This window comes from Lutra lutra, chromosome 7 (genome assembly GCF_902655055.1).
Source record: "Lutra lutra chromosome 7, mLutLut1.2, whole genome shotgun sequence".
Lineage (NCBI taxonomy): Eukaryota > Metazoa > Chordata > Mammalia > Carnivora > Mustelidae > Lutra > Lutra lutra.
In genome coordinates this window covers 208,596-347,643 of record NC_062284.1, presented here as the reverse complement: position 1 = coordinate 347,643, position 139,048 = coordinate 208,596, and the positions used below count along the sequence as shown (strand labels likewise).

The 139,048-nt window shown below is 55.4% G+C and overlaps 3 protein-coding genes across 4 annotated transcripts; 2 read left to right on the top strand and 1 right to left on the bottom strand.

The window, feature by feature from the left end:
• Positions 1-717: 717 nt before the first annotated feature.
• SKIC8 (SKI8 subunit of superkiller complex) lies at positions 718-17,602 on the bottom strand. Of its 2 annotated transcripts, none has more exons than XM_047736029.1 (11): positions 17,512-17,602; positions 14,828-14,877; positions 14,060-14,087; positions 12,393-12,498; positions 11,833-12,005; positions 6,341-6,489; positions 6,095-6,188; positions 5,195-5,288; positions 3,687-3,779; positions 2,896-2,974; positions 718-962 (listed from the first exon to the last, which is right to left on the bottom strand). In XM_047736029.1, the coding sequence occupies exons 2-11, from the start codon at positions 14,837-14,839 to the stop codon at positions 873-875; spliced, it is 918 nt and encodes a 305-aa protein (XP_047591985.1). In that variant the 5' UTR covers positions 14,840-14,877; positions 17,512-17,602; the 3' UTR covers positions 718-872. The 2 variants fall into 2 exon arrangements, with proteins under 2 accessions (XP_047591985.1, XP_047591986.1); XM_047736030.1 differs by having other exon boundaries at positions 17,445-17,536.
• Positions 17,159-46,886, top strand: CRABP1 (cellular retinoic acid binding protein 1). The gene is made up of 6 exons (XM_047736031.1): positions 17,159-17,162; positions 26,025-26,033; positions 40,747-40,840; positions 41,347-41,525; positions 43,325-43,438; positions 46,607-46,886. The coding sequence occupies exons 3-6, from the start codon at positions 40,771-40,773 to the stop codon at positions 46,655-46,657; spliced, it is 414 nt and encodes a 137-aa protein (XP_047591987.1). The 5' UTR covers positions 17,159-17,162; positions 26,025-26,033; positions 40,747-40,770; the 3' UTR covers positions 46,658-46,886.
• Positions 46,887-95,032: 48,146 nt separating this feature from the next.
• On the top strand, positions 95,033-136,788 carry IREB2 (iron responsive element binding protein 2). Its single transcript, XM_047738876.1, has 22 exons — positions 95,033-95,181; positions 96,752-96,841; positions 109,317-109,482; positions 110,781-110,918; positions 111,775-111,993; positions 114,401-114,470; positions 115,166-115,349; positions 116,118-116,257; positions 118,451-118,622; positions 120,334-120,434; positions 122,310-122,426; positions 123,483-123,642; positions 124,327-124,462; positions 125,518-125,602; positions 125,944-126,100; positions 126,607-126,731; positions 128,647-128,751; positions 128,848-128,990; positions 131,011-131,158; positions 131,245-131,367; positions 133,140-133,325; positions 134,034-136,788. The coding sequence occupies exons 1-22, from the start codon at positions 95,163-95,165 to the stop codon at positions 134,142-134,144; spliced, it is 2,895 nt and encodes a 964-aa protein (XP_047594832.1). The 5' UTR covers positions 95,033-95,162; the 3' UTR covers positions 134,145-136,788.
• The last annotated feature ends 2,260 nt before the right edge of the window (positions 136,789-139,048 follow it).

Sequence of the window (139,048 nt, the reverse complement as noted above, 5' to 3'; positions counted from 1 at the left end):
CACCCATCACTGCAAAATTAAACCTGAGCTGGGATGAGAGACAAGTGGCTTTGTTTACGTTTTCGTTACGTTTTCGGGAGCTCCCCAATGGGTGTTAACGGGCCAGCCTGCCTCGCACCAGCGGACGGGAGCTTGGACCCGAGGTGGGGTGAGTGCCGATGCTGGGCGGGGGAAGCGTCCACGGCTGTGCTTACAGGAGGGCGGCCAAGGAGCAGGAGAGGGGCACGGGCTTCATCCGGAGGGTGATGGGACTGGGGGACAAGCATGCAATCTCACAGGCATATGAAGTCATTAAAAAGAAGCAATCATCTTCAGAGTGAGCCATTTTCACACAGGCCCCGCTGAAGGGGCACCGGTCTCTGGCGTGCCGGAGGCGGGGCTGGAGCCTGGGGACATCGCAGAGGCAGTAGGGTCCACCACAGGCCACAGCCCTCTGTGCAGCCATCAGGTGCACAGTGTGGCAGATGACGTGCTCAGGCTCTCAGTAGATGCCCAGACAGGACTCCAGAGCATCCCTAGTGGGGCAAAACCCCATTCCCTTCAGGACCCCACTCTGAGACTGGCAGTGTGTGGGGCTCAACCCTCTGGAGAGCAAGCCTGGGCTTCTTGGCTGGGAGGGCCGGTGAGCGCCGGATCCCGCCATCTCTGGGGCAGACACCCCTCCCGCTCTCCCACCCACACCAGGGCAGCTGAAAAAGCCTGTTCATGAACATGGGGTTTGTGTTATGAACACTTTATGTTCGAGCACGAACAGCATTTCTAATAGAACATGAAAAGACTGATCTGTATCTACAAAATTTAGGTTTCTGCTCCAATAAATGCTAGAAAGGTTAAGGAATGTCACGATGTACACACCGGTCTGAGAGTGGCGTTTACACAGGGCAATCGTAGACATGGATTTCCTGGTCATCGCCCACGGACACAATTTTTGAGCCATTTCCGTTGTATTTTACTCCCCAGACCTGTAAATAAAAAAAAAAAAGTTCTAATGCCTGTATCCTTTTTAAAAAAATTAAAAATTTTTAAATTTATTTGACAGAGATCACAAGCAGGCAGACAGGCAGGGGTGGGGGGGAAGCAGGCTCCCTGCTGAGTAAACCCAATGCGGGGCTTGATCCCAAGACCCTGGGATCAGGACCTGAGCTGAAGGCAGACGCTGTAACCCACTGAGCCACTCAGGCGCCTGCCCCTCTAATGCCTTTATTCTTTACAAACAAACACGCTTGTGTCCTCTCACTAGACTGAATCGAGACAGACGGTTCTGGTGCTGAGCCAGCGAGAATGGGGCCTCCCCTGACCCGGCACCTGCGTTGCTACTGTTTATCACTCCCTCACCTCCCGCACCCCTCCCGCACTCCATAAACGTTCAGAGTTTCGGATTCTGGGGAGTCCCGACCTCATGCCATGAAGCGGGCATCTGCAAGGGACCAGCATGGGCTCTCATTCACGTCTCCAGAAAGAAGGTGGCCCACGACTACCCTGGGGCGTCCCCTCAGTCCCGTGCCCCGCCCCCAGCCGGGGATGATCTCTAAAGCCCTTGGAGCCTGCCAGGCCCTGGAGCTGAGCCAGCAACCAGCACGGGGCAGTGGTTTGACAAAGGTGATGTGGCTGGAGTTGGACCGGGTCAGCCTGTCACTCTGACCCCAAGTGGGGGTTCCAGCCCTGAGCCCAGTGTTGTCACTGGGTGGGCCGATGACCTCCCTTCTACCCCAGCGGCGCTTTTGAGACGACAGCATGCTCTGAGCCTCACGTGCAGGGAAACAAGCCCACAGGGAGGCTTTACCCTCGCGGTGAACTATCAAGATGAACCCCCCAAGTTCATCAGCAATGATTTCGGATCAGACGCGAGAGCACAGGAACAGCAACGTCAGCGTTAAGCTACGTTCCAAAGAGCCCATCAGGGCGCCCGGCTGGCTCAGTCGGCAGAACGTGGGAACTTGATCTTGGGGTTGTGAGTTCAAGCCCCCCGTTACTTAAAAAAAAAAAAGACAAAATGAAAAATAAAACCCCCAGAATCTTCATTAAAAATATTAGAAGCCACTTTTTTACCGCCATAGGCATTTTGTTCCCTAAAGTGACCAGTTTCCTGAGACTTGCTACTTGGGACCAGCAACATGGGCCTCACTTGGAGCTGCTTAGAAATGTAGGAGCAGACGCTGTGTGGACTCCTGCCTTTCCCTGGAGCCCTAGCTCCTTTCACATCCACGCTGGCATAGACAAAAAGGTTGGGGGAGCGCAGAGTCCCTTCCTCCTCAAAGACTGAAGCAAAAGTTACCAATGTTGCTTAAAGCGAAACAACCTATAAGAATTTATGGCTTTGGGTATGTTATAAAAAAGAAGACATCACACCACTTCTGTGGACACCTCTAAGAACAAGTAGTGTGTGTCTGAGCAATGGGCACTTAAAAAAAAAATTATTTGAGAGAGAGGGCACACGCATGAGCAGAGAGGAGAGGAAGAAACAGACTCCCCGCTGAGCAGGGAGCCCAATGCAGGACTCAATCCCAACACCCTGGGATCATGACCTGAGCCGAAGGCAGACTCCTAACCGACTGAGCCACCAGGTGCCCCAGAGCACCAGGCACTTCTGAGGGAGGCCCTTCCCGAGCCAGCCACGGCAGGTGGCACCAGGAAGAGTGTTCCTGGCACGCTCTGGGCAAAACTGGACGGCCATGCGGCTAGCGCTGTGTGTTCTGGCCCCCGAGGGGGCATCACATCTCACAGCTCTCCAGGCCGAGGGCGCAGACGGTGCACGCGGGACACTGGCTGTCGGACCACCCACGCAGGGAGAGCAGCCCAGCAGCAGGCCGGGAACGGGGACGGGTGTCGTCGGCGGCACTCAGACAATGCCAGGAACCAAAGACAAAGGAACGCGAACGTGAACTCTTGCCGTACCTGATCCTGGTGGTCGAAGAAGGTGTGCACACACGTTCTCGTTCCAACGTCCCAAACTTTCACACTTTTGTCGGATGAACTATGTGCAGAAGAGAACATTAGTATCAAAACAGTTTGTATTCTGGTTTTAAGTTGGAAGGAATCTGACCAGAAACTCCACCCTCCTTCGCTCATCTACACTCTGCCCACCTGTGTGCCTCCTGGCCAGCAGGGGCCCCAGGGAGCTCTGGGTGCTGGCCTCTCTGGTGGCTTTTCCTACACGCGAAGCGGCCACGTCCCTCAAGTTCTCATCTGCCCAGTCCTTATCCCTGGGTTCCCATCGGGAGTCTCAGACACGTGAGCCTGTTTCCAGGTCGGTGGGGGCAGGGCTGGGAAAGCCCCCACTGAAGGCTACTTCTAAAGGAAGAGGCTTCTGTAGCTGTGTGACGCTAGAAGCTGGCCGTCCTCGGCCTGAGCGACACAGGCTCCAAAGGCACGACTTCTGCACACAGAGGTATGCAGTGTACGTGACTACTGGACCGCAGAGATCCCTAAAGTCCCTACATGTGGAAGCCTAGATTTATAAGAAAACACTCAAAGTTGAACTGTTCCAAAGAATCCATCTTTGTTCTGGTGAAAAACAATTAACTACCTGCGTAACTTAAAAAAAACCCCAACCACCGACAAAACCAACGCAGAAAACAAAGTCTACCTGAATGACAAAGGGCCAGACCGTTCAGATCTTAAGGCGATACATAAACGATGACTTTCACCTTCTTAGCATGTAGGGAGCTGCTGAGAACCACACGTACCTGGAAACGAAGTGTGTGTCATCGGGACAAAAGGCAACGTTCAGCACCCACGACGCGTGGCCGCTCAGTGTGCCGGCCAGACTGGCATGTTGTCTGCAACGGGAGAGCGTCAGACAAGACCGAGAGGACATCAAGTCTCACCGCACATTAGAACAGAGTGTGTGACTGCCCCGTGGCAGAGAGTGGGGCGCGAGGCGAGACGACTGCTGAGTGGGGAAAGCGAAGCCGCAGGGCGAGCCGACCGGCTCCACGCCCGCCACGCTGCCGGCGCCCTCTCCACGCGGGGCCGGTGCTCCTGTCCCTGGAGCCGTCCACACTCACTCCTTAGAACGGATGGGGCTCAGAAAGGCCATTTTTAATCGAATCGAAAACAAGGCAGGTCTAATGACAAAAGGCATTTTTACTTCCACGTAAGCGCAAGCCCGACAGCAGGGGTGGGAGGACAACCCTGCGGCCTGACTGAGGTGCAGCCACTCGGGCAGCACAGAGTGCACTACAGGGGGTTGGAGGGGGAGGGGGCCTCAGAGGAACCCGCCTCAGGCTGGGCTTGTCCTCTGCACTTCGGGGACACTCGTCCCCCTTAGTCAGGAGGCCAGAACTGTAGTCATGACGGCCTCGAGCGCAGAGTCGGGCACTGAAGCGTCGGCCACAGAGGCCTGGGGCTCTGGGACCCACGAGCCGGCACAGCTGGGCAGGGGCACCCCTCCTGAGCTGCAGCACCCAGCCAGCTCTTGCTCGCTGCCCTGCTGACCACGTCCTATCCTCAGTGTCCCTGCTCCCTGCGCAGACCCCGGGAAAGCCCTCACAGGCCCACAGGAGGGTGTGCACACGGACAGTCAGGACTGGGGCAATCCCGGTGCCCACTCCCTCGGGGGAACGGACAAGCGGGCCATGTGTACCCGGGGCACCAGGAGGCCACATTTGGGAGGCGTGAACCGGAGGCATGCCTGGTACTGAGTAGAAGGGTCAAGGACACAGTTAATCCCCTTCCAGGGGAGACTTGAGCAGGAAATTCCAGGAGGAAGGGGCCTTGTACAGGCTTACAACCAAAGATGGCTAGGACCTGAAGAGAATGACCCCTTGCTCCTACACCTGCGGCCCAAACCACCCACAAAGAGCCTCCCTCATCTAGACCTGCAGTGAGGTGGTGGGTGAACTGAGAGCTGCCCTGGCAGAGCAGAGGACAGCCTGCGGGAGGGCCATGTTTTAGCCATCACCCCGGGCCCGCGACCACCTGTGGTTCCGCCTCCTCATACACGGTTGACTGCCCTGCTGGAACTTAAAATCCATGAGGCCCACAAGAGATGGAATGGCTGGAAACAGGCAGGAAGTACTGATCTTAGCGGGCAGCCCGTGACATTCCAAGTTCAAGGACAGGGATGTGGAAGGGGGAGCAACGCCTGGACCCTGCACACAAGTCTCTGCCAGACTCAGGGCTCCTCCAAGCAGTGGAAGACAGGGAGGGCACTGGTCCTGGGAGAGAAGCCCGAGTCTGCACGGTAACTTACACGTCATAGATCTTGATGTAGCCGTCATCTGAAGCAGTGACAAGGAGCTGGGAGTCCGGGGAGAAGGTCAGGGAGCGGATGGGCATAGCGTGGCCTGAAATTCACAAAGCCCTTGTTAATGTAGCAAATCGTGGGCTCCCCACTGACAGTGTCCCTAGTGATGACTGCCCAGGTGCCTCTGTCAGAGACGCAGGGAATGACTGCATGGACCCCTCCTCCCAGTGTTCTAGAAATATCCACACAACCCAGGCCCCTCCTCCAGGAGCCATTTCTCCTCGGTTCCCTTCCCTCACGAGCTGGACCTTAGCACACACGGCTTGGGAAAAATTCCTCTGCTACAGACGCGGACAAACAAGGAAATACACGCTCTGATCTGCACGGATGCACAACAGGGTGCTGTTTCCTACCACGTCCTGTGCTGTCGGGTTAGCGGTAAACTGAGGAGGCAATGTATTCACTGGGTCAGAATTCACACCAGCAGGAAGAGCCCAGAGTGGGAGACGCCCTCCTACCCATGCCCCGAGGCCGGGCCATGGCCCCTGGGGTGGGCCTGGCTGTCATCCACCTTGACTTCTTGACAAGAAGTCATTTCCTAATGGTAAAGTTCTGAGGCGCAGATCAGGATGGAGACAAGCACTCCTCCTCCTCCTCCTTAGGCCAAGCCACATTAACACATGAAAAGATAAGCCCCTTCACAGGAACCCGCTCTTTGACTAGTCCCAAGACCACGTGCCCAGGTTATAACGAGATGACAAAACTCAGACTTGGAGGCATTTCAGATTTCTGACTGAGATCACTGTTTTGCAAATCTAAAGCTCATTTGTCATTTAGCAGCAATTACTAAAAGACTGACTCGTCCTTTGTGACCTGATAGCCCAGTCTGCACAAAATGAGCTGTACCTTCCAGCGTGTGCAGGAGCTTTCCAGTTGCAATATCAAAAATGTTGATGATCCCGTCAATGGCTCCACTGGCCAGGTACTTCCCATCTGGGCTCTGTGTAGAGAACACATGGAGGACATCTGAGACCCCGTGAGGTCCAGCCATCACCACCCCCCCCAGCACAAGGCAGCTGCCCACTTGGAGCACCACTGGCTGACAGCGCACATGGCAGAGTTGGGAGAGAAAAGACCACCGTGTTTCCTTACATATGCAATACTAAGAATGAATTTTCCTCTTGTGTCCAAAGAATATTCCTTTTTTCCACTTTCCACACCAAAAATGTTCACTTTCCCCACATGAGTTCCTGTGGCCAGATACTGGGAATCAGGAGAAAAGGCCAAAGTCCAGGCATCCACTAAACAGAAAAAAAAGGGAAAAAAAATACAGTGAGAAAAGGTGTGACCTTAACTTTTAAGACTTAAAGTTTTATCAAAAGATGATTTTTTAAAAATTAGAAACAATGTCCTGACTCAAAAACCCATGTGTAAAGATGCTAATCCTTTACCAATTTAGTTTAAGGACTTAAATTTTCAATAAAAATATGACAATAACAAGTGTTAACAAGGATATGGAAAAACCAAAATCCTCACATACGGGTGGGAACGTAAAACGGTGCAGCCGCTCCGAAAAACGGGTAAACAGTTTTCCTCTCTTTTAAAACTTTTAATCACCTGGCACTCATCAGGACTCATGCCCTCATCCCCCCATGGCCTCCCTGGGGACAAGCAGTGTGTTCTCTGAAGCTGAGAATATTGTTTCTTGCTTTGCCTGTTTTCCCCCTTTGCTTGTTTGCTTTGTTTCTTAAATTCCACACATCAGTAAGACCGTGTGATAACTCTTGCTCTGACTTAGTTCACGTAGCACAGTACTCTCCGGTTCCGTCCATGCTGTTATAAGTGTTCATCCTTTCTGATGGCTGAGTTAATACTCCATTATATATATATATACCACATCTTCTTTATCCATTCGTCTGTCGATGGACATCTGGGCTCTTTCCAGTTAGGCTGTTGTGGACACTGCTGCTGTAAACATTGGGGTGTGTGTATCCCTTTGAATTACTATTTTTGTATACTTTGGGGTAAATATCCAGTAGTGCGATTGCTGGGTCGTAAGGTAGCTCTATTTTCAACTTTTTGAGGAACCTCCACAATGTTTTCCAGAGTGGTTGCACCAGCTTCCATTCCCACCAACAGTGTAGGAGGGTTCCCCTTTCTCCGCATCCTCGCCAGCACCTGTCGTTTCCTGACTTGTTAATTTTAGCCATTCTGACTGGTGTGAGGTGGTATCTCACTGTGGTTTTGATTTGTATTTCCCCGATGCCGAGTGATGTGGAGCACTTTTTCATGTGTCCGTTGGCCATCTGGATGTCTTCTTTGCAGAAATGTCTGTTCATGTCCTCTGCCCATTTCTTGATTGGATTATTTGTTCTTTGGGTGTTGAGTTTGCTAAGTTCCTTATAGATTTTGGACACTAGCCCTTTACCTGATATGTCGTTTGCAAATATCTTCTCCCATTCTGTCAGTTGTCTTTTGGTTTTGTTCACTGTTTCCTTTGCTTCGCAAAAGCTTTTGATCTTGATGAAGTCCCAGTAGTTCATTTTTGCCCTTGCTTCCCTTGCCTTTGGCGATGTTCCTAGGAAGAAGTTGCTATGGCTGAGGTCGAAGAGGTTGCTGCCTGTGTTCTCCTCAAGGATTTTGATGGATTCCTTTCTCACATTGAGGTCTTACATCAATTTTGAGTCTATTTTCGTGTGTGGTGTAAGGAAATGGTCCAGTGTCATGCTTCTGCATGTGACCATCCAATTTTCCCAGCACCATTTATTGAAGAGGCTGTCTTTTTTCCACTGGACATTCTTTCCTGCTTTGTCAAAAATTGGTTGACCACAGAGTTGAGGGTCTATTTCTGGGCTCTCTATTCTGTTCCACTGATCTATGTGTCTGTTTTTGGGCCAGTACCACATTGTCTTGATGATGACAGCTTTGTACTAGAGCTTTAAGTCCGCAATTGTGATGCCACCAACTATGGCTTTCTTTTTCAACATTTCTTCGGTGATTTCTGGTTCCACACAAATTTTAGGATGATTTGTTCCAGCTCTGTGAGGAATGCTGATGGTATTTTGACAGGGATTGCATTGAATGTATAGATAACTCTGGGCAGGATAGACACTTTTTAACAATTTTGTTCTTCCAATCCATGAGCATGGAACGTTTTTCCATTTCTTTGTGCCTTCCTCAGTTTCTTTCATCAGTTTTATAGTTTCCAGAATGCAGATCCTTTACCTCTTCGGTTAGGTTGGTGCAGAGGTACCTTACTGGTTAGGGTGCGATTGTAAATGGGATTGTTTTCTTAACAGTCTGACAGTTTCTTAAGCGAAAACAAACTTAAGAAACACCTTGCAAGTCCATCCCTGGGTGTGCACCCAGTAAAAATGAAAGTGCGCATCCACACAGACTTGGGCACAGGTGTTTGCAGCACTACGGCGTCTACACAGTAGGAACCATGTAATAAGTAGAAGAAACTTGCTAGAGACTAAACAGAAAGAATGCACATGTTCACGCAGTGGGCAGCAGAACAAAACAGAGGGGAGGGAGTGCTCACAGCTGCGGCGTGGACAGAAAGGACATACACAGTCCACCGACACGGACTACGTGGATGGAGAGCAGATCGGGGGCTGCCTGAGCTGAGGGCAGAGCACGGACAGACTCTCCTTGGACAGGAGGGGGCTTCCTGAGGCCTGCAACTACGGTGGTGCCCGTACAAGCCGCGACTGACTAAAACTCACTCAACACTTAAAATAGGCAAACCTTACAGCACACAGAAGCGAAAGCTCCCCTTGCTGGAGCTGGAAATAAATGGAGACGTACTACCCCGAATGCTCCCCAGGTGAACTCTAATAGGACCAAGTATTTACCACAGGTTAACAAGGATTGGAAGGAGGCAGTATTGTTTTTAGAAAAATCACCTGTTTCTCAGTTACACGGCAAAACCCAGCTCTGTGTCATCTGGATCGGTCCAGCAGCGTCGCAGTGCCGCTCGGCCCGATGGAGGGGTCTCCAGACTCCTGCGCCGCTGGGGCAAGCCACGTGCTCTAGAGTTCTATCTGGGAACACGCCACTGTTTCCTGGGCTGCTCGGAACCTCTTGGGAGGACATCCCAAAGTGCTCTGGGGTTCTCTGGGATCAGGGCCGAGGCCACGGAGTCATCCAGTTGCCCACTGCCTGCCTGTCCCGTTAGCCATATGCACTCTTGTAGGGGAACACACCCCAAGTCTTGCCACCCTGCCCCGACAGGACAGTGCTTGCCAGATCAAAGGGAAAACAGAGAAAGGCTCCCTCCCAAGACACCGTCCTCATTCCCGGGAAGGCTCGCAGAGGACAGCCCCTTCCCAGCCTGTGGGACTGAAGAGAGGCTGCTGCCAACGACACACGGCAGACAGCAGGTCCCAGCACGTCCCAGCACAGGCGGGTCAGCACCGTCTCCCGAGGTGTCTTAAACAACAGTCTCTTGCAAATTTCAACACACGTATTCAAAGGAGTAATAAATAATTTAGCTCTATCACTTTTCTCATGAAATGTTTGTTTTAAAAAGGGAGATTGGCTGCAAGAATGCTCAATTCAGAGAAGCTCTGAAAAAGCTTTTATAACCAATCTCGCAAGCAGCTGCTTTTCAGCCTCTCCTTACTAAGGCTAACGTTTACTCTAACACGATTGGGCTTCTTATTCCTACCGTGACTGTTTACAGGAATAACGGTTATTGGAAAATCTGTTTTGAATTCCTTGCAGTTTAATAAAATAACATTCCTAAATTATTCTCCTATTTCCCCGCTAGCTGGTTTCCAATGGAGAACTTTTCGCGTCACACACCCTGATGCTTGGAATTCAGGGCGTTTTGTCCCACACGCTAAGACTCCTGCTACTTGCGCAACAGAAACTTGATGCAGTCCCCAAGCCGCACCTCACCGCCGGGTCGGCTTTCCACTCACAGGCGCGCTGCCCGTCTGACAGCGCAGACGCCCTTCCCGAGCGCCAGGGAGCTTGGCTGCTGTGCCCACGAGGCCCTCCCCTGCGTCTCCACGGCCTCCCACTGCGTCCTCACTTCCTTCTTCGGGATCGGGGGTGTTCTCTTTCCCTTCTCCCTGTTGCTCGTGGTGACCCACATCCCCCGTGCACATTCTGATGACCGCCGGTGTCCCTGCGCTCAGGACCCGAGCAGTGTGACCTTCGGGCGGCTCAGCCGCTCTTCGGCTGTCAAGAGCAGCACCTGCTCTCACTACCCCAGTACCTGCTCTGTAATGACCAGATTCTTGTCCAAAGAGAAAGGACATCCGACCCCTTGTCGACTCCCTGTACCTGTTCCTTTCCACAAGTGCTTGCCAACAGGGAACCGATACCGGATGTTCAGGGTGCCGTCGGGGACAGCAAGCTGGGTGCAGACCAGTCCTCTTCGCTGGAAGCACTCCAGTGCTCGTCCCAGCTGCAGCATGCCCAGGGCCGCAGAGCCCCGCAGTGACCTCAGCGACATTGGTCTGGGGAAGGCTTAGGTGCCCAAGGTAAAAAAGCAGCAAGAGATCTGCCTTTTCCTCCTCTCCCCAGCTCTGTATCTTCGTAGACTTTGGGGGCTGGTCTGGGGCCCCAAGTGCTCGGAGAGTGACATCAGCAGGTGGGGATATAGGTGAAGACCATCGTCTGGGGAGTCAGCGTCTGGGTAGCTTTTTCCAGACTTATCCCACCCCACACGCCCTGAAAACAGGGCCTCAGTGGATACAAAAGAGGGCCTAGGCATGCATATTCTTTAAAAATCTCCAGAGTGAGAATCACAGACGGAGGTATTGCTTCCAAGGGGAAACACACTCCGACAGCCTCGCTTCCCTGTGAACCACGGGGCTATTACCCTTTCCAGTGTAGTGGCCACGGAGCACCGCCAGTGGGAGACCAACCCACCGGGGGCTCTGATCAAGGGGACCACGTTGAGGAAGCCCCAAGCACTGCCTGTGTCACCCATCCACGCGGGGGCACCAGAGAGGCAGGCGGCTCTCGAGGGCTCGGCGCCCATCCCAATGGAGAATGCGATGCAGTCATTCGCAGGGGATCGAAGGCTCCCAGGAAGCCTGAGATGTTGTGTTGCTCGTTCCACATTAATGCAGCCCACCGAAATCATTAACTCTTATTATCCCAGACACGCACCCAGGCTGGGAGACAAGATTCTGCTGTCCTACGGTAGGTAGGAAAAAGTGCTACTCTACAAGTGTCCTATCTGTCAAATGCTGGGAATCAGGCCTGTAATCATGATGAGCAGAGAGGACCACCATACGGCTCTAGAAGGACACAGCACCTTCCCTCCGAGATGTCTATCAGTCACTGCAAGTAACACATCAGAATATGGCAAACCGCAGCTCTGGGCCATCTGAATTCCGGTCCACAACCCCAAACTGGCAATTCTAAAATTGAAAGCCTCTGAAAACCGTTGAGTTTTGAAAGCACCAAAAGTTACCTGGTAGTAAAACCTGACCCACAAAGCCCCCGCTTAGCTGCTGAGACTCTGCTGGTTGGAGGATGGCCACCACCCTACCAAAGGCAGTACCTAACACATGGTCCATGCACCACGGTACCCCCGCAACCAAACCCTCCTGACCTGTCGAACTTCTATCCCTAGAGGTCTGGAAAGGGACAGTGAGAGTTTGCCTTCCTAAACGTCTTACCAGGTCCTGCATCTATAGACTTTATCTGTTTGCCGTTCTCCAAGTCCCAGAGGCGGATGTGAGCATCGAGCGAACTGGATGCGGCAATGGGCAGCGTGTGGCTGATGTCCACAGACACCACACCCAGCTGGTGTCCCTCCAGGCTCCACTGCAGGTCCAGCCTCTCATCAGACCTTCGGTGGGGGACAGAGAGATGGGTTTCTTCACACACAACACGCTGTACCAGCATCTGAAATTCTGGGCCCCCGTGACCCACCCCTGCTCCCATCACCCGCGGTCTGTGAAATGCAGAATCAGAGAGAACCCACGAGCACAGAGAGCACAGAACACCGAAATCAGCCAGGTTTTAACTGTGGGACTTTTTTCTTCTCTTAAGCTATAGGCCTTTATACTGCATAAGAGGAAAACAAATGAGAAAAAACTGGCTGCCTTTTACGACCTCCATACTGCTACTGCTTCCTTACCTGGACTGCACTTAACACTTTCCTGATTGCTGCTCGGAGTCCAGAAGAAAAACCCTAAACCCCAGTCTTCAAGGCTGTTGGGGAGAGGGTGCTCACCATTTCCAGACCTTCACCAGGTCATCCAGGGATCCTGTGACCACTGTCTCAGAGTTTTCTTTCTTGTTTGTCCCCCAGGCGACTGACCAAATGGCATCATCATGGGCTAGAACGGAAAGCACCTCACGTAAAAATCTTCACGCAATGTCTACAGTCCATGGGCTCCAATGAAGCTGAAATGCTGCTCCAACAGTTATGAGTTCACGCCGCTGGTAAACCGGCCACCCGCCTTACTGCCTGGCCCAGAGCTTTCCCTCCTGCTTCTCTCTCAACCGCAGAGGCAGGAGCGCAAGCGCGCGCGTGCGCACACACACACGCCCCAGATCTCAGGTGTCCCAGGGAGGGAGGGAGTTCCGGAATAATCCGAGTCTTTCCCACTTTAGCATGCTGCCTGTGTGCTCAGTCTGGAATGCCATCACCTGGTTAAAACTAGGCAAACAAGCAGGATCTCCCCTGCCTCCCTTCCCCATAAAAGACCTAAATTTGGTAAGACTCATCTCTTAGGGATGCTTAGGAAGCAGCAGGCAGTTCAAAAGCAAATAGCACAGGATGAAAATAAGTATCTCCACACCTGATTTGTCTTTTGTCACAAACGTCTACTATGCTTGATGAGTCCATTACTACATTTTTAAAGTAAATATTATCTCAATTAATCACAACAACCCTATGAAGGAGGTACCGTTAACATTTACAGACAAGGAATCAGAGGCTTAGCGAAGCCAAGTAACTCACCCAAAGTCAAAAGCTAAGGAGCAGAACCGGGGTTCAAAGCCAAGCTCTTTAAGAACTAAAGTACACCGTAAATGCGGAGGCCTCACGGTGGGGTCCACAGACCTGGCGCAGGTCCACACACGTGCCAAGTGCACGCGGAGGCTCTATTCACGCTGCGTAGCAACAGTCGAGGACCAGCTTTCCAAGCGGTGACTACTGGGCACTGAGCAGCCGTGACTCACGCGCAGCACCGTGGCTTCAAGGACGACGCCCGCCCGAGCCACGTCCGCCAGCGCACCACGGGGATGGCACGAGCTGCCGGCCAGGGTGCCGACTGGCACGCCCGACTAGCCAGTTACCCCTGAGCTAACCTGGAAGAAAGCTTCTGGCTTAAACTTCTAGCCACTACCTAAGTGGCGGCTGCTGAGACCGCGAGAGCTTTCAGGCGGTGCTCCCACAAATGCCCCCAGGCTCTGCCCAGCTCTTCCAGGTGTGAAGAAATGAGGCTTGCGTGAAGCCCTGTGCCCCAGGCAAGCTGCACCCCGAGACAGGACAGCCCCAGCCCTCCCCACACTGCTGCATCCCCTACTTTCAGCAAGGTCATGGTCACTGCGGGAGCCCCTGCCCTTGTCTGAGCGGGGGAGCTGTTGCGAAGACCCCAGGGCAAGTGCTGAGGCTCTCATGTTTCCCTCTTTCACCCTGGTAGCTGGGAAGCTCAGAGCGGCATCTTTCTCAGGTGGAAAAACACCCCTCAGCCCGAGCGTCTCTCATGTGACTCCTGCTTTTTCCTTCCAGTTAGTTGTTTGGTGCTTCTGCTGCAGTTTGCTTGTAAGCATCTGTTTTCAGCTGCGTCTGCTGATTGGTCCGCAAAGTGAGTCACAGCCTGTCCGGTCAGCACACCCGAAACACCACGATGACAGAGTTCCCACAGGTGACTCTGCTGGCAGGCTGCTTACCTTGCTCTTGCTTGAAGAGAATACTGTACTAAAAAAGAACGGACGCCTCATCAATCCAGCGGTCAGATTCAGAGTATCCCATCCCCTCCCGAAAACACCCCCTGGCACCCACCTCAGCCCCCGGCCCCAGTGCGTGCGCGACTCGCCCGTCCTCACCCTGCCCATCCTGCAAGCTCCCTGATCCCTTCTCCCCCAACACCTGCAGGGCTGCTCTTGCAGAGGCTGTTCTCTCTCCCCCGTCCCGAGGGGACAGACCCTGGGTGGGTCATACGGAGGCTCCGCATCCAGCTTCCAGCCCAAGTTTTGTAGTTGTATAAAACGAACAGCCTGCCTAATCTGTTCCCATTGTCCCCAGTCTTACTGCAAAGATCTCTCCCTTTCGGATTTTTGTTTTCTTCTTGTTTTTGAATATAAGCTTTTTTTTTTTTTTTTTTTTTAAATTAAGTAAGCTCGATGCCCAATGTGGGGCTTGAACTCAAGCCTGGAGATCAACAGTCACGCACTCTAGTGACCGAGCCAGCCAGGCACCCCGAGAACAAATTCTTTTCCGCAATCCCTCCGTCAACCTGGAGAAGACTTACATAGCCTCCTCCCGTGCGTGCTGTGCGGCACCTAACCCTCCGGACACTAGGTTCCCAGGGTCCCCCAGCACTCCCAAGCAGAGCAGGAAGGAGATGATGGTCTCCTGCGAAGACACCCAGCCCTCGTACCGGCCTCCAGCCTGCCAGGGAGACCAGCTGCTGTTCTGTGCCTCACCACAGGCCTTACCTGGTTGGTCATTTCCTTAACTGAGGACGAAGGCTACAGGCCAGACGGTTCTGTGGAAACATCAGGACTTCAGTGAGCGGTGTCATCAGGACAGAGAGCGATACAGGAGGTCCCCTTATCAAGAAAACAAGGCAACCCTCTGCCAGAGCAGAGGTCGGCCCCAGCGGCCCCCTTCACAAGCCCTATAGGGCAGCAAGGTCTCCTTTCTCTCTCGGAGCCCAGGGACTCAACTTACACCTACCCCTTGCCACGTGCTCCTCTCCCCAGATCTGACTATCGGGAGGCACCCGTCTGCACCCCTTGCTGCTCTTCAGAGAGACAAAACCACAGGTCCTTTTAAATGCAAATATTATTTAGTCAAAACTCAAGAAGCAAGTATGTGGGAGCAAAGTGGTTATAGTCTCTGGGGGGATCTCGGCCAAATATGCCCACGAGAGCCAACAGGGACGTGAATGAGACACACAGCTCCAGGGGTCTTCAAGGACTGGGCTCAGCCAAACACAAACTTCCTTTAAGAACAGACGTACGGGGGCGCCTGGGGGGCTCAGCGGGTTAAAGCCTTGGGCTCAGGTCATGGTCTCGGGGTCCTGGGATCGAGCCCCGCATCGGGCTCTCTGCTCAGCAGGGAGCCTGCTTCCTCCTCTCTCTCTGCCTGCCTCTCTGCCTGCTTGTGATCTCTGTCAGATAAATAAATAAAATCTAGAAAAAAAAAAAAAAAAGAACAGTCATATCTTCTCAGGCTGTAAGGGTTCTTCGTATCTCGTGTATGTGCCCTAGACCCTCCGGCAGCCCTGTCAAGCCCTTCTCAGGATTTCGTAAATGCACAGGACTAGAAAGGGAACCAATGCTTGTTACTCGAGGCTCTTCTGTCGGTGAAGTCACCAGGACACCAAACTAGCGCATACGGACCCCACGGCTGCAGGAGAAATACTGGGGCAGGGTCCCGACCAATACAGCATTCCGTAAGCCTAACAAGCTGACTGCACACACGATCTCCCCGCAGGCCCCTCACAGGAGGCGCACCGAGGAACACGAACTTTCGCACCAGGTTTGGGGGCCATTTAAACGCTGATACTGCAAACGAAAAGCACAAAAATGAAAAACTCATGACACTAAATAGACCGGAAAAAGGACCCTAGTTTACATGAGAGAGGTGACAAGAAGGCAGGGCGCCCCCTTGTTCTGCTGCAGCTGACATGTGTCGGGGGACCCCAAGTTTTCGCCACTGTGCACGTATCCGTGCGAGACCACGAAAGCGCTGCGAGTGTTGATTCGGGGCCGCAGGTACACCTCAGCGTGCAGGCAAACCTGCCGATACGGGGCCCGACACAAGACAGACGGACCGCACGCCGAAGCAGAACGCCACCCAAACGTGGAGGTGAAGCTGCGTTCTGATCCCTACAGAACAGGGCCTGGCAGCGCGTCTCAGCGCTGCCCTGCTTTCAGGGGGCGCTGCGCTCACGCAGTCTCCGGAGACGCGGACGCAGCTGTGACTTCTGTCGCTGACAGAGTCACGCTGCTGACACCGGGTTTGCTGCCCGCACTCGCGACGGGAGGAAATGCTGAATTTCCACTGGAGATTAGAGAACCTGCAAGTGCCGTTCCTCTCACCCACATTCTTGCCCCCCAATTCCATCCAGGGAGAGAAGAGACCACACAACAAAGGCACCCAGGTTCAGGTTACTTGCTTTAAATCTGCAAACCCCAAAAGGCCACCACGAAGACTTTCCAAGGATAAGGGGAAGAACAACTTCTGAATAACCCGTCCGTAAGATCTCGATGAAGGTGGCGGGGTTAGCTCATCTGCGACCCAAGAACAGGGCAGGGAGGGCAGGGAGGAGCTCGCGCCAGGTTTGCCGGCCCCCCTTCCAGTCCGGATCTGTACTTAGCGGCGGAGGGAACCAGCGGGGAGCAGGAAGGCTGGCAGGAAGCGGCCTCCTCAAACCAAGGCTTGGGTCCACGCGAGCGAGCTCGCGCACCAGCTCTCTGAACCGCCCACCCCCACCCTGCAGGCACCCCTGCGAGCGCCTCCACCCTCCGCACGACCTCACAGCTCAAGGAGGCCTCCCCGGGATCGCTGTGACGGTACACGGTGCACACACGCCAGAGCACAGGTGACCAGGCGACATTACTCCCCATGACAAGTGATTTCAGAGCTGAAGAGCCCCGGAGCCCTCCTCCTCCCTTTCCGTACGTTAGTCTCCCTGCTTTCCCCAGCCGAAGTCATCGCTCGCTCCTCACGGCTTCCAAAGAGCGCCACACGCGCCCTATTACCCAAGCGGGTCAGGAACCCCCAGGACGGCAAGTCCAGGGAACCCAGCCCGCGCCTGCCCCTGTCCGGCGACGGGAAGCTCGCTACCGAGGAAGGCAGCGCGGCCGACCCCGGGGAAACTTCCATTTACGGTCAGAGGCCTCTCCCGCGGAGACGCCGGCCCCCGCCCCGCCGCTGCCCAGGGCCTTCTCAGGCTAGACGCGACCCTTCCTTCTCCTCTCGGGCCCCGCGCCCCCACAGGAAGCCAGGGCGAGGGGACGCCCAGGAGGCCCCCGCCGGGCCCGTGGCCCGGAGCATCCCTGAGCACACCAGCTTGGAGGCCGCCTCCGGCGGACCTTCGCTCACCCGCTCTCTGGCCGGCCCGCCGGGGCCCCACAGACCGCCATCCCCAATTCCACGCGCGTCAACTCACCGCCGTCCTGCCGGCTGCACGGTCGCCGCACTTGTGACGCGCGGCTCGCGGCGACCGCGTCGCGCAGCGATGAGCTGCGACGGGGGGGCGGGGCATCTCGCAGCCCCGGCCCCTCTCCGGGGCGCAGGCGCGCGCCGCAGCGCCCCCTACCGTCGCGGCGCCACGCGGCCCCCAGGGCCGTCGCAGGTTTCCCCTTCTGCACCTGCAGGCTCTAGGCTTCTGCTCCCTTGGGTGTGTCCTCTGACCCTCTGCGCCCCTGGGGTGGAGGGCGATGGGGGCCGCCCCTCCCTGCTGGAGTGTCCCCCCTGTGGAGGGAGACGGGGGCCGCTCCTCCCCGCAGGAGTGACCCCCGCAGGTATGGAGGGACATGCAGGGCCTCAGCTGTCTGGGCTGACCCTGAATGGCCAGCTCTGTCAGCAGGTTGCTGTCTCTCCTGATGGAAACTGGGGTAAAGCCAAGAAGACTCCCAGTCCTTTCCCGGTGGAAGTTAGGGCTTCAGGGGTCTAGTCTGTTAGGGCAGTCTGCAGGTCTACCGTCGATTTCAGGACACCGCCACACCACGATATAAAGTTTATTCACACCACGATATAAAGTTCACCCCTGGGGGCTCTTTGAGGAGGCCGCGTTGCTCAGAAATTGGCCAAATACACACACAAGTCTCCCAGGACTCTTTGTCTGGCCCTCCGTAATTCCTTCGGTGACTCCTGGCCTGCGGAAACTTCATCCAGCCCCGGTGGATCCCCTGCAGGTCACTAGTTGAAGTTTGGGTTGAAGTGAGCAGGCTTCAAGGCGTCCTTAATTGCCAAAATTCTTATGTGGTGCCTCCTAAAACTCAAGCTGTCCTTATAACCATTCTGGCTATATCTGACCACAGGACATTTGCTGCTAAGGCCAAGAAAGAATGTACAAATTATACCTTCAAACTAGGGGCAATTCCCATTACATTGACCTACATGCTGAGCCTGTTCAGGCTCAAACCACAGAAAACTGAACTTGCAACCCTGAAGGAACTGAGGTTCCTAACGTGCAGAAAGGCCTTTACATTGAGCCAGAGCACTGGCTGTTAGCAGAGAAATTGTGAGTAATCGGCTGCCTTTCTGTACACCCCATCGCTTAGTTCTGCCCCTATGTGTTTGTTGGCAAAATTTGTGGGTTTCTCTGGTTTTTGAAAATAGACTGATTTGACCAACTGAATGATGTGACCACTCCCAAACCAGGATAATTGGGCCAACTTTACTTTGACTTTTAGCTTTTGAATATAAAGAAGCATTTTTGAAGACTCTCACTTTAAGAATGATAAAGCTGTGGCTATCAAAACTGCCTCCAGGGTGCCTGGGTGGCTCAGTGGGTTAAGCCTCTGCCTTCGGCTCAGGTCATGATCTCAGAGTCCTGGGATTGAGCCCCACATCGGGCTCTCTGCTAGGCATGGAGCCTGCTTCCCCCTCTCTCTCTGCCTGCCTCTCTGCCTACTTGTGATCTCTCTCTCTTTCTGTCACATAAGCAAATTAAAAAAATCTTTAAAAAAAAGTGCCTCCAGCTGTGTAAGTAAGGTGAATTTTAATTTGTATGATTTGGGCTTATGTGGTTATTTTTTCTTTTTCTGTACATTAACTGTAAATCCCCCACCTCTAGATTATTCTAAAAGCACACTGATCACTTTTTTGGCATCTCATCAAGTCCAAGAATCCTGTCTCAATAAAATGGCTAGAAGTGCATAAAATGAAATGCATGGGTTTCATTTTATAACGAAATTCCTTTATAAAGGAAATTTATAAATTTATAATTTCTTTATAAAGGAAACCACTTATATCAAAAACATTATCAAAATATTTGTGGAACGGTAATGAATGGGGTGCTCTCTCCGTGCCGCAGGGCTAAGCACATCTGTAACTTCACCTGGTAGGAATGAGCATAAACAGGACTTCAGGCAATTGGCAACAGCTGTGCTATGATAGGAACCTCTACACGGTTTGTATTGGCAACAAAGTGACGGGTTTTGCTAATAATTCTGCAGTTTCTTGCTTGCATTCGTAATTACAGGAAGTATTAAATTCTAGTTAGAGGATAAGGAAAATAAAGATGTACTTATCATCCCCCAGGTCTCACGGATCCCCTGAATGCCTGTTGCAGAGCAGATCTGGAGGGAGTTACCAGTGTAACTGGTGTTTAAATGTTTGCAATGAGTTGTGGTCTCGCAGGTCAGGAGGGAAAGAATGGAAATAAGTGAAAATCCAAGCTAATTGTGAAATAATTAGCTCCGGTGCAGATCCTTTGGAGGCCAAGGTTGGGCGGCAGGTCCAAGCACAGGTGGGACAGACAGGTAGGATGGAGCTGTTCCCAGAGTGAGGCCAGCTGCTTTTCTAAGCAGGCTGGACCCAGGGGGAGGCTGTAGCAGGCACCGTCTCCCGCACTTTCCCTGCTACAGCTCTCCTCGCCACTCAGAGTCACGGGTCTGAGCATTCCAGAGGGGAAGGAGCCTTCCAGATCTATCCCACATCTATCTTCCTCTACACAACCCCATTATAGGTCATCTGGCCTCTGGTTGCACACCTTCAAAGACAGGGAGCTCAGCAGCACATCAGGAGGAATAGCAGCCTTCGCTCCAGTTCCAGGAAGCCTTAGCTGGCTTCCAAGAAAACACAAGGATCCGTGGGTGTGGCATGGGGCACAGGGGAAGGTCCTACTTTTTGCTCAGAACAGGCAGAGGGCAGGGGAACTCCATGGGCTGGGTGTCTGTCCTGTGTGGGGCTCTCCGTGGCCCTCCCCAGAACCCCTTCTGGCAGACCTAATGTCAGGATTCCCATGTTCTTTCCCACGTTCTTCCCAGGAGCCCCTGGCCGAAGGCTGATCTCACCCTGCCCCCGCACCCCTCCCCAAGCTGCAGTATCTCACTGGTGCCCCTCCCTCTCGGGCCTCCACCCTTCCCTCCGCCCCAAGACTCCCACTCTTGGAGGGACGTGCACCTCCTTCTGTGTTCCCTGCCTCCATGGACAGGCTCCCGGCCCTTCTTGTTTTGGGCTGGGCACCCAGGGGTTGATGCGGGCTCTAGCGCCAGGGCTCCTGGGCCCAGTCTAGGCTGCTGCACGCCTCAGCTAACCTAGGCCTTGTTTCCTCATCCCTAAAATGGGGGTAATGTGATGATAGTACCTTCCTTTTACGGCTGATACAAGGAAATCAATGCTGTTGTTTTTCTGGAAAGTCCGAAACACACAACCTACCGTTGGGGAAGGCCCGAAAGCCCAGGGTCTCCTTCCTTCACTGGCTCCCTGAACACCTAAGGGCACGGGCCTGTGAAGCCGACCACCAGGACGACTCCTGGGCTTCACCCAGAAATGACCTGCTCTGAGCACTTTTTCACAAGGAAACTTCTAGAACGTGATCGGGATTCTCTCCTTCAAAGCTGTGACTCCACATACCTATCACTAAAATTTTTTTACCATGCACCTCGACATGTGCACACTATTTATTAACTATGTGTATATACTATTCTGCTAATACACATATTCTAAAACAAATACAAAAATAGCATTAAAAAAGGATGAAATGAAAGTAAGTATAATCTGAAGGTCTAATATTTTCTTCCTGTACCCCAGTGCATGGTCTTGCTCACCCTTGGGGCATACAAATCCCACATTGGAGATGCCCAAATCTCCACATTTTTGTTTTCATTTTAAACATTCAGAGAGCTACGGTGGCCGGAGAAGCTCGTGTGTGCAGAGTGCCCGTGATGTTCAACCCGCCGCCTTAATCCGCAGGGTTCGTCCCCTCTCGGGACTGATGGGAAGGATCCTGACACTGAGAGAAGCAAAGTGACTTCTTCAGGGTCGTTCGGCTAGCAGGTGCACCGTGGGGTTGAAACCCAGGCTGCTGGGGGATGGCCCTCTCCTACTCCCCTCCCAATCGCAGGGTGTTGGGAGAGGGGAAGGTGGGAAGCAGGAGATCCCAGGAAGGAAAGGTGTGGCCAGGCTAGGACAGGAGTGCTATGGGGCCAACGGTGGGCTCCTGTGGCTCCTTCTCCAGTGGGTCTGGGGAGGCTGAACCAGGAGGCCCCTGCAGCCCATCTGGGCAGGTCCTGGGCTGGGGAACATGGGCCCAGGCAGCCGAGCCAGCAGCCCACGTCTTTCCTGCTGCTGACCAGCGGGTGGCAGTCACCGCCTGCTCTCAGCCGCTCCGCAGGCTCCGCCCTCAGCTCCTGCAGATCCCAGAGGCTGGGCCTGCTGACCGCTGAGTCATTAGGGGATCCCAGGCAAGGGCCTCTCAGGCCTCAGTCCTCTCACCTAGCAAACGGGGCTCAAAACACCAGCACCCTACCTGCAGTTTCAGTGTGGTTCCGACACCACCACGGGGAAACGCTCAAAATAACAGATTCTCGAGCTCCGCTGCAGAGCTGGGGGCCGGCCCCGCCCCTTGATCTTAATTCGGGCTACAGGCGCGCTATGGGTGAGACGGAGAAGAAGGTGAGCCAGGCACCAGTGAGGGTGGCAGCCCCCCAGCGGGGGGCAGGAGCCCCCACAAAGCCAGGAGTGCGGAGGGATTGCCCCCTCCCTGTGCTGGAAGGTCCAACAGCAGGCTCTCGAGGGAAAGAGCCCAACCTGGGTGACAGCACTCACTGATTTCCGAGGCGTTGACATGGCTCCTGGGGGCAGCTTGATGTCGCCACCGCATTGTCAGCATGACACGCGGGACCTAGTGCAGTTGGTGGGCGGGTGGTGTGTCCGCTCCAGCATCCCCAGTGGGCGCGGCACATTCTGGGACCGTCGGCCTCAGCCCAGCATGCCAGGGGTGAGCCCACCCTGCAGTGTCCCTCCTGGAGGCTGCCTGGAAGAGGTGTCCTCTGGAGAGCTGCAGGAGGTGGCAGCAGGTGGCACGGAAGGGACCCTAAAAGCAGGGCCTCTCGTTTATAGAGTTGGGAGAGTCAGAGGATTGAGAGCAGGGTGAGGACAGATCCGCGAACCTGCTCCCCCAGCAAGCAGAACCCTCCGAGGCAGGCCCCTTCCCAGCGTTCAGGGAGCAGCAGCCAGGCGGCCCCAGCCCTCCGGCCTCTGGGCTCTCCCTGCACCCAGACCTGGCTCCCTGACCACTGCCTGTAAGTCCACTTGTGTCACTGTGTGCCTGTGGGGCCACGAGGGGGCCCTGAGGCCCGCCTCCCTCACCGGCTCCCTCGGCCCCTTCCCTGCAGGCCCTGCACACAAATCTAGATGTGGCCAGTGGTGAGCTAAGCAGGGTGCCTGTCCCCAGTGCTCAGAGAGTCTGTGATGTCCAGGCTGACAGCGGGCTGGGGCTGATGGTGACTGTTGTGGGCAGGGACAGGAGAGGGCTTCAGGGGGCCCTGTAGGTGGGGGGCGGGGCAGCTGCTGCTGGGGAGACACATTGCCCCTTGGCACGTGCCCTCTGCAGGGCCTGGGCCTGGTGGCGGGTGGGCCTGCCCACTCCGGAGCCCCCCAACCTGCCGTCCTGGCCAGAACCCGGCCTCGGGAAGTCTGTCCCCCCTCGTTCCCTGCCCCCCACCCCCAACCCCGTGCCTGAGCAAGAGCCGGGTCCAGAGGCAGCCCGAGGCAGGATGTGCACTTTGTGTTTGGCGGGTCCTAACCAGGTTCAGCCCCTTCTGCAAACCATCCCTGTTCTCAACTGCGAGAGGGACGCGGCTCCCTGGGTGTTATCAAGATGAAAGGAATAAGGTGCGTGGGCCACACTGTGCCCTGTGTGTGGCCCCTAGAAGCCTCCGTGAGCAGAACTGCTGGTGGGATCACCGGCTCTTGTCTCCAGCTTTCATTTTGCTGAGAGGGAAACCAAGGTTGAAAGAGAGGATAGGTGGACAGAGACAGGGGTGGGTTTGCATCGGCCCCCTGCCCTGTGTGCAGCCCTCTGGCCACCCCCATGCAGGTCCTGGGGCCTTTGGGCAGTGGCCAGCTCTGACCAGCTCCCCACGGTCCACATTTGCTCTGTCACTGCCTCCATGGTCGTGCCAAGGGAGGGGTCCGGGCCCTGGGCCGGCTGGCTGGCACGTCTGGCACCTCTGTCCCCGGGACTCTGTGTCCTTGGTCCCATGTCCGTGGACCCTCCGTGGCGACCCACAAGGCTTGGAGCCCAGGCAGGCAGGAGGAGCTCCGGCCGCTCCTTGAGCCAGACCTCTGGGGACGGGGTTGCCGCTTGGCAGTGGCTGCCTCGGTACACCCCTTGTCAATTAATTTGGCAGCTCTGTGTCCGGGGCAAGTGGTCTTTGAGAGGAGCAATACATCTGTATCAGAAATGAGTTATGGGGTCTCCGGGGGGCTGCGGTCAATCCTCCCCCAACCCCCAGGCCCTCCCCAGAGGCTGGCTTTGTCATTAGCCCCTGTGTTTGTGTTCCCTGCCCCCCCAGGCCATGGGTGGCCACAGGGGACTCATTGGAGGCCCATTATCGGTGCTGGTTGTGAGGGATGCTGTGGGGGTGGGGGGCAGGCCCATCTGCACACATATCAGGCCCTTTGTCTCAGGCGTGGTTGGGAAGATGAATGAGGCCTGTCTAGGCGGTGCTGCCTGAGGGACATCAGGAGCTGGGGATGGACCTCGGGGACCCGGGACCGACCTCCGGCTTGGTGTTGGGTCGAAAGTGGCCTGTGTTTACCTTCATGGACAGAACCAGATCAAACAGGTTTGAGCAGAGACAGCTGGGGGCTGGTGCGTAGCGACGAGGAAACCCAGCGCTGCTGTACCGGTCAGGTGGGGCTCCTGCTTGGCCCTTGCTGGGCGTCCCCCCTGAAGCTGAGGAAGTCTGTGCAGCCGGCGGTTCCCTCTGTGTGCAGCCCAGGCGGGCCAAGGTCTCAGACCAGCTGGCGCAGACGCCTACCTTGCCGCTGGGGGCTTTTGTAGGGGCCTCGGACTCACGGCACAGTGCTCCAGCGCTGACCCCTGCCCCTGGAAGCCCTCCTTCCACGTCTCCCTCCCGCTGGATGACACACTGGCACCTCACTCAGGTCCCCAGTCCTCAGGAAGGAGGAGGTGCCTAGTGAATGGAGGGAGGGAAGGAGAGAGGGAGGGAGCCACAAAGGGGCCAACACCGCAGAAGAGCATTTCAGGTACACTTGCCAAGGGCCTTCCCCTGGTTGTCCCCTCTAACACAGTAATCCTGTCCTGGGACAGTGTCTTCAGGAAATAATCTGAAACACGGAAGGAAAAGCCTGCAGAGACGCACGCATGCCTCCCAGTGCCCCTCATAGGGTTGAAGGTGGGTCAGTCCTCAGTGCCCAGGAGGAGGGGCCGCACTGTTAGGTAAACACACGTGGCTGTGAGGCTGCAGCTGTCCACATGGGCTATGGAAGCTGGAGGCAGAGCCAGGACAAGACAGATGCCCCGTTCCCAAGCGGCCCGTGCTCAGTGAGCGCCCTGGGTTTGGGGGGCCAGGTCTTCCCGGGCCGCGGCCCCGCAGCCGCCAGCCCCTACTGGTTTACTCGTCTGCTGGTTTCCCTGGTTCTAAGATATCACAGCTGCATGGTCGTGCGTTGTACATGGAGGGACGCGCTCCTCCTCACTGTCCTTCCGTTTCGGAGTCCCGGTGCTTACCCTGTGTGCTTACTCCTCTGTAAATTTTAGAGCCAACCAGTCAGATATGGAAAGTCTCCTGTCCGTGTTCAGGTTGGGCTTGAACTGAATTTACAGTTTGCTGAGAGACAATTGACAGCTCTGTGACTCTGATCCATCCCCGTACCCGTGCTGGAAACTAAGGAAAAAGCAGAGTGGGCACCACCGACAGGCAGTGTGGGAACTGGGGGTTCTCTGGAAGGCAGAGGAGGACGCGGTGCAGGACCACGCACGTCTGACCTCACCAAAGCCAGTCTGGGGCTGGACGGGGACACTAACGATGCAAACTCTGGGCCTAGTTTCTGCTCTGCATTTGCTATTTCTGTAAAATATTTTAATTTTTAAAATACGTAGTCTGGGGCCCCTGGGTGGCTCAGTTGGTTGAGCCTCTGCCTTCAGCTCAGGTCATGCTCCTGGGGTCCTGGGATCGAGCCCCGCATCGGGTTCCCTGCTATGCGGGGAGCCTGCTTCTCCCTCTCCCTCTGCCTGCCGCTCTGCCTACTTGTGATCTCCATCTCTCTCTCTCTCTCTCTCTCTCCCTCTCAAATAAATAAATAAATAAATAATCTTTAAATAAATAAAAATTAAAGACATTAAAAAAAAACCGTAGACCTATTTTTAAGGAGCAGGACATTAACAAAGCATAAGGGGGACCAGGCTGCGGAAGGGACCTGGCCATGTCCCACCAGGAGAGGCTGGCGACTGGGGACCGAGGCCTTGGGGAGGGGGTGAGGCCCCGGCGGCCACACTGCGCAGGGGAAGGTGGATGAAGGGGGATTTCTCGTGGGCGGTGTCCTGGCCCTCAGCAGCTCGGGCTCCGGAGGCGCCCCTGAGGTGCAGGTCTGGCGCAGCCTGGGACTCTGGGACTCTGAGGCTGCTTCTCGGAGCTGAGAAACCCTTCTCGGCCCTGCGGGGGTCATGCCTGTGGGAGGGTCTCTAATGAGCACCGAAAGGCCTTCGGGGTCCAGGTGAGCAAACCCAGACAACCGGGGCATATGCAGTAGCTCATGGGTTCCTGACCGCGTCCAACCCCAAAATCACGCTCAGGACTTGCGTCCTGGGAGGTGAGCCTCCAGCTCAGGCTCCCTCTCCAAGGGGCCCCGCAGGGACCTGCAGGGCAGAGGCTGTTTCCAGCTTAACAGCCCTGGTGTTCCATTCCCTGCCCATCCCAACCTTGCAAACACCAATCAAGGGAGGGGCTGGTCCCCAAACCATCTGGAGGGGAGGCTCAGGCTGCCCAAAGCCACATGGCAGGAGAGCCACGCAGCCCACATCCCCCGGGGTGCCCCCGGGCTCCGGCTGTGACCCTACAGCCTCCTGTCGTTTCCCAAGCGGACTTCATTCTCCCTTCCCAACCCCCCCCCCACCACGGAGGGTGAAGCCGTGTGTCCGCCGTTGGGGGTGATGCATACGTCAGGCAGGGACAAGACGGATGGGCCATCGGTGATGAGCCAGCCTGAGTCCCCCCACGGGATGGGGTGGGCGGCTCTAATGACCCTGACGACCGGCCACCCACCCCCCATCCTTCATCTGTGCCCCTCAGAGTGAGTGGCTGGGACCCCCGCCCACTGCACACAGTCCACTCTCCCATCTCCAGGCCACCGTGGCAGGGAGCAGCACACCAGAGCCTCATCAGGGCAGAGGAGATGACAGTGGCCTTTCGAGGAGGGGATGGACACAGGGAAGGGCCTCCTCAGGCAGCCCAGGGAACCTGCAGTTTGGGTGGAGGCAGGAACCACATCCTGGGTGCCTGGTATCCTGGAGAAGCTGGGCGCTGCCCCCCAGAGCCTCCCGCTCTCCCGTTGTTGCTTCTTCCCCCCAACCTGCAGGGAAGGTAGGACGCATGGGCTGATCCGAAGCCTCAGACAAAGGCCCCCGACCCCCCGACCCCCTGCTGCACCCCACAAGGAGCCTGCCTAGCTGCCTGCCCCTGACCTCAGGCTCCCCGGCCGCTGCCTAGATCCGAGGCCCGCAGAAACCACAGCTCTCCCTTCTCCTCTGTGCCCTTCTAGCCCCTCGTCAGGCCCCTGGCTCCTGGGCCTGAGGAAATGGGCAGACGAAGGCCTCGGGACAGAGGGACGATGCACCCCCCAGAACAGCTGTGACCGATGCCAGCATGTGTGTGCCACCAGCCCAAGAACCGCCTCAGAACCCTCCCGCTGACACACTAGGGCCCACGGGGCACCGGGGAGGCCTGCTCTGTGCACGCCCTGGGCCGGGGAGGACGGCGGGCGTGTGAATAGGACGAGGGCTCCGCGAGTGGACAGACAGGGGCCGCAGGAGCCAGAGGCCAGGGTGGGGAAGCTTCCGGATCCGGGGGCACGAGACCTGGGTTTGCACTGCAGCGGGGGTTGGCAGGCAGGCAGAAGGGAGAGTGGCACAGAGCGTGCGGGGAAGGGCACACGGCTTCGGGGGAGGAAGCAAGGGGGGACGCAGGGGCCCAGATCATGAGGGCCCCGGGGCCAGGGCCAGGGCCGATTCTGAGGCTGGGGTGCTTCAGAGGAGTGTTAGCTGGCGGGCGGGGGGTTTGCTTGTGGAGAATGAGGACGAGAGACCCAGCAGGGCAGCAGCTGAGGGACACAAGGATCAGTCCTGTGAGGAAGGGGAGGCCCATCCGCTCCCCTGAGCCAGGTCCTGGTGCTGGACGGTGCCCCGCACGGTCAGCCTGCCTGGGCTCTGGTTGGGGTGCAGGGGCACCCAGAGGGCCATGCAGACATCCAAGACGGAGGCTGTGCCCCGACAGCCAGCGCCCCTGTTGCCCACTGGGCAGCCAGCAGCCTTGGCTGCAGCACCCCGTGAGCCCACCGTGGCCGGCGGGGACGTACACCTGCGGTCCCCATTGTGATGACCCCCGAGCCAACCGGGGACGGGGCTGAGAGAATGGGACGGTTCCTTTCCACACTCTGCTGCAGTCAGTGTCCTCTTCGGCTGGGCTTGCAAACGAGTCCTGCTCCCTCCTGGGGCATCAGGCTCCCCGTCCACCCAGCCCTGACCATCCGCCCCACATCCTCAGTGGTGCCGGAAGCTTCATGGTTCCCCCACACTCTCCGAACCCTGGTACGCACAAGACAGGTGCAGACACTGATGAGGCCTGATGACCCGGGCCCAGTCAGCAAGCCCCCAACAGAACCTGGAAAAGCGCCCTGGTTCCCGAGCCCTCATCAGACCCCCTCAGAGCGCGGCTATCTGCCTCATTCACACTGGTGGGAAGGCGCCTAGGGAGTGTCCCTGTTTTCTTGTGCATGTTTGTTTCCAAGTGGGGGTGGGGGTGGAGTCGTGCCTCCCCTTGGGGTCCCACCCTGCTCTGGGAAACAACTGTCCCAGTGGGCCTGCGCTCCTGGGGGAGCACTCCAGGGGGGCCACTCCACAAAGGCCCATTAGCCGACTGCTGGTCCCAACAATGAGGCCTGTGATTTCCAGCCGGGCTCCGTGGAAGGGAAGGCGGGCGGTGTCCAGGCCCAGCACCCCTGGGATGAGACCACATCCCGCATGGGCTCCTGGCGGGGGCTACCCTGGGAGGGGGCTCGGCCCAGGAGCTGCTGGCAGGTGGAGGGGGGCTGGGAATGCTCAGCTGAGGTAACAATACGGCCCATGAATCATATTTACAAACACTCCAGTGAGCAGGAGAGGGACGTTAATTAAATATTCACATCCTGCGGGGCCCAGGGGAGCCCTGCGGTGAAGCTTGCTGGCAGGAAGTATGGTGCTGCTGGAATGCGGGGCTGCCATGGGGCTCCTCCAGCAGCCTGGCAGGGCTCATTATGGTGATTAGTTTCGCATTATCAGCACTAATGCAATCACTATCGTAGGCCAGGGAAGCCCCTTCATCACTCACCGCCCAGGACTGGGCGACCACAGAGGAAGGGGGCACCGAGCTTGTTCATGGAGGGTGGGGGCGGGAGAGGACGCAGATGCCAGCCAGGGCCCAGCTCTCGAGGTCGGAGGCCTTCCCGGGAGGGGCCGGATGGTCTGAGGACCCAGCCAGGCGAGGCCTGAGGCCGAGGCCCCTCAGGTGGGGCTCCCAGGGCTCCCCCGCTGCCTCATTGATTGGGAGAGGAGAACAGCAGCTCCTGGACATCTGGGAAGGCTGGGGCAGCTGGAGGGGCCCGGGGGACTCTGGAGACCCGCAGCCCCCACATCCGTCAATCTCGATTAAGGAGGCCCCGCGGCATTGTCCTGGAGACGGCGGGCTGGGACGGGGCAAAAGGGGGCGGGCGCTGCTCCGGTCGGCAAGACCGCCACTGCGGGATGGTGATCGAGCACCCGTGACGGGCAGGCATTGTGCTGTGCCCACACGTGCCGCAGGCGGGGGGCGGGGGCGACCGATCAGGGATGAATGGGCGTCTCTGCCTTTATGGACTTTCAAAGGCACCATTTGGCATCCTGAGCAGGGGGATCGATGAGCGGCCGCTGAACTCCCCCCCCCCCCCCGCCCCCGGGGGCCACCTCCGGGCAGCAGGTGGATGGGCCACGTGGGGGACGGCCCAAGGGCCTCTCCAGCGCCCGCCCGGCACCGTGAGCCAGGCGGGGGGCCCTCCCCGGAGCAGGGCTGTTGGCCATCAATTTCCCTCTCCCTGTGCACTGAGAGGGAAGCTGGAAGCTTTGCCGTATTTCCTGATGAATTACAACGCGGTCCCCCAGCCTCGCAGCCCAGGGCATCCCAGTGCTTGTATAAATCAGACTAATGAAAGCCGAGCCTGTCGCTGGTGGGAGCAGGCATTCACTTGGCAAACCTTCACCGAGTGGTGCCCGGGCCTCTGCTGACCAGAGAACAGACGGAACAGGGTCCTGGCCGGCGTGAGACCCCTGGGCCGGCAGGACCGGCAGACACACACACCAGCACCCACGAAAGGCAAGGCTGCCTGCTGGATGGAGTCTGGACTCAGCAACCCCAACTCCTGTGTGGCTTTGGGCCAGAGCCTCAGCCCCTCTGAGTTTTGGTTCCTTTACCTGAACAGGAGCCTGGAAGACACCTGCCTTGCAGGATGGGTGTAGGGATTAAATGACTCTGTAGTGCAGGACCCAGCCCTGTACCTGGCACCTGTGCAGGGAGGAGATAGATGGTGAGTTCCGTCTTTGTCCTCTGCTCCCACCGCCTGTGCTGGGTCCAGCCTGGACTATGGGAGGCAGAGGACGGATGCTGGACTGCACCAGGGGTGGACAGGGAAGGACGTGCCGGCAGGCAATGAGGGGTCCAACCTGGAGAATGGGGGCTGGGCAAGAGTGGGGGTTTGTAAGAGCAGAGAATGTGGGGAGACACGGGGACACTGGGGGAGAAAGGGGACAGAGGACAGGCTCGGAGCCGATGCAGGGTGCTGAGGGAAGAGCTGGGAATTCGCCACGTATAAAGCGCAGAGCAAGGGCCCGTCTGCTCTGCCTGCACAGGGCGGGTCTGGGACAGGGAGCGCTCAGGGCTGGGGCCTGGCCTGGGAGACGGCGGCTGGTGTGTCTGCCGCAGGCTCTGGGGATGGCGAGAAGGCAGCTGAGCATAGGAGGGGCTGGTCCGGCAACGAGCCCACGGCAGGGACAGGCACGACCGGACAGGCCACCGGGAAGGGCCCAGTGTCCATTCTTCCCCTATAGAATCAGGCTCAGCGGCGGGGGAGTCAGGGACACACAGAGAGACAGCCACAAGGACAGAACACACCCGACACAGGTGCAAACACACAGCGGACACGTGCACAGCCTGCAGACAGATGGACAGGCAGGAAGCCTGCGTCGAAAGCTCCCTCAGGGGGCGTGACCATCCAGACACTGAGACGACACTGGACACATGGTGACCCCACGGAGCAGAGAGACACGCTCGCACCAGCGCACGCCCAGACACACGCACACAAAGGCCGGCCCACGCACGCACCACGAACGACGACATGCCTGAACGTAACCCTTGAAACAGGCAACCTGGGAAGAGCGAAAGTGGCCACAGGGTCTGCAGGACCCTGGGATGCAGTGGCTGCTTTGAGGCGCGGGTGGGCTTCGGGGGCTGGGGGGCGAGCGGACGGGGCCGGCCCCGTGGGCACGTCCACCCCGGGAGGGCAGCTTCTCCAGACTGGCTCTGCAGGCTAAGGTGGGTGCGTGGCCGAGCCGAGGGGGGTCCTTCTGCACGCCACACCCCCCAACGCTGATGGCGCCTCCACCCACTGGGGCTTGGGGGCCTGGCGAGCAGCCGCGTGCAGGGCCAGGCACACAGGACTTGAGAGCGGTTCTGACCGGTACCCTCAGTCCCTTTCCCTGAATTCTGAGCCCCAGACATGCCGACAAGAGCATCTGTTTCTCACTAAGAGGCACAGCCAGACGGGAACGGATGTGAGGCTGTTGGTTCCTCATCTAGCCTGTGGGCTCCTCACGTCCCTCTCTGGTGACAGGAAGGCGCTGGGCTGCGGGGCACCCGGCCGGTCTTGGAGGTCTGCAAAGTGCAGAATCAGAAACACACCCAGGGCTTCGGAGAAGGACGCCCGGACCCGCGTGCGCACGTCCACACTCAGGGCAGGGTGCGACGTCCCGAGGGCAGGCCTGCCCCTGGGCCTCGCCCCACCCGGGACACACAGCACGGGCATCGGCCTGACGCAGGCGCTGCCCTTCACAGCGTACTTGCCTACACGCCATGTCACGTGACCCTGCGGAACCGCATAAGCTCAGCTGGCTTCCCTGTCGCCTCCAGGTCTCAGACTCAGAAGCCAGGCTCAGAGAGGCTGAGCACCGGCCCGAGGTCACACAGCGAGGGTGTCTGGCCTGGGTCCGAGGCCCCCAGAGCCCATGTTCTTTCCTGGACGTGTCCTCACTTCCTAAGGTCTCAACTCCTTCCTCAACTCCTTACGGGCGGTGACGTAAGTCAGTGGAAGGGCCGACCTTGGAGCCCCGAAAGCTCCGGCTATGATGGCATCGACTGGCCGCTGCCTGGCCGCCTCAGCCACGGGAGCCTGAGACCCTTGACATGGGGGTTGGGAGCTCGAGCCCCATGTTGGCGGTGGAGATGGCGCGAGCATCAAATCTTAGAAGAAAGAAGAGAGTGGGACACACCTGGGGTTGCGCCATGGGGACGCCGCGTCAGCCACTGCTTACGGGCCGTGGCCCCTCCCATGACTTTGAGCAGGAGAACGTTCCAGCAGGAACCCCGACAGCCGCCAGAGATCCCTGCGCATGAGGACAGTCGTGTAACCTCGTCGGGCTTCAGGTGGTGTTTCCAAGCCCTTCCTAGGCCTCAAATGCCCCAGGCCAAGGACCAGAGCTGCTCTCAGCTCACCCAACAGGACTCTGGTCAGCCTTCACCAGTCAGGGACCATCTGCAGGGGCCCAGCCCTGGGCGGCCTGGGTCTTTCTTCGACTCTGCCTGGACCCCTCCTCCCTGGCTCTAGTTTGGTATTTTCTGTACACGTTCGACTGAAAAGGGAGTTGGTGTACATGCCTACGGTAGGCCAGTGGTTCCCAAATCTGGCTGCACATTACCAGGGCCTGTGAAGCTTTTAAAAACCTGATGCCCAAGCCACATCCGGGGACAATTACGTTGGCAACTCACGGGACAGTGCCCAGACAGCAGCATTGCCCTGCAGTCCTCAGGTCCCAGCATGCGGTCCACCTCAGGAATGGGGGCCTCTCACCCTCTAGCGGGACACAGATGCCTGGGCATCTTGTTGGAAAGCAGACTCTGACTCATTGGGTCAGGCTCCGGCCTGGGAGTGTGCATTTCCAGCAAGCTCCTAGGGGACTCTGCTACGGCTGGTCCCTAGACCGTAGGGCCCGGTCAGTCGGGGGGGGGGGTCCCTTCCAGCTCAGCCCCTTTCAGAGCTCGGCCCTCCAGGGCTGGACAGCACGGGGTGCCCACCATCAGCCAGGCCCGCTGGGTCCTTCCACCGTCCTGCAGCCCCTCCGTGGGCCACGCTGTGCAGGAGCCTCCAGAGCTCCTGCATCCTGGGGCGGGGAGGGGGCAGACACGCAGACCAAGGGACAGAGGCTCACCTCGGCCAGCAGTCACCCTAGGGCTGGTGGGACAGCCTCACCCCCGGGGGGCCTCCGACGACACAGACGCCCCAACTCACAGCTCTGGAGGCCAGCACTCCAAAATCAGAGGTCGCAGGGCTGGCTCCTGCCGGGGACTGGAAGGGAAGGCTCTTCCCGGGCTTCTCTCTGCGGCGTGCGGTCTCTATGGCGTCTGGTCTCCACGGCGTGTGGATGGCCGTCTCCTCCCCGCATGTCTTCCTGTCATCGTGCACCTGCGTGTGTGTCCGCGTTTCCCTCTTTAAAGAACGTCAGTCACTGGGGCGCAGGTTCCCCAGTAATGACCTCCTGTGGGACTTCAGCACATGAGTCAGTGACCCAGTGCAACCCATAAAAGGGTGTCATATGGGGAGTCAGCCCCATTGCCCATCATTTGGGTTTTCACGAGGGGCCGGGAATCTGGGTCTTCCCACACTCAGCATTGTCTTCCGTTGCATGGAGTCTTGTGTTGCCCTCACACCACACCCCTGCCTGCTGAGCCTGACCTTGGGCCGCCCACCCTCCTGTCCTGCGCCACAGCGGGGTCCCCAGCTACCCCTGACGCCCAGGCTGGCTCCAGCTTCAGATCCCTGCTCTCCAGGGGCTCACCCGATGGGACAGCTTTTGGTCACGGTCACGGGGCCTGCTTCCCGCGATCAGGGCCGGCTTGCTGTGCAGTCCGCCCCCCCTCCCCTCTGCTCTGTGGCATTGTGGAATTTGGGAGCCAGCCTCGCTCATCAGGTCCTAGGAGACCCCGACCCTGCACTGAGACGATCATGGGTTCAAATCCTGGTCTGTGACTTCAGCATGTCCCCTAATCTGTCACCCCCACTTTCCAAATCTATAAAACGGGTATAATAACAACCCCCACAGGGTCAGTCTGAGAAGTGCGGGCCCTCATAGGTAGTACGTCACCAACGTTTGATGAACGAGGGCAGCAGTCACTGCAGGGAGAAGCCGGAGCTCCCACGTGGGCAGGGGGATGGGCCAGGAGTGAGCGGAGGGCAGGCCCTCACACGGACCACCATACAGCCCTTGGTGGTCCCGAGTATGAAACCCTCTTAGAACGGGCCCAGCGGTGCCCTCCTCTCCTTGGGTAGAGAGACAGCCCCCGGCCGAGGAGGAGGCCGAGGTTCACGGTGCTTGTGACGTGCCCCATGGTGCCCAGCCCCTTGGGGCTCGTGTCCCCACCCTGCTCCACGGCTTGGTCCGGGGCCACAACCCCCTCAGGGCCTTGAGTCCCCATTTGCCAGCTAAGCCAGCAAAGTGGGTGGTAAGGGCCCACATCTGGGCCAGTCGCCCAGGGCTCTCTCCCGGGCTCCCCTCGGGCTCCCTCCTGGGCCTGTCGCTGGGTGCCAAGAGAACGTGCACGCCTCCTCCTCTGTGTGTCGGTGTCCTCATCCGGGACCGCGTGCCGCTCCCGGGACAGTGGAAAAGAAGGAAAGCATGAAGGGAGGAAGGAAGCACTCACTCCCGTGTCTGGTTCTTAGCAAAAGCTCGGGAAATGCACCTGTACTCATTCTACTGTGGGACTCCAGGGTCCCCAGGACCCTTCAGCCCCGGTGATGCCGACCCCTGACTCCCAGTCCGGTGCTCTTTCCACGCCACTAACCTGGAAGAAACCTACCCAGCAGGACCCATAGGGCCCCACCCCCAGTTGTCCCAAGGCTTCAACTCTTCTTTGTCCTGTTCTGCTGACTCTCGGATTGTCCCAGCGTGGGCAGGGGGGCCCCAGCCCCCACCACGGAGAGCTGTCTTCGAGACCCCCACTGGGACCCTCTCCAGAGCCCCAGCTTCCAGGCGCTGAACTCTGACCCCCATTCTTCCAGCAAGAATTCGGCCTGCCTCGGGGCATGGGGCCAGGCCTGGGGCCCCTGGAAGCTGAGGCTCTGGCAAGCCTCCAGGCCAGAGCAGCAAAGCTCAGCAGAAACCCCGCATAGGGAAGCCGGTCAGTGGCCTGGGAGGCGCTGGAACACGGGGTCTGCAAAGGCAGGAGCGGCCAGCCCGAGAACAAAGGGATCTGGGAGAGAGGGCCCAGGCCCCAGCCCCTGCTTCTGAGAAGTCCGCATCGGGGAGGAAACACCAGGGACAGGCCCAACACCCCCGCGCCCCACCCCCACAATCGTAGCGGCTGATGCCAACCCTCGGGGCCTGGACTCTGGGATCCCTGCCGGTGCCACGTCCATGGAGGTCCCCCCATGGACTTGCCCCATTGGAGCCCAGAGGCCCTTTCCCCCCGGTCCGCCATGGAAACCCCACTCACCCTTCAAGGCCCTGCTTAGTGTAACACCTTCTCTGGGAGGTTCCGCCGTCCTCCTCCCTGGGGTCCCTGCAGTGCTTCCCTGCCCCTTCGATGCCCTGACTGCCTGGTCCCTTCCCCGTCAGCCGTGCATCCCAGGGCCATGTCTGCCCGCCTCTGGACTTCATGGCCGATCCTCAGCATCTCTGCGGGGACACCGGGCGAGTGACAGGGTCCTCTCTCCCAGAGCCTCTGCTGTAGAGATTCGGAGACCTGGGCTTCCAGCCAAAACGGGGGGGGGGGGTCCTGGCTGTGAGCACATGTGTGCGAGCGTGCCATAGGCACATGGGGTGCCCTGGGAATGCTCTGGAGCCCACAGCCACGGCATGGATACGTGCAGCTGTGATCAGCTGGGAAGTCACCTCCGCCCCCCGGCGGAGCCTGGCCATGAGGGCCTGGGCTGGGCACCCCCTGCCGCCCGCTCAGGGCACTGCCAGACCCTGTGAAAGCCGAATTCCATTTGGCTCCTCAAGCCCCTGCTTCGGCCTCCCGCCTCCCGCCAGAACCCTACTCTAAGGCCAGAAGTGCCCCCAAATCCGAACGCTGTGGCCCATGTTCCCCCACAGCTTCGTCCTGTGCCAGGCTGTCTCTATGCCCTGAGGGCCCCGACCTCGGCCCGCTGGCTTCCTCATCTGGGGGGCCTTCTGGAATGCTGTCTCCGGTTGTTGCCCTGGATTGCACAGTCTGTTCCGTCTGTCCGTCCCCTGAACCTCTGAACTGCCGTATCCAAGGCGGAGCCCAGCACCCTTCCCTGAAACGACCGGCCACCGTCTGGGCGAGTGGCCTTGGCCTCCGTGCTGCCTCTTGTGAGAACCCCAGCAGCAGAGCCCCCTTCTCCTCCAGCCCCCACCCCCTCACCCCAGCCCCAGGAGGCTCCCCAGTACTGGAGAGACCGCGGCCCCTCTGCCTCAGTCTCCCTCCTCTTCCTCAACTCCCCTGCATGACTTCATCTCTGCCTGCTTCCCTGCTGCCCGGAACACACACTCTCCCATCTCACGGGGTGCAGGCCCCAAGCCCCACAACCCATCCTGGCTGTCCCGCTGGCAGTTGTCCTCCGTGTCCCCCTGTAGGATTCACACGTCTGCCATCGTGTCCTCCCACCCCCACACTGCGTGCTGGGGTCTCCGAGCTATGGGCAGAGACCACGCTCCCCCTCCGAGCTGGGGTGCTCAGGGCCCCGGGGCAGCCCCACTCACTGCTCCTGTTCCCAGAAGGGACCAGCCGCCCCTCCTCGGCCTCTGTGGAGGCCCATCACCTGGTGGCCAGGAAAGGACCCGACTCGGTCAGGAGCCCTGAGCTTCTGGCTCCCCTGTCCGCCCCCCCCCCGCCCTGCTTGGGGCCTGCGTTCTGGGTCCCAGCCGCTCCCCTCTGCCAGCTGCACCCATTTTCCACTTCTGCACTTGCCTTCAGAGGCAGTAAACACTGAATCTCTTTCCCCCAAATGCCAGCTCGGCCTTCAGATGCCGAGTCCCCTCCTAACTTCCTCTCTCTCTCCCCTCCCCTACACCACCAGGCTTTTTGAAAGAAGAATCCACTTTCTCTGCTGCCTGTTCCACCCTTTCCATTCTGCACTGGACCTGTGGTAGCCCGCCGCCAGACCCCGCCACCTGCAGGATCAGCTCGGGCTGCACGTCCAGGACTGTCTTGCTGCTCTCTCTAGGGGACATCGGGTGGCCCTTGCCTACAGGAGCCTCTGGCCGCAGTCGGTTCTGTTGGCCGTCACTCCATTTGTGAAACGCAGGGCCTCCAGCGGCTAGGAGGGCGTCATGCCCTACCTTCTCTCCTTCCTTTGGCTCTCCCTGCCCCGTCTGCCCCTCAATGCCGACATTCTCCCCCGTGGCCTTCTGCTTTTCTCGGGCGGTGTCCTGTGCCCAGGCATCCTGTGCGCACCCGTGTCTTCACCTGCCCCTGCACACGATGACCCCCGCACCCATCTCCACTCACACCTCTCTCCAGACTCCGGGATCGCACTGCCCACTGGGTCCTGGGTGCCCCAGACGCCACAGACACAGCACATCCCAAATGGACCTTGCTTCCTGCCCTCGTGCTTCCCTAGCAGTGAAGGAGACTCAGTGCACAGCCCAGACAGCGGGAGTCACCCCGGGCTCTCACCCCCACCACCCTCCCGGCCTGGGGCAGCACCCATGTGAGGCTGTCGGGCCAATCTGGCTGTCCCTGGACAGTCACCTGGGAAGCTCGCCAAACATAGCTTCCTGGGCCCTCCCCTCACTACAGAATCCAAATCTCCAGGGCGCGGGCCTGGGAATCTGAGTTTCTAGAAGGCTCTCCCCACCCTCACGTTGCTGTGATGGCTGGCGTTCTACAGCCCCGGTTCTTCCCGCATTGCCTGCCCACATGGGGCATCAGCTTCTTCCCAGCACCTCTGGCCTCATCCCCATCAGACTGCCCCCAGCCACGCAGAGAGACATGTGTGCCCTGCGTACACGCACAGCTTGGCAGCTCCTGTCTTTCCACACGGGTTCTTCCTGATCCCAGCCCCCAGATGGGTCCCAGTGTCAATGCGGGCCAGCCTGACAGACTGCATCTTGGGTATGGTCAGCCCACACAGTGACCACGGATGTGGTGGGGTCCCCCCGGTCAAACGTAGGCCCTCGAGACAGGACCCGGATCTTCAGCAGTCACTACCCCTGCGCTGAGCGTGGCTCTCTGCTCAGAGAGGTGGTGGGCAGGAGACCAAAACAGGAGAAGGAAGGAGGGATGGCAGGGGGCTCGGAGGTTGACGGTGACTCCGCCAGCCTGTTTGGAGGCCTGGGCCACGAGCTGTCTCTGCGCAGCAGGGCCCTTGCTGAACGTCCTGAGTCTAGGTCCACAGAAGTGCCTCGGTGGTGTTCTTACTGCCGTCCTCACTCGGGGTTCCCCCCATAAGAAGCCAGGCCGGTGGCTGGAGCTTGCCCTCCCTCCAGGCTCCCTGGTGAGGTCTGGGCTTTTAAGAAGTCCTGGCCACCTAGGGGCACCTGGGTGGCTCAGTGGGTTAAAGCCTCTGCCCTCGGCTCAGGTCATGATCCCGGGGTCCTGGGATCGAGCCCCGCATCGGGCTCTCTGCTCAGCAGGGAGCCTGCTTCCTCCTCTCTCTCTCTCTGCCTGCCTTTCAGCCTATCTCTATCTGTCAAATAAATAAATAAAAATCTTAAAAAAAAAAAAAAAAGAAGTCTGGCCACCTCCAGACTCCATGAGTGAACACGGCTCTCAAGGACCCCAGGACCACCTCACACGCAGACGGGAAACCGGCCGTGCCGTCCCCATTCCTGGACCCTGATCCCAGACTTGGTATGTGCCTGGACAATGCCCGCCGTCTTCCCATCAGGGCAGTCCCGGCTGGAGGGCGGACGCCTCCCCCTGCACCTTTTGCCCCACCCCTCTGGTTCTTTTACTACCAACCATCCCCCATCTTCCCCTCTTTGCCCACCGACCGTCCCTGCGGCAAGATCTGTGAGTCACGTGGACGGAGGCCTTATCCACGGCCCTGTGATTATTCTCACGGGCTGTCCCCGTGGTCCTGACTCCCGCCAGTGCTGACCGCCAGCCCCTCCCCAGCCCCGGCCTTAAGATGGCGGAAGCCTTGCTGGGGAGTGGCGTTGGCTGGGGTGGGGGGAGGCTCGCATTAGCTAGGTGGCACCCCTGTTTTGCCCCCCCCCCCCCACTGGAGAGATGCCAGACCCTCAGGGAAGTGAGTTTGATTCTGCCCCTGTGCCTCCCACACTCAGGGTCAACTACATAATCTGTGGGTCCTGCTGCAAACTGAAAATGCAGGACATATTGTTGGAAAATGACTAAGGGTTGCAAGAGGGAAGAGCAGAGCACAGAAACAACCCCCAGGCTCCTCTGTGTACAGGGGCCTGTGGGACTGCTTGAGGCTCACACCGATAAGGCCAGCCCTGCCCACATCTCCTTCCAGCTGGAGATGGTCTCTCCCCACTCTCTTATCCTTAGCTGCTTTCTAAGACAGATCCTCAGGGCCCCAAGGCAAAAGCCCAGCCCCGGCCCTCTGCAGATGCCCAGAGCGAGGAGCAGCATGACCTCCGGCAGCCCTGTCGGGGTCTCCCCGCCACAAGTCCTCCGGCCGCAGAATGCTCGTGTCCGTCTCGAATCAGGGCTTATTTACCGAGCCCCCTGGCTGCGTGAGCAGGAGAGGACACGCTGACGAATACCCAGTCTTCGCCCTGTAGGAGCTCACTTTATAGCAGGATGAACACTTGAGCCAGAGCAAAACCAAACACAGACCCAGTGGGTTCAGAGGAAAAGAATCACATTTGATTAGGAAACCGAATATCACAAAAGACAGTGTAAGGATGGACTGTGATGAACGGGCAAGATCTCAGGAACCCCAAGAGGAAATGGGCATTCCAGGGAGCAGGCACAGCATGGGCAGAGGCTGTGGGGGGCCGGGGCAGGGAAGATGCGTGGCTGATTCTAGAATCCTGAGCTGTGCACTTTGGCTAAGGCAGGGGGATGACGGCACAGTGACAGGGTCCGGAAGGAAAACTTGGGATCAGCCATGGAGGCTCACAGGGCCGCGGTGAAGTGTGTGTGCCCTCTCGCTGGAGAAGGGGGCTTTAAGCACGGGTGCATACTTAGGAGCAGTGGGAGAAGGAAGGAGAGCCTTGCAGACTGCGGAGCCAGGCTTCTCCTTAGAACGGGCTGCTCCTACCCCGGGTTCCAGCCATCCTCACCACAGTTCCGAGGGGCTGAGGCCTGAGCGGTCTCCAGCCCGGTGCACGCCAAGGGCCCCCATCCCCGGCCCCCCTGGGTTTGCGGCAGGGCCCAGGCGGGGGTCGGGGGGACTGGAGCTTTCCCATCACTCGCTCGCATTGGCCCTGAGCTAGTGTGTGTGTTGGGGTGGGGGTGGGTGCGGAATAGGATCCCGCACTGGGCTGGGGATAAACCGTTGGCTGTGCGCGCCCAGAACGCACCACCCAGAGTCGGGACAGGGCGGCTCCCAACGTTGACGGCCCCACCACCCACCGTATTTTAATTTTCTATTATAGTTCTTCCCAAACACGCCCCAAAGTAAAGAGAATGGCGCAGTGCTTCCCCACGTCCCCACCGCCCCGCTGTCACCGTTGTCCCCTCCGGGCCAGGGCCCTATCGCCCGACCCTCCCCCAGTGCCCACGCCCGGTTGTGGTAGAGCGGGCACGGCGCGCGCAGCACCGAGGCCGGGGTGCGGACCGCGGCGGGGGGCAAACGGGCGGGGAGCGGGGCTCGCGGGTAGGGCCTCGGGAGGCGGGGCGGGGCGGGGGCGGGGCGGGGCGCGGGGCGGGGCGGGGGGCGCCCTCCCAGGGACTCCAGGCGCGCGGGCTGGGCGCCGCGCTCAGTCTCCGCCCCGCTGCCCGGAGCGAGCCCGCCGTGCCGCTGCTGTCAGCGCCCATCCGTCCGCCCGCAGCCCGCCACAGCCCGCCGCCTCACCATGCCCAACTTCGCCGGCACCTGGAAGATGCGGAGCAGCGAGAATTTCGACGAGCTCCTCAAGGCGCTGGGTGAGCTGGCGCGGCGGGTGGGCGCCTGTGAGGAGGAGCGGCCCCGAGGTGCTCCCCGGGCCCGCGGGGTGGGCTCCGGGACCCGCCCAGGCGGGAGGGCGTCCCCGGGGCGAGGGCGAGGGGAGCGATCCAAGGCCACCCTGACAGGAGCGGCGAGTGGAGCCCGGGAGCCGCGCGCCCCGCGGACGTTTGCTGGAGGCTTGGCGCCTTCCCCGACGGTTCGGCCTCGTCTCGTGCTGGACCAGCGCGAGGGGAGATCTCTCTGGAGTCCGAGGAGAATCGGAGACTTTAAATTTGGAGAGTCGGTGTGAGGCCAGGCGCAGGGAAAGCCTGGCTGCGCAGGGAAAGCCGCTTACTGGGCTCAGTTTCTCCTCTGGAAACTCTGGGCGAGGGTTGGGGGGGTGAGCGGGTCTGTTTTGAGGTCTCCATCTCTAGGTAGAGGGTTTGGGCAGTGCCGGGCGCGCGCCGCGACCGAGCCCGTGGCGCAGCCCTCCTTCCCCGCTCAGGTGTGAACGCCATGCTGCGCAAAGTGGCGGTGGCGGCTGCGTCCAAGCCGCACGTGGAAATCCGCCAGGACGGGGATCAGTTCTACATCAAGACGTCCACCACCGTGCGCACCACCGAGATCAACTTCAAGGTCGGAGAGGGCTTCGAGGAGGAGACCGTGGACGGACGCAAGTGCAGGGTGAGGCCCCGGAGGCGGGCGGCGTCCCGGGATCCCCTCTCCGAGCCCTGGACCGCCGCGGCCGGACGCGCCCCTGCCGGCCTTGGCAGCCGGCAGCGCGCTTTCCCTGCAAGGCCGTGCACTGGCGGTTTGCAGAGACAATTCGCGCGAGCCGGGTGCCCCGGGCTCGGGAGAAGGTCCTCCCCAGTCCGTCCCCACCGCACCCTAGCCGCCGCCTCCGCGCTCACAGCTGCGCCTGGAGCGGCGGAGGACCCCGGGCGGCGGCGTCCCGCGCGGGTGCGGGTGCGGGTGCGGGTGCCGAAGGCGGCTGCGGGGCTCGGCAGCCGCCACGTCTCCTGTGGCAGGTGGAGCGGCAGCGCTCGCTTCCCCCGCCGCCCCTCCCCCGCCTCCCGAGGGCCCCAGGGGATGCCCCGATCCAGTTTCAGCAGTCCTGTGGGCCCGCACCTCTCCCTCCGGCCCTCAGCCTGCTGTCTTGAAGGAAAGGCGGAGTCTTTCGGCGAGGCCGATTCCGGCTGGGGAAATGGACGAAGGGCTCTCTTGGTCCTCAAGGGCAGGAGTTTCCTCTTTGTACCGATATTGGTCCCTGGGATGAACCAGTGGACTGAAGCCAGCTGCTGTACAAGCCCGTTTTCCGTGGGCAAAAATCGCATTCTGTTGAGTAGAAAGAAGGGTCGGGTAATGTGTATTTTGAATGCAGATGGAAAAATCGTGGCTGCTGCTGTCACTTACTTAAAAGGGGACAAAATGTCTCCCTCCCTTTCCCCAGCGTTCAAAACAAAGAAATATTCATAACGTTCCGGAAAGTGAGAAATTGAGTCTCCCCTTTCCTGAGGGGTTACTGTCTGCTCTGTAGGGTGGGGTGCCCTGGGCACAGAGACTCGGCCCCAGGGGTCAACCCACATGGCAATGTTTGGCCCACAGAACTGACACAGCCAGAAAATGATGTGCCAGCTTGGAGCTGGCAGGGTCCGAGCCCGTGGTCACTGCACTGCTTGTAAAAACAAGAGTGGATCGGTGTAGTGAGAGTGACTGGGAGTCTTGGGGAGCAGGCCTGGCCATCGGCAGGGCTCAGATGGGGACATTCAGCGGCAGCCACTGCCAGAGACTGTGGCTCTGTTTAAAAAAAATCAAAGGTTCATGCGACAGCCTGGCAAGTGTCAGCGAGTCTGTGGGCTGGGCACCTGCCCCAGCCCAACGCTGAGCACTGTGCTCTGTGCTCTGTGCCACCTTCCACAGCTTGAAACCGGGGAGGGGGCAGTGTTTTTGTCCCCAGAGCCAGCTGACTCAGGTTTATAAGAGTAGTCTGTGCGCATAGCAAGGAAGGGGTTATCCCCAAATCCGGGCGGAGGAGAGGGCTCCTGTCGCCGTCCAGTGTGGTTATAAATATAAATATGGCATCTTGTTCTGATGGGAAGGTTCTTCATGTCCCAGTTGCTTGAAGGGATAGTTCATTTCAGCATAAATGAATCACCGTGTGCTCTGAATTTTATTCCCGGAAATGTGAAGTATGCCCAGAGTTCTGCTGGTTTGGAGAGAGAGAGAGTGAGTGAGTGTGTGTGTGCACGCGTGTGCGCGTTTGGGGGAGGGTCGGGGGGACACGAGGTTTATTTATTCCCCATAAACCCATGACCGGCCCTCTGAATCTGGACTCCACAGGGCTTCGCAGAGGCTTCTGTGCCCTGCTGACAGGGACCATGTGTTGCTTCTCTCAGCCGCCGTGACTCTCCCGGGCGCGCTGTTGTCTCTGCTCCTGCCACCATGGCTGTAATTACTGTCACTAATGGTTTTCCTGCCTGCAGAGTTTGGCCACTTGGGAGAGTGAGAACAAGATCCACTGTGCACAGACTCTGCTCGAAGGGGACGGCCCCAAAACCTACTGGACCCGCGAGCTGGCCAACGACGAGCTCATTCTGGTGAGGTCTGGGCCCCTGAATCAAGCCCACGGTCCCCTGATGATGCTGCCCTCCCTTGGGCGGAGGGCGGGACCCTGCGGGCCCTGCGGTAAAAAGGGAGTCGAGAGCCTGAACCGCTGAGGCGGCAGGCAGGCCTTGTTTAATGGTCGGGGCAGAGCAGGGCTGAGATGGGTGGCAGTGGCCCCACTGTGCGTCCCCATGGTGACCCCGTGGCTCTTTCTGAGTCGCCTCCCTTCCCACTGCGCCAGAGCGCCGGGCTCTGCGAGGCCCCAGGGGTGTTCACTCTGCAGAGGGATTTTCTCCCCCTTCCCTTTCCCCATTTTGCCGCCAGGGCAAGATTTCAGGTTTAGCCTGTCAGCCCGGGAGCCCCAGAGAGCAAACGTTTGCACCCCAGCCTTACCAGCTGAAGGAGCCAGCTCCTTCAGGAGCCAGGCGAGGCCTGTGGCTGCCGAAAAGGCCTGTGTGTCCACGTGTGGGGCTGGCTCCTCGGGGACAGGGAAGGGTGGGCTTTCCCTGCAAGGTACTCAGATTAAAGCATTTTAAACGATCCTGGCCACACAGACTGGACCTGGTGAGGCCAATTTAGAGACCCCCACAGTTTAATCACACCCGGCCTTGTCCTTTAGTTCAGATGTTGGGGGCAGAGAAAGTTGGGGAGGACGGGGAGGGCTCAGTCACTCTTCCTTTGTGTTTCGGAATAGACCAGGCTTTCCCTGCCACAACCCCGCCCTCCCCCCGCCCCCCACCCGCCAGACACACACAGGCACACATGCACACACGCATATGCATACACACACACACGTGCACACACACACACGCGCGCGCGCGCGCAAGGGGAAAAGCTGTGTGGGTAACCTGGAAATGATGTCCTTTGTTCTCCACGAGGCATATTGTTACCGTCTTCTCTCTAAGACCACCTGCCTGCCCCATCTTAGCTCACGTCCTCCTCCAGCGCTGGGGAAGGAGCCTGAAGGGTGGGACATGGGCCAGCCACACTGTGCGATCTGGGCATGGCCCTTCCCTTCCCAGGCTGTAGGATGAAGGTGGCCACTGGAGTTGGATCCCTGGGTGCGGTGCTCTCAGCCCTAAAATTGCACGTTGATCCTGTAGGCAGACCCTGAACGGGGCGGTCTCTCTTGCTCCTGCTGAGGCTGCTTGATCCCTCTCTCTCCTCTTATCCTTCCGGGGCTTGATTCTGAGTCCTGTCTGCTTTCATAGAGAAGGGGCCGGCTTCCTTGGCAACCCGGTGAATGCCAGTTCCAGGGAAGGAGTACCTGATGGGGTTGGAGGGGCACTTTGAAGCTGAGACGTGGAATTTAGGAGAAGGTGGAAGAAAAGGTTCACTGGTACCAGAGTCAGCAAAGCTCTCAGTTCTGGAACGGGGCTGAGAGTTGAGCAGGCTTGGCTTGCTCCGTGAGAAAGTGTGATTTCATTAACCTTGCAACCCCTGAACGCCAGAGCACGTTCTGCAGCAAGAACCCCAAGACTTCCGACCCCTCCCCCGCCCAGCTCCACCCACCAGACAAGCCTCAAAGGGAGTGTTGATTCTTGGCATTGAGACCTGATATCTGGGCTTTTGTTTCGAAGGTCGTTATTCGTTATCATTAATAAATCCCAAACACAGGGAGATGCGTCTCCTCATAACAAGAGGTAGATTATCCTAGTTGAGTTGCCATAAGCAATCCCAGTGCCCACAGTAAATTGTCCCTTGGGGGCTGTAAGTTCCCTTCTGTGAAAACGGAGTATCTTCCTTCAGACCACTCTGGGACACTCCAGAGTTGCTTTCAAGAATGTTTTGGCACGGGTGCCTGCAGGGAAGGACGTTTCAGATGCAGTTGGAAATGTGATTTCTTCCCGCGCATCAGGAAGCTACTGGTCAGCCTGGGGGTTTGGGGGAGGCGTCAGATGCGAGGGTGGTCACAGTGCATGGCAGGGACCCCAACCACACATCCTCTAGGTCCACAGAGCTGAGAGGTTGGCACCCCTAGAAGGGGATCTCCGTGGGAACCCCTGCCCCCCTGCCCTCCTTCTCCAGGCACAGTATCCCCTGCAGACAGAAGTGTCCGCAGCAGCTACAACCGTGCCCGTGTGACCACGAGCCCCACTTGGAAGAGAAACTGTTGATGGGTGCTTCCTTCTTGGTGTCACTCAGGGCTAGTGTTTCCCCCGAGACACACGTTGGAATCAGGTCTTGCGGTGTGCCTCCTGAGAGGCTCTTGGCCAGCCGATAGGTGGGGGAGAGAAGCTGAAGGTCCAGGTCTAGCCGGTCTCTCAGCCTTCCCCAGGGCCTCAAGCCCCGTGGAGAACCTGAGAGCGAGGGGCACTCCTGTAGAAAAGTGAGCGTCGGCAGACGTGCGCTCTGTCTGTCTGCTATATGGTGGGCCCAAACCATTCCCCAGATGGAGGTTTTTCTTCTGACCCTGATGTGGGAGCACCTCTAAGTAAATGATCTTAACTCTCCCCCAAACTAGCAATCATGAATTATTCACGATTGCTAGTTTGGGGGAGAGTTAAGATCATATAGCAGACAGACAGACAGACAGACAAAGAGCCATAGAACTTTAGCTGGAGCGACCCTTTGAGATCGTCCTGCTGCATTCCAGCCCTGTGTGAAACCGCCTCCCTCCCGCTTGGGGCCACCAAGCAGCCTCCCCCACTGTGTGCCACCAAGTGGGGTCTGGAGGCCGGGCTGCCCACCGTCCAGCCTGCCGGTGACTTAAGGATGAGCAACCGCTCTCTCCCATGCCATCCCCTCTGGCTGGTCAGCGCGTGACCCCCAGAGCTCTGGCTGCCCAGGCCCTTTGCTCTGCTGAAGTCATTTGAAGAGACAGAGCCACCTCAGAAATGTCCAATGGGACATCTCCCCCTTGCAGTTTCATTTTTCAAACCAAGCATTTCTGACGTTGGCATTCATGGGCTCCAGAAACAAAGGAAAATTGCATATAATTCTATACCCCAGTTGCTTCTCTGCCTGTGCGGAGCTTAAAGAAGAAGAGAAGAAAAAGAAAAAAAAAAAAAGACCTCAGCAGTTAGCACGAGCATGTGGCCCAGGGACTTGAACGTCGGTTAACAAAGGGTCTTTAGCAGGGCAGTAAGTGGCCCTATGAGTGACGTGCTCTAAATACGTTTGCACAGGCGTCTGCTCTGATTGTCTTTCCTTCTCCACAGACGTTCGGCGCCGATGACGTGGTCTGCACCAGAATTTACGTTCGGGAGTGAAGGCAGCCGGCGTGCCCCGACTTCGGGGGTGGGATGCATGTTCCCCTGAGAAACCGCTAGGTCTGAGCTGACAGTGCACCCCCCCTTGCCCCGTACCAACTTTAGGTGACCCCGTTTCCCCTGTGACGGTCTTGTAGTGTCCCCCCAAGGCCTCTGTACCCCCAAGTCCCTGCTGCTCCGTAGTGTGGCATCTGCATGCTTTTGCCCACCATTAAACTGGTCAGCCGCACTGCAAGGCTGTTCCCGTCTTCACGCCGTATCTTCAGCTGCAGCCTGGGGTTCTGGTGCATGTGCTGTCCTCAGCACATCCCTGGGCTGTGAAGTGGCTTCAGCTTCAGCTGCTGCCTCGGGCCGTGCTTGGAGCATATAGCAGTGGTGCAAGCCAGGCTCCCTCCAGCTGGAAAAGGACCGCAGATCTGGGTGTGTGTGGCCTTCACTGTGCCGTTTTCTAACGGAACTAGTCTGTGTGGTGGTGGCTCCTAACAGGAAAAGAAGGGACGTTCAGAGGTTTCACTGAGGGGAGCCCAGAGTAAAGGGACTACTTACACAGGCACTTATAGGGACAGGATGGAGCGAATCAGTGAAGGCTCAGGTAGCCATCAGACTAGCAACAGAAGAGCCATTGCTTCCCACGCCTACACACAGAAGGGGCAGAGGGGTCACCAGACGAGAAGAGCTATGGCCTGGGAGAGAGGCCACCATGCCCAAGCTGGGCAGTATGTGGAGGAAGGTAGCCACTGTCCACACCATGGCCCCAGGGTACGTGTGGGGGTGGGGGTGGGCGTGGAGGTGGAGTTTGGTTTGGAACCAAGGGGTTAAGTATCGTGACCTCCCAGCTTTCGATCTCTGATTGATCTGTGCTGCCCACTGGCCAAGCCCAGGTGGAATGTAGGGGACAGTGAGTCACCATCCCCAGACACAGCCAGGTGCAGAATGGGTCTGAACATGTAAGCCGACAATACTCCACCGTTGCCAACTCTCATGTTTTCAAATCAGGAGATTTCACATGAAAATCTGGATTTCTGTTTCCTTAGGAGAAAAACTGGGAAAATACGGCATATCTGCACCAACATTCCCACAGGGTTAACTGCTGACACTTCTCCCCTCCTTGAAGAGGACCCTGCCACGGCTCCTGCCCCCACTGCTTCCTGGCTTCCTGGGCCCCTCTCCTTGCTCTCCGAGCGGCAGGGGCTCTCCGTAAAGCCAGGCTAGTGTTAGCTGAGCAGCGGTGCGCAGGCATGGCTGAGGCCAGGAGAAGGTGTGAAAGGCAGGTCATGGCACAGGGACAAGGGCAGACTCCATCCACGGGTGCTGGGGACGCCTCACCGTGGGTGGACTGGGCAGGGCCCCAGACATCTTGGCGGACAGGCTTCCGGGCTGCTGCTGCTGCCGGGTCTTCTCCAGATCCCCACATGGGGCACGTGCAGGCTCCTAGTTGGAGGGAGGATGTGAGAGGACCGTCCCCTTTCCTGGCTCTGGGAATTCAGCCATCTCCATCATGTTCGTTAGCACACATCACACGGGGGCACATGTGTTGCCTTTTTGGGGCAGGGTGGGACAGGGAGACTCTCCAGCGGACTCGGGCTGGACTCCGGCTGAGCGCAGAGCCAGAGGCGGGCCTCCATCTCCCTACCCCGACATCATGGCCTGAGCGTAAATCAGAGGGCGGAGGATTAGGGACTGAGGCACCTGGTCGTCCCTCCTGATCAGCCTTTTCTGGAGACTGCCCGCTCTCACGCCCGTGTGGGGCACAGGCCAGCGCACCTGCATTTGGATGACAGGATGTGCAAGCAGCAGCAGCAGTTCACCCAGAACATCGCCGAGCCCGGTCCTCATTTTCCAGAACAGCACCGAGTTTCCCGATTGTCTTGAACGAAGGGACACGAAGGCTCCCCGGATCCGGGTCTGGGTCAGTGGCCACAAAGGGCGGTGCAAGCTTCGCGCAGCACACGAAACTGGGACACGTGCAGGGGGGCCCGTCCGCCGGCCTGCGAGCCAGAGCACGAGCTCTGGAGGGCACACTCCGCCCGTACTCAAGGCCTCCCTGACTCGGCCCCGCAGGCTCCACAGAACACAGAGGGCCGCGTCCGGGGCACACCCTCAGGGGCTAGGGGGCTAGAAGCCCAAACGCCGCCGGCCTCAGCGGCAGGGCAGCACGGGGCGAGCCTCGTCGACGCCCGGCAGGTGCGGCCCTCCGTTCCGGTGTCCCGCGGGGCTGTCCGGGTCACACGACCACCCGAACCCCATCACCGCTGGGGGCGGGGCGCGTCGCTCTGCCAGGGTGCCACGTGACCGCGGGGCGGAGTGCGACCTGCCGGCGGAGTCCTGCAGGGGACGGCCAGGGGGGGCCCCCGGATGGCAGGGCCTTGGGCGGCTTCCACGCTGAGGGAGGACAGTAAAACCCGCATGGCTCGGGTGAAGGTTCAGTGCGCTGGGGTCCAGCGACGCCCGTGAGCCCGGCCCTGCTCAGCCGCGTCGGAACCCGCTCCCGCGTCTGAGCCTGGAAGGGTTCGGCCCTCCCTGGGCCGCCCGGCCCTGGCCCCACCCCGCCCCGGCCCCGCCCCACCCCGGCCACGCCCCGGCCCGGCACCCCCTCGCCTTCGCCTCCTCTCGCCCTGGCCCCGCCTGGCCCTGGCCCCCGCCGGGTCCCGCCCCTCCTCTGGCCCGGACCCGCGCCCCAGGCCCGCCAGCCAGCGCCCCTACCCGGTGCCCACGCGGCCTCTGCGGTGGGCCTGCGTCGTCGCTCGACACTGGCCAGCTCCTGCCGTTGCCGGCCACCTCGTCTGTGTGGTCCCTGAGGCCAGGCGTGGCCCCCGGGGCGCACGGCGAGTGGGGCGCTCTGTAACACGTGCTGCCCTGCCCGCCTGACCTATGGAAAGCCGAGCCCAGCCTCCCCGCCGCTGTCCTCCAGGCCAGGTGGACGTGGGAGGGCACACCGACCCCACCAGCCCCTGGGCACGGGGCACGCGTGCGCTAGTCCATCTCGAGGCAGGCGGCTGTGCATTCCTAGCCCCCTCTCCTTGCCCGCCTCCCACAGTAGAGGCCCCCAAAGTCAATGCTGGGCTGTAACTAGGGCTGACCATGCCGCCCCGTCTGGCCAGAGACTTACGGGAAAGTCTGTTGTGGGGCTTCTGGGAAACACGTTTTCTTCCCGATGGGAGAGGAGAGCAGAGCAGCTAACTTCTGCTTCCTGCCTCAGAGTGTGGAGTGAGATGGCAATGCCCGGAGCTGCTGCAGCCACCTTATGCCTGTGAGGAAAAGGCCAAGGGAATCTTGGAGGTACCAGTCGCAAGTCCCTGAGATAATACAGTCCCTACCCATCGCTGGGGGTATTGCCTCGTGATTAAAGAAAAAAGCCCTTCTTTGTTGACGCCAGTTATGCTTCCATACCTGCAAGTAAAAGCACTTGCTGCTAATACACGGAGGTAACAGGAAGGACAGGGGTGCATCTAGCTTGTAGATTTCTGGGAAGTCTTGTCTTCAGGACGACTACCAGCGCAATGTAAATTAGACAATGTGCCGTCTTGCTCCAAGGAGAAAGTAATGTTGAAATATTTAATGCAAGACCCCATTCATATTGTAACATCTTTCTCGGCCCCCTGTTGCTTGAAGCCCCCTCTCGCCACCATGGCAGCCAGCTTGTAGGATTACACAGCAAGGATGTGGTCAGAGACAAGGTGGGACAACGAGCTTGCAAAGGCAGTGGCACCCCACCCAGCTGACCCCACCCATGCCTTCCCGAGATGTCAGCCCCGGGGAGTGCACTCCAGGCATCTTCCTGCCTTCCCGAAACCTTTACTGTAACTGTTGCCCATTAGTACGGGCAAAGTTCTCAATCCTGGCAGGAACATCCTTGCGTCATTGAGTGAAAACTAGTCTTCACAAAGTCTCCAGAGAGTTCCTTACCTGCAGCCCAGGGTGCAAGGGACAGCCTTTGGCTGTGCACTCTTAAACTGGACAGACCGCTGTGCTTACCCCAACCCATCAGGGCTCCTCCGCTTTCTTTTTTTTTTTTTCTTTTTTTAATATTTTATTTATTTATTTGACAGAGACACGGTGAGAGAGGGAACACAAGCAGGGGGAGTAGGAGAGGGAGAAGCAGGCTTCCCGCTGAGCAGGGAGCCCGATGTGTGGCTCGATCCCAGGACCCCAGATCATGACCTGAGCTGAAGGCAGACAATGACGAGCCACCCAGGTGCCCCAGCCCCTCCACTTGTAAGCAACCCCAGTGTGGGTCCCTCAGGGTCATTGTTTTAGGTGCTTGTCGAGATTGGGGAGTCCCTCTCTACAGTGCCTGTCTTTTTTTTTTTTTTAACTCAGAAAATGTCAAGCATTCCCCACAGTAGAAAATAGTGTAATCATCCCCTGTACACTCACCTCCCCGCTTCAACAGCCTTTGACACCTTTGACTTGTTTCACACGCGCTCCCTCTCTCGGATTACTTTGAAGCAAATCCTAGACATTTCAGATTTCACCTACAAATATTTCAGCGTATGTTTCTAAAAGTTGACAGTTACCTTAAAAGCGACTATGATTATCATACCTTAAAGATTAAAAGTAATTCCTAATACCATCAAGTATCCTGTCAATATTCAAATTCTCCTGATTGTCTCGTAACTTTCTTGGCCTGGCTGCTCAAATCAGGTTCGAAAATGACCATACTTTGTGATTGGCTCATTTTTCTTTTAAGTCTCCCTAGATCTGTAAGTTCCCTTCTACCTCATTTTATTTTTTAGGTATGTTTGTTGGCGAGATTGGTTGTTTGTCCTGTAAGGCATCTCACGGTCTGGATTTGGTGATCACATTTCCACACTACTATTCACTGTGTTTCTTGTAAACTGGTAGTTATGTCTAGAAGCTTGGTCAGAAGCAGGTTTGATTTTTCTGGGAACAACACAGCAGAGGTGGTCTGCTGTGTTCCCTAGAGGATGCCTGAAGTCTGGTTCCTCTCTTTCTATGATGCTAGCAGCCGCTGGTGATTGCTGCCTAGATCCATGGTTTCACTAGAAGTTAAAATGTGGGGGATATTCTAATGCTCTCATTTCTTCATCTCTGAACTGGAATTCTTCCAGAAATTGTTACTCCCCCTTGTCTACTGTGCAATGATCCTGAGATGCATTTAAATAAGAAAAGCAGAATAAATGTTTGATTCTTTCTTCTATTTACTAGTTTTCAACATAGGAAGTTGGTTCCCCTGGCATTCTTCAAAGGTAACCAATGCATTCCGGGGTTTTCTTTAAATCTTTTTCTTTTTACAGTGTCACTCTGAATTTGTAGATTGAAACATATTTGCATTTCCCTTCATTGCAGCTGCTGTCCTTACAGGCAGTAGAGGTGGTCCACCTTTGGCTGGTGAGAGGTGGTCCACCTCTGGCTGGTGAGAGCCCCTTGGGACTCACTCTGAGGCCTTTTACAGGACCCTACTTGTTTTTGAGAACTTCGTTGCCCTTTGTGGGACAAGATGCCCCAAGTTCTGTTGGTACACTTCCTGCTTCAGCCCTGGAACCAGCCACTTGTCCAAGGAGCCCTGCTTCTAGGAGGCAGAATCTAGGGGCCAGGAGAGGGGTCTTTTGACTCCCAGAAACCAGAGTTTAGGACCCAAGAGGCAGGTCACACACAAAAGAGCGACTCTGGGGGCACCTGGGCGGCTCAGGTCATGATCCTGGGGTCCTGGGATCAAGTCCCACACTGGGATCTCTGGTCATGGAGGAGTTTGCTCCTCCCTCTGCCTCTGCCCGCTTGTGCTCTCTCTCTCTCTCTCTTTCTCTCTCAAATAAAATCTTTCAAAAGCGCACACACACAAAAGAGCTACTCTGTCCTTTGTTCCCTTTGTCTTCTGCCCAAGACAACGTTAACAACATTCAGATGTTACCAACACTGTGGGCGGCTGGTTCTTTTCCCTTTTACTCAGAAATCTGAGCAGTTTCCGACCAGCCCCTCGGTGGCAGGGGACCGGGTGGAGGCAGCAGGCTTGGAAGCCTTTGGGAGCTGCTCAGCACCAAGCTCTGAGGGTAGCTGCTCAAAGAGGCTGTGACTTGATGGGCAGGGATCACTTCCAATCAAACTCTGGCCTCATGGGAGGCAGGCTTAGCTGTCCACTGCTTAGTAGGAATGGTGAGCACAACTCTGGGCAACGAGCAAATTCTCACAAGGGTTCTGCAAACATGGCCTATCGCCCCTCTGACAGCTGGGTGATTTCTCTTTCTGGGAAAGCCACCTACAGGACTTGGAGAAATTTACTTAATGAAAAAAATAGATGACAGCCATGGTTTTATAATCCCTCTGGTTCCGCAAGAGAGGGAGACTCATCAATTATGGTGACAGCGGGGAGGGGGTGGGGGTGCCCTGAAAGTGGGATTGACTGGGTCCTCAGAGCAGTTGCACTCCAGGGAGGTGGGATTTCGGGATACCAGCATAAGACAGCATTCGCTTGAGAAACAATGCGTAGGAAATATTTATGGAGTCATGAACTCTTGCAAAGAATATAGTGAAAAGCGAAAGCTCTGAGAAAGTTTGAGAAAAAAATCCAGTTCTCAGAAACATGTGGAATAGTTAACATTGGGTTTTCCTCTCTTCTCTACTGTTGGGAAAAGGTTCAGAAAAATATTATCTTTCTCTGACCATCTTTAAAAAAAAATAGACGTGTTGGGGCACCTGAGTGGCTCAGTTGGTTAGACAACTGCGTTCGGCTCAGGTCATGATCCTGGAGTCCCGGGACTCAGTCCTGCATCCGGCTCCCTGCTTGGTGGGAGTCTGCTTCTCCCTCTGACCTTCCCCCTCTTGCGCTCCCTCCCTCTCTCTCATTCTCTCCCTCTCAAATAAATAAATAAAATCTTAAAAAAAATAGACATGTAGCATGACTCAATGCCAAGAGCACATCTGGGAACAGAGTCAGGGAAGAGAGTTGTAAACCCTTGACCTGACCCGAGATCCTGCCTTGTCTGCACCCCTGGGTCCATCCGTGCAATGTAGAGGACAGAGGTTGGACTGGCTGCTTGGTCCTCACCACGGAAAGCACATGGCGTCCACCCTCGCTGGCAAGGGCAGGGGTGGGGGCGGGGGGTTCCCGCTGACCACGATGAGCACAGAATTCTCTCCAGCCGTGTAACAGAATGAGGTCAGAATGTGCTGGTGTGGAGAGATGCTCAAGCCATGAGACATTTAACAAAAAATGAGTGATGATGATCTTGTTTCGTGGGAAAAAATAAAAAATACACGGTCCACTCTTTCCAGGAAAAACACAAAACCCCAAATGACACACAGCAAACTGTTAACGGCAGTTACCTCTGAGGACGGGCTGTGTTGACTCATTGTTTCTGTATTGTTGGGAGTCGTTTAGAATGGGCATGGATTACTTTCAAAATTTAAAACACATTTTCATTTAAAAAGGGAGAGATCAGATCCTCTAGGTTTCGGTTGGAGCCTGTGAATCTGAATTTTGGTGAATGTTTTTGTTCCCCAAGTGATTTTAGACCGACCACCAGAGCCAACGGTCACAAAGTTCTCTTGCGGCACCAAGGCGATCACCCCACCACGCCCCACCCCGCGTGTATCTGCCTCATGACTCTGGGAACAGGAGGAGAAGGACAAACAGAAGAATAGGGGCTGGCAAGAGGCAAGCGCAGTGGAAGCAGGAACACCGCTGTGGCATGCATAGCAATCCCTGGGCAGGACGGGCGTTACCAGGGTCCCCGTCGTGCGTGAGGACGCTGAGGTTCAGAGCCCTTAAGTCCCTTGAGTGAATCGCCGGGCTGGTAAATGGCAGAGCCAGGTTCACAGCCCTAGGTGGTGATAGCCCCGAGCCAGTGCACTTTCTGCCTTGTCAGCCATCAGGGACATGAAATAGTTTCCTTATGAGGATCATCAAGGACTGCATTTGTGGTTTAACGGCATTAAGGAGGCTGTCATGGAAAAGGAGGCGGGGAGAAGGCGCACCAGTGAGTTAACAGGCTCACTGTGCTCTAGGTCCCATGCTGTTCACAGCATGACTTTTAATCCCACAGGAAGCCGGCCAGGAAGGTACTGTTTTCACACCCATTCTACAGAAGATCAAACTGAGGCTCGGAGAGAAGAAATACCGTGGCCCCGAATGAATCAGAATTGGTGTTGGAATGGAACCCAGGTTTTCCATCTGAAAAGAAGCAAAGTGCAGGGAAGGGGGAGAAAGGGACAGAGAAGTGGGTGTGTTCCCCAAGTCTCCATGGGGTTCCCGTTTCTCGGGGCTGTCATCACCCCGCATCGAGGGTCCTGGGGGCCCATCCCAGCACCGCCGGGCTGCCAGCCAGCCTCCCTCCTTCCCATAGTGCATTTCCTTTGCCTCCATTGATAGGTATCCAGTTTCACCCAAGGCCCCCAACTCCTGGATCTGGTTTTAATCAGGAGCCCCAGCTGCGCCCGGGAGCAATGGCCTCCGTGAGGCCCGGATGGAGTCCCGCCACCTTCTCTTCCCTGGAGAAAGCCGCTTGACTTCTAGCGCTCTGGCCAGGGGTGGTGGGCCTCTGGAGGCACCATTCAAGGCCCCTTCCTTTGGCCAAGGTCTCCAGAGGCTGGGCGAGGTGAGACAGAAGACAGCCGCCTCTCTTTAGCGGAGTGGAGGGCACACAGTCCTCTGTGACTGTCCCACTCTTGTACAGTTACGGATCTCCCCCTCGTCTCCTTTGCCCTGCCTGGAAGGGCGGCTCAGCCACACCTGTGGTTCTCATGGAGCCTGTCTTGGGCCAGACAAGCTAGACAAGGAGTCACAACTGAAAGCCATTTGTGACCGTGTCTGAGGCAGAAGCCATCATTCTTGGGCACACTTGGAACTTATGATTTATCCCAGGTGGTTCTTGGAAGAGTAGGGCCTTTGGACTAGGATATGAAGGGTGAGGAGGGGCTCTCCATGCAGTACAGAAGCAGTGGGCAAAGGAGAGTGTGGCAGACTTTGCAAAGGCCAGCAGTAATCCACATGGCCACCTCTGTGTGAATTAGATAAAGGGACCCCTTCAGGGCAGACACAGAAGATATCCCATCCCGTTCGTGCAGTGCACAAACTGTGCGACTGTGCTAGTGGCCCTGGGGCCATGGCAGCTAAATTTTGGCTGTCTTTGAATTTTTCCTCTCCCCTTCTGGTTATAGAATCCCACCCACCCACCCTTTTTACTGAACCGATTCTATGTGATTACAGTGAGGCAAACTCCTAGCCCCAACCTGGGGTCAACATCTAATTCAGTCATAGCCATTCAGAATATCCCATCTTCATGGCCGTGGTGGTTCATTCTGGGAAGGGCATGTCCATGCCGGACCAATCAGACCCCTCTTTGGGACTACAGTCCCCATGTTCAGGGAAGAGATGCCCTCTCTTGGCTGCGTTTGCTGGGTCTGAGTGTTAGTTACGCTGAGTATTGTTACTTTTGGGGGGATTCGGCCTGAGAATGAAGCCACCATGGAAACACAGCAGAGAAATGAAGAGAGGGAGGATGCTGGTACTGTTTGATATTCTTTAAACTCACTCCTAGAACGTTCCAGTTACAAGAACCCGTAGTTTCTCTTTTTGTTTAATCTAGTTTGAGTTTTTATGCCTACGATTCAAAGAACTAACCATTATGGAAAGGATTGCTGGGATTCAAGCCAGTGGACACAGAGCCTTCCATGCTTTGAAAAGCCAGACCAAGAGAGCTCTGGCTGGGGCCTTGATGGTTTCTAAATCAAGAGCTGGGGATGGGGACCAGATGAACTCCACTCACAGCCTTTCCCAGGTGGTGAATCCCTGTGTGCTCGGTACCACCCGGGAGCCACGTGGGGCCAGGCAGCTGGGGCGTGGGCCTCCCCTCCACCCACAGTGGGGCAGAACCTTCACAGAGGGGCTGGTGTCTGAGCTCGGGGAGGCAGCAGGGCCCCGGCAGTCTGGGGAGGACCAGCAGGGGTCGGCTACCTAGTGAGTTGGCAGGAAGAACGTCTTTGGTGAGCTCCTGGGAAATCTGACGGGATTCATTTCGTGTAATGCAATCCACTCTCACACCCCCGGGCCTTTGTATGTGCTGATCCCTCAGCCCGGGACGCCCTCCCTACGTTGTCCATCTGGCAAACTTCTAGTCTGCCTTTGAAATCCGGCTCCAGGGCTACCCCTTCGGTAACCCTTCTGGGGCGATTGTAACCCGTGGTGGCAGACTTCCTGCCTCTCCGCCTGGGACAAGGTGTACTGATGTCCCCACGCCTTGAGTCTGGTTGGTCTTAGGACTCTGACTCTGACTGGTGTGTCTTCTAAGGCTCAGTCATAAAAGACCATGTGGCACCCGTCTCCGTCCCTCGGGGCACTCATTCTTGAGTCCCTGAGTCGTCGTGTGACACATCTGAGACAGCCACACGGGAGAGCCCTATAGAGCCCATTCCTCAGCCAGCCCGGCACGTCCCCAGGCATCACAGAGCAGGGGGGCCCTGCCAAGTCTGGTCCAGGCTGCTGACCCTAGCATCCCCGAGCACACATGGCTTGTTCTGGAGTGGGAGGTAACTGGAAATCTGTCCTTGACGCCTCTGGCAAACCTCCCAGCTTTTCCTCTGGTTTTCTGCCTTCCCTGGAGTCCCTTGCGTGTGACTGTGGCAGAGCCCTGGCTACGTGGACTGGCCTTATCTTATCGGCTAGACGAGGAAGTCCTGGAGAGAGAGGGGCCCAGGGACATGTGTCTTCCTCTCCATATTTCCATGCGTGGGTATGGCCCCTATGAGGCATCTGCAGAGGGAGAGGGACAGATGTTGGCCAGGGAAGCCCTCTGGGCACAGGTGACCCTTCAGGCTGGAGGTCACCGTGTGGTCTGACGCAAGCATGATGGAAAATGAAGCCATGGAGGTGAATGCTAGCCTCGAGCTCCTCCTGTCGGCACCAGCCGTGGACAGCCTCAGACCCCAGGGCTGGAGAGGGCTGAGCCCCAGTGCAGGCTGAGTGGCCTCTGCCGTATGGTAGGGACAGACGTGGGCCGGGAGCCCTGCCTGCCACGTTTCCTGGGAGACTCCCCTTAGAGGCGGAGGTACGGGGAGCGCCACTGCGCTGTGGATCTGGTCACCGTGATCTGTGGGGCAGTTCCTGAGTGACAGAGCGGAGCCCTGGTGTGGTGGAGCCTGTTGGCTTCTCTCCTTGGGAAACCCCCTCAGAATTCGACTGGGAAAGCCATCCCTGAGCGTGAAGAGCAGGGACCGTTGTCCCAGCTGCACGGGCTGCCCTGAGTTAGGCAGGGAGCTGGTCGGCACCCCTGGGTCTCAGGACAGAAGGGCGCTCAGGCCTTCCTGGGGAGGTGGGCGCTCTTATTTGAGCCCCAAGCAGCCTGTGGGGTTTTAGGAAAATGAGGAAGACGGGGGTCACACCAGAGGCCCACCACCTGCCAGAAGCTTTGTGGCTGCTGACACACTGATTCGGTAGCTCTGAGTGCCTTGTGGCCCATGAAGCCCGGGTTCAGACAGTTTCAGCAAGAGATGGGGTGGTCTGATGCAGAGCCCCTAAGGGGAGCAGGGCAGCGAGGGCGGCAGACACCCAGGCCCCTGGGACCCCTCGGACTGACTTATACTTTTTGGACTGTCCAGGAACCCCCAGGGGCAACAAGGCTTTGTTTTCCAAGAGGAGGGGGCCCTTGACCTCCACCACCCGCCGAGCACAGTGTGGAGTGCAGAGTGTGTCTGTGGGGTCGTGGGCACCCCGGCTCTGGCGCTGTGCCCCCCTGCAGGGCAGCGGGCGGCTCGGCCTGAGCTGAACCTCCCCCCTCCACAGTCTCTTAAGTGGCTGCAGATGTGGTGTGAGATCATCCAGCAGGCCAGCTGCTGATGACAGGAAATGTCCCTCCCAGCTCGCTCCACCCCCCCACCCCACGCAGGATGGGCAGGGGAAGGGGCGCTTTGAAGAGGACACTCATGAAAAATGCATATGGAAAGGCTGCTCTGTCCCCCGGGGGCATCACAGCAGGACTGGGGGGGAGATTTTCTGGCAGGATGTTCTCCAGTGGGAGGGTAGAGCAGCCGTGGCCTTTCCAGTGTATCGAGTGTGAACGCCAGGCTAGCATCTTGCTTCCGAGAGCTGGCGTGTGCTCGTGGTGCAGACTGTAAGGCTCCAGGGGCCACGTAACAAGGCTCCTGGCCTCCCCCCCGGCTCCACAGCTCCTGGAGGCAAGCGCTGGACTGCGTCTCTGTGGTCCCCGGGTGACGCTCAGTGCTCGATGAAGACATACTTAACCATGCACGACACCAGCATGGGGGCCCACAGACCTGCTCACCCTGCTCTTCTTTGCACCCCAAGAGACTAACCCCTCCAGCTCCTGTTTCCCAAGCCCTTCCTCATGCGGGCTTCTCCAGCAGGGCGGATGGGGAACGGGTCTGCCAGGGTTCCAAACCCACCAGGACTGCACCCCCCAGCTCTGCTAACAGCCTCGGGCGTGTGCCCTGACCCAGGGTCCAGCAGCTTCCTGGGCTCGCTCGCGCCCCTGCTGCCTTACCCTCCCTGCTCTTGGCTCCTCGACTCTGCTATCACTTTGTCGAACCCACGTCCCAAATTAAATTCCCTTGATCCGAAAAACCTTGAATGGAATCTGCTTTTCTAATCAGACTGATTCCCTCATTCCTAAAGCTCCTGGTAGCTGAAAACTTCCACGGATTCACACACAGAATCTGTTTTTTCACCCAGATTACAGCATGTTGAACATGGTTCCTCATCTCCTCTGTTTACTATGTGCCTCCTAGGGCTGTCGTTTCTTGTAGCAGCACATAGAGAGTCCCCTCTTTCTATAAATAGCTATGTAGGGTTCCTTTTGTTGGACCAGCGTTCTCTGATGGACGTGAGGCTTTGCCCAGCTTCTGCCATTCAGCCTGACCTTGGGGTGGGTGCTGTCACTCACACTGTCATCCGTGCGGAGGTCTGTCTGCAGGGTGGACATCCAGACATGGAGAGGCTGAAACCACACCTGTGGCCTGCCCCGCGGATAAGCCACCCTGATTCGCGACCCCCCTCCCGGGAGTCCTGTCCCCTCCCGGTGGCTGCACCCAGGAGCTGGTCCACATGAGGGTGTCAAGGCCTGGCCCCCTGACCCCAACTCCGGACAACCGGGAAGGGTCCTTTGGCTTCAGGATGGCACTTGGGGATGGGAGGGACCTCCGGGCTTCGTGTCCTCCCTCAGCCCGACCCCGCTGCCCTCCTCTCTCTCCCACGGCATTGATCCCAAAGGCACTGCCCGCTGAGCCCCATCTCAGAGTTGACTTTCCCAAGAGCCCAGCCTGCAAAAGGGCCCCCCCAGTCTGTGTTTCAACCCCCCACCCCCAGGGGACGTGACCTGTAACTTCTGCCCATGGGGGAGGTTACTTCAGACGCATGACGGCTTCACGTTTTTATTTCCTTGGGGCCACAGACCCCTTCTGAGAATGATGGTCGTAAAAACACACAATAAAATACCCCAGATTACAAAAGACATCGATTACATTGAAATATGGTTATCAGCATGGTTTCAGACTGTAACAAGTCTGTCAGCCCATCAGCGGGATCCCGCACTGCGGCTGACAAGCCCCGCAAGCCTGAGTCAGTAGGAGCCGGAACCCCATCTCAGGCCGTGCTGTGATAGGGAAGCACCGGAAGCTTCTGGTGGGACAGGGACCCACTGGAGTGTGCCGCTGGTGTTCCTAGTGGAAGGAAATGCTCAGTTCACCTACGCATTCTGGGAAATAAACATGTCCTTGTTTGATATAATCCAAGTGCACAGACCCTGTGAGTTCTATCTGCAAATCCCTCTTCCAGGGGGCGACCTGCCTTAGTAATTTCGTGGGTGCCCTGGCCTTGTGGGTCCCCTGGCCCCATGTGTCTCCTGGCCTCATGGATCCCCTGGCCTCATGGACCCCTTGATCTCATGGGTCCTTTAGTCTCGTGGGTCCCTTGGCTTCATGGGTCCCCTGGCCTCGTGGGTCCCCTGGCCTCGTGGGTGTTCTTGCTGTGAATTTCCAGGTGGGCTCTCCTGCCAGCTGAGGGCAGATTTTAAGCCAAGAGTAAGGTGACATGACCATCAGCCTCTCTGATCTCTGCACCTGGCAGGGGGGCGGGGAGTGGGCAGAGCGGACAGACCCTTGGCTACCACTGAGCAGCACAACGGACCCCATGCTTCCTGCTTCAAGCTGGTTTCCAGTTACACCATAACATGGCACCAAATTGTTTTCCAGATCATTCGCTGGGAGTGTCTCTTTCTCCTGCCTCATCTGCTTTTGGCTCTGATGCTTCCTGAAAGGCGGCCGCTTCCCACCCTGGAAGGACAGTCTTGAGTCCAGGCTCAGAGCTAACCCGCCTGCTCAGGTAAAGGCAGAGTCCGTTCAGGGCATGTGACCCTCTCCCTCCTCTGAGTGAGAGTTGTGGCTCCTCTGCTCTGAACCTGTAGGGGGGAGGCAGGCATAATTATGCCAGGGGGAGGGGAGAGGGGTATGTGCGGAGGGGCAGACATACGTACTGCCGGAAGAGACAGAACCTTGAGGGCAGGGAGAGGTGGGGAAAGGGTCTGGGCCTCTGGCTCCAGGTGACAGTGGAAACCTCTGCCCTAAAATGGGTGCCCCTCCTGCCCAGGGCCACCTTGCACTGAGAGTGGTCGTGAACAGGACACTCCTCCCTCCAGCCCCATCACCTACTAGCCAGTGACACTAGCCGAACGTTCACGTCTTTTGGCTTCCATTGTGTCGCTTCTAAAACAAGATGATAATACCACCGTGGCAGTCTCACTGGGTTGTTGTGGGAACTGAATGAGAGCAGGTCCACTGAGCTCGAGTGAGATGGATGCCTAGATGGTGGGGAGGAGATGCAGGGAAGCAGGGCTGCTGTGTACAGATGTCCATGTTGCTCAGTGTTCAAAGGAGTCTGGCCTCCCCACTGTGCTGTCAGGTGTCCAGCATCTACTCTTAGACTGGGGAGGGCATGCCTTTTGATAGCGCAGGAGGTGTCCCTGCACGCCCTTGCCAACAGGCGGCATTCAGCTGGAGGGAGGGAGATGGACCTCCTGCCTGCTCTCTAGTGGGCTTTCGTAGAGCTCTTGGACTGTAATTATTTAATGGAGAATAAGGAAGTTAGTGCAGGAACCTTAACTTGTTCCTTTGTTATCTGCAGAATGACTTTTTTAAAGACAGTGATGGTTTTTTTTTTTTTTTTTTCCCCTTTTTAACAGCGTCCTCCTGGGTAAATGCAGCAGCAGCACTGGGGCAGAGTGTGGGCCATGGAGAGACATGGCTGTGGCCTGGCTGTGGGGCAGAGAGGGGCCCACACCTGCTCTGGGGGATGCCCACAAGCCTCAAGTCTTTCTCCTGAGCCCTTACTGCAAATAGCGCGCTGCTTTCAGACCCCCTGGTGCTGGGGGTCTGCAGGAGTCGTGCAGGCACAGAGAGCAGTCAGCCCTCCCCCGTTATGGGGACGTGCTGGGTGGGGGGCACCGCGAGCTCTCAGCCAGGCGATGCCTTGGAGTCTATGCTTTCTGCATCCAGAAGGGGGTCCTTCAGACTCAGACCCCTGGAGATCCCACCCCCGGCTTCAAGAGAAGCAGAGGCTGGACACGGCCTGCATTACAGGGCAGCTGGGCCATCTCTCGGCTTGGCCTCCAGAGCCAGGAACCCCAGAGCCAGGGCCCGGGTGGGGCCTTCTCCGTCATAGGGGACATGTTGCGGGACAACCCTGTGCCTCGGGCCCTCCCTTCCAAGCAGTCCTGGCTCAGGGCGTCGCGTTTGAGGGCACAAGTCCCAAGGCCAAGATAGGTCAGGGTTCACTGTCTACCCCGTCACTTCAGCAGCCAGCATCTCAACCCCTCAGCTGGAAGGCAGGGCCTCCACTAGGCCCCCGTCCCATGGCAGGCATGGGCCTGCACGGTACATGCACGAAACACGCAGCCCCGAGCCCACACATGGCACGTGCACAGGCCTTGGGCTGGCGTGAGTCATAAGCTCCAACTGCTCCTGGATTTGAAGACCTCGCAGGGACACCTGGTCACCTCTCTCTGTTGGGGAAGGGGCCACTGTCTTTCCTCGGGCCAGGCCTGTCCTGCAGGGGACTCAGCCTCTTCCTCTGGGGCCTGTGCGGGTGGCCTGGGTTGGGCTAAGCCATCCCTGGGCCTCATGCACCACCGGGTTCATTCGGTCCGTGCCTGCACATCTCTGTCCCCTCGGTGAGTGTCTGTTGAGCCCTACTGTCGCCAGGCCCTGTGCTGGGCCAGGCGATGCAGCAAAGGAGGAGGAGGGTGTGGTCTGTACTCCAAGGACCCACCGTCCTCTCCTCACTTAGCCACTGAGCTGGCCTTGCTCTGGAAAGCAGGAATTCCACTCTGTGCCAGGCCCAGTCCTGGGGCCGAGACTGCCTGCACCCCCCGGAGAGGGCACCCCCGCGGTGGGGCCACAGACACCAGGATGAGGGCCCCTGGAGGACGTAATCACTCCCCACCTGGATGGGCTAGAGGGCTTCTCGGAGCTGAGCCCTGACGGCCGTGGTTTTCCCGTGAGGGCCGTTGCAGGCGAGGAACGGCAGACACATGGTGCTGGAGGCCATCGGTGTGGGGGGGCGGGGGATGTCAGAAGGGTGGACAGAAGAAGGCCGAGGGCCTGAGCAGCCTGTGCACTGGAACGGGGACTTTCCCCTGCAGACTGGGAGGAGCAGAGAGATTGAAGGGGCGCCTGGTCACCATGTCTTCATTCGGGCTGGGCACTCTGCTGACGTGTGGAGGAGGGGTCTGCGGGGGCTGCCGAGGCCCACCCAGGGGACGGGATGACGGGTGCCGCAGACCAGGGGAGTCAGGCGGACAGGAGGAGGAGGGAACGGGGTGGGTGGATGTGGTGCCGGAGGCTGGGAGGCTGGCTGGACCATGGGAGGGGCTGCTGGGCAGATGACAGGTATGTCTGAGACACGCATCCGGGGGCAGGGGTCTCAGGCTGCACCTGGGGAGGGGGCAGGGGTGCTGCTGGTGGACAGGCAGGTGGGACCCCGTGGGTGTCGGTGGATGGTTTGGACGATAGTACAGAGGACGGAGGAATAAAAGGGATCCATTTCAAGAACACAATTCAGTGAGTTTTAGTGAATGTATCAAGTTATGTCGCTGTCACTGTATTCCAGTCGGAGAACATTGCACGGGGGCTGCCGACCCCCTGCACGCACCTGTGGCCCCCTCAGAGCCTGCACCCCGAATCCCAGCCCTGCCCGCTGTCCCTCACACCCAACTCTTCCGGGGCCGCATCAGGACTTCCTGCCCAGGGCTCCTCCCTATGCAAGCCGGGTGTCCTGCGGGGTCCCAGCCCCGTGTCGACACGAAGCCCTGACAGCCTCTCCCTGCCGCTCTGTGGGGTCAAATGAGTGCCGCTCCGGCGCTCTCTCTGCTGAACGAGGACCCAGGCAGACCTCCACATGCAGGGCCTGATGGAGAGTGAAGCGACCTCATTTCTCCCAGAGCAACCTTCTCCCCCAACGATCATGCTGTGGTTTTGAGAGTCCAAACGCCAAGCGGGCTCGCCTTCCTCCAGACCGACGTCTCCCTTCTGCCCCGGCAAATCAGCCTTGCCATCCCGGGATGGCCAGTCCTTCCTTCCGTCTCCCCCGCTCCCCAGCATCTTCTCCCACAGGCAGCAGCCAAAGTGGTGACCTCATCGTCCCACCACCCTTCCCCCCTCCACCTGCTCCCCGAGATGAACCACCTGTGCTCCCTCCAGCCCACAGTCAGGCCGCCTCCCACTCCGCTGCTCCCGCTCATCCCGACCGTTCCCCCGATCCCCCATTACCTGTTTCACTGACGGGTCAGCGCCCTCCCCTGACCACACCTCAACCAGTTTCTCTCATCTTCTCACAGCAGAACGTCCCCAGACCTTGTCTACACTGAAGTCCCATTCTGCCCCAGACCCACAGCTGCACGTCGACCAGGTGCTATGACCAGGGCCGCAACCACGGAGCTTCGGCAAGATGGGAGGTCGTGCCCTCACCCTGCTCCAGGCCAAGCTGCAGCTGAAAGGCCCCTAGACCCCCCCTCCCGCCAGCCACGCTTTGTCCCTGTCCGGACTCTGAAGGGCCGCAGGACCTGCCAGAGGCAGGGACCACATGCCCCCGGTCTGGCCTGGTCCCCTGCACCTGCTGCCCACCCCCCACTGCCCCGAGTCTCCCATCCGTGCTGGGCCCAGGCCATCTCCAGTCTTACGTCTGCGGCTCCAACATGTTCTGCACACGGATGACCACTCGTCCCAGCTCCAGCCGGCGCTGGTCCTCGTTGGTACCGAAGCGGCCTCTCGGACTCGCAGAAATTCCAGCCACGGAGGGAAACGCTGGCATCCTCTGGCCTTCCCAGAGGCAGGAGACAATGTCCTGGCCATGTGTTGGCTTGGAGGGCGGAGCTCCATGTCTGCATGAGTGTCTGACCCGCTCCCTGTAGGGCCACATCGGGCCCTGACCTCCTCCGTATGTCCAGCGGCCCCAGGGCCTGCCGCTGTCCTCTGTCCCCTGGGCGCACACAGCTGCAGTCTTCTCTCTGCGTGGCAGCCAGTGCGCACGGAAACATGATGCTCCGTGAGACCCAAGCCTTGCAGTGGACTCCTGGTTGCTTAGAACAAAACCCCACCACCTCGCCATGCCCCCCGGCCCCTGCTTCTCCTCAGAATTCCCCTCCCGGGGGTCTTCAGGCCTTGCCTCCTGTGGGGACTCAGCTCGTGTCCTCCAGGAAGCCCTCTGGGACCGCCACACCTCTCTGCTCACTTCCTGAAAGCCCTCGTGTGCATGTTTATGCCCCACTGGGACGCGGCCCCTTGAGGACACGCTCTGTGTTCACATCCTGCTTTTTAATTCCCCAGCAACTAGAACTGAGCCTGGCACACAGATGTTTGCCGATTGACTCCCGAAAAGAAAGAAGAAAGAGCAGGTGTATCGGAGAAGGGCAGGGGTTTGCGAGGGCCGGGAGCACTTCCCAGCACAGGCAGAACCGGCCGTGGGCTCTAAGTTAAGAAGAAAGTTCTCAGATGCAGTCCTCCCCATCCATCCACCTCCTGACGGCAGATCTGACCGCTGGGTCCTGGTCCTGTGTATGTCGCTCCCCTGCTGTCTGCTGTCCCACCTCGGGCCAGAAACACCAGCCTCCCCTCCTCCGCCCCGTGCCTCCCTCTGTCCCCATGTGTCCCCCCCATGTGTCTCGCATCAGACCCTTAGCTTGCGTGCTAACTTCCTTCCCTTCGACGTAAAATCTGCCGTAAATAAAACATTTTATTGTTTAGCTTGGACATTCAATTTCATCGGTTGATAGCACGTGTTTCATTATGCCCAACACCAATGTGTACTTAAAAGTGGAATTCTGGATCACGACCCTGGCTTGCCAGAGTGCTGGAAACTCGGCTGCAGTCCTAGAGGGTCGCTCTGGGTCTCACCTTCCAAGGTGGGGCTGGCACCCGCGGGTTTCCTCACTCTGTGCCCATCAAACAGGGGAATTCGGAGGCTCTAATCTTCCTCCAGTGGCTTCTGCCTGCGTCCAACGCACTGCAGGCCGGAAAACCAAGTCCCGCAGAGGAAGCACCACTCTGCCCTGAGTGTGTGCCCTGGGTGGGTCTGCAGGCTGCGGAACTGCCCTGCCCACTGGCTGCCTGCCCTTTCCTTCCCTCCCTGCTCCTGCCTGTAGTCTGGACCAATGCTCCTTAAAGGTGAAAGTCTGCGTGGGAATCACCTGGGACCTTGCTAAAATGCAAGTTTAATTCAGTGGATCTGGGGTGGGGCTTCATTCTTTTTTTTCTCCCCCAAAGATTTTATTTGTTTTGACAGAGAGAACATGCACGAGCAGAGGAGTGGGCAGAGGGAGAGGGACAAGCAGACTGGGTCCCAGGGCCCTGCGATCATGACTGGAGCTGGAGGCAGACTGAGCCCCCTCCAGACACCCCTCTCCGTGGGGCTTTGTTCTAATAGGGCCTCAGGTGATGCTGATCGGCAGGTCCCTAGAACGGCCCCTTCCAGTGGGGAACCACCAGCTCTTGTGGGCCGTGAAGCTAAAATCAATTACAATGAAATGAAATAGAAGAATTTGGTCCTGAGTCACACCAGCCACGTTTCAAGGGCTCCACACCACGTGCGGCCAGGGTCCGGCGCCCCTGGGGACACGGGCGGGACACAGAACATCTCCATCACAGGGAAGGTGTTGGAAGTCTGAGCCCAGCGCGTGGTGTTACCGCCCCCTGCTCGCAGCATGGGTCTCGGGCAGCTAATGCAGAAGCAGGGGTGTGTTCTGTCGGGACGGAGCACTGGTCCTTGCCCCGGAGGCCTGGCCCCGACTGGAGGAGCCGCTCAGTTAGGATGGTTCGAACAGATGGGGGCGACAAGGGGTGGGGGGGAGGTGTGTGCAGGGTCGAGGGTGACCCGGCACCCAGGCCCTTCCTCTCACACATTTCATTGGCTGGTGGGTCTGGAGACTGGACAGCTGACAACCCCTTTGTCTGCTGCTTCCCCTTCTCTGAGGAGGCGCGAGAAGGGAAGTTTCCAGGGAACAGATTCTGCACACATTGGAGCAATAAGGGGGTGAGACCCGGCTCCCACCCCTCCAAGGTTCCTGGCGGCACAAGTGCTCCAGCAGGGAGGAAGGAAGGTGGAGAGATTTTCCAAGAATGCCTTCCATATGCACCCAGAGCTGTCCTTTTTCAGGCAATTCCATGAACCAGGCCCCAGGGCAGTTTCCCAAAGTGCAGCTGGGGGACACATGGCCCGCTGCCTTCATGGAGGAGAGGCCCAGAGCCCGGGGCCCAGGATGCGATTGCCTCACCCCCTCAGAGCTCAGGGCCCCACAGGCTGGATGGGGGCTGGGGGGCCCTCAGAGTCCGGCGGGTGCACAGTGCCTCCAGCAGGGCAGTGAGAGCCTGACGGGGCCTGAGAACACGCATCTCCTTCCTTGGACGAGGGCCCTGCTGACGCCTCAGCGACGGCTCCTTGTGTGTCAGTCCACAGCGAGGCCCAGACGGGAGAGCTGGCCTTTCTGCCCGCCGGCGGGTAGGCAGCTGGCGATGTGAGCAGAGCGGGAGCTGGCCGGGGCAGCCCGATTCAGAACCGCCTCTGGCCTCATTGCCAGTGACTCTGAGCAAGTCTCTCCTCTCTGGGCCTTGGACGACTCCTCCATCCAAGGAGGGTGACAACCTGACTTTCAGGGTTGTTCAGCAGCTGGTGCCCAGGGAGCATCAGTGCCCCCGTCCAGACTCGTGGGGGGTTGACCGTGCGAGAGGGAGACAGACACTGATGGGAGATGCATGAAAAAGCGTGACATGTCCACGGTGACCGAGGGAACGAGGCTCACTTCAGAGTACGAGAGCCATACAGTGGGCCGACTTCCCTGAGGATGTGGGGACCCAGCAGAGAGGCTGAGCAGGCGTACGCAGGAGGAGGGAATACCAGGGAGGCTGTGGGAATGAGGCTGCAGAATGGTGTGTGCAAGGGCCCTGGGGCAGCAGAGTACTTGTGTCCATCCGCATGATGGGGGCAGGGCTGGCGAGGCCAAGGCTGGTGAGGCCGAATGGCCAAGTCAGGGGCCCAGGGATGGAGGGGAGAGGAGGGCAGACGCTGCAGGCCACATGACGCCTCGGCCTCCAGGCTCGAGTCCATGGACATGGGACGGTGACTATGGAAATTCCCCTCCATGTTCCTGGGCGGGTCAGCTGTGCTGTCACGTCTGAGGCGGTGCCCAGAAAAAAAGAAGATGGCCTCAAATCCTCCACTTAGAATCCCTCCCTCACGCGGAGCCCATCTACGGGGAACAGAATGTGGACCAGACCCAGCACCCAGGGGTGACCAGGGATGCTGATGGGGGGACGAATCCAGCCTGACCAGAAATGCCCCTTCTCCACAGATGTCCACGAACGTCAGGTCCTTTCTCCTGAGCACAGAGTTAGCCTTGGGCAACCGTCGTGGCTTGCTGCCCACTCCTTCCCGACGAGGGTTTGCTGCAGGTGGGACTGGGCCCGTTAGCTGGGTCTGCATGCCCCGGCTGCTCCCAGGATGCCCTGACCTCACCCACCGTGGCCCAACCCGGGAAGGGAGCCCTCGACTATAGTCCAAGGGGTAGGCCTGTCTTGATCCCTCCCCCGGGGTGGTGTTGGGCCTCCCCGGCGTGGCCTGGAGTGGCAGTGGCCGGAGGACATCGCACCTCAGTGCTGGACGGCTGTTGTCACAGGAATGACCTCAGCCCACGGTCTCGTCCTTCATCTCTAACCCAACCACGTGTTGCCGACGAGCCCCCACCAGCAGGGGATTCAGAGACCAGGATTCCCCTGCTTCTGGGCCTGGGCTCCGGTGGGGGCACATGGAGAATGGCCGGGTTGCGGTGAGCGCCCTCCTTGTGCTCAGGGGTCTGTGTGGGCCTCACCAGTGAGGCTCCGGGGCTGGCCGTGACACGGAGAGCAGAGTTCTGATCCAGGCCATCCTGTTCCTGTCCTGGGACCTTGAGCAACGTTACTCACCGTTCATAGCCGCAGACTCCTGGTCTGTAAGACGAGCAGCCGCCCTGCCTGCCTCAGGGGTCGTTGAGGGGACTCGAGGAGGGAACGAACGCCCGAGAGGGGCTCCATGGGACACACCCTCAGCCCTCCGCCTGGAGGCAGGGATGGTGGCATCCCCACCCCTTCCCGGGATGCCAGGTCCTGTCCAGGTCGTCTGCCAGCAGGATCTGCACACGCTAGACCCAGAGAGCAAGGGGAAGGCTCACTCGGACCTCGTCAGCCCGGACACACCGCAGAGCGACCCCTTCAGCGCCCACGCCGCCCTGATGGAGAAGGGGACGAGCTCAGACCCCTCTCAAAGGGCCCCCAGCTCCCAGAGTCTTCATGCCCTCCCCCCAAATACCCCCTGCCACCCTCTGCTTCTCCTCTGGGAAGCTGAGAACCACACCCTCGCTCATCCCCAGGGACTTGGCCCTTGGGGCTCCAAAGCCAAAAAAAACCCTCTTTGTTCTCAGGGCTCTGCTGTGTCATCTCTCCCATCAAGTCACTCGGACAGATCCGTTCCCTGGTGGGAAGGAGGGAGGGTCAGGGCGCAGAAGCAAGTGTCCGGGAAGGGGAAACAGTTGGGCCATCACATGTTTCCTCCACACACTGTGTTGTCAGCTTGCGCAGGGTTCAGCCTGGGGCTGGTGCCCGGTCCGGGGAAGAGGGCTGCTCCCCGGTGCCCTGAAGATAGCTGCGGAACCCGCCAGGCCAAAAACAGGAGTGTCGGGAATCCCCACAGTCGTGTGTCAGGGAGCATGTTCTTGGTTTCACCAGTGGGTCCTGCCAACCACTGCCCCCAGGTGCATCCAGAACCCCAGCCCCCTGCCAAGGGCTGATGCCGGCGCAGAGCGTGCTTCCTGCCAGCCAGCCTAATCAAGCTGCTTCTGATCACACAACGCACTTGCCCCCGGCAGAAAGGAGACCAGCTTCCCAAGTCCTTCTGGAGCCAGTTTCCATGGCGACCTCCTGCTCCCCTTTGCATTCCAGCTATGCTGTTCTCCTTACTGGGCCTTGAACAGGCCATGCCTGCAACCACCCCAGGGCCTTTGCACTCACTATTCCTTCTCTTCACACAGCCTGTCCCCCTGGATATCCGCATCCGCAGGGCTGGCCTCTCCGCCTCCTCCTGGTCTCCGATCATCTCTGCCATACCAGCAGTGAGCTCTTCCCTGGTCCTCCAGTTCTAATGGCTATCCCAGCCCTCCCCACTCTCCTCTCCCTTCCCTGGGTCGTATTTCTCTCAGGCACTTAGCATTGCATGTCCTACTTCTTCTCTTTCCCACTCCACATGAGCAAGGACTTTTGGTGGGTCACTGCTTTGCAAAGGAAGGATAGCATGAAGAGGCCCTCACAGGGCTCCTGCCTTCTGCCCGTTGTGTGCCCAAAGCAATAAAGCCCCGAGACTGTAAGCGATTTGCCCAAGGCCACACAGCTAGGAAGAGGAGGGGAGTCTGTTCTGGCTAACTGGTGGCGAACTTGTTCCCTGGGCCGTGCTGCTGCTCGCACCTTCCCACAGCCTTCCTCACCCGCAGGCTGTACCCACATTTCCCTCCTTTCCGGCAGGGGCTTTCTCTGGGAGGACCCCAGCCCCAGGCACCCTCACTGGGAGTGAGGACCCCCTACCTGCTTGGCTGCCTCTGTCTCATGGGGGTGCTGGGCAAGGTTAGCCTGCACTTGGTCTCTGTGTGCGAGTGAGTCCCCTGCACCCCAGGGCGGGAGCAGCCCCTCCCGTGTGTGTGCTCCAGCCCCTGGGAAGGGAGTGGAAGTGTGACCGCTCTCAGCCCTCCCACCTGCCCCCCAAATGCCCATGTCTACCTGAGAGCTCGGGGGAGTCGGGATGGGAGGAGGGGCTTGCTGGCAGAGCTGGCCCAGGTCATAAAGGACTAAAGGACAGAACAGAGTCACGATGGGCGCCGAGCCCTCTGGATTATCTTTCTTTAGGGGCAGGATTTGTAGGTGGTAAATCTTTGAAGCCCCCCAGAGACGGCCCCTGCACCTCTTGACAGAGGGAATTTCAAGTTCATTTCTGGTATTGTGAGCAAGCTGGGGACGCGTCCTTCCCGGATGGCCCCTGCCTTGCTGCACAGCCCCCTCCCCGTGGGGGGCTCAGGCCCAAGTCAAATGCTGCACCTCAGAGCCCGGAGGCCGGCAGGTGCTGCAGAAGCTCACTCCTCCCACCCCAGAACTACCCTAGCACCCGCTGGGAGCGCAGATCGAGAGGGAACCCGCTGGGCCTCCCAGCTTGGATTTCACATAATGAGCCTTTGGAATCCGGGAAGTGATTACAAACCCACTGGGGAGGGACCACCTACAGGTTCTGGAAGCTTTCGCTGCTCTGACTACCTCACCAGGAAGCTGCATGTAAAAAAACAAAACAAAACAAAAAAAAACAGCCCAGTTTGCTGTGGAGGGCTTGGGACTCCTGGGGGGGCAGGGGGCACTGAAGGCAGCCCTGGGGTGAGGGGCTCAGGGACTAGGGGGCCCCAGAATGGCCCTAGCGCGGCCACACGCTCCCCCAGCCCTGAAGCGTGTACTGGGCTGATTCAGGACCTGCTATAAAATCAGAGGCTGCAGAGACTGGGTTTCATAGGCAAGCTGTCTCTCGCAGAAGGGGCCACGGGGGCAGAGGGAGGGGGATGGGCTACTTGGTGTCGCTCAAGCTGGGCGGCCAAGAGTTCAGCCAGGCCTTGGTCTCAGGCTCCTGTGCTGCTGCTGTCCTTAGCCCGCCCTGCCATTCCCGCTCAGATTAGAGCTGAGTGGGAAATAAACCAGCCTAGAATCCCACCACTTGTTCCTTGTCTGAAGACCCATTGGAAGCCCTGCCCCTGGATGGGTGCTGGGGTGCAGCTGGGGAGACCAGTAAGCCCCAAATGCCTCTCACGGTCCTGGGGACTTTACCACCTCCTCTCTCACTCCCTCTTACTCCACTGTGTTCCTTATTTTCCTGTGTCTCAGAGAGGTTAAGTCACTTGCCCGAGGTAACACAGCGAGGGAGCTGTGGGGCTCTGACTTGTACCGAGGCCAGTCTGGCCCCAAGCCCTGGCTCTTCAGGCGTGCTGGGCTCAGCTGAGGCAGGAGCGGCCATACAAGCTTAGGGACAAAAGTATTACATCTTTAAGGCCAAAGGTTCTTAGTCACAGAAGTGTGGCTCCAAGGCCTCGAGGTCATCCCTCATTGCTGAAACACCTGCTCGCTTCTGCTGGGGCTACAAACACGAGCTTCTCTGGGCAGAAAGGCCCAGCTCGTACAACAGAAATCTCCTTGAGTTGGGGCTCTGGGTAAGGTCCGAGGGCATGTCCCCTGGTTTGTCAGGGGAGGCAAAGGGGTCAGGGTGGCTGGCGATGAGATGCGGGGGCCAGGCATGTAGAGGGCACCGGCCAGTGGGAGGCTCAAGGGAGTGGGCAGGGATGGGCTTGGAAGCCTGCCAGGGTCCAACTGAGCCCTGGGCCAGGGCCAGAAGCCAGTCCTGCTCAAGAAAGCATTACACAACCACCTCATTAATGTCATCAGTCGATAGGGTCAAACTAATTCATTCCAGCTCTGCGAAGCTCTGGTGGGAGGGGGTGGGAGAGGGCAGGCCCCTGAGTTCCAGGCCCCTGTGTCCATGTTGGCTTAATTAGCTCCGTGGTTCCTGCCTCCTTCGGGGACAGCCTCGCATGCCAGGTCCGCGGCAGCTATCCACTACCCTGAGTGGAACCCAAAAGAGGAGGATACTCTGGGTTGTGGGCCTGGCATAGGCCGGTGTGGACTGATGGCCCGGGGAGGACTGATGGCCCGGGGACGCCAGGGACAGGAGTCTGGGAGTGTGAGCAGGGACACGGATACAAAGAACAGTGTTGGGGAGTACCTGGGTGGCTCAGTGTGTTAAAGTCTCTGCCTTCAGCTCAGGTCATGATCTCAGGGTCCTGGGATCGAGCCCCGCATCAGGCTCTCTGCTTGGCGGGGATCCTGCTTCCCTTCCTCTCTCTCTGCCTGCCTCTGCCTACTTGTGATCTCTGTGTGTCAAACAAATAAATAAAATATAAAGAAAGAAAGAAAGAAAGAAAGAAAGAAAGAAAGAAAGAAAGAAAGAAAGAAAGAAAGAAAGAAAAAGACCAGTGCTGGGGGTTCCGTGGCAGGCTCGGGTCAAAGCACCGGGAGCATCCGTCCGTGGGATAAGGAGGCCAGCGGGTCTGTGGATGTGAAGCCCTTTAAGGTCACCAGTTCAAGACAGAGCGTAGAGAGCGTGAGGATGTTGTCGGCCGAGCATGGGGCAGACCTGAGGTGCCCTGCAGGCCTGGGATGTGGCAAGAGGGTGGGACTGAAGGCCTCCAGGAGAAGTCACAGAGCTCCAGAGCTCCAACCCAGGTCACGAGAGGACACTGGTTGGCAGCCTGAGAACGTCTTAGAAATGCAGATCACCAGGTCCCTTCCTAGGCTGGCAGAAGGAGAAACGCTAGGGCTGAGAGGCTGCTGTCCATAGCTGCGCACACACCAGCAGTGACCGTGGCGTGTGAGAAAGTCTGAGAGCCGCCGGGCTATCCACGTGTGGTCCAGAAGCCAGCGACCGCAGATCCCTCTGCTGGAAATGCCAGGCCCCAGGCTCCAGGCCCACAGACCCAGACCACAGGTTAATGAGATCTTGGGGGATGGCGTGTGCCGTCGGGTTTGACAAGTCCCACACCAGAGTTTCAGCCCTGCGGCTCTTCCATTGGTGTGAATGGGTGTGCGGGACAGACAGAATCAGACGGTGAGGGGGATGCGGCCCATACCGTTCCCGACACAGGCGAGAGCTGTCCTCCCGTCTTCATGGGCCCCGTCTACTCCCAGAAAACGTCGCGCGCGCACACACACACACGGAATAATGGCTCTGAAGCTGCGGAGGCACACATTGCCAACATCGTCCAGAAGGCAGAGCGCCAAGGCCACAAGACAAATGGCCCGGCAGGAGCCATTCACATTCCGCGGGAGACAGCTGGGCCCCGCGAGCAGGCAGGCTCCGCGAGGCGGGCGTGATTTAAGGAGAAGCAGTGGAGGGCCGCTGCCAGCAAGGGCACGAGGATGGCCCTGAGGGGACAAAGCTGCAGAGGCGGGAGGCCACACCTGTGGCCGGGCGTCGCAGCTACCCACAGTGACCCGGGCGCTCGTCCCACCCCGGGGAACCAGTAGAGCTGCTGATGAACCGCAGGAGAGGGGCCGCCTCGCATGGCTCTGAATGGCTTTCGGCAGCGACACCAGCGGGCTGACCTCCCTTCCCCACGTCCCTGCTGGCTTCTCTGTGCCTGGGATTCTACCAGACCGGCCCTTCCGTCCCCTCTAATGAGAGCTGCTCCTTCGTATTTACGAGGAGGGTTGGTGTGTGCCAGGCTCGGCGCTCTGTACGCGCAGGCACTTTCTCATTGGGTCCTCTCCACCGTCCCAGGAGGCAGGCGGCACCGCGCTCCAACCCTGCCAGGGTATCCTCCTTACTGACTGCGAAGAGATTTCTTATTCTACAGAAGGGAAAATCAAGACTGGAGGAGTCAGGTGACGTTCCAAGGGAAGGGTGGTGGGGAGAAGAGCTGGGCGTCCCGGTCCCCGCCCCCAGCCCCGCTCGTGCCCTCGGTCCTCGGAGTGCAGCTCTCGGGGACCGTTCAGCTCAGGGACAGCCTGTCATGCAGGAACCCCCAGCCACTCAGGAAGAACCATCGGACTCTGCAGGTGAGCAAGACACCCAGGATTGGCTGTCAGTCCCCTTGCACGGGGTCCACTGCCAGCCTCACGCGGGGACCCCTCCACAGGCAGGAGCTCCCGGTCCTCTGTGGGGGCTACCGTTCTAGAGGGGCACAAGGGAAGAGGGAGAAAGCAGAGCGGGGCACGCCTCTGTTGTGACTGCAGTCAGCGAAACCAGTCTGGCCCAACAAAGGCGACTCCCCACCCTGCCCCCAGGCAAAGCCCTGTCTGCGTTTTCTCTGCAGACTCTGGAGAATGGGCGTCCCACAGATGCCCAAGGACAGGAGCAGCAAGAGGGTACTTCTGTGTCTCTCTCTCCCTGGCCTCGGCAGCCCCTCCCAGGTGAGGGTGCTCTCGGCTCCCCCTCCCTCGTAGCTATGCACTTGGGACCTTTGCAAGCTCTCTAGTCACTCCGAGCAGGACGCGAGCCTTGCATTCGATCACCAGAAGCTGATCCTGCTGTCCCACGCTGCGAGGTCCAATCGGGGTCCCTCCCTGTGCCCCCGCACCCTCTGCTTCTCACACCATGCTGGGGGCTTCGTGGGCCCACGGTCCTGCCTGCCGATTCTGGCGTTAGCACGGGGCTCGCCCCATGGATGACTCCGCTCCAACGGGACATGGCTTTCCCGGCCTCTGATGACCGCGCCTACATCCCTCGTCACGGAGCCACAGCCTGGGACCCAAGGCTCATAAGGCTGAGGCCTGGCTCCACGATTTATGAGCCACATGGTCCTAGGTGCATCTCTCGTCCGCTCTGTGGCTCAATGTCCCCGTTTGCAGAGTGGGAATAACAGCCATCTGAGCACACAAGGTCACAGCGAGCAGTGAGTAAAACACACGTTCAGTACTCGGGGCCAGCGTCCAGTGGACACCGATGTGGGCCGGCTGTTATCAAACACATTTCAAAGACTCCAAGACACTTCCTTTGTGAGACACAGCCCTGATCCAGTGATGTTACGATGGCGTTCCACATTCGACTGGGAAAGGGTTCCACAGCCAACGATGTTTGGGAAACACCATCCTTTTCCCTGCGGGATGGCTCACAGCGTTGTGCCACCTTCCGAAGCAGCCTCCAGGCCGGTTGCTGCACTCGGCATTTTCTGGGCTTGGGCTTGGAGCCCCCCAGTCGTGGAGCATACGGACGCGGTCTGGGGAATGCCCGTTGGTCCAGCTCTCTCATGCACAGATGGGGAAACCGAGGCCCAGGGAGAGGAGGAGGCTTCCTGGAGTTACCGGCTGGTTAAGTGGCGGAGCCTCCCTCACAGGACCATACCAGTGGCACCAACACCAGGTTCAGGAGGAACCACGGGAGCACCCCTTCCCCACGGGGTCGTCAGCCCCTGGCAGATCCTGGGCCAGGAGTGGAACCAAACCCAGCTCCGTGGTTCCTTGCTGTGTTTTCCTGGCACCTACCTGAAGACTGTGACTCAGGCGCAGGAGGTGAGCAAGGAAGGTCTGAAAGGCCCAGGGCCGGAGGCCGTCCCAAAACAGGCAGACGTTACCTCCTAAGGCTGCCCTGTGAGCAGACCCTGGCTTCTCCCTGGTGGGCTGGCAGCAGACCATCCCCCACCGGCCCCTGCCTCTGGTCAAGCAGTGGGGGGAGGGGGGAGGCCAGAGCTGCTGCCCAGGGCCACCCGTGTCCCACCTGCCCTCAGGCAGAGCCTTGTGGGACGGAGGAGGGCCGACCTCCGGTTCACGGTGACTCCAACACCGAGGCACCCCCACGGGGACGCACAGGCCAGAGTTCAGACCGCACTGATGGCGTCCTCCGGGAAGTTCTGTCATCGCTGCAGTCACTGTGACGAGCGCTTTGTTCTGAGAGCAGTTAGTGCTTCGCGGGCAGAGATGAATTTCTCTGGGGGTCATGAAGCAAGTCGTCAAATTGTAAACCTCAGCGTGATGTCAGTGGTCACTCGTGGCTGTTCTCAGGGACCCAGTGACTCTCAGCCTTTCCCCCGTGACACACACGTGACACATGATGCTGGTCTGCGCGCTGGGTCCACCCACGGTGGGGACAGGCTCTGTCGGGTCGGCAAACGCTGTGGAGACGGGCGGCATCGCGAGCTGGTGCGGACAGGGAAGGCGCTCCCTCGGACAGAGTGCTAGTGGGGTGTGAGTGGGCACAGCCCAGCAGGGCCCAACCTGGCAGCGTCCGGGGAACGGGGACACGGCACTTCCACTGTCCTGCCTGTAGGCCTGCAGTTCCGGCGTTCAGTATGTGCCTGAGAGGCGTTGGGCTCGCACGCAGGACACCTCTCCGGGGATGGTCACCAGCGGATATCGGCCACGCACGACTGGAGACGCAGCTGAGCAGGGGAAAGCCAGAGTGTGATGGGTCAGAGCGGTGAAGAGTGAACAAAGCTACATGTGCCACTATGGGGAGATCTCAAAATTGCTGTATGACACAAAGTTATAATCATCTTTCTGTCAATTTTCAAATAGAGAAACCAGTACCACACACTTACCATAGAAGCACTTACGTTTGTAATGGAAGAGTGCAAAGAGCAGAGGGAAAGGATTAGCTTCCCTCAGCACAGCTATCCCCGAGAAGGGGCACTTGGGGTGTAGATGGGTCTATAAGGACGAAGGGCGGAGGGAACCCACGTTCTCTGGAAGCCTGCTATGTCAGCTGCCTCCCTCTCGGCCTCAGCTTCTCCTGAACCCTGACCACCTGCTCTGCCTTGGGCACCTGCCACGGCCACTGACCTCTGCAGGCCGACGTGGCTCCCCGAGACAGACCAGACGCGTGCCCAGAATCGTGGGGCTTCCCATTCTTTCCGGACTCAGTGGAAACATTCTGCCCGAGTCCTGGGGTCTGGCTTCCTCGGTGGCCAGCTGTAACTCAGCGTTTCTCAGCAGGGCTGGTTTTGCCCCCGGGAGGTGTCCAGCAACGTGGAAGACATGGTTGGTTGTACCCGTGCTGTACGTGGGTGTCGCTGGCTTCGAGAGGCTGGAGACCAGGGACCCTGCTCCACAGGCTGGGGCGCCCGGGACAGCACCCTAATACAGACTCGTCTGGCCCGGTGTCAGCAGGCTCCAAGAGGAGAAAACCGGGCGCAGCTGTGTGACCTTAGGCACATTACTCCACCTCTCTGAGCTCCTCCTCCATGAACCGAGCGCAGCCATCGCATGGACTTGGTCTGGTGGTTGTGGGGAATGCATGTGCCGGTTTCGGCCAGCAAATGGCTCGTGGAGAGTGTTGTGTGTCACGGTCGTAGCAGCATCTCTGAGGAAGAGTAACTTTGAAAGCCCAGAGTTTAGAGAAGCTGTTCTCAGGCTCCAACGCTTGAATCCTTGCCGGTCCCAAGTGCCTCATGGTATGGGTCACCGTGGACGGCGGGTGGGAAGGGCAGCCTTCCCCACACTCGGAGCCCTGGGCCTGGGGTGGACTGGACTCACAGTCAGGGTTGGCAGGTGGCTGCCCCACGCAGCTGTGGCTCTCCACCCCCTGGGGGTGGGGTGGGCGCACGGCAAGGAAGCCTGGGTGCCAAGGGAAGAGCCCTGGCAGGGCGGGAGACGGGGTGGCATGTCAGGCGACTGGCCGCTCGGTCAGAGCAGCGTGCTGCCTCTCGCCAGGGCTAGAGGTTATTTAAAGGTCTGATCACAAGAGTTGTCGGCTGGGGTCGTGACCTTGGGGTCACGGGATCGAGCCTGGCTTGGGGCTCCGGGCTGGGTGCTCTGTGCGGAGTCTGCCTGGGTTTCTCCCTCTGCACCCCGCAGTCGTGCCGAACGAATGAAGGACTCGGCAGGGTTGGGCCCTGCTGAAGCATCCCGCACACTCACATTTTCCTTGTCACGTGCGTATGAAAGGGCGTCCACGTCTATCTGACAACTCGTCACAAGGACACAGTGGACGTTCCACGTGACAGGAGGGCCTGGAGCCGCGTTGGTCGGCAGAGTTTCTTCCTTTTTTTTTTTTTTTTAAAGATTTTGTTCATTTATTTGACACACAGAGAGATCACAAGTAGGCAGAGAAGCAGACGGAGAGAGAGGGGGAAGCAGGCTCCCCGCTGAGCAGAGAGCCCAATGCAGGGCTCGATCCCAGGACCCTGAGATCATGACCTGAGCTGAAGGCAGAGGCTTAATCCACTGAGCCACCCAGGTGCCCGACACTGTTTCTTCTTTTCGCATCTGGACGGGAGGTAATGATGCGTCTTGCAACCGTCACATCACCGATGTGGTGAACGTGGGCGATGGTCACACACCATCCACGGAGGTACGTGACCTGCTGGGCAGACTCTGTGGTTCTTGGTCGATATTCTCAGCGGCTCTGGAAGTACACGCGCACGGTTCGTGTTTTGCTAACGCGCAAACTGGCTGAGACTCCGAAGGGATCTGCCTGAGGACAGCTGCTGGTGCCGGGCCCAGACCCCGCTTACTCTTCGTGGACTCGAAGCTGTGGGATGCAGCCTCTGTGTCCTGGTTTGGTGGCAGCCTACACCCTCTTCCCCAGGTTAGCAAAGGCATGACGTGGCTGAGCCGGCGGGCTGCCACCCTGTGCCTTGGAGTCCCCTGCCTGGCCCACTGGCCACGGGGTGAGCACGGTGGATCTGTGAGCAGCATGGAGTGCTGGAGCTGAGCACCTGCAGGTCTCCCCCCTTCCCTGAGCAGGCAGAACGCATGGGCTGCCGAAGCTCCGGGGGCTCAAGAGGACGGTGGTGTCCTCTAGCTTTGGGCAAGACCCGCGGCGTTCCCGAGGGGAGCCTCATCTTTGGAATTTTCCGTGTATCCCCTTTATAGTGAAGCTCTGTGTCTGCAGATTCCAGCAAATTGTGGAGCAAAACAGTCATAATGTTCTCACCAGCGTCTTCGCTGTGCAAGGATGGAAACAAAGCCCAGCCAGAGCCCGGCTGAGGCGGCAGCAAGACTGAGATCCACACGAGTCGTTCCCAGGGCTCCCTGCCCTGCTGGCTGGCCGGAAAGCAGGCTGGCTGGCTGCAGGGGTGACCCCTCCTTCTCCCAGCTTTAAAACGCACTCCTCCCCCACCCTGCCTCCTCGGTGGCTGGCAGCCCTGCAGGGTCTGGTTTTCATTCTTGTCCTCCTTCAGGGCCTCTGGCGATGTCCGGCGCCCCGTTTCTCTGAACAAGGATAACCACTTCCACCTGCTCGAGTGACTCGCTCCTGGGACAAGGGGAGCCTCTTGACAGGGCTGGGCTGCCTTGCATGTGTTGAATGGCTGCTTGAAATATGGGCCTCCTCCCCTCCCCCACCTTCCCTCCCTTGCCTCCCCTACCCCCCAGCCAACGGGGGGGGGGGGTGGGATGGGGTGGGGGCGGGAGGTGTTGTCTCAGAACCGTGGGGAGGGAGGGTGGTGCGGTGGTGCTCAGAGCTGGGGGGAGGGTGCTCAGAGCCACGGGGTCGGGGGCTGGGGGTGTGTGTCTTGGGGTTGGGGGCTGGGGTGTGTCTTGCTTTGCCCAAGCGTTGCTTCCCACTCACTCCGATAGGCAATGAAAGGCTGGGGTCTAGGCCTGTCTGTTGTCTCCTGCCCCCTCTCCCCACCCAGGCCATGGAGGGGAGCGACTCCCAACCCTCCGCGCACAGAGGCCCAGAGAGGGCAAGGGATGTTCTTGGAGTCTTGCAGTGGCTGATGGCAGCTGGGGTGCCCCCATGTCTGGAAAGCCCGGGTTGGGGAGTCAGGAGATGAGGGGATGTGTATGGGCTCCAACAGCCAGGATTTAAACCCAGAGTTGCCCCGGCTCGCTGTCTTCTGCTTCCTTACTCACGGCAACGGGGATCGTTACAACCACGTCAGGGGCCATGGGTGCCCGACACAATGATGACGTGAAGCTCGTGCTGTCTCGGGCTTCCACCCAGCACAGACCCAGGGATGAGTGTTGGGGCTTCAGTGGGGACAGTGTCAGGCCCCCACAAATGCAGAATGCAACTCCTTCTGTCTGAGAGACTTTAAGATTGTCCCATCATTTAAACATCTTAAGTAGAGGCTCCCTGGTCAAAGGCGGACGTTCGAGTCAAACCACCCTGAGATCCTGTGTAAATTACACTCAAGAAAGCTGCTTTTCTAAAGACGGCCCCGAGATGGGTGAGGTTGCAAACTCCTGCTGACCGATGGGCCTCACTCTGTGTGGGGAAGCTGAAGCGGCAGCGCGCTGTGTGGAGGGCAGTCCAGGTGAGTCATGAAACTTAGTGATGTGCTGCCCCTGGGTCAGGCCATCGCCGCAGCAGTGGCCGGTGGTGCACTGGGGCCTCCAAGCGTGGCAGCCACCCTGGGCCGGGAGGGCGGGTCCTGCGCTACAAAACCTGCCATGTGCCCCCGAGGGTGGGATGTGGGTGAGGTGACCTCATAACCACTTCTGTACCTTGAGGGGAGACTCCCCCAGGCCTGCGGGGGCCGGGGCTGGCAGCCAGTGTGTTCCAGGCTCGGGCTCCGGGTCCGGCTGACCCACATGTCTGTCCCAGCTGTGCCACAGACTAGCTGCGTGGACACAAGTCATGTTGCTTCTTTGAGCTGCCGTTCTCTGGAGTTCACTGCAGAGGAGGCCTTCCACCCTGACGCATTGGTGAGAGGGGCCGTGAGGTCCCAGGAGGCGCCCGGCTCCGTGTCTGGTGCCTGGCCAGAGAGCACGGTCTGTGAGCAGCAAAGGTTTCCTCTTCTCCCATTTATCTGTGTATCACTCTTCCTGTCTTTGTCCCTTCAGCCCTCGCCGCTTGTCGTGGTGGGTGCCGCACACTGGACGTCATGCCCCCTCGCTGGTAACAGCAAACCTCAGACCCAGGGGACCGGAGGCATTGCTCACATCTCCATCGGAAGCTCCTGCCTGCTCGGCCCCCAGCCCTGCCTCCCTCCCTCCCTGCCTCCCAGGGCCTGCGGGGCTGTCTTGATTCTTGCCTTTGGCTCCTGGATTTCCCCCACTTCCTTCCATGGCCCCCAGCCAACCCCCCAGTATGGTTTGGGTTTAACTCATAGCCCTGGTGTTGGCTTCTTTTCCCCAGCTGGGGATGCCCCCCCCCCACCCGCCCTCCCCGTCGCCTCCGGAGAGGACAGGGTAAATCACTCGCTACCTCCTCTAGGAGTATCAACGGCAATGAGCTTCTAACGAACAAAATGACAAAAGCCCCAAACAAACCCCAACAAAAAACTCTGTTTCCAGAGAATTATAGATGCGCAGAAGTTTGGGAAAACAACACAGGGAGACTGTGTCCCCACCACCCAGCTTCTTCCTAGGGGCTGCTTGGCACCATGGCAGGACACTCCTCCAGTGTGTGACCCTCAGGGCGAGGACCTGGTAGGAAAGGGACGTTTAGAGGTTCACACTTGTCCTTGCAAATCTGCTCAATCTGCCCAAAAGGCCTGGTCTTCTCTTCTCCTGGCTCAGTCACCGTCCAGAAAGTACCCTTCACCGGTCGCGACCCAGGCGAGCTCCAGTCAAGGCGGACTTTACCAGGAAGATCCTGGCTGCGCCTGCGTCCACAGGAAGGCTGGAGAGAAGAGCCAGGCCGAGGACCAGGGCGCCCGGACTCCTGGCCGGCCACTCAGGAGGTTCCCACGGTAAAGACAGGATGCTTGTGCCTTTTCTTCCTGTCTCTCCCCTCGTCTTGCAAGTGTTAGCCCGTTGCCCCAGTGGGACCGGCTCCTTGCCCTCTGGCCAGCACACGCGGCCATGCCCCACTGGATGGTCTGTTTCTCGGGGTCAAGCTCTCAGTGTCTGTATAGTTCATAATATTTACTCAGTGTAGGAGACCAAGAAGTATTATGGATAAACAAATTCTGGGGCCAAAGGCAGTTAATTTATTTCACCAAACTCTCTGACAGTCACACAAAACCAGAATGAGGGGGACCTGCCTCTTCTTTTCTGTTTGACTCCTCTTCTTAATGGCAGCGTCAAAGTGGTTGGTGAGTGAATTGAGCTTTTAAAATCACGGACAGAGCTTTTAAGGAGCCCATGAACTTGCAAATAACAGCTACAGAAGGTTTTAATTAGCATGATGTGAAAAAAGTCACTTGACCTCCAGGTGCCCTTCTCTGAAAGGTTGGGTAATGAGCCGCCACCTGCTAGCTCCCTGAGCCGCTGGCTCCTTTACGAGGCAGCGGTGGGTGGTGGTCAAGTGTGGGGAGAACGGGAGGAGGAAGCTGTCCAGATGCAGCCGGTCCTCACCGAGACCGAGACCCGCTTACCTCGACGCCCTCTGGCGACCAGATCCGAGCACTGTTTACAGTGGGTTCCAAGGGACTGGGCCTATGCTAAGACCCCGTGGCTATACCCTTCTCCCGTGGGAGGTGACAGGTGGTCCCTGCCACTCCCTCTGCCCTGGCTTCTGCGGCTGGACTTTGGGGCCAGGCGGTCCTCGGTGGTGACCGTCTGAAAGCCGAGCCCAGTTCTGGGACGTCAGTCACCATCCTAAGATCTCTGACGTACGCACGCAGGAGCTGGCTCATTGTGTTTGCCTCTAGAAAGCAGAGCGTGGAGGGGCGAGAGCCAGACGAGCACAGGTTTCAGCTCAACAGACAAGTGGACGTGCCCGTCCATGGTCAGATGGCCATGTGCTGGACAGGTAGACGGGCCTGTTGTTGGGTGGACGTGCCGTGATCGGGCGGCCACGTGCTGGGCAGGTGTCTTCCCAAGGCAGAGCGCCCTGCCAGCAGAGACAGCAGGTGTTGGTTTGGGTTCTTGGCTTACAAACCCCAGAATCTATCCCAGTTAGTCTTCACAGAAAAGAGCTGGTGGTGGCAGACAGGGCTTCGCCTCGGTTCCCCCTCTTCCTCGACGGTCGAGGCTGGGGCGCTGGAGCCCGCTTAGCAGGGCTCAGATGGGCATCCCCCCCGTCGGAGGTGAGGAGGAGCCGGGTCTGCTGATCTTGCAGAAACGCCGGCGTCCAGCCACTACCTTCGTGCGTGTTAGGAAGCAGAGAGCATGGAAGTTGCTGGGGTGGACGGCAGCAGGCCCAGCATGGCTCTGGGCGTAGCTGCGGCTGCATCTTTTGACTGTGGTGGCATCCTGATTGTGACACCTGGATCATCATAGAAGCTTCCGGATGGTAGCAGCCTCGGTGTGGTGCTGGAGCTGTGGCAGCTCCCCTGGGTCTCGGGCAGTCATTCCTGCTTCAGCTGGAACCTCCCTGGCTGGTCAGGAGGGGCGGGGAGAGCCTCGAGAATCAGCTCACAGAACTGGGCCACCAGGGGAGCTGAAGGCGCGTGACCCCCAGGAGGCTGTCCTCGCCGCGTAGCCCCCACTCCATTCTGTTCCAGCAAAACACACGCCCGTTTCTCCACAGAATCCAGTTCTGAGTCAGAGCTTCAGAACTCAAATCACAGCCAAATCCCAACCCGCCAGGGCGTCATGCGAATGTGGTCATCGTGGGGCAGCCTCTGTGGTCCAGGAAGGTACCACGGGAGCCAGGCCACGGGGTTTACCATAGAATCACTGACTTTCAGGTCGGGGAGATATGAGAGTGTGGACTAGTTCAGCCTTCAAAAATGGTTGAACTTGGCTTGTTCAAGTCAGAGCCCAGATCACAGCTGGTTAGAGGCAGAACCCAGGCGTACAGACGTCTGGCTGGAGCCCGTGGGCCTGACAGACTCCACCGAAGGAATTCCTGCATTTGCCAGGAGCTCAGACCACACAGCCTGGTGTCTGGGTTCCCTGATGCTTCTCTGAAAGGAAGGCGTCCTGGGATTTGGAAAACCTCCGTCCTTTGAGTTCAGCTAACCAGGGTTCAAGTCCTAAGTGTGCCACCACGATCTGTGTGGCCTTGGCCAGTCGTTCACCCTCTCTGAGCTGCAATTTCCTCCTGAGCGAACGTGGGAGTCATAATGCCTGCCTAAGGGGTTTTCGTAGGGATCGAGGAGTCCGCAGGGCTTAGCGCGGAGTGGGCATTCCGCAGGTCACGCTCTGTGTTCCCCGACACTTCGGCAGACGGCAGGCGGCGATATTTCTGTGCCACACGAAGGTCGTGTTTCCTAAAAGAGCAAGAGGATGTGAGGCTCATGAGCGTTTGCTCGGACACCACCCAGAGCTGTGCAGAAGCCCACACATGTCCCAGGGCCCTTCTCGCTGCAGCCGCCTTCCAGCCAGATGCCCCGGATCAGCTAAGTCTGAGCGAGTCCCTCCAGCACGTGGGCTCTATCCATGAAGAAGCAGGAGGAGGCCCGTCGGGACCTGTTGCAGGAGGCACACACTGGCCGAGACCGTCCCTGCGGGGTGTGGTCTCCAGCCCACCTGAAGCAGCCCACCGTTCTGAGGCTTCTGGGGGGCAGGAGCTCTGCATGCTGTGTTCCCCCTTATTCTCTCAAGGGCGACAGGTGGTGGGGCTCCAAGAAAAGCGTTCAGCCGCAGGAATCCCTGGGAAGGTGGGGCTCGCCTATGTCCTTCCCTCTCTCTGGGCCTCAGCTGCTTTATCCGACAGGAAGGGCAGAAGCCAGCCAGCCCCCCACCCCACCCGGCCCCGGGCTCAGACTGGGATCCTGAGGCTTCGGGTGGGCTTGCTGCCTACTGGGGAAGACATCCAGTTCTCAGGATGTGGCCTGCAAAGTTCTCTATGCAGCGGAGCTACCGTCCTGTCCAAACAAGTCCTAATCCCCAAGGATCTCTGGAACCATACCCAGCAGTGGCTGCCTACATGCGGTGAGGTTCTAAAATCAGCTGGTCCAGAGCTGGGACCTCGGCTTCTCCGCCATCGTTGCTGGAGGGCCAGAGCCCGTGGCTGCCCCTGAAGCCGTGTGGTCTTCCGCCCCCCGGGGGTTTCTGGGCACCAAGCACGGCAGGGCGGGCAGAGCCCCCAGCAGGAGCCCACAGGGACCCTCGGACGAAGCCCCGTGGCTGGCCAGCACCCTACATCGGGCCGGACCGCACGCCGTGGAGGTGACCCAGCCTGCGGAGAAACCCTGAGACGGGCCAGCTTCACCTGCCTCTGACCCCTGAGAGCTCGTGAAGCCCCCCAGCCAGCACAGTGTGGTTTCCTGGCAGCCCACACCCTGTGCTGCTGTCCCCCGGGGGGCCCGCCAGTCTCCACACCCGAATCTGCCCACCTTTGTGTCTTCTTCGCTGGAGGAAACCTCTCTAGTCCTGCCAACGCACGAGGGGCCATAGTACCACATCTCTGGACCTCCGGTTATCAGTCTGTGAAATGAAACTAAGGTTACTTACCTTCCTTTATTTATCTGTGGTTCAGTTTGAATCGCGTGAAGATCACTAACGGTCACGGTGAAGTGCCTGGCCCCATGCCTGAGCTATCAGGCCAACGCCAGATGTCACGGTGGGCTCGGCATAGATGTCATTTTCCCTGAGAGACTTTCTTGTCCCCCCAGCTGGGCCTCAGTGTTCCTCTGTGCATCAGTGATCACGGCAGGGGTGTCCACCCCAGGCTGGACCCCGTGAGGCAGAATAAGGCCTGTGGGCTTCCCCCGCATAGATGTCCTGTCCTAATCCCGGGACCCTGTGCGAACGGTATGGCAAGGAGGGATTAAGGCTGCAGAAGGAATGAAGGCTGCTAATCGTCCAGCCTTGGGAAAAGGAGATTATCCCGGATTATCCAGCTGTCCGGGTAATCACAAATCCCCTTGTAAATGAAAGAGGGAGGTAGAAGAACCAGAGGTTTCAGGGACACTGCGGCCGCCATTGTGAGCACTGCAGATGCCCGCAGCCCAAGCCGAGGAGTTAGAGCAGCCTGTGCAAACTGGAAAAGTCAAGGAAATGATTCTCCCATCCTGCCCCCAGAGAGGAACGCAGCCCCATGGACCCCTCAATTCTAGCCCTGAGCCTCCCGTCAGAATTCTGACCTCACAGGTCAGATGAGATGATACAACCGTGTTGTCTTTAAGCCACTGGGTTTGTTCCAGTCACTATTGAAAACCAATCCAAGCCTCACGTACATTTGATGGGCACAATAATCTGTCATCGTTCTCACTCTTATTGTCCTAACTTTACGACTGAGGAAACCACAGGCCAGAGAAGTTAGGTAATTTGCCAAAATTGCACAGCTAGTAAGTGCTATCAGGTCTTTTGATCCAAATTACCAAAAATGAACAAAAGCACAAATTGACTGGAGCTACAAAGGGATTTATTGGCTCACAGAACTGAAAAAATTTTTTAGAAGTTCTTGTGGAGAACAGGAAAGGTTTGATCCACAAGCTAAAAGGATGACACCAAGGACCCTGTTTTCCTCCATGTCTCCTCTCTGTTTTCCACACTCTTTGCTTTCTTCTCAGTTTCCTCACAGTGGACACCACAGCTCCGGGCCCACCATGGTGGTGGTGAAGTGGCTGCAGTAGCACCAGACATCACCACCTCATTCCCCACAGCTTCTGGAGGAGAAAGGAAAGCTTCCTTTTCTCAGCAAAAGTGTTGTTGTGCTTTGTTGCTTCTAATGATGCTCATTTCCAATTCCTGAGCCAAATTCTGAGTCCATTGGTGGACCTGTGCGTGGGGGATGGGGAAGGGCCGAATTGACCAAAGGAGAGTCTTAGTCATTTGGGCAGAAGAAGCAGAAAATGGATATCAAATGTCCACAGTGCCGGCTGAGAAAGATCCCAACCACCAAGTTTCTGAGTTCAAACGCTACTGCCTCCTGGTAACATTGTTTTCTGGCTCTGTGGACACATCGTCCGAGAACCTGTGTCCTGCCTGGGCTCAGAGATAAGCTGGGAGCTGTCCTAACCTCCCGTGCATCCCCAGCCCCAGAGCGGGGCCAGGCTGAGGTCGGCCATCAGAGAAACGGGAGCTGTGCTGGGTCTGTTCTTGCCAGGAGGCTAGCCGCCCGCTCGGCTGCCCCTGCCTCGGGCTTGGTGAGGGAGCTCCCCGACCCCATGCTTCTGAGAAAACAGAAGGACTTCAGCCGGGATAGAAGTGGCTTGAATTTGAAGGGAGCGGCGTGCTTCCTGCAGCCAGAAATTCCTGAATTCGAGCTTCATGGGGCGGCTGCGAGGGTTTCCATGAGAAAAGGTGTCTCGCAAGGAAGAGGTTTGGAGAGCTGTTAGTAGTTACGAATTTCCTTAACACCTAGAGTGACGTGCACTTTCCTCTTCAGTATTCTGGAAGGCGATAGGTCACAGCTCAACAGTTGTGGAACCAAATTAAAGTGTCCAAGTACCAAGAGTCCAAGAGTCAAGCGTCTATCATGGGATTTTTAAATCCGAGTTGTGTTTTCAGATTCACTGGAGCAGCTTCCCATTTACTGAATTCCTGCAGAAAATTATCTTTTAAAGGAACTGTTTCATAATTCGAATCATTTATGTCTAATGTGCCTGTTGTACAAATTTGGGGGTTCTCAGAGGCACGGTCCAGTTTCTCGCACTCCCTCACTCACCCATGCGCACAGTCGATGAGACGTTTTGGAGCCGCCGCCACGTGCCGGGCCCTGCGCTGGGAGAGAGGGACGGAGGGTACATACCTGCCCCTCGCATTCAGGGAATGGACAAGACACCAAGAGTGAAAGCCCAGGGAGCCACGTGCTAGGAGGGGGGAGCCCAGGCAGCCAGGAGGGCAAGAAAGACAGAGCCCGAGGCCGGGGAGTAGGAGACCAGAGAGAGCCATGAACACTTTGCAGAGAGGACCCTCCACCACTCCAAGGCCGGCCAGGCATCAGCTGCTGAGTGTGCCTGGGACCCAGGTCGTGCCTAGCTTGTGTCCGGGGAGAACCAGGCAGCCTCTGTTCCACATAGCAACAGTGTTGGGAAGGATGGCTTGTGTCAGGAGGTAGGACCGGACAGTAGGGGAGGATCAGGTCCAAAATGGCCTCGGCTACTGGGCAGGGAAATTCAGATTTTCACCTTAAAGGAAATGGGGGGACTCTGAAGGATTTTAAGCAGACAGGAAGAAGAATATCCTCGGGCCGTAACGGGGGTCGGGACCGTGGTGAGGGGTGGGCAGGGAGACCCACTAGGAAATGACTACGAAGTTAAACCACGTAAAAGTCGGGGGTCTCCCCAGCAGATATTCACTGTCTCACAGTTCTAGAGGCTGGACGGCTGACACCCAGGTGTGGACAGGGCTGCTTTCTTCAGGGGCCGGGAGGGACAACCTGCTCCCGCCTCCACTCCCCTAACTCGTAGCTGTATTACCCCTATCTCGAGTGCTCCCTGTGTGAAGCTCTGTTTCTTCATGTGGCTTCCTTTCCTTTGTGCGTCCACGTTCCTGTTCTCTCTTCTAAGGACTCTGGTCCCGGGATTGGGACCCACCGTACTCTGGTATGATCTCCTCTTAGCTAATTACACCTGCAATGACCCTATTTCCACACAAGGTCACATTCTGAGGTACCGGGGGTTAGGACCTCAACACATGAAATTTGGAGGGATGCAATTTAGCCCGTAATCGCCTTTTTTGAAATTTATGTTCTGTCATTTTATTGATGGTAATTCTGAGTTTTCCCCTAGAAAAAAGATATAACGATTTGAGGAATAGTAGCCTTTCCTATTTCTTTCCTATCTTATCACAGTTCCAAGGACACTGTTCTGTAAGCCTTCACTGACTTTGTAACCACTTGCTGGCAATAGGTAGGGATTTTAGTGAGTTTCTAAAAAAAGTTTAACATGTGCTCTAATCCTAGCAGCTAAACGAAAAGAGTTACCTGCTTCAGGATACAATAGACCCCTTTGATTTCATACTCCAGGTGGAGGCCAGCGGCGCCTACCTTACCTGCGATCAGACTCAGCCGTCTTCCAAGGTGTTCTTGATTTTTTGAAGATACAGCATTTATTGTGAAACTATCAGTAACCAAATAGTCCACCCCGCCCGCCCTGGCCGACCGTAGATTGGATGAACATGGCAGGACTCAGGGCTTAGCGACTAAGAGCCCATCCGGAGAAGATTCAGAAAGGTGTGGGGGCCTCCGTCCCACCCCTCGTACTAAATGAGCCTAGGGCAACCCACAAAGCTATGGATGGGGTAGCAGTTGGACCCCAGAGTCCCATGGACTCGAACTTAACCCCCCGATCTGATTTTCGGGAAGACGTGCTTGGTTACCAAAAGGGAACTAAACCAAGTCAGGTGCCTCCTGGTATGACGCCATGAAGGGGACACACCATCACTTGTTCCTGCGAAAGCTGCATCATCTAAATTTCATCCCAAGAAACAGTCAGGCAAACCGAAACATAAGCATACGGTGCAAACAGTGCGCCCGCATTCTTCAAGGCAGTTGACGCCATAAAGGAAAATGAAAAGCTGAAGGACAGTTCCAGATTACAGGAGACGAAAGACACCGACATCTAAGTGCAATGCCTGATTCTGGATTGGATTCTGGATTGTTGAAAGAAGTTTCTAGAAAGGACAATATTGGGACAGTTGGCAAAATTTGAATATATGTTTTAAGTTAGGTAATAGTGCTGTAGCCATGTTAAATTTCCTGAATTTGATCATGACGCTCTGGTTGTGTAAGAGATTTTTCTTGTTCTCGGGAGATACGTGGGTGCAGTGTTTGGGGCTGAGGTGTTGTAACCTCTGTAATTTACTCTCGAATGGTTCAGGAAGAGCTAGAATAAGAAATAATGAGGATGGGTGACTGCACTCAGCGGTGCTGTACTGTCACTTGAAAGTTGCTGAGACACTAGATATTAAAACTTCTCATACAAAAAAACATAACTATGTGAAGTGACAGACATCTTAATGAACTTTATTGTAGTAATCAGTTCCAAATACACATGTTTTCCCATCATCATGTTGTCCACTTTCAACTTCCACAGTGTTATGGCCAATTACACCTCAAGCTGGAAAACAAACTAACAAATGTCCCCAAATATTGAGGGTCTCATTATGCAGTGTGTAAACAGAGAGAAAGATAAAGCAAATGTGGCAAAATGTCAACACTACATAAATCTAGGTGGCAGGTATGAGAAAGCGTATTGTAATTTTCTCACAATTTCTGTATCCTTGAATTTTTTCCTGAAATAAAAAGTTTAATTGAAGAAAAAGAGACAGGCCTGCATAGGCCACCCGTCTAAGGGCACTGGAGTATCACAAGGGTGAAAAATCCCAGCAGGAAGGGGACCTGAGACAAATGTATTGTGAGATCATCTCTTGGAAGAATGCGGATGTGGTTGGGGAAAAATGCTGGGACCTAGGCAGAGAGATGGCGTTCCCAAGGGTGACCTATAGGATCAACAGGCGATTGCGGTCCGTGTGTGGCCTTTGGGGGAAGGTCCTCCTCTGCTCTTCTCATTGAACTTCCTCATCTCTCTTCTAAATAAAAGCCAAATGCACATTTTCTAAGTGTTGAAAGGAGAACCAAACGATTAGCCTTTGTGCGGCCGGATGGACACCCTTGAACAGGTCATTTCGTTCAGTGGGCAGGCTTTAAATTGGTATCTACTCTGTGCCCGGCGCTGTATTCGATGCTGGGGACAGCATGGGTCCTCCCAGAGCGTGTAGTCTGTTGGTATGTGGCAGACACTGGGGGTTGCCAACCTCACCGATGTTCCCTCGTCTTCCTTGCTAATAAAAACTCCAATTTTGGGGGCACCTGGTGGCTCAGTGGATTAAGCATCTGCCTTTGGCTCAGATAGTGATCCTGGGGTCCTGGGATGGAGCCCTGCATCGGGCTCTCTGCTCTTCGGGGAGACTTCTTCTCCCTCTGCCTGCTGCTCATGCTTTCTCTCTCTGACAGATAAAATAAATGAAATCTTTAAAAAAATAAACAAGTTCACGGAGCTCTAATTCACCCATTTTAAAACCTTTTTATTTTGTGATCTTTGTAGATTTAAATGCTGTTGTAATAAGTAATAGAGAGGCTGTGTACTCTTCACCCAGTCTTCCCCAATGTAACAAAGCACAGTAACAAAGTAAGGATATGGACATTGATACAATCTTTTCACCTTTCAGACTGCTGCTCCTTTGCCAGGCCCACGTGTGTGTGTGTGTGTGTGTGTGTGTGTGTGTGTGTGTGTGTGTGTGTAGGTGTGTAGTTCTATGTGATTTTACCACTCATGTGACCATGACCACAGTGAAGATACAGACCATTTCCAACGGTCCGTCGTGCTGCCCTTTTATGATCTCACCCACTTCCCTTCTAGGATGCGCTCCTCCGCCCTCCCTGAGCCCCTGGCCAGCGGCTCACCTGTTCTCCGTTTCTGTAATTTCCACATTTTCAAGAATGTTGTGCTAATAGAACCGTACTCTATAGAACTTTTTAGGATTGGCTTTTTTCCTTCAACTTCCTTCCCTGGAGGTCCATCCGGTTGTTGTACTATTAGTTTCTTCCTTTTTATCGCTGAGTCTCCTCCACCCTGAGGATGGGCCACAGTTCGTTTAACCACATGCTTTTACCACGTTTGCCACTTCACCCACTGAGCCACCCAGGTGGCTAAAGTTCTTTGCTTTTTTTTTTTTTTTAAGGCAATAATGAGTCCAGCCCCAGGACACATGGTGATTGATCTAAGTTAGTGCTTCTCAGTGGAATCAAGACATTCAGAAAACAGGACGGTGTTTTTGGTTGTTGCTGTAGTGGGGGAGCACTTTCGGCGGAGTTAACAAACGTCAGGCTGCCTGCACCCCACAGCGCACAGCTACACAGGAAAGAAGCAGACGAGCGCCCCCACAGAACACGCTGCCAGGTATTTGGGTGCATAACACACTCACAAATAGAAAAGCAAGAACAACAGATTTGTTTACAAGTATATGAGCCTAAAACTTAATGCCATTTACAAATAAAATTAATCTGGGTATGGTTTTAATGTACACTGAATTTCCCAGGTATGCAAATATTGCGTAGAAAGAGGAAAGCTTGTAATTTACTTTGTTTGGCACTTTACCAAGAATTGTTCACTATTTCAGAAAATCAACATACAACGCTTCCCGCATTGGAGTCATCGATACATTTATTACTCTCCCCCCATGGCCTGTATGATATCACGTATGTGCGCTTATCATATATATGCCTTCATGATATATATTTATGCACTATATACTTCATCCTTATTTTGAAATGTCAAATGTAAATGAAAAAGCGTTTAATATTGTGTTCTGTAAAGCCACTGTAAGTAGACACTAGCATCTGAGACACCATTACATCATATAGTACAGACATGCCTGTGTCCTATATATTGTAACAGTATTTACTAATCAGTTACTTTTGTCTTTCCTTTATATTACAGTTAGGGCATCATGTAGATTATTTTATTGTTTTGTGCAAGTTATTGGTGAATTTCAAGCCAGGGTAGTAAAGGAGACACTCCAAAATCATACGCCTTGAATGGGTGTTGGGTTTGATGGGGTGGAGAAGGACTGATTTGATTTCTGGTCAAAGAGAGGTCTGGAGAGGATCTTCGGAAGTCATGTTGGTAAAAGGAGAGAGATGCTCTGGGGCGCCCAGCTGGCTCAGGGGCGCGTGGGACTCTTCATCTTGAGGTTGTGAGTTCAAGCCCCAAGTTGGGCATGGAGACTACACTAAGAAACAGTACTAAGAAGAGAGGTGGTCTGCACCAGCTCCCCCTTGCTTTGGAAAGTTGTAGGACACCATTATGTTTCTGCATGACGGGGTCATCCTACAACCACGAGGTGACAGGATCCTTGATGGTGTGACCGAACTGCGGCAGCGGCCTGGGGACAGCTCTTGTGGGTTTTGTCACGGGAGATAATTACAGGTCTGTATTGGTTAAGCCACTACTCCTAGGGTACTCTCCCATACAACTCTCCCATACATCTAACCGGAATGTGTGAAATACCGTAAATCTGCAATTGCAATCAAGTGTAATGAAGTGCATTATCTACAATATAGGATAGGGAAGCATTTTTTTTTTAAGATTTTATTTATTTATTTGACAGAGAGAGATCACAAGCAGGCAGAGAGGCAGGTAGAGAGAGAGGAGGAAGCAGGCTCCCCGCCGAGCAGAGAGCCCGATGCGGGGCTCGATCCCAGGACCCTGAGATCATGACCTGAGCTGAAGGCAGCGGCTTAACCCACTGAGCCACCCAGGCGCCCCGGGAAGCATTTTTTTTAAATTAAGATTTTATTTATTTGAGAGAGAGTACGAGCAGGGTAAGAGACGGAGGAGGAGGCTTCTTGCCAAGGAAGGAGCCTGATGGGGGGTGGGAGTGCTCAGTCCCAGGACCTTGAGATCAAGACCTGAGCCAAAGGCAGACACTTAACCTACTGAGCCACCCAGGGGCTCGAGAGGGAAGCGTGTCTTCACTTTCCCAAAGACTCGGGGCTGGGAAAAGTCAGCAAATATTTCCCGTGGGAAACGCTATCCGGACTAGGGCCTGAGGAGGAGCCGGGGTTGGCCGGAGAGGGCAGAGGTTATCACAGTGAGCGCGGTGATTCTGCCCAGAGAGGTTCTCTGGGGCACCCAGAGGTGTGAGGCAGCCGACCCCGAAGGACTCGCGGAACCTGTGGGCTTGCTCGTGCACGGGAACCGAGGGCGAGGCCCGAGTCGCTGGGTGCCGCTGGTTGAGTTTGTTCACCGCGGGGAAGTGAAGGCTGCAGTCCGCGGTGCCCGGCGCCCTCGGCGAGCTCGTCTCACCCCTGCAGCACGGCAGGAGCAGGCGGTCGGCCTGGACCGGGCGGAGCGCAGACAGGGTCCGCACGGATCCCAGGACGACGCGTAGGTTTCGGTATCGGACCGCGGGGGCACGGTGCCGCCGCCCGCCGAGGCAGGCATCTGGGAAGGACTCGTGGGCCTGGGGGGACTCGGGAGTGTCCTGGGGAGACGCTGGGTCCGGGGTGTCTGTGGACGTGGCGCCGGAGGACACGCACGTCTCCGGGCTCCGGCGCCGCAGGCTGGGGAGCGGCACGAGCGCGGCCGGAGACCCAGGCGGGGCGGGCCGAGGACGGGGCTCGGGGCTCGGGGCGCAGCGCGGAGCCCTGATGTCTCCGGACACCCCGACGCCGAGCGGCCGGCACAGCAAGCGCAGCCTCCGGGGCGGGAAGGGAGGAACCCGGCCATCGGCCGAGGCCCTCGGAAGCTGCCGGGAGGCAAGGCCTGGGAACCGGCTCGGCCCGCGCCCCGGACCCTCGGCGGCTGGGCGGTGGGGGCTCGCGGGGGCCGGGGCTGGGGCAGAGCGACCCGGGGAAGCCGAGCGCAGCGTCGAGGAGGGGGCCGCGCGGCTCCTCCGGAACTCGCCGCCCGAGCACCGCCCCCAGCCCGAGCACCGCTCCCACTCCTGAGCGCCCCGCCCACCCCCGAGCACCGCCCCCCTCCCCCGAGCACCGCCCCCACCCCCGAGCACCGCCCCCACCCCCGAGGACCGTCCCCCTCCCCCGAGCACCGCCCCGCGTCTTTCTTTGTTTCCTCGTCCGGAAATCTCGCGACAGCCGCGCGGCAAATCTCGCGAGCGCAGCCGCGCCGGGCGCCGCGGCTCTCGCGGTGTTTGCGCGAGACAGCCCCTTCCTGCTCCCCCGCCGGTCCGCCCGCCTTCCACCCCTCTCCCCGCCCGGCCTCCCCCGCCGTCCCCCGCGGGCCCCCTCCGCGCAGGGATACTATGCTCTCCGGAGATGGACGCCCCCGGTGCAGGTCAGTGCCCGCTCGGTGCCCCGCGGCTCGCTCCCCTCGCCGGGGGTCGCTCGGCCGGGGCTGGCGAGCTCGGGCCGTGCTCCCTGGGGGCCCCCCGCCGCCCTCGCCCGGGCCTGGGGCCTGCGCGGGGCCCGCCGCTGCTCGGCAGTCCTGGCGGGGGTCCCGCGGGCCCCTGCTGGGCCCCGCCGCCCGGCCCGAGCCTCTCCCTCTGCTGCGGCCGCGGGCCGGGGTGGGGGCGGTCAAGGCCGGGCTCCGGTCAGCCGGCTCCCGGCGGTGCGTGCGGCGGTGGGTCTCCCCACCCTCTTGACCTCCCTGCCCCTCCTGCTCTCTCTGCCCCTGCTCCCGGTCCTCTGCTCTTCCTGCCCCCTGCCTCCCCTGCCCCCTGCCTCCCCTGCCCCCTGCTCGCGGTCCCCTGCTTTTCCTGTCCCCCTGCTCCCCTGCCTCCTTGCTCCTCCTGCCGCTACTCCCGGTCCTTTGCCTCCCGGCCCCTGGCCCCCTCCCCGCTCCCCCTCCCCCCCCCCCCCCCCCGCCCCTGACTCTCCTGCCGCTCCAGCCCTTCCTACGGCCTGCCTCTCCTGCTCCTCCTGTCCCTGCTGCCCGCCCCCTGCTCCCCCGCTCCCCCCCCCCGCCCCTGCTTCCCTCCCCCATGCGCTTTCTGCCCCTTGCTCCTCTGTCCCTCTGCTCCCCCTTCCCCCCACCCCCAACATGAGAGGGAACACTCATGCTGTCTGAGGGGGCTGTGCTCCTGCCTTCTCCCCTGGGCTCAGGGCGCTGCCCTCACGGAGGGTCTTGCCCACCCACAGCCATGAGTCTACACAAAAGACCTGATCTGAAGGTTCTTCTCCACCCGCCCCCCCCCCCCCAGGACGTTGGGAGCTGGGGAGCCCTCCAGTGAGACCCCCAGGTTCATGTGATGCAAAACCAGAAAGAGTGCTGCCTTGGCGAGAATCTTGATTTACCCAGACATTTTCTCGTTCATTTCTACCTTCAGTCTAAGACTAGTGGTCTTCCCTGCTAAGTTTTGTGTTTTGGTGTCCTTTTGATTTTGTCCACATTGTTGAATGCTGTGTAAAAATCTGTCTTTCGGTTATTTTTTAAAAAAATCAATCCTTCTGACAGTTGTCAGGTTTTCAGATCGTTCTGCCTGTACTTAGCATTTTTCAGGACTTGTCTTCCTAAAAGGCCTGTACATCATTTAAATCATTCTTGTTTTTCCTTCCCTGGTATTCTTTGTTACCACATTTCAGGAGTTGATTATCTTACCTGTCTCTGTTTGACAGGAGTCATAATTTGAGCTGTGTTGTCCAATACCATGGATCCTGGCCATGTGTGATTCAATTTAAATTAATAAAAATTAAATTTTAAAGTTCACTTCCCCCGTGGCTACAGCCACATTTCAAGTGTTTAGTAACCACTTGCGGCCTGTGGCTGTCCTACTGGATAGCGCAAGTAGAGAGCATTTGCAGCACTGCAAAAAATTCTTTTGGACAAAGCGGGTTTCCAGTTATTTTCATTTTAAATTAAAGCACTTTGTAGCTGTTTTTAATGAAAGTATAATTTTTTTTTTCAGGATATGCTTTTGAATACCTTATTGAAACATTGCATGACAGTTCACGTAAGAAGTTCTTCAATGTACCTAGACTTGGAGGCACCAAGTATGGTAATGTTGCTTAATTTGGGGGGGTTTGTTTAGTTTGTAATAATAAAAATGCATTTGTTAAGCTGAACTGAAGAAATGTTAAATTACTCTCACCATATTGTAACAGGCAAACCTACAGTAACCTCTTACAATTTAAAAACTCCCCTCAGAACAACTTTTGTTTGAGGGTGCACGTCCATCCCTTTACTTCTCATTTAAAAATGTAAGTTAATTTAGCCATGACTTTTTTCCATGGAGAAACTAGTGCAATTTAAAAACAACAACAAAAAAAACCTGCTGATGCTATTCTACACCTCTTAAGTGCATGCTTTACCTTTTCAAGAGAACAGAGCCCAGGATTTTTTACCTGTCCTACGTGGGTAGGACTCGTCAGCGGGCCCCCAATCAGAGTGGTGCTCTGGGGCTGGGCATGCTGTGTCCTGGCCTGTGCGCCACCTTTGGGCAGCCCTTTCACTGAGATCTCAGGAGAGTGAACTTGGCTCACCTAGGGAACTGGGTGGAAGTCTTGACTTTATTGACAGTTGAGCACCTGAACCAGCCAATGAAGGCAACACCTGTTGGAAGAGTGGTTTTTGTGTGTGTGGATTTTCCGGGAAAACTACTAGGAAAATAAATGCCGAATCTCTTGCAGTGCGTTTTGGAGGGAGCATTTTTTTTAATCCTTTTCCTTGTACTATTTAATTGAGGTTACTTCTGTGATTTTTCTGTAGATTTTGATGTATTCTAGACTGCCACTAGCAGTTTTTCTTGTACATTGTGAGAAAATTTAAATATTTTGTAGAAGAAAGCTGTCTTAGAAATAGGTTGCTTTTATAAATAAGAGGTTCAGCAGAATGAGAGCAGCCATTTCTACCATGTTTAGGTGCCGGCATTCGTATCAAGAGAGGTTGGTTGTCTCTGTAAGTGCCGCATGTCTTTAATTCACAGGGATTTCATCCTTTTCGCCAACGACGAGTTCCTGTTACTTTTGAAAACGGAACACCTCAATTGCTTATACATCAGAAAGATTTTTTATTTCGCTTTACTTCCTTGTAATACCTAGTGATTCTGTCCTGGAAGATTCTTAATCCATATTTTATAGCTTAATAAATACTAGAAGAACATATGTGCAGATAGTTTAGAAATTGGGTGTAAGTTCTTTCTGTGGATCATTTGTGGAGATGTGCCCACATGAAGATGGTATATATTTCTGAAATGCAGAAAATCAGCAGGAAACTTTGAAAAATAATTAAAATGCACTAAGAATGGTTTATGATGTAAAAGCTAAATTTTCTCTGGAAAATAAGTTTTCCTAGGCATCTAGAGATAACTGAGTTTCAGAGTATCCAGGGTTTTTATAACCACGGAAAATACAGTAATAACACAGCTGTAAATAGAAATGCTTTCAAAGCAGAGATTTGGCTTTTATTTCCCTGGGATTAAAGCCCTGTTTTATTCATGGAGTGGTTATTATGAAAGGCTTATTAATAATTACAAGAGCAATTTCTTAGTAGTTACTTGAGGGAATAAAGTTTGAAAGCAGAACTGACTTGCAGAGAGGAGTAACTGGAGCAGCAGGTTGTTTTGCTTGTTTATCATCAGAGCAGAGCGTGTGTGTCACCTTCTGGAGAGACCACATTGAGTGTCCTCACCGACCTGCGCTTGGGGGGTATCCTGCACTCGGGGTGTCGCTTGGGGCTGGGCTTTGGGCCCCTATACCGGTGCCGGCCGGGTGGGGAGCCCGCCGTGGTGTGCTCCCTACTAGTGGGGGGTGTGGGGGGGAGTGTGCTCCGTCCTCTCCTGTCCCGGGGAGGACAGACAGACGGGATGAGCTCCTGGCAGCCCCTTGCTTGCGTGTCAGGAATGCTTGCAGCACCGGGACCTGAAATCCTTCCGAACGATGACTTTAACAAATGGAGCAGAAATCCAGAGTTGGCAGACTGGGGCTGTGGCGCAACAGGGTCAGCAAAGACCAGGAGCCATGCTTCTTGTTTTCTGTTTTGGTCTCATGCTTTTGGTGGCAGATCCTGGTGCACCTACAGGCCCTGCCCAAGTTCTAGGCCGCTGGAAGGGGAACGGGGAGAAGAGCTCCTGAGGGGCCCTGCATCTCTGCGGCCAGAGTGTCCGGAAGACAGAGGGGGTAGCCTTCTGACATTAAGGGGGGATGGCGCAGAGAGAAGCACTTGCACAGTTGGGGAACAAACCGGCCTGGACTCCTTCCCTGAATGCCTCCTCTTCCTCTGTCTGTCTTTCCATGGGGCACAACACAAATCATTTGATTGCTGCTTTTTTACTGCTGTTTTATCTTTTTGCTTCCCAGGCTTTGCCTCATGGGATGTTTACGGAAGTGGACACGTTGCGCACGTCGATTCCATTTTGGCCTTATATAACTTCACTTACAGCAAACTGCCTTTTTAGGGATCCAGAGCTGCCTGTGTGGCCTTGGAGCGCACTGACTGCGGCCTTGGAGATATTGAGTAGCTGTTCCTGTGAAAATAGACCTGTTTCCAGGGGCGGGGGGCAATCATTGTCCCGGAAAGTCAGAGGCTGCTTTCTGTAGAAGTGAGGCCTCGAGCTGCTGGGGACCAGAGGGCTCATAGAGGACAGTCCACACTTGGGGAGTTAGGTGCAGGGCAGGCCTCAAACGGGTGGAAGGGAAGGTGAGGGGGGTGGGGGAGGCCGTGGAGGGCTGCCATCCGGAGGCCTGTTGCGGAGACTAGCTGTCCTTGAGCAGTGGGGCCCCTGTCGTCCGTCCTTCAGCTCCACCTAGCCACCCCGTCTTCTCCCTCCCTGACCAGCAGAGCCAAGGCTGGGTTTTCCAAATCCTAACTTGCAGTCTCTGGAAAAAAAAGTCTTACATTTTTAGAGGTGTTTTTATTGTTTATAAGGAATTAGAGTGGGGTTGAGAATTGCAAAAAGACCCCATTACAGGCAGTGCGGAAACAGTCTTGTTGTGTAGGTACAACTATATGTAAATGTGCTACTTTGAACAGAAACACACGTGATGTGTGTTGGTTCATAACCTTTGCTCATTTGTGCACTTGCTATCTTGTGACCATCTTTCCGTGTCCTGGAATGCTGGTGTCCCGTGCTGTCTGGAGTCTGCTTGGTTCCTGAGTCAGGGAGCGTGAGTTCAGGTAGTGGGACAACTCGACTTCGCGGCAGCCTCTGACGGCCACATGGCCCATGTGGGTGCACCATGGCCTCGTCCATATTGACACACTGCTGTTCTGTATGTGTGACCTTGCAATTTCGATGCGGGCTTGTCATTCTGTAGGGTTAGTGGGTTGGAGATGTGCCGTTCTCCCTGCCCTCATCAACGTTTGTCTTTTCTACTTTTACTGTATACTGTGTGTTCAGTTTTCACCCTTGACATAAGGAACAGAAACTTGGAGAAAAATGTTGCAATTTCCAGACATCCGAAGAAGCAGGCAGAAAGCATAGTTAGCGCTCATGGGGACCAGGGTTTCTAAGCCAGAGGCTGTTCCTTTTGTCACTTGAGGGCTGCCTGGTGTCTGTCCCTTTGCCCTGCAGTCATCTGTCTCTGCAGCCGGCTTACTCATTTTGTGTAAGGCCCAGAGTAGCCACTCTTGGGTATGCTCTTACCATTGTCTTAACCGGCCACTTAAGACTGGTTGTGGCCAGAACTGACTTTTTTGCCTATTTCTTTAGCCTAGTTTGGCTGGGCTTGTAATGTGGTCTGTTGTCGGAGCAGTTACCTTGCTAGGAGGGACAGAAGTCTGTGTTTTCTAATCGTGTCTCTGTCCTGGACTCTGGAGGTGGGCTGTGAGGTGGGTTAGCAATGAAATAGTTCGCTTGGTGTGTTGACACACAGTGCATACCTTTCCAAGGATTACTTTTACCTAATATGATTCTACTATTACAGGTATGACCATAGACTCACTGACCCTTCACATTTTGTTCCAAGGTTCTGTTGATTTTATCTCTGCTTTTGTTGACGTTTTCCGTTCTAGATTCGGCCCTTTGGGTGGCCAAGAAGAGACACCCGCTACCTTAAATGAAGTAAGATTGTCATGATGCTGAGCTCCCAGGCTGGTGAAATGTGGTTATATCTCCAGAAAAAGGGCCAGAATTGAGGAAGCTCTGTATTTTCTCTCTCTCGGCTTCAGATTTTCTGTGCCCTCCACTGCACTGTAGCCCAGCCTCCTGCCTGCTGACTATACGGGGGCCCTTAATGGCAGCCTCAGCCCCTAGCTTAGCTCTGAACACCTTGCTGGTTAAGTCTGCGTACTTACTGATTGCAAATTCCTGGGAGAGGAATGTAATTGTTCTCGTGTATTTTCCCTTGTGAGGCTGTTGGTCACCGACCTGCCCTGGCTCTGGCTTCCGTGCTGTAGCCAGGGAGGTAATGGGACACAGAGGACTGTCCGTTCCATGGGTGGCTGTTTGCACAGGCTTCACAGAGGTGCGTTTCCTGGTTAGCAGCTGCTGCCATATGACATGCCCACCAGGAGAGAATGGGGAGAGTGGGTGTTTCTGCACTCTCATCAGTAACGGTACGATTCTTCTTATCTTCTCTGCCTTTGTCAGTGGGGAAAAAAATCTGGAAGAAGCAGGAATTGGATTTCTGTTTTTCTGCCTTTTTAGATTCTATTTGTGGCAGTATTTTTTTTTTAAACAGGTCAGTTCTTTATTGGAAATTTATCCTATCTGGCTTGGTACTAGTTAGAGACAGAAATGAAACCTGGACTCTGATCTGATGTGGGCGTGAGTTAATCCTGTGGCCAGATCTGAGGGGGTTACGAGACCTTCTGGAACACTTTGTTAATCTTTTCTCCAGGTTCCTGGCCTTGACCAGGGTTTCTAGGTTCACTCTGTAGCTCCTCCGGTGAGTGCTTGCCCACGGTCCTGGCCCTATCTCTCAGTCTGGACTCCAGAGCTACCCTTCTTGGGGCTTTAGGCAAGTCTCGAGTGTTTGTGACTTTTCCCCCTTCCTTCGCTGGTGTGTCTTCCATCCCACTTAGTGTCTCTGGGCCCGGCTGTCAGCCAGTTCATGTTGCTGTCTCCTTTGGGTGATTTCTGCACCTGTTTAAACTTGGAATTTTCACGTGTGCAAAATGAACAAAACCGTTTTACATGGTCTGTACATCTTCATAATATTGCTTTATGGTGGGCAGAAAAGATGGTCTTATCTGCCCTTTTTACACATGGGGAAAATGAGTCTAACAATTAAGTAACTAGCCCAGCATCACATTCTCTTGTAAATGAAATTTGGTCTTAGACCCCTCTGTCTTCTGCTTGCAGACCAGTGCTGGATTTCCCTACTCCGCACCATTGTTTCCCAGCTTGAGAGCAGGAGTCAGAGAGGTGCTGGCGTGGAGTACTGACCGTGTCCGTGCTATAACGAGTTCTGTCACTGTCTGTTTGAACAAGGTCCTGCTACCCGTACCTTAACCGTCTCTGTGGTGGAGGAGAATCTCGAACGTCCCACTGATCATGAAGCGGGTGCTTGTGGGCTGTTGGTGGAGGCTGTGTGCCTGTGCTTGCGGGGACCACAGACAGCACCACTGCGACAAGCCGGCCATTCTGGTGGAGATGGTGGCATGTATGAAGGGGCAGAAGTGGGAGGCTGGTGTTGTAAAATTTTTTCAAACTTATTTTAAGAAGCCAGAAATTTGGGTTTTCATATGAAAAAGTTATGGTTTTTCAATGTTGGAAATTAAACTGAAAATGTTAAAATGCTACGGGACAAGCACAGTCCATCCGCAGACCAGCAGTGTGATCCCCAGACTAGGAGGTGAGCTGTACCGCCCAATCGCAGCGGCAGCTGGTTAGCCTTGAATGGGCTGCTCTGGGGTCCCTGAGGCCTGTTGTGTTGTGTCACATAGTAGACCTCAGCGTCTTTTCTCAGAGTCTGAGCCACCTGTGGGATCTTCCGCTAATCCATCACAAGGGTATCATTTGTTACCAGCTCATTTCAGAAGTGTGATAACACAAATTACCTACTTTTGCTAGTCTAAGTTACCCATTTGTCGTGGTTCCCATGTGTTGTTCATTACCTGTCCATCTCGTCGTCACACAGAAAATTAAGGTTTGATCTCAGAAGTTGAGACTTAATTAAAATGAACACCTTTTCTGCTTCATCACATACGTTCTAAGTGAAGCAGGTATTTTGTATGAAAACAAGCAGGCGATGAGAACGAGGACAGGTTGGTCCCACTGCCTTGAGCTCTGCTGGGACGCCAGCTGTGCGCCCACTGTTGTTCTGGCGCCATCAGTGCGTGTGTCAAAGTGGTGACAAAGCACATAATGTCTGAGTTGACTTTGCAGGTTCCGGAAAGAATTTTAGGGGCCTTCTGGAGTCCGGGGACCACTGGCATGGGGTAAGCATGGAGGCAGAAGGCAAGCAAGAGGATCTGGGTGAGAAATGAGAATGCTGTGGTGGATGGGCAAGATTTGGGGGTAGCGCTAGAAGTGGACAGATTCAAAAGATGTGTGAGTGGTGTCAAGGACGCTGCCTAGTTGTGATGGCGTGCGCCTCGGGTGGGCGCTGGTACTGTTTACTGAGCTGGGGGACACCAGAGGAGGCGGTATGTGCGGTGGGCGGGGGATGTCCCAGGGATCCGTTTAGGTACTGGTGAGTTTGGGAACACAGCTGTATTCAAAGACTGTGGTTCTGGAGCCCAGAAGACCCAGACTGTAGAGGAGGGTTTTGAGGCCACAGGAATGATGAAGACTCTTGAGGGGGGCAGTATGGTGAGAAAAGAAGTGAGCTAGCTGTGAAGTCTCAGGAACTCTGACGATTGAGGAGCAGGCAGAGTACTGCGGAGAGGAGGCCCGGCTGGCTCAGTCGGTAGAGCATGTGACTCTTGTTCTCAGGGTTGTGAGTTCAAGGTCCACGTTGGGCATAGAGCTTACTTAAAAAAATCACAAAAATCAAGATAGGCAAAGGAGTAGAGGCTGGCTAGGAAGCCAAAACAGGGCAGCCAGAAAGTATTAAGGACTAAAAAGTATTAAGGACTCCAGCAAACTGGAGGCAGACGGGTGTAAAGGATCTTGAATTTTCCTCTCCTTGCAAGTTAACAAAGTAGCCTGACTTAGTTTCATAAGTGTGGGCAGTAGCTGCGAGACTCTTGGATCAGAGACAGTGGATGGTTTATTACCCACAGCAAAGCAGTACCAGCATTTCTGTCGGTTTCCCAGGCCCCCGTTTCTCCTGGTGAGTTTGAATAGGGCCAGATAATGCGTGTAACATGCACAGTGGTTGTGTTGCAGGAAAGGAGCTCAGATTAAGGGGACCCAGATCTTTCATAATGGACAGTAGGTATGCCTACCTTTTCTTGAGAAGGAGATGCTATCCGTATCTTCAAGGCCATTCACTGTATTAACTTTGAAGAATATTCTGGAACAAAGGCAGTTCCTGTGCTTGCAGGTCATGCTGAACTATGAGGTGGGAGACGGGGAACATGGTCTTCCCACAGCCCATTTGAAGTGGGCGGTGTGGGAGCTGGGAGGAAGAGTGTGACAAGGGCCGGAATAGCTGACTCTCGAACTGTGCTGAGGGGGGTGTCACTGGTGTTTTAAGGCTAGAGATCAGGTTAGTGTGGACAGAACAGTGAGTGGAAGTCTGGAGAAACGGACTTCGAGAATAGGGTGATTCTCAGAAAACCTTGTCCAGAGCTTCAGAAAGAAGTCACGGCGCTGCGTGTCTCACTGGGGCTGGAGGCCGCCGCCTGTGGGGAGCCCGGCGGAGGGCTGTGTTGTGGGCCAGAGGGGCTGGTGGGCGACTTCGCGTCCTGCCAGGTGCCAGCAGCGGGGGGGACACGGAGCCTCTCCCGAGAGGTGGGCACTTGGTAGGGCCACCGCTGCCTTCTCAGATGGGGAAGGAGAGGCTCCCCAGTGGCTGGGCTCGTGGGCGCCGGGGAGGAGCAGGAGGTCGGGCGGTCTGGCGGGAGAGAGGAGCCGCTGTGTGAGGAGAGCAGGGGAAGGCAGAGAGAGGCCCCGCTGAGGTCGCTCGGTGCTCACGCTGACCCCCTTGTCTCCGGGGTCGCGGGGTCCTGTTCCTCCCTCCTCCTCCACAGGTCAGCGCCGCAGAAACCACAGTGACTGTCATAGCCGCGGGCCGGCAGCCGACTGAGAGCCTCCTGCGCCACTGTGGGGAGGCGGGTGGGGCAGCGACTCGGGAAGGTGGGCGCGCGCTTGGCTAAGATGCTGCCGGTGACTCTCCGTGTGACCCGGCGGTTCCGTCGGAGCAGCCCGCCCAAGGGCAGCGACAGCGCTGACCCGCACGCAGACTCCGGAAGAGGGATCCCAGCGGCGCGGCCCCGGCCTCCACGGGGCGGGGTGGGCAGGTTGGCGGCGTGCACTGCGCCGCTCTCCCGCAGGAACAGGGCCTGAGCGCGCGCGGGCCCTCGTCGTGGCGTGGACGCGCTTGGGAGCGCGCTCGGGGAGGGTAGCCCGACGCCCCCGGCCCCCCAGCCGGAGACCGCAGGGCTGGCTTCCCGTGGTGGGGGTGGACGGGGAGCGCTGTGAGCCCGCGCTGTGGACCCCCCCCCGGGGGATGGGCCGCGGTGCGGGGAGAGCGCCCGGAATGCTGCCCCCTCGCAGGTCCCTTGCTGTCCTTAGCGGCCTGGAGGCCGTTGGCCTCCGGGTTGGCTCCTCGGTGAAGCGTCTGCCTCCGCCTCTGGTCGTGAGCCCAGGCAGGGCCTGGCGTCCAGATCCGCCAGTGAGCGAGCCAGCGAGGTAGAGAATGGGCGCATGCGTGAAGCGGGGGTGCGGGGGTGGTGTGAGGGGGGGCAGGCGGACGGGTGGTGTGAGGCGCGGAGGGAGGGTGTGGAGGCCGGCATGTCGCCCTCGCTCCTCGCATTTGGCCGCGGGAGGTTACAGCTGAGTGAGCCACACGTGCGGCCTCGTGCATCTCGGTGACAGACCGGCCTGTTCCCGCCGACGCTCTCGTAGCGTGCGTGTTTGCTCGGGCTTTTGCGTGCGATACTGAACTTCCAAGTGATGGAGTTAAAAGCCCGCGAGACCACTAAGGTGATGACAGAAACAGCAGCCTCGGCCCCCGAAGAAGGCCGCAACTCCCGGCAGAATCGGGTGGTGCGGCGGTTCCTCTGTCCCGCTTCTGCTGACCGCGTGCCGCCTGGACGTCCTTGCCTGCCCGGGCGGGGACCGCGCTGCGTCCCACATGCGTGTCTCCTCCCCGCCTCCCTCCCGTCGCGCCCGCGCTGGGAGCACGGTGTCGGAGGCCTTGCCTGAGCGACTGGGGTTGCCCGTGGCCAGAGCTCTCTAGGCTGGAAACGGTTTTCCCTTGGAGTTCAGAAGGCTTCGCTCCGTGGCCGCTTAGCTCCGCGCCAGCCCTCGAGACACCCGGGCTGTCCCGCGTCCCGTCTGCGCCTCCGGTCCCCCCCCCCCCCCCCCCCGTGGGCGCGGTCGTCCCTGTGCTGTCGGCCAGAGCCTCTCGAGTCGTGTTTGCCTCTCTCTGTTCTTGTGGGTTTATGGCTTTATTTCTTTACTCTTCTCTCAGTGGATTTCAGGAGCAAGTGGACATAATTGCCAAGTTTGCTGTATTTTATTAGAAATTTGAATAAATGCTTTTTGTGAAGATCTTTAAACAAAAAATATTCCTGTCGTCGTTTTTCCAGAACGGTTAACTACATAGAAAACCGGTGTGTGTGTGTTTGCTTCTGTGACAGTGTTTCCTTCCTCAGTATTTCCGAGTGTTTCATCAAAACATCTCTGCCCGGCGCTTCCCCGCGTCTGGAGGCGGCGGTCGTGGTTCTGATGGAGGGAGGCCGAGAGCTCGCGCATGCGTGCGGCGCTTCCGGTCCTGGAGACTCACGGCTCCGCTCGGTGCCTGGGGCTCCTGTTGCCGGCGAGAGCGCGACTGGGCTGGAGGCCGCTGTCGGGTCGCACCTGCCGTGCGTGGCGGGTACAGGCGTTCAGTGCGGTGTGTCTGGCTGCGTGCTCTTTTGTGTCCTCACCTAGAACTTCGTTCATCTTTAACTTCTGCGAGGTAAACGTCAGTCCCATCCGTAGGGACGGAGTCATGACCCACTTTGTGTTCGTCAGCCGGTTGTCAGCGTTGCCGACCTTCGCTGGAAACACTTTCACCGGTTCCGGAACCTGTAGATGCGCCTCAGCACACATGGCTGATGTGTGACGGGACTTTAAGAAGTGTCGCTGCACTTTATCGTCGCTGCTACAATTAATGGCGATTCCCTCTTGTGATGTGGAACGTGGTCCGTGTTCAGACTTCCCTGGCCAGTGGTGACTCCGGCTCCGTGTCCCTGGCGGCCGGTGCACGCCCCCTCACCGCTTTCTCGGTGCCGCTCTGGTGTCCACGCAGCCACGCGCGTCGCTCCGGTCGCTCCTTGGCGGGTCCTCTTCCTGCCACGCTGCCCCCGTTGGCGGTGGGGGGGGGCGGGGGGAGCCGGCTGGCTGCCTCAGCGTCCGGAGGTGCGTGTGTCTGCGAGGACCCTGGTGGCGGGCTTGGCTCTTCGCGTTCCTCAGAGCAGATGACGTCTCCCCCGTCCCGCGTCTGACGGTGCTGGCCGTTGTGGCGGGCGTCCGCGGGCTCCGTGCGTTGAGTCGGTGTGATCACGTCTCACTGTACGTTCCAGCGCCGTCCAAGGCCCTTTTCGTCATGTCCCGCATGTGGGAGATGCGAGTGACACGCTCCCTCTTCTGTGTACCGGCTTCCGCTCCTCTCTCCGGAGGAACTTGCTCTTCGCTATTTGGGTCCTTGAAATGAGGAAGGACAAGATAAGGATTGATGTGTTTCCCGCTTTGTGAGTTTTCAGGGTCCTGACTTGCTCGAGGAACTTGCATGGCCGTCACAAGGGTTTTTTCCAGGGTCCTCACGAACTAAGGGCTGTTGCTGTGTTTGATGCATCAGTGACTCCGATTCTCACGCGGACCCATCAGCGTTCCCTTCGGGTTCTGACACGGGATGTCCCAGATGAGGGAGGAACTGCGGGAAGAACTCCGGTGTATTCCTCCTGGTGGGAAAACAGTAGTTAGCGTAACAGCAGCTGGAGAGGCCGGGGTAGGGGTGGGGGCCTTACTGGTGGATCGTCATCTTCGGGGCCTTTTCACTGAACAGAGCTGGAAACACACGTTTTTTTAAAAGGAGAAAATAAATCATGAGTTTGTACCTATGATTCCAATTGCAATGGAGGGTTTTTTTGTTTTGTTTTTAAGTTAGCTACTCTGATTTTTACACTTCTGTTTCATTACTCTTAAAAGTCCTGGTCTCCGGGGCGCCTGGGTGGCTCAGTGGGTTAAGCCTCTGCCTTCAGCTCAGGTCATGATCTCAGGGTCCTGGGATCGAGTCCCACATCGGGCTCTCTGCTCAGCGGGGAGCCTGCTTCCTCCTCTCTCTCTGTCTGCCTCTCTGCCTACTTGTGATCTCTGTCTGTCAAATAAATAAAATCTTAAAAAAAAAAAAAATCCTGGTTTCTAGCCACAGTAACACAAGTGCTTTTTGTCTTCCTTCCCTCATGTAGGGCAACTTCAGGCTGCACTCTCTGTGCTAATACCCGAACGTAGTTTTCTTTGTGGTACTTTTTGTCCTTTTTACGTGTCTTGCTAGGGAGATAACAGCCAAAATGTTATGGGAGTAGATACTAACTTTTCAGTTTGTCCTTTCATTGTTCTTTCTGGAGACAAAGCATATGTTATTCTTTATTTAATATATTTGTAATATATTTAAAAGCTTTTAGTGGTATTTTCAAGTAATATTTTAAAGATAATAAAATTAAAATATGTATTTAATATATAATTTAAAACTTTATAATTGTTATACCATATGTGTGTTTTTACACTTTTTAAAATGCCTTTTCTTACTGAAATGGTAGGGTGCTGTGAACATTGTTTTGCAGTGCGTTTTCTCAGAATGGTACATTCTGGAGATCATTCCTTACCGACATGCAGACATCTTCGTCCCTTTAGACAGCAGCGCCAGGGTCAGCTCTGTGGGCCGCCGGGGCTCATGCAGCCGGCCCACACTGACTCAGTCTCAAATCTGGTGTGGGACTTGGGTGTGATTGAAAACTTGAGGGTCTTGGAGTCTGTGTCTCTGATATACTTAAACGAGGACTCCAGGGTGAATGACAATTAGCATGAAGTGATTTCACTCCAATAAGCACCTGATTTAAACTAACCACTTTCGATGGCAATCTTTAAAATTTATTACAGACTTCTATACAGTTTAGGGATGTTTTCATTATTATATTTAATTCGGATTTTCTGTGTCTTCCCCAATGTTGAGTATTGGTCAGTCTCACGTGCCCATTTCAGAAATGTGCAGCTCTTTCACGAATGTTTAATCTGCTTTTTTAGCAACTTGACTGATATATGGGAAATTCAGATTTAAAGTGAGCCTGGTATTAACATAAACGGTGTTTTCCTCTGTGTTTATTGCAACTGAGTAAACGGAGCATCCCTGTCTTTATCTGAGTTTTTACTGTTGCGATTTTTATAGTATGCAGTTAAGACTATTCCCCTATTAATAGTAATACTGTCTCTGACTCAGATGTTCTGCCTTACTCAATACGGGTCCTGTTGGAAGCTGCTGTGCGGAACTGTGATGGTTTTTTAATGAAAAAGGAAGATGTCATGAACATTTTAGACTGGAAAACCAAACAAAGTAATGTCGAAGTGCCCTTTTTTCCTGCCCGTGTTCTTCTTCAAGATTTTACGTGAGTGTTAGAGTGTTTCCTTCATAAATTCAGACTCCCTGGTGGTTGGCTCCGTTTGTAATTCTGAAGATTGGTCCATAAATTTAAAGAATTGTCCTGAGAAACAAACTGAGGGTTTTAGAGGGGAGGGGGTGGGGGCTGGCTGAGCCGGGTGGTGGGTATTAAGGAGGGCATGGATCGCTTGGAGCACTGGGTGTAATATGCGGACAGTGAATCTTGGAACACTGCATGAGAAACCAGTGATGCGCTGTACGCTTACTAATAGAACGTAACAACAACAGCCCTTTCTAAACTACAGCAATTCAGTACAAGCGAGGTGCTTGTTTCTTGCACTCTTTATTGAAAACCTGCTTTTGCCGAACTCTACCTGCTCGTTGTCTCCAGTGAGTGCGTGGCTTTCTCAGAGTTAGGCAGACCCTACTGCGCAGCTGCTCTACCGTCCCTCTCCACGTCTCCCCCATCACAGGAGATGCCCGTCTCCTCTCTTTCCCTCCTTCCTAATCCAGTCTGTCAGCAAGTGCTGTGGACTCTACCTCTGCGACGTGTCCTGAGCTCACAGACCTCTTAGAGTTTTCCGCCCCCGTCCCGGTGCTGGCCCCGGCTGCCCTCCCGGGACTACCGCTCAGCTGTTAGTGTCTCCAGCCAGTACCCCTGCTTGCACTCTTACGGTCTGTGGTTGTCTTCATGGTAGATCATGTGACTTAATTAAAAATGTTAACCAGGGTCCTGTCATTTCCCTGTACGCCGGTGGATGTTCATCACACTTAGAATAAAACCCAGAGTTAGCTAGATAAATAAGAGCCTCCCCTCAGCCCCCCAAATCTGGTTTGTACGCCACTGCGCTTTACACCCCGTGTGCGCTGCTATGAGAGCGCTTAAGATAGCATTCAGGGCCGCAGCTTGCCTGCACACTCCTGTGTGTCCGGCGGGGCCACAGGTGCCTGGAGGCGGGTACATCTAGTCGTGAGCTCAGGTTCCTGAGAAGGCTGTGGGAGGGAGGAGGGATCTCATGAAGTTTAAGACAGGGAAAGAATTCCGTAGACAGGTCTCTGGAAATTTTCTTTTGCCTCTAAAAGTCCTCTCTTGTGTTATTTGTGGTACTCAAGTTCTCAGTAGCATTGATGCTGATTCTTACGAAACCAGGATACACGAACTTTGGATAACAAGTGCGTAATCCAACACAAGTGCGAACTAGAAAGGGGTACATTTAGATATAAAAGTGAATCAGTGTATATTAATTATTTGAGCATATGAAAGTACCATTCAGTCCACAATTTTCATCATTTTTTATTTGTCAGTGGAATACCAGCAATGGTGGATTTTGCTGCTATGAGGGAGGCAGTAAAAATTCTTGGAGGTGACCCGAGAAAAGTTCACCCTGCCCGTCCGACGGATCTCACAGTTGACCATTCTTTACAGATCGACTTCAGTAAATGGTGAGTGAGCACAGATCTTTGTGGAGTCAGCTGTGCGGGGCAGCCGGCAGCCAGCCCCCTGGTTAGGGGAAAGGGGTTAGAGCCAGATTGCACCTGAGTGAAGGCTGTTGCGGTCAGTGCACACTGATCTAGAAAAAGAGCCGGTGAAGTTTATGTAATGATGAGTTTGTTTAACGGAGCCTGAATTTAGAATGGTATTCATGTTTGTAGATTTCTGCTGCATTTTTGGTAAAAATGAGTGAGCCTAGAACCTGCTTTGTGGAGTGAATTCTTGTTCATTATGTTTTGTTTTTTAACCTACGTGTCTTCAAGAGAGAATCTGAAGATAGGAGGGAGCCATGAATGTCTTTAATCGGTGGTAAAAATCACAGTGCTTACTAAAACTCTGTTTTTCCTCATCTTCTATTTAAAAGGTCCCTGTGACCAAGTTCAGACTAGAGAAGACCTAATTCTCCTGTGATCTTTTGCACAAGACCAAGACGATTGTCCCAGCCTGCGAGTGCTTTTGCCCTCCAGATTAGTTAGCCCTGTGGCTCTGTGCTGCTTTTAAGTTGTTACATGGGAAAAAACCCACTTGGGTGCTTGCTAAGCGTCATTTAAATTGTCATGGAAGTACATGAAAATTATTTTCTTAGGCACGTAGAATTGTGTTTTCATCTCCGTAAATTTAAGTCACCTATTTCTGTTTTTTTTTGTAATCTGAGACTTGCTTTTGAAACCTGAGTTAAATGCTACATTAACATTTGAACAACATTTTCTTAGTTCCAGATAACATCGCCATGTGTGTGTTTTTTGAGACGCTAACTTTGTGTCACTTTTAAATGATCATATTCTGTTTCCTTTTCTGGAATGCTAGTGCAATACAGAATGCTCCGAATCCTGGAGGTGGTGACCTACAGAAAGCAGGAAAGCTCTCTCCGCTCCGAGCGCAGCCCAAGAAGCTTCCCTGTAGAGGCCAGACCACCTGCCGGGGACCGTGCGAGTCCGAAGAGCCGGGCCGAAACTCAGGAAGATTTTCTTCGCAGATTGAGAACACACCCATTCTCTGTCCTTTTCATTTGCAACCAGTGCCTGAGTATGGGATTTTTAAAAAATAACTGACTAGTGCTGGGTTATTTTTCAGTTACAGAAGTCCCACCTTTTCCCGTCCCCTCCTGGTTCCTCTGACGTAGGCTCCTCCCGTCCCCAACGAGGCTGGCCGAGATGCTAGTGTCTGAATCCCACACCGATTTCTGTTCCGCAGGAAGAAATTTCTTCAGATTTTTCTATGATATATTTCATTTTTATGACTAACGTAGGCAGAAAAATGGGATCTTATCTTAAACTCTGAATTTTTTGTTTTAGTGAATATGTACCATTCACATGTTCTTTATTCATTCACATTGCTATTATGAATTCCCTGTTCATAGTTTTAGCTTTTTTCTCCTACTAGAATTCTTGTTTTTTCCAGTTGAATGGAGAGCTTGATGTTAAGAATATTATAACGGTAAAAAGCCTTTTACCATTGCCTGTATGGTGCTATGGTAAGCAGTGAACCTGCCCAGGAAAGAATTCTCTTCTTGGGAGTTGATAAAATTTGCCAATAGGTAGTTTAAAAAAAAAAAAAAAATTCTATACTTGAATTTTTGTATGCTCTAAAGTTTCCAGACTCTGTTATTTTTAAGAATTACGTTGTTTACCCCGCTGTCCGTAGACTGGCAAAAAATTTTTAAATTTAGTAAGAAAATGACCTACTTCTTCAAATTAAAAAAATGTAACACATGTGAGATTTAGGATAGCTAAGAATAATACCCATGCACATCTTATCCTGAGAGCCTGTGATATATTAATTCATGTGTCTGTAAACTGGTTCTTTCAGATTCTCTGGGGTTGTGCAGCTGGGGGCTTGGTATTTCTGAGAGGCCTCCGGTCGTAGTGACCTCACACGCTCTTCCTTTCTGGGAACTCAGTGTAATGTGTGGGTTCCTCAGCATCAGATGAGGACAGTTTTATGTAAGCAGCCCTTGTTCCTGTGCCTAGCTGTCCCGTTGTTAGGTGCGTGTGGACGTTTGAGATGAGCATCCCTTCTTACACAGAAACTAACTTCCTGAAAAGGTCTTACCGATTCAAACACCCTTGAGGTGTTTTTTGGTTGCCTTTTCATGACCGGCAGGGTATGAAGTGCGAAGATGGTGTATTTTTAATTAAAAATACAATCTGGTATAACATTTCCCCTCAGTTTTGACTCCAGATTACAAAGAATTTGGATGGATTTTCCTGTGGTCTCTGGCTGTAGGGAGACAGTGGGTCTCTGTTGTGCCACAGGGCCTTGGTGCAGCATCGGGTATAGACCCAGACGAGGAATGGATGGGGAGGAAGTGGGCACCGGAAATCATTGCTGAGTTTAAAGTCGGGTTCTGAGCTTGTGAATGAGGGACACTTCGTTGCGGTACAGGCTGCGGGATGTACAGCAATCGGACCAGCTCCCAGAGTCCTTGGGAAAATCTCAGTCTAGATGTGATGGGGCCTCAGGGGATCACTGAGCTGTGAATCAGTCATGTAATCTTTGCGTTTTTAAAAAAAGTTGATGAGTGAACATTTGTAATGGTCTGGACCCTGGAGGACAGGTACAATTTAAGTTGTATTGATATCCTAGTCAACACTTGACTACCAGCTGGAAGGAAACTGCTTAAAACTGCTAGAAATAATTCTTTATTTTCATTTTTATTTTTTTTTAAAGATTTTATTTCTTTGAGAGAGGGAACAACAGGGGGAGGGGCAGAGGGAGAAGCAGCCTCCCTGCTGAGCAGAGTCCCATGTGGGGCTCAGTCCCAGGACCCTGAGATCATGACCTGAGCCGAGGGCAGAAGCTTAACCCACTGAGCCCCGCAGGCGTCCCTAGAGATCATTTTTTAAATGTCCGTTAGATAAAAGTAGCTTCCTGAAAGTGGCACAGTTTACTGCTTGCTAGTGGGTTGTTTTTACCTCTTAGTTTAAATAATGCATGTAAAATATGTTTACGACCTATGCAAAGTAAACTGCCACTTACACAACAAATAGAACTTTCCCTCTCGGATGAGATGAACGCAGTTTTGCTCAGAGCTTTCTGCACGTGCGCAGTGAGGCTGTAACACCGCACACCAGGTGTGCGCGCGCTGACACACTGGCTGCTGCCATCCTCTTCCTCCTCGCAGAGGGGCCCCGAGGATGGCTGCTGTGTTACTGCTGTTGGCTGCTGTGAGGGTTGCAGTCGGCTCGCACAGCAACGTAGGGCAGTACGGTTTGGGGGCTGGGGAAGGCAGAGCCCTGGAAGTAGCTGCCGTGTGTGCTGCTAAGAGCAGAGCTTCCTTGTTGGAAGGAAACCGCCGATGCTGAGAAGTCTAGTAAACTGCTGTTCTGAGAATTTTTTAAGACGTGTTTGTGTGCCTAAGAACAAATACTTAGAAACAAGATAAGCCTTTTCTGTGATCCATATGTTTAATGCCGGATCTTCTTCCTTTTAGACCTGAAACAGTGTTAAAAAACCAAGAAGTAGAATTTGGCAGAAATCGGGAGAGACTTCAATTTTTCAAGGTACACATGATTTGGGGGGAATTTTTATATTTTTATATTTTTTGTATTTTATATTGAAATTCACAGAATATTGATGTGTGATGTTTATGTCCTTTAAGTTAATGGGTTTTTTTTTAAGATTTTATTTGATTTATTTGACAGAGCGAGCAAAAGCAGGGAGAGAGAGAGAAGGAGAAGCAGACTCCCCACTGAGTAGGGAACCTGATGTGGGGCTCGATCCCGGGAGCTTGGGATCGTGACCAGAGCTGAAGGCAGACACTTAACGACTGAGCCACCCAGGTGCCCCTAAATGAGTAGTTTTTAAATGCTTTGTGGGAGTAGGACCTTTTCTTCCTTCAGATAAAATCTCAGAAACCCCAGTATATAAAACAGAATGAAAGCAGGTGGCTATAATTTGAGGTGTGGGGAGGCTTTGTGCTTGTCCCCCACTCCGTCCGAGAGTCCTTGGGGCACGGTTGAAAACCACCATTTATCTGGACTAGTCGAACATTTCCCTTTGACTTAATTTAGCTTTAATCTGCACGATGAGTGTATGTAGGGTCAGCGTCTGCATTTGTCTTCATGTGTCTACTGTAAACTTGGACCATATTGAACGTTGGTAAAATGTTTTTAGTGTCAGTATTTACTCATATTTTGACCATGAGCACAAATTGAGACACTAACACTTGGATTTTTTAAATTTAAACACGATATAGTGGAGTTCAAGAGTTTTTAAGAACGTGGCTGTGATCCCTCCTGGAACTGGAATGGCCCATCAGGTCAACTTAGAGTATTTGTCGAGAGTGGTGTTTGAGGAAGACGACCTCCTCTTCCCAGACAGCGTGGTCGGCACAGATTCTCATATAACCATGGTGAACGGCTTGGGGATTCTGGGCTGGGGTAAGTAATCCACTCAGTACGTTTAATTCGCGGGGGAGACGGTGTCAGGAACAGTGTGCAGGAGCGTAGGTAGCCGGTCTTTCCAGGCTCTTTGAGGCCGTTTCCTCACCTGTAATAGCGGTGACAGAACGACTCTGGACCTGAGGATGTGTGGACAGTGTGCCCCGCGCAGCACTGCCGTCACGGAGTGGCCGTGGCGGACGATGTGGTTACTCCCTGGTCCGAGTCCCGCCGGGCTTCTCCTGGCCTTCCTGAGGACTCCAGATCCTTAACAGCTACTGCCTCTGGCCGCTCCCACGCACGCGTCTGAAGACGAGTCGTTGACTCCCCTGAGTGGGGTGTGCGTTCCTGCCTCCTGGCCTGGCCCGGGCTGTTCCCTCGGGCAGAATGTGCCGGGTCTCTTACACGCGTCTGGAATGCTGACTTCTTTGGTCTCCGTCGTCAGACGGAGCTTCCTGAGGTTCGCCAGTGCTGGGTTCTGTTCTGTGTGTGGAGCAGAGTCCAGACGCCAGATGCTGGTCCGGAGACCAGCATCACAGACGCCACATGTTCCCTGCCTTTAATAGAACGTTGACACCAGTTTGCTTCAGCCCTGTGAGTGGAGTCCTTCTTTTGGGGAGACTGGGTACACGACCACAGTCCAGAGTCCCGGCGGCTCTGAAGGGCTGCGTGAGGCAGACAGGCGCCGAGTGTCCGAGAGCAGACGTTACAGCGAGAACACCCGCGCTCTTCCGCATGCTGCGCTCACCGTCTTCTGTATTGCTGCAGGGGTCGGAGGCATTGAGACTGAAGCGGTCATGCTGGGTCTGCCCGTTTCTCTTACTCTGCCGGAGGTGGTTGGGTGCGAGTTGATCGGCTCATCAAACCCTTTCGTCACGTCCATAGATGTTGTGCTTGGCATCACAAAGGTAATTGTGCCAACCGCGTGACATGGCGGACGTTACGTGTGGGGCCCTGCGAGGGCAGGGTTGGGCTCTGTGCTGCCTCCTCCGTGCTCTGGCCGTTGTGGCCCTGGCCTCTTAGTGACCGTCACAGGAGCAGCCGCAAACACAGAACCCTTCCTTGGCGCTACTAAGTACAGAAATGCTGGCTGTGCCTCTTTCATTCCTTGCTACAAGCCTGGAAGGGTGCTACTGTGGCCGTCCCCATTTCAGTTCTGAGAAAACAGAGACACCCTCAGGTTGAATGACTTGGCAGAGGGTCACCGGGCTGAGCCATGAGTGCTGGAACAGGATGTGTCCGGGCTCCCAGCCGTCAGCCTTGTTGGCCGCGTGAGTTAGAGAATCCTGTTGAGGAGAAGTAATTGCATCTCTCTAATACCTAACCGAATCATTTGCCCTTTAGAAACTATTTCTCTCCTGGAGAACATGGACTGTAGAAGTGTGCCACTGTCGAGACTGCCCGTTGGCTGTTTTAACACTTCTAAAGGATAATAGAAAAACTTAACCTGAACTTTAAAAATATTGGTACATGCTGTTTAACACATGTACTTTGGAGTTTCCTAGTGAACAGTAATTCGTAAGTCTCCATTCTAAATTTCTGGTTTTCAGTTACTTTAATGATTAAGTCCATTTTATTAAATAAACGAATGTGGGAGCTGTCCCACATACAGCACCAGCTTGGATCCTGGAGTCTGCACTTTTCTGGTTAGGTTATTGGTCTGAAGGCTTTTAGGATTCTCCACAGGGAAAGAAAGGGCCCAGCTGCCCTGCAGACATTTGCACAGAGCCTTCTGCCCTAACTGAGAACGTGGTGGCACCGTGCAGAAGTCATGGGTGCAGTGTATGGGACCGAAAGATAAGTTAAATTGACAATTGCAGGATTATTCCTAAAAGATAATGAGTATCTCAGAATGCTTTTGGAGAAATCTGTACTTTCCTTTGGGTAACCTGAGAAGTAATGCCACTTTTTAGACTTCTCTGGCTATGTTTTTTTGTAACAAGATTACATGTCAAGTTTTTTTTTTTTTAAGATTTTATTTATTTATTTGACAGGGATCACAAGTAGGCAGAGAGGCAGGCAGAGGGAGGGAGGGAAGCAGGCTCCATGCTGAGCAGAGAGCCCAATGTGGGGCTCAATCCCAGGACCCTGGGATCATGAGCTGAGCCCAAGGCAGAGGCTTAACCCACTGAGCCACCCAGGCGCCCCTACATGTCTATTTTTAAATTTTGGTGTGTTGATATAGAACTTAAGTCTATCACGTATGTTCACATTTATTATTTTCTTTCCTGAGATTCTGTTCTATTCATGATCCTTACAGGATTAATCCCATATTATTTTTCTGAATGTGTATTGTGGCACCTTCTGAATTTGTTGAAACAGTCTTTCGCTGAGTGTGTCTCATGTGCACTGCTCTGGTCCTCAGAGCGACAACCATGAACATAGAGAAACATCTTAGCCTTTTATACACGCGCGGCTTAAATGGCCCCTCGCCCCTCTGCACTGTCAGGGCTGAATGGGACTCTTGGGTTGAACGTGGCTTCGCTCCAGGTTACCTCGCTAGGCATCTCCTGCCCCAGACTGAGCCGTGGTGTCATTAGGCGAGCCGCTGTTGGGGTTACTCGGTAATAACTCAGAAACGTGACTTTACAAGGACGTGTGAGAGCCTGTCAACATGAAGTTTACCCAGAACAAATGATGCTGTAAACACTTGGAGCAGGGTTGGAATTTGAAGAATTTTTGTAGCCAGTATGTATTTTATTTAATTGCAGTTTCATCAGCTTGTTAGTGTTCTTTACATCTAAGGTGCCGTCAGCGGTTAGTGCTGTTTCACGCACACAAAGAGGAAGGGCTGCCCGCTGACGCACACATTGTTGTGTCTGACCTCTCCTCGATTTCAGAGACATTCGCGTGTGGATCTAGCCATTTCCAGACCTTAGGCGCTTTGTCCCCTCCCCAGTGGTGACAGTGGGTCAGTCTTCTGTGGATCCTTTATCTTAAAATACCTGCAAACCCAGAGGGAGTTGACGTTTGATAAGAACAAGAGACGCTCTTTTATGCAGTGTCACTGGTAGGGGTTAAAAACTAGGTCTTGTGCTTTTCCGAGAATCCACGCCAGTCTTACTAACTTTGTGTGCGTTTCTGTGTTTCCCTTTATTTAGCACCTCAGGCAAGTAGGAGTGGCTGGAAAGTTTGTTGAGTTTTTTGGAAGTGGAGTTTCGCAGTTATCTATAGTGGATCGGACCACAATAGCAAACATGTGTCCAGAATATGGTGCTATCCTCAGCTTTTTCCCTGTTGACAATGTGACATTAAGACATTTAGAACACACAGGTAAGAAGATGAAAGATCGGTAGGGTAAATGTGTTTGCACGTGCAGTGTGTCTGTCTGAAATTTTTCCTAATAAACAACTACCCATGCTTGGTGTTTAACATCCAGGAAATTACCTTATCTTGAAATAGTGGCTTTCAAATAAACAGCCTCAGATGTCTTTAAAGAGTGTTGTGCCCTCAAAACTCCGCCCCTCCCGTGTGACCCATTTACAGTGATCGAGAGGGAGGAGTCCTGCCCCTGGTCAGGGCCTTACTTCTTACAGGGAGGACGGCTGTCGCAGCCTTTGCGGCGGACGGAGCTGCGGGTTGGCCGGAGGTGGGCGAATGCGTCCTCACATGCTCACGGCGTCCCTGTAACGGGAGCAGAGGAGCCACCAGACGGAAGTGTCTGGGGACCATGCTCTGTCTGAAGAGTAACACAGTTTTGTGAAAAGTGGCGTAGGTTTCCAGGGTCCATATCTTTTTTGTAGCCTGGTGGGCAGGAGGTCGGACCTTCCTGTAATGACGGCTCAGTGTAGAAAGTAGCCGCAAGCCCCAGACGTGCTCCTGTACCCCTCGCACTGCCCACTTCCCTTTGGCGAGCGACTAGTCAGAGCCGAGCTGGGCCGAGCTGCTAGTCTCTGATCGTAAGTGCATTTGGGGGATGGAGTCCAGTAGTCTTCATTTGGGGGCAGGTTTTATAAGTTAAAGGGTCATATGGCAAAATGGACCATTGGTCGCTGGGAATGTTGGTAGGAACGGTTCTCATCAAGTGCGGAGCTTCCTTTCAAGGGGATTTGGTTGGTAGAACATTGAGGGAGAGATGGCAGAGGTGCCTCCTCCCTTGCATGTCACTCTGGCTTGTGTATTAGTGACCTCTTCCTGTGACAGACTTCCCTGAAACTTCATGGCTTACAACAGCAGTGACCACCAGTGGCTGCATGGTGTCCGCGGCCTCAACCGTGAGACCTGGCGCTAGGCCCCGGGGTCCTGTAGGTCGCTCACCCGTCAGTGGATGCTTAGTTGGGACTGGCTGCCACGTCTGCATGTGTCCTTTCTTACTCGGTGGCTTCTCCAGGGCGGGGTGACCTGGGAGAGCGAGCACCAGCCAGACGGCCAGGGGTCTGATAGCTGAGGTCCACGGGGCCGATTCTGCCCCTTGATGGAGGGATGTCATTGTCACACTGTAAGCATATACAGCTCGGGTGTATACCGTTAGGTCATTTGCTGGAGAATACGATCTCCCACCTCTGTGTATTCCCGTGAGGCTTGCAGAGAGCAGCTGCCCATTGCTACCATCTAGATTCTTTGCCCTCCTGGAAGGTCTCGTTAGGCCTCTGGTTTTCTGCTCATGAGACTTCTTAGGCTTCATTCATGTTCTCATTTTGACTTTTATATTCACATTGGAAAGTAATGAGTGTCCTTCATGGTGGGTGATAATTATATTCAATGTTAGTGATTTATGTTCTGCGAACTATAGGTTTCTTGAGATTTATGGAACTGACTCAGTATTTCTCAACTTGACTCTGATTAACTTTTAAAGGGGGGCTACAAGTTTTCATGACGGGCAGAATTTTTACTGCTCTGGAGAGTAATATCAGCAATTTGTAAAGAACATATTCTGAATACTTAGTGCGCAGTGTCTGTTTCTTACTCATTGGAATTCAGCACCCTTACCCTCACAGAGTTCAAAATTTCTTACAGTATTTTTGTCCTTGTTAATTCCTTCTAGGTTTTGACAAGGCCAAACTCGAGTCAATGGAAACATACCTTAAAGCTGTGAAACTGTTTCGACACGACCAGGATAGTTCAGGAGAACCTGCGTACTCCCAGGTGTGTGTGGAAGAGCTCCCTCGTGGCCCGGCCTCCTGGGTGTGGACGCCAGCTCTGGGCCTGCATCTCCGCCGACCCCCCCCACCTCCTCCTCCCCCGTTTGCTCAGCTCTGAAGTGGGAGGCTGTTCTGAAGGGCGGACATACGTTAGATGCAAGACATTAGAGTGGTTTTGGGCACGCAGAAAGTGCTCAGTGGATGTCATTATCATCTAACCAGTTAGTGTTAATGTGTGACTCTGCTGAGGTTTTATTAATTCAGTTCTCGTAGATTTCTGTTAGTGAATTTTACAACATTTTATTAAGTCTCAGTTTTTAATATTCAAAATACAAAGTTGACTCTTACTCTCTCCCTGATCTTTTTCTGCTTTGTGATAAGAGCACCAGGATGTGCCTGTCTGTTCTGGGGGCGCCTGCATCTGGTTAGCGTCTGCATGTCGCAGAGATGTGTCATGAAAGGAATTTACGGTTATGTAAGATACTCTGTGATCTAGGCCAGTATTTACCTGTTGGAAATTTGTATTGGGAGTAAGCAAAGTTCACTTTCAGGGAAGTTTGAATTTTCGTGATCCTCCTTTTCTAGGAGTGTGTCAAGTATCTCCAGCCACTGGGTATTGTCAAAGGTCTGGTTAACTGTTAGCTGTTTTCTTGGGGGGAGTCATTCTCTGCCCCAGCTGTCTGTCCTCACAGTGTGCATCCCTGCCTGAACTGTATTTCTGGGCTCACTTGCCTCTCCTCCCTCTAAGAAGGCAAGGAGGCTCCCGGGGGAGGAGCTGGTTGTGGTCTATAGCTCCAGCCCCTGGAGCCGTGCCCGGCCTGCAGCACACAGGACGGGCAGACAAGCGAGGCCGCATGGGTATAGTGCAGACCAGTGTAGCGCCCGCAGGACCGGAGTCCATGTAGCCTTTGGGCACATCTCTAACTTGACTCATCGTTTTCTGGTCCCTCCCAGCTCTTTATTTTAGTGCTTTGTCCACTTTGTAAAGATGGGGAAAGAAGAAAAATGAAAACTCTCACATTATATAATAAGAAGGAATAAATCTGCTTATTAAAGGCCTGACCAGATTAAAGAAATAAAACTGGAACCTACCAGGATGTTGATTCCAAGACACACTCATTAAGATGCAAAGACAGGGCTTGACGGGTCCGTAAAGTGAGGCGGCAGCCTGGTGGGCATCGCAGCCAGGGCCAGAGTTGACAGGACTGAAGTTTCGGGAAACCCGTAGTGGAGAGAAACTTCGTCTGAACTGTTTATGCCCACATAAAACGGGCAGAGGAAAATGGTGGAAATGCCAGAAGAAATGCACAGAAACCTAGCTGGGAGGTTGGATTTTAAGATGGTTTTTTTAAAACCAAGGAATAAAAAGCCCAGGCCTTGCTGGAGACTGGCCAGCTAGACACATTGGAACCAGGAAGAGAAGGGTCCTTCTGCTGTGTCCCTCCAGTACCCTGTGTAGCCAACTTAGTGCTACACACGCGGAAGAAGGAGCAGGGTTTCCTGAACCCACCTTTGTTGTCACAGACGAGGGAAAGGTGACTTTGGAGCACAGAAGCAGTAGACTGACAGCTGTCACAGGCATCTGCTTTATCAGCAGGCATCTGTGACAACAGAAAAGAAATCAGGGGAACAAAATGCTCTGTAGACTGTATGGCTGGTGTTGGGGCAGTTTGCATGCTGATCTGCTCCTCTCAAATTGGCGAATGTTTGTATGTTTTGTTTCACGGATTAATTGAGATTGTTTCAAAGTCTGTTTCGGGGGGTGTAGATCACCATTACAGCAAGTGTGGATGTATTTATTCTGCTTCAGGAAGTAGTGCTAGATTACAGTCTGTTCCTAACAAATTCTCATTGTCTTCTCTGCCTTCTCATTTCCTAGGTGATCCGGATTCGTCTGAATTCAGTAGTTGCATCTGTCAGTGGTCCGAAGAGACCTCAGGATAGAGTTGCTGTGACGGACATGAAACGCGATTTCCAAGCTTGCTTGAATGAAAAGGCAGGTTACCGCACCACCACCTTTGTCAGTAATTACTGTGTGGAGTGATAGAAGACCAAGTACTTCTTGTGCTGGGGGGCAGAGGGCCAGTACTTTTTGTGCCAAGGGATAGAGGGCGAGCACTTCTTGTGCTGAGTGATAAGGGGCAAGTACTTGTGCTGAGTGGTGGAGGGGCAAGTACTTCTTGTGCTAAGTGATAGAAGACCAAGTACTTCTTGTGCTGAGTGGCAGAGGCCAGCACGGGCCTAGACTCAGGCTGCTGCTGTGTTCTCGCATGTGGGGCGCACCCCATCGGCCCCCACACCCCTTCCTGTCTGAAGCCGGGCAGTCATTTGGCGCTGTCCCCAGGCCGCTGGGAGGGTCAGATGTGCGTCATGCCTGGAGTCACAGTCGCCCAGTTTCAGGCGCTTGGTTGCTGCACATGGTCGCGGCTCTCTGGCATGGTTGCGGAGGGGTCTGCTAGGCTGCCCTGTGGTCAACGTCTGACCGCCCTCCCCCCCACCCCGATGAAGAGCGAGCTCTTCCCTCACGCCCATACGGCTGCTGAATGTACCTGAACAACGCGCGGCCTCTTTGACTTTCAGGGTCTGTGCTTTCTGAGAATCAGGGCTAAGATTGGAACACTTGCTCTCTTGAGAACTGGAATCTGCACTCTTTCCAGAGCCTCTCTCTGGAGTTTGTTTGCTGTTGCTGCTGCTGTCCTGTTGTGCAGGAGTAAAGCAGTGTGATGAGCACGGTGCTCCTCGCTCGCTCCCTGCCCCCTGCCTTCCGCACCCCAGTCCCCTCCCTGCCCCCGGAGCAGGGCCAGGATTGTGCCCTCTGTTGAGAGTCTCGGTCTGTAGGATCAAACAGACAGCCGCAGAGTCGGTAAGATCCGGGTCCTGGGGGGTTCGGAACACCAGCAGGCTTGTGTTGCGACCATTCACGTTCCTGCGCCAGCCGACTTAAGATGACCACGTGTCGCGACCTTCAGCACTGCTCACGCGTAGGCAGAACTCCAAGTCTGTTTCTCTGCACGTACCCAGAATGTCCGTATTTGTGTGCATGTTTGTGTAGGTGGGATTTAAAGGCTTCCAGATTGCAGCGGAGAAGCAGAAGGATAACGTCTCTATTCGTTATGAAGGAAGTGAGTACACCCTGTCTCACGGCTCTGTGGTCATGGCCGCGGTCACCAGCTGCACCAACAACTGTAACCCGTCCGTCATGCTCGCCGCAGGTAGGCTATCCCTTTTGGCCGTTCCTTCCCTGTCCTGAGTGACTTTACGCTCCTGCTACACTCCCCTTATTTCTTGGATCGTGTGTGGAGAGTGGGGTCTGTGTTTGATATTGAGAGACATTCTGAGAGTTTAATTGGGTCTCAAGGAGCCTGAGTTTGATTGAAGTTACTTGTTTTCATTCCACAGAAGGTAAATATTTCAGTTTAGCATCCGTCCGTTTTAGGTTATCTGCTTCCGTAAATCGAGAAGTAGTTACTTAGCAGCCCTCTTGATGGCTGAGCCCAGCAGTGCACTAGAGCCCACCGAGAATACAAGGACAGAAGGGTTGAGACAGGGCTGTGTTGTACGGATGTGACACCGTCCATCGTATAAGGTTCCGTCTGCCGTGTGGAATTGCCATTAGGATGGTGCTGGGAAGGGTAGTGACACGCACTGTGCGTGTGCGGACTGGCAACACGGCCCCGTTCGCCGTGGCGTGAGGCTGTGACGGCAGGCTGCACCGACTTCTCAGTGTAAAGGCTAGTGTGTCAGTGTAATCCTGTGTGTGTTTTAAATGAAACACATCCGCAGAGTAAAATGGACAAAATAGTGAGTGTGAAGTGACGCGTTTGGGCTTCATCCCTTGCATGCGTTGGAGACTGAGCTCCCAGCGCCGCCCTAACACATCTCTGTTGACCACGCAGGTCTCCTGGCTAAGAAAGCCGTGGATGCCGGCCTGCACGTTAAACCGTATATAAGGACGAGCCTGTCTCCAGGCAGCGGGATGGTCACACATTACCTCAGCTCCAGTGGCGTGTTACCGTACCTCAGTAAGCTCGGGTAAGTGGGGGCGCCGCTGTGGTGTGCGCTGGGACTCAGTGGTGACGGAAGCTCCCGTCGGAGGCTTTCCCGCGCAAGGAGAAGGCAGGAAAAGTTGGCTTTGTTGTACTCGTCACCTCTCCATGGCCACGTGGCCTGAGGCCTCAGCCCTCCCCAGCTGCAGCTGTTGGCTGGGCGGATCCGAGGAGCAGGGCAGCGTGTTGGCCCTGGGAGGTTGAGGTGTGGCCTCCCGTGTACGGATGCACAGACAGATGTGAGGACAGACACACACAGGACTGGCTCCGGGCAGTGGTGATTCCGGAGTTGTGGAGGCCAGTCGCCAGCAGGATCAAAATGTGACAGGCTGCGCCATTAACAGACTAGAGTGTCTTAATCAACACTGTGAGGTTACCGGGTTTGTCAAACATGGGTTCAGTTGTCCCCAAACTTTGTAGAAACGGACTTTCCCATTTTTCACGGACTCAGAAGAAATAGCAGATGCGGGCTGCGCATCCTGGAACCTGTTAGCCTTGGCTCCGTTGCAAGCCCGATGACTTACAAAACCTGTTCTTGCCTTTAGCAGAGGGGCTGCAAGTAATTTGGAGAGTCATGCCTGTAATTTCTTAGTTCTGCTCTCTGGGGACTCCTGTCCGGGGCTTCCTCTGGGGTTTTGCTGGTGGGGAACGGAGAGGTCTGCTTGCATTGGCAGCCCCAGTCGCAGGGCCCCCGCTGAGGCCTTGGCGCCACTGTCACTGTCGCGTTAAACCCTGGGGGAAGCACCGTGTCCATAAAGGTTGTCTTGGCTGTGTTTGGGGAGCTGTCCTGTGCCGCCTGCAGGTTTTGTGTGTCGGGTTTAGGCGACCACGTCCCCCTCAGCGATGCCCTGTCAGAGTTCTCGTGCTGAGTCCCGACGACACGCCTGACGCCCAGCCAGGCAGACCGATGGGGGTTAACCCGCGTGTCCCGTGCGCGCTCAGGCAGCTTGTCCCGGGGATGGCAGCGAAAGACCAGGCCAGCCCTTCCTTGACAAGCGTTACAACGTTCTGCTTGATCACATGTGGTTTTTCCAAATGCAGATTTGAAATTGTTGGCTACGGATGCTCAACGTGTGTGGGGAACACAGCACCCTTGTCGGAAGCAGTTCTCAGTGCAGTCAAGCAGGTAAAGATGTGCGCGTCAGCAGGACGTCTAAATGGATTTTCTTAACCGTGTATTCTGTTGCTAAATGTGGGCACATTCATATTTCTGTAGTCCTTGCCCCTCTTGGGAAGAGTAAATCTTAAAACGATTGGAAGAATCATTTTTAGATCCTTGAAATAATTCCTGAATAAGATAGTGAACTAATTTGTTCATGGGGTTTGGTGATTCTGTGTCTAATAACTGGTGGTCTGCTTTTCAGCTGTCTTGCCCTCAGGTGTGGGTTATCTGAGGCTGCGTGTATATGATTATCCAAATTCGTACCGTTTCTTGAATGTATATTTGTGTATTTTTTTTTTTTTCAGGGTGATTTGGTTACTTGTGGAGTTTTATCCGGAAACAAGAATTTTGAAGGTCGTCTCTGTGATTGTGTTCGTGCCAATTACCTTGCCTCCCCACCCTTGGTGGTGGCTTACGCCATAGCGGGCACGGTGAACATAGACTTCCAGACGGAGCCTCTAGGTATCTTTCTGTCATTACACAGGCAAACCCACACACGCTCTGTGCTCCAGAATTTGTTGTAGTTCTGAAATGCTTCTTAGACCGTCTATTCTTTGAATTATTTCAGGAAACCTTATCCTTTATTCATCTCTGTATTCATATGAAGAATATAGATGTACATCGGCTTCGTTTTTTTAGCTGCTTATGCCCGCCGCAGTCTGGTGTTGGTTTACTTGGTTTCTGGGACAGGTTTTTAAAAAGATGTGAATACCTTCAGGGAATTTCTTTTTTTTTTTTTTTTTTTTTTTTAAGATTTTATTTATCTGAGAGAGAGAGCACCAGCAGGGGCAGAGGCAGGGGGACAAGCAGACTCCCCACCGAGTGGGGAGCCCAATGCAGGGCTCGATCCCAGGACTGCACAATCATGACCTGAGCCGAAGGCAGAGGCTTAATGCACTGAGCCCCCCAGGGGCCCCTGGAAGGAATTACTTTTTATACTAACTTTGATGTCACAATGTTCTCTACAGGCACTGACGCTGCTGGCAAGAGTGTTTACCTGCAGGACATCTGGCCCACCAGAGAGGAGGTCCAGCAGACGGAGGAAGAGCGCGTTACACCGTCCATGTTTAAAGCACTGAAAGAGAAAATGGAGGTAAGAGGCTCACTTGTTTCTGAGGTGCTTCAGTAAAGGGCACTGTTGATCTCCTGTGTCTTTCTGAACTTAATAAAAATTAAAATCACATTGTTTTGATACAGTGTATAATAAATGATAATCATGTTGTATTTGGAATCTGTAATAATCTAGGAGAATAGCTTAGAGTATTTAAAACCAATCTTAGGAGCATCTGGGTGGTTCAGCCAGTAAAACGTCTGCCTTCAGCTCAGGTCATGATCCTCGGGGTCCTGGGATCGAGTCCCGCATCAGGCTCTCTGCTCGGTGGGAATCTGCTTCTCCCTCTACCCCTCCCCCTGCTTGTGCTCTCTCACTCACTCCTTCGCTCAGATATAATCTTTAGGGGGAAAAAAATGACCTTGATGACTTACTAGAAATATGTAGCAAGCATCCTGAATGCAGGCAGAATTCATAGAAATAGCCCTTGTTTGTTATTCCCGTTGAGATGGTTGAAAGTCCAGAAGTAAGAGCGAGCATGGCGTGACCCTCCTGCCCCTGTTTCCCTGCCTTACCTCCCCAGAGGCCGTCAGGCACGTCCCTTGCTCACACATCTTTCCAGAGAGGTTTCTGTGCACCTATGAGCAAATACATTTATTCGCAGTTTCTGAAATAAAACTGAGAACATAATATGAGGGTAGCAGAGGTGTTCACTGAGCAAGTGTTTGTCGAGCACCTGCTACGTGTGGGGCGTTCTGCTCGATGTTTTGGGATATATCCGTGAACAAAAACCAAAGCCTGATGGGGAGAGGCAGGCAGTGAGCTGTAGACAGAATTGTGACGTAAATTACACAACACGCTGAGATGTGGTAGGCGCTGTGGAGACAGAGCAGGTCGAGAGAGCCGATGACCACAGTCTCTGGAGGAGATTTACGGAGGCTGTCGGAAGCAGGATGTGCGTTGAGCCCGGTTTTGCAGGAGGTAAAGAAGTTTCCGTACATCTGGACCAGAGCAGGGCTTTCCGGGCAGAGCGAACGTATGAAGGCCTCACGCAGGGACCCTTGATGAGGGCACCAGGGTGGCTGGTGCACGGGGAGTGGGGGCCGTGCCGGGAGCCAGTGTTGGGGAGACGTGGGGATGACGTCCCAGAGGAGGTTTAGGCCGTGAGTACATGGAGTCCTGAAGGAAGGGACAGGGAGCCTCCTCGAGGCCACACACAGAGGCGTGCTAGGCTCTTTCTCCATGTGGAGGGGGTGGTGGGGGAAGCCTGGGCGGGAAGGACGGGAGCAGGGGTGCCCAGCCCGTGTGGTCGGTCGTGTGTGGGAGTCTTCATCTCAGGGTCATGAGTTTCGGCCCCATGCTGAGTGTGGAATCTATTTAAAATAAAATTTGAAAAATTAAATTCAAATAAAAGAAGGACACACAGAGTCGGGCCAGTTGGTTTGAGCCGTTCTGTGTGTGAGGTGGCTGTGGCGTGGACTGTGGGTCTTGGTGGCGGCGTGGAGCCAGGGTGAGACTTGGCATGGAGTGTGAGGGAGGACCGTGTGGGGGCGCGCACACTGCCCTCAGCAGAGGGTTTTCTCTCAGCCCCGCTCCTGAAAGTGAGCAGTGTGGCCCATAGCACGACCTCTTTGTAGCCACGTGGGTTGCTCTTCTAAACCCTTGACCCTTTCATTGGATTTTTAAAAGTCTTTTATGCTCAGTTTATATTAAAACTTAATCTCAGTATATTCATGAAAATTCAGTGTGCTGGAGTTGGATGAGCAAATCTTGATTTATTTTGTCCCAACAATGTCCTAGTGTTCTAGAATGCGCTTGCTTCCTTTCCCAGTGAAGAAGGCCTGTTTTTGGGTCCTTTAATGTGAGGACTTTTTAATTCCCTTGAACGTTTTCACAAGCCTCTTTTTTCTGACTCCATTTTATCTTTTTCTTTTGTTCATCAAACCCACGTTCACAGATGGGAAACAAGCGTTGGAATTCCCTGGAGGCACCAGACTCAGTGCTGTTTCCTTGGGACTTGAAGTCCACGTACATCAGATGTCCTTCATTTTTTGATAAGCTTGTAAGTGTGGTTTCCCTCTTTGATCTTTTCGAGGTTGTTAGGAACTAAAAAAAACTTCAGGAAGGGTGAAAGCCTTTCACGGTTTCTACCTTGTAGACCAAAGAGCCAGGTGCCCTGCAGCCCATTGAAAATGCACACGTCCTCCTGTTTCTGGGGGACGCAGTCACCACAGACCACATATCGCCCGCGGGGAGCATCGCCAGGAGCAGCGCCGCTGCCAAGTACTTGACGAACAGAGGGTAGGTGCACGGGGCCCCAGTCACGCTCCCTGCCCAGTAAACTGTTGGACCCTTGAGCAGCATGAATGTGAACGGCTTGGACCCACCTACGCTCAGATTTGTTCTGATAAACACGGTCTAGGGCTGTAAGTGTATTTTTTCTTCTTGGGATGTTCTCAGCATTTTCTTTTCTCTGGCTGACTTGTCAGAATAGAGGAGGTCACGTGTAGGTCACAGAACAGGGGTTAGCCGACTGGAAGTTCTGGGGAAGCATTCTGGTCAGCACAAGGGTATTCGGTTCTGGGGAGTCCGAAGTTCTACCCAGATTGTCGACGGTGTGCTGGGTTGGCACCCATACCCTGTGTCGGTTGGGGTTCGGCTGTACGGGATGCCGTCACCGGGGAGGTCTGGCCACTGCTGCATCTGCCGTAGGCAGTGACTATAGGGTACCCGTAGTACCTGCTTTTGCCTATAACTTTAGAAATGGAAATTACTGTTTTAAATTGATCCCTTCATAGATTGGAAACAAGATTTTTCTTTTCTTTTTCAATGCAACCGTATTGAAAAGTTAGCCCTGTTTGACCTACCCAGTGAAGCCTGATGGTTCCTGCTGTCGTTGGAGGGCAGAATTTAAATGTGTGTTTTGTGGACTACAGCGCGCATGGGAGACCAAGCTTGGTCTGTGTCCATCAGAAGATGATGAATTTCTGCCCATTGAGCCTAAAACTTAGAACATGATGTAATCATGATTGATGTGGGAGTTAGAACTCCAAACCTAGAATGCTCTGACCTCGTGCCTGCGTGATTGGTAGTGTGGAGTTGCTCTGTTACAGAGCTGCGTGGACAGCAGAGACGGACTTGGGGGGCGTTTTCCAAGTGACCCCTTTCCACCGAGATCGCTCGGGGCCCAGCGGCGTGGTCGCATGTGTGACAGTGCCGCCAGGCTCTGCTCACGGTCGCATCAGTGCTATTGTGGAATTCGTGTTTGAATTTTTTCTCTGGTTAACAGTAGTCTGGTATGAATTTAAAACCCTTTTTGGTAGAAGTTACTAATAGCAGTTCCCTGTCTTATAACTCGATGAGAATAAATCTGTCACACACGGGGCTTTTATTTGTAGTGGTGAGAAAGAAAGTCTTTCTGGTCATGGTTTTCATCGTGGTCGTGAGCGTGACCTAGCACCCGCCAGAAACCGTCCCCGCGCTTCTCAAGCGGGTAACTGCCGTACGGGTTCTGACGTGTGAGGACGGATCTCTCAGTTCTCATCAGTCAGGATGTGTTTTGAGTCCTTAAAACCCCTCTTCAGGCTTGCCCTGAAGTAAGCCACTTAAACATACAGGTTTAGAGAACTTACTGCCTTTGCGGAAAAGACCAAAGTAGAGACTGGTCAGCGTTGGTTCCCGATTGTCGCTTGTGCTCGCTTGTTGGGCCCTCAGAGGTCGCGTGTGTTGTGACCAGGCCAGCGGTGATGAGCACCCTCCCACCCAGGTTACGGTGTCAGACTCCTGTGGGCCAGGTGGGCCAGGTCACCTCGCGCCATGCTTTCATGGTCGCGCTGACTGAAAGAAATCGAAGGAGGGTCCTGGTGTTGCATAGGGTTTTGGTAAAAGCCAAGGGGCACAATGTGAATTTCTGGAAAGGGGTGGAAACTCTTCCCTTTATGCTGTTTCGACTGAGGAAAGGTTGCCTAGGGGTGCTCTGTCCTCAGACATCAGGGAAGCCTGTACAGACAACAGAGGATGATTGATCCCATTATTGATTGGCTGTTTGATGGGAAGAAATTGTGATTTTTTTTTCCCCTATCTAGGTAGTATTTTTTGAGTTCGTAGGTTTTAGAGAAATATGTTACCTGAGTTTGCTTCAGAATTGTCTCCTGGGGGTAATTCCAGAATAAACAGGCAGCTGGGCATTCACTGTTTTCTCCACATTTGTATGTGTGTGGAATTTTCCGTTATAAAGAGAGTACTTTTGAGTGAGTTTTAGAGTCCAGTACCATGTGGAGGTTTTCCATCTGATGAAACCAGCTTCACGACTTCCTCACAGCCTTACTCCTCGCGAGTTCAACTCCTACGGGGCCCGCAGAGGCAACGACGCCGTGATGACAAGAGGCACGTTCGCGAATATCAAGCTGTTTAATAAGTTCCTTGGGAAACCAGCTCCCAAAACAATTCATTTCCCGTCGGGACAGACGGTAAGTCTACGCACAAAGCGTTTGGGTAGTCGCTACCTGGACCCGGGTTTGTGCTGAAGATGCTCCTGTTTGGTTTCATTCCACAGCTTGACGTGTTCGAGGCGGCCGAGCTGTACCAGAAGGAAGGTATCCCCCTGATCATCTTGGCAGGGAAGAAATACGGTTCCGGAAATTCCAGAGACTGGGCTGCCAAAGGGCCTTATCTGCTGGTACTGATGCTTCAATTTTATCTTCTTAAAATTGATGTTTAAATGTTTCCTTTTGTCAGTAACATTCTGTCAGAGTTTATGTTGCTTGTTTGGATTTTTATGCTGAATTAGAATTCATATTGGTGGGTCTTTTTTTTAGGGGATCACGTGTAATATTTTGTACTGATCTAGTTGCGTTCTAGTACTCCGGGTTAGATTTGCTCTCCGGTTAGATTTGGTCCCACTTGAAGAAATCCGTACAGTGGAGGGAAAGGAGGCCCCAGTCTTAAATGGACCCTCTGGAATGCTGATTCCGCTGCCCACTGAGAGTTTTACTTGCCCCACCCCCGCCCTTCACTTTCTCTTTTGGGGGTTCACGGACTCAGAGGTGGGCCGAGATGGAGGTAATGGTTCCTGGCCACCTGCTGGGAAGGCACATCTCGCACCTGCATCCTTGCTGAAGTGGGGGCAGGTGCTACTGGGGAGGGTTGTCAGGACCCACGCTGTGTGCTCTCTGCCTGCGCTCGCTCAGGAGTGCTCGAACGGAGCGGGCGGCCAGCACCCCTCCTAGCTGTGGTGATCGTGCACACTCCGCGTTCCTTGAGTCTCTGGTCTCCCCCAGAACTGAGTGTTCAGAGGAGCTGCAGGAACAAGTCAGATACCCTTGTCTTCTGAGGTAGTAATTATCTCCGGAATATTAATTACAGGTACAGCTTCCCTTTTTTCTCGAATTTTGTCTAAAACAGACAAGTAGAAGGCTTTGGTCCTAAGTCGTCTGTCTAGTTAGACATTGAAGCACTGCTACAAGCTGGGGGTGTCGGCTGGGTGTTGTCTGTCGATGGGCCTTATGTGGTCGAGCGGACGGGAACCCTCCTGACCGACTGGGAGCACCCCACGTGTCCGTGTCTGCACGAACTTCCCACGACGCAGACCTGCACTTTTTGCTGGTTTCTGATGATGTCCTCCCCCGCCGCCTCCCCTGTGGCTGGCACCTCCTCGGTCCAGGGCGCCCATTCTCTCTCTCCATTCACGTCGGGCCACGGAGCTCCCAGGGCGGAGGACTGACTGCTGGGTGCTAACAGCGTGCCCCTCTCTTTCCGTACAGAGTACAGATGCACACGTGGTACTTGAGCAGGTGCACGGTCTGTGTGGCATTAAAATGGCAGGGCGGGCAGCAGGGGGAAGATGTGGCTGGAGGAGAACGTCCGGGAAAGGCTCCGTAGAAGGACAGTAGGGACAGTTGAGAAACGTGGGTCTGGAGCTTCTCTGGCTTGTTTTCTCCAGAGAACAAGGATTTGCTGTTGCTCTGGTGTCACTCTCTACATTCACTTGAAGGTTTCTGTCGTTGGATGTCTGCTCAGGGTCGCTTAGCTTCCCAATCTGTGCAGAACCCACGTCTCCTATTTCCTCCACTGCTGTGGGACGCACTTCTCTGTCTGTGTTCCTGTGGCAGGGCAAGGGAGAGGGCTGCTACCGGTGTGTGGGTCTGCCAGGATCCCAGACCCTCCTGAGTCCTGTTGGAGGCAGGCCGCCACGCCCCATGGGGGGCTTTTACCCAGCTGGCGTTGCTGGCCTCAGCCCTGCAGGGCACAGGGGTGGGTAGAAGCAGCTGGGGAGCCGCCTGAAAACACAGAGAAGTCATCCGTAGTACCCTGATACAGCACGGACCATATGCTCTTAGGTTAAGAAGTTTTATAGAAGGGGCCACAGGTAGAATTTTTTCCCTTGAAAATGGTCCGATAAAGCAACTTTGAAGAGCTGACTGGAAGATATAAAATGCACATTTGTTACAGGGTGTGAAAGCTGTTTTGGCTGAAAGTTATGAAAAAATTCACAAAGATCATTTGATTGGAATTGGCATAGCGCCACTGCGGTTCCTTCCGGGAGAGAGTGCAGATTCCTTGGGCCTCTCCGGCAGAGAAACGTTTTCTCTAGCATTTCCCGAAGAGCTGTCTCCTGGAGTTACATTAACTATGAAGGTATCTCTTCGATTCTCGTCTGTGGGTGTGTCCCGTGTACTCAGCTGGGTGTAAACCCAGGAGAAAGGGTGCTCGTCAGCGGCACCTCTGTGCAAGTTAGTGCACGTGCGCTGTGGCTTAATTCCCGTGAAGCCGTATTAATGCAGCTGGGAGCCTGAGGAAACGCAGAGCGCGCTCGACACTCGGTCCCGGGAGCAAGACGACACGTGGGCTCCCCGCTCGCGCGGCCACGGCCTTTCCCTGGCTGCCCGCTGCTTCCGGCCTGATGGGATTTGAATGCAGCCCGTACACATTTGCAGGGGAGGCCTGGGAGGAGCGCAGGGTAGGGTAGCCGATGTCCACACACTGACCAGTTGGTACAAAGTGGACATGGGCACTGGGTGGAACTTCCCTACCTGGTCAGAGTCTGCTGCGCTTGGGTGAGTGTCGTAGGTGATGCGGGACTTGTCATTTAGAAATGGGGAGGAAGGGGCATCCGGCTCTTGATCTCCACTCAGGTCGTGATCTCAGGGTCGTGAGCTTGAGACCTGCGTTGGGCTCTGCGCTGGGGGTGGAGGCTGGTCGAGAGGTAGCGATGCTTAGATATGGCGGGAGGAGGGCCTCGCAGAGTCTGGCAGGTGGTGGCATGGGGCTTGGAGACAGAGGCTCTGAACATGGGGGACTCAGGAGATGCTCCCGCTCACGTGAGATGTTTCTGTTTGTTTCAAGACGAGCACTGGGAAAGTATTCAGCGTGATTGCTTCGTTTGACAGTGACGTGGAGGTGGCGTTATACAAACACGGAGGACTATTAAACTTTGTGGCACGAAAATTCTCATAGTCTCTACTCCACACGGACACCCTTTCAGAACTGGTAGCTGCGAGTAAAGCCTTTTGTGCTGGCCCCGGGGCTCCCCGCCTGCCGCTGCAGACGGTCCCATGCGCTCACCGATCTCACCACGGGTGTAAATGGTTATGAATCAACGTAGGGACTGAAATGAAATCTTTCTGATTTTAAATAATATACGAATGGTGCTATTAACCATGCTCAAATCAACGTGTGAGGTGTGCTGTGGGAGAGGCCTCTAAGTACAGGGGCATTTTATCAGACCATTTTGTAAATAAAGACAGAATTTGAACTTGTGTTGAAGATTCTTACATGAATAACCTTCCTGAAGTTGTTTAGTTTCGCACCTGTAAACTGTGTACTACTGTTTGTTGGTTTAAGACTAGCAGGTTGGAATCGAGAAGCTGAGTCAGACTCTAAAATTGTGGCAGTTGGAATCTGATTTACAAATGGACTTTCAGACCTGAGCTGGACATGGTCAACATTCACAGTTTATAATAGAAGCTGGGGTGATCCTAGTGGCCGTCTAACTGCGGGGGCTCAGCGCTCCCCCAGACACAGTCCTCGTGTCCCGTTGGGCCCAGGTCCCTCCACACGCGGACACGGGGCTTGGGTGTGTGAACACACATGTCCCATCGTGTTCAGTAATTAGCTCCCGTCAGCCTCAAATGGTGTTCTGGCAGTGGGATTCAATCATTTTGCTCACTTGATGTGATACTGTTGCTTCCTATAACCTATTATTTTAGGTATCATTAACCAAAATTCCACTCTTTTCTAGTTGCTAAAGAGAACTGAATCATTAAATGCTACGATGATTTCCTCTAGACTTTTAAATCACCCACCCTAAATTATGTGGTTGCTGCTCAACTCGAAGCATTTTTTAAATGTTAGTTATTTCTTAATTATTTAAAATTGATTTTCTGTCACTTTGAATCCTTATTTTACCTGGAATGCATGATTCTATTAATTACATTTTTGTTTTAACCAAAGCTATCAGGATAAAACACTGAGATTGTTGCTGTCCGGAAAGCTGCTTTCTCCACACACCTGTCTACTCACCGCAGCAAGTGTTCTGTCAACAAGGTGTTTGGCAAATGTTAAGAAAAAGGTTGGGAAATTAATTTGAGAAGGTCCCATGCCTTTTTTTAAATTAAGAAATTAAACTTAGCAGCCAAAAGGTTAGTTATAGAGATTTTTGTCCATGTGGAGAGCTTCCTCTGACCCAGCCGGTCTGTGGCAGCTTGGCCAGCCCATGTCACACCGGAGGGAGGATTGTGCTGCTGGATCGTGGCCGGAACCACCGGCGCTGGGGGTGTGGACTGCTAAGAGCTCCGCACAGAAGCGCACACATGGGCTCTGTCTTCTGGAAGTCGTCTGCAAGTCTGTGTTCAGACAATCACGTGGACTGGAGTCTGAGAACATGATTTCCCTTCTTCTTTCAAATTGTTTGGACTCTTTTCTGTGGTACTTTCACGCTGTATTTTTGATGTGTTGTTACGCCTGTGTATCTGTCCTGCGTATGTTTAATTCACATGAAAACATGAATTAGAAGAGTCGCGAGTCGAATGGTAACATCCCTGTTGCATGCTTGGCAGAGGTGGTGGCTCCAGACCGTCTGCCTGGGGACACGTCTGTGTCATCCGTGGCCGTGGGTGTCGGCTCCAAACAGCCAGGCCAGGAGGCTGGGCCGGTGCGGTCCCTGTCCCTGGTCCAGCACCAGGACATGCCGGCCTCTGGCTCCTGCACAACGGAGACAGTGGAGCAGAGAGCTTGGCCACGGCTGGTGTCAGAGGAACGAGTTCGGCTGTGCGCCCTAGTGGGTGCCGTCCGCTCCCGCCTCGGGCCGAGCGCTCTGTGTGCAGAGAGGTAACATCTCTGGCTTTCATTTCATTGACTCTTTCCGGGTCATTGGGTGTTGAAAAAGATGCACAATACTGTGGAAAGGAAGTATAGTAGGCACACGAGCGAAGCAAGTGAGTTTTGTAGTTCAGGTGCAACTTCAGAGGTGTTACCAACAGTAGCATTCTTCTCATCTTAAGAAAATGATGCCGCCTGCTGCGGCTATGTCTGCTGCCTTCAGCATCGCTGTCCCTGCACAAGGAGACGACTGGGGCTTCCGTCCCCCTGTGGAGTAGCAGCATTACAGCTGAGAGTGTCCATGGCGACAGTGGTGGTCAGTTTCCCCATCGCCGTGGCTGTTCACAGGAGGAGCGCGTCCGCCTTCTTGGTGGCGGGTGACAGGATGTGGAGACGCGATGGGACTGACAGTTGTATGTGGTGGTAGTAAAAGGCACCTGTCTTTGCCTTTAGGTGTAGGAGAGGTGCTCAGATACTGGATGTTGACTTGGAGGAACAAAGGCGGGAGCAGGAGGACTTGGGCTTTTTCCCCTGAAGTGTGATAGTGCCGATGTTTCTATCAATTTTACAAATAATATATGACTACGAAACCATGTATCTCAAGTAACTATAAATCATTGTCTATTATTTAAAGCCAACAAAACAGTGTAACAGTTTTAAGTTCAATAATGTTAAGTATTGTATAAAAATATATTGGAGGCAAAGTTCAGTTGATGACAATTGTGTATATGTTATTGATGCTGTAAATTATTTTTAATAAAGAAAATTGTATTATCACATATCTCTTGCTATAAAATACTTTGTGGTGGATTGAAAATAAAACACCGTAACTTAAAAAGAGATAGAACGGCATCCAGAAATTTCTCTTCAAGGACACTTACGCAAGTGTTGAGAGGTTAGTCATTCCTGACATGACTGCCAGAAAGAGCCGTGGTCATCCCTGTCCCCCTTGCTAGTCTGGGGCCAGTGGGAATGGAAACCAGGGTCTGTGGGCCCTTCATCCCAGGTGGGGCAGTCCCGTTGGAAGGGTGAGCAAAGTCGAACTCCATGCAAGCGGTGTCCCAGCAGGTTCTCAGGTCTGTGGAATCCCATTTGACAGTTGAAAAGACTATTGTCTCACCCAAAGGAGGATCCCTGGTCCAGACACTAGCCAGCTGGGCTGCCTTTTCCTGAACATTCTTTAGATGGGGACGGACTTCTGAGCCAGGCGTTCCTGTCCTTAGCTGCGTTTGGACGGTTAAATAGACTTCACGTCGTGCCGGAAATGTCACTTCTACAGTTACCTCCTTGTCGTGGTTCCCCCTCATTTGTGAGTCTGGAAGCACCCTGGTGCACCCACACATTGCATTCCGGTTCAGTGAGGGAGCCAGTCCTTCCACAGCTGCGCTGCACGTAACGTCCATTCCATGGTCTCCGTGTGCGGGCGATGTACGTTCTAGTCAGTCTCTGGGACTGAACTGGCCTCGTGCTGTCAGCTGTGTGTTACAGGAGGAAGTGGCTTTTTCTTGAGGAGGCAGGACGGAGACGCTGTGTTTTCCTGAGTCTTAACGTTGGGATCAGCTGCCGCCTCCTTCCATTGGCCGCTCGTTAGTCGGCCAGAGCTGGCAGTCGAGCCGGGGGCCTCCATTCTGCAGCGGTGTTGTGTGATCGAGCAGGAGCTGCCCTTTGTACCACTCTTAACAGCAACCTGAGCGAGCAGTGAAAGTTTGCGAAAATTTGGTGTTCATGGGGGCGCCTGGCTGGCTCAGTCGGAATAGGAGGCACCTGGGTCGCAGGGTCGTGAGTTCACATCCCGCATTCAGGGTAGAGATTAGTTAATCAATTTGAAGAAAATCTGCTATTCATAAACCAAGGCTGGTACAGTATTAAGAATTTTCTGAAGATTGCAGTTTCGTGTTCTGTGAAGTGTGTGTTCCGGAGGCTCGTGCTGGTGGGGCCGGGAGAACACCGGCGTCCGGCAGTACCATCCGTCCTGATGTGTGGCTCCAGCTCTCACTTGAGGCCAGTTTGGGATTTGAGTTATGAAAGACGTGGGCCGCAGCCCATTTGTTTTGATCTGATGTGAGTTGTCTGATCCATTTTCCAAAACACCAGACTAAAAAAGCTTGTGTTTAGTGTGATTTCGAAATTGAAACCGCTCTTACACCTGTCCGGTCCCCACAGAATTTGCATGTATGGTGACAATGACGTCGTCACTGAGTTTTGAGCCTTCTCAGCTGCTGCAGGAGTTGCAGGAGTGCGCAGACGGGGCGTCCCGTGTGGCAGGCGAGCTCACCAGCTCAGCTGCAAGGGGTCCGGCTCCTTTTCCTACAGGGGTGCGTCACTGAGCTCTGAGAGCCAGCTCTGTGTCCCAGGTGGCCAGGTGGGGACGGAAAACAACTCTTAATCCCACAGTGGTATGACCTTTCTTACCAGATTGGTGCTTTTTTCATTAGGATATCCAGTATTGGCGTTTTGAGGAAAGACGTAATCCAGCGTGTGCTACAAGCCTTAGAAAAGTTCATTCTCGTGGACTCAGTCCTGTGACTGAGCAGTGTCTCTTAGGGACATAATTAGAAAAGCACAAAAGATGTATGTGTGCGGATATTATTGAAGACCGAGCTGAGCATTTCAAATGAAAGGCTGGCTCAGTCCTAGAAGCACGGTATTCCCCTGGGGAGGGGGCTGTGGGTGGGGCCGGTGGCTGGGGTTGCAGCCCCCTGATCCATGCACCCCCCGCCTCCGACTCTCCCGTGGGGACCCCAGCAGAGGGGCGGCTGTGGGTGGGGACGGGGTGCACGGGCTGTAGCCCCCTCACCTGTGCCTCCTTGTTTTCCTGCCTCTCTGGTCTCCAGCCCCTCTAAGTTCGAGCTTCACACCGGGGGTAGAGATTACTTAAAAATGAAAGGGCAGGTTACGGAACAGTCTGTGTGAAGAAGGCACTGTGGGCGGAAAGGGGTGCTATGGACCTCCTAACCCTGCCTCTTCATCTCACCATTTCCAGGCTCAGTCTACATCCCACCCGCTCTTAGCGGGAGAAGAGCAGGGAGTAGAGAAACCCA

Bases quoted from the DNA above. Each gene is read 5' to 3' on its own strand.
- CRABP1 (XM_047736031.1), top strand. From the start codon at position 40,771: ATGCCCAACTTCGCCGGCACCTGGAAGATGCGGAGCAGCGAGAATTTC. The intron at 40,841-41,346 runs GTGAGCTGGCGC...TTCCCCGCTCAG, and splicing joins CGAGCTCCTCAAGGCGCTGG to GTGTGAACGCCATGCTGCGC. The intron at 43,439-46,606 runs GTGAGGTCTGGG...CCTTCTCCACAG, and splicing joins CCAACGACGAGCTCATTCTG to ACGTTCGGCGCCGATGACGT.
- SKIC8 (XM_047736029.1), bottom strand. The intron at 12,006-12,392 runs GTGAGCACCCTC...CCCCCACCGAAG, and splicing joins CTGGTGAAGGTCTGGAAATG to GTCTGATGAGAGGCTGGACC. The intron at 963-2,895 runs GTACGGCAAGAG...TTTTATTTACAG, and splicing joins TCTTCGACCACCAGGATCAG to GTCTGGGGAGTAAAATACAA.
- IREB2 (XM_047738876.1), top strand. The intron at 118,623-120,333 runs GTAAGAAGATGA...AATTCCTTCTAG, and splicing joins AAGACATTTAGAACACACAG to GTTTTGACAAGGCCAAACTC. The intron at 124,463-125,517 runs GTAAGTGGGGGC...TTCCAAATGCAG, and splicing joins CCGTACCTCAGTAAGCTCGG to ATTTGAAATTGTTGGCTACG.